General features: G+C 63.1%; 4 protein-coding genes and 1 long non-coding RNA gene across 14 annotated transcripts in view; 1 reads left to right on the forward strand and 4 right to left on the reverse strand.

The window, feature by feature from the left end:
- Positions 1 to 1,368: 1,368 nt before the first annotated feature.
- BCR (BCR activator of RhoGEF and GTPase) lies at positions 1,369 to 88,441 on the reverse strand. 3 transcript variants are annotated; one of them, XM_086349076.1, is made up of 23 exons: positions 86,969 to 88,437; positions 47,994 to 48,160; positions 40,066 to 40,170; positions 39,554 to 39,739; positions 34,325 to 34,432; positions 31,233 to 31,293; positions 29,988 to 30,040; positions 28,116 to 28,256; positions 25,250 to 25,371; positions 24,210 to 24,378; positions 23,040 to 23,159; positions 22,227 to 22,302; positions 20,959 to 21,063; positions 20,286 to 20,360; positions 18,388 to 18,485; positions 16,802 to 16,936; positions 8,524 to 8,583; positions 7,350 to 7,459; positions 6,075 to 6,214; positions 5,481 to 5,615; positions 4,697 to 4,802; positions 4,209 to 4,371; positions 1,369 to 3,941 (listed from the first exon to the last, which is right to left on the reverse strand). In XM_086349076.1, exons 1-23 carry the CDS (start codon positions 88,290 to 88,292, stop codon positions 3,852 to 3,854), a joined length of 3,849 nt encoding a protein of 1,282 aa, XP_086205202.1. In that variant the 5' UTR covers positions 88,293 to 88,437; the 3' UTR covers positions 1,369 to 3,851. The 3 variants fall into 3 exon arrangements, with proteins under 3 accessions (XP_086205202.1, XP_086205203.1, XP_086205204.1); XM_086349077.1 differs by lacking the exon at positions 86,969 to 88,437 and adding an exon at positions 48,772 to 48,902; XM_086349078.1 differs by lacking the exons at positions 1,369 to 3,941; positions 4,209 to 4,371; positions 4,697 to 4,802; ... (11 more) ...; positions 25,250 to 25,371; positions 28,116 to 28,256 and adding an exon at positions 29,121 to 29,213 and having other exon boundaries at positions 86,969 to 88,441.
- A 3,257-nt stretch (positions 88,442 to 91,698) lies between these two features.
- Positions 91,699 to 106,857, reverse strand: RAB36 (RAB36, member RAS oncogene family). 7 transcript variants are annotated; one of them, XR_015144840.1, is made up of 13 exons: positions 105,601 to 106,857; positions 104,852 to 104,933; positions 100,919 to 101,010; positions 100,318 to 100,383; positions 99,813 to 99,914; positions 99,142 to 99,206; positions 97,709 to 97,764; positions 96,954 to 97,031; positions 96,638 to 96,728; positions 95,000 to 95,119; positions 93,364 to 94,804; positions 92,945 to 93,252; positions 91,699 to 92,216 (listed from the first exon to the last, which is right to left on the reverse strand). XR_015144840.1 is itself a non-coding variant. In XM_086349079.1 (11 exons), the coding sequence occupies exons 1-11, from the start codon at positions 105,936 to 105,938 to the stop codon at positions 94,740 to 94,742; spliced, it is 1,155 nt and encodes a 384-aa protein (XP_086205205.1). In that variant the 5' UTR covers positions 105,939 to 106,857; the 3' UTR covers positions 91,699 to 94,739. The 7 variants fall into 7 exon arrangements, 2 of the variants coding, with proteins under 2 accessions (XP_086205205.1, XP_086205206.1); XR_015144839.1 differs by having other exon boundaries at positions 91,699 to 93,252; XR_015144843.1 differs by having other exon boundaries at positions 91,699 to 93,252; positions 104,852 to 105,476; positions 105,601 to 105,730.
- A 1,297-nt stretch (positions 106,858 to 108,154) lies between these two features.
- On the reverse strand, positions 108,155 to 109,437 carry LOC147355875 (uncharacterized). The gene is made up of 2 exons (XR_015144844.1): positions 109,309 to 109,437; positions 108,155 to 108,276 (listed from the first exon to the last, which is right to left on the reverse strand). It is a non-coding gene; the product is annotated as an uncharacterized LOC147355875 (long non-coding RNA).
- The window catches only part of RSPH14 (radial spoke head 14 homolog), a 48,826-nt gene continuing 21,337 nt past the window's right edge, over positions 109,084 to 136,572 (forward strand). For both annotated transcript variants that reach the window (XM_086349083.1, XM_086349085.1), the window contains exons 1-4: positions 109,084 to 109,114; positions 110,390 to 110,651; positions 112,191 to 112,293; positions 114,857 to 114,975. In XM_086349083.1, the coding sequence (XP_086205209.1) occupies positions 110,453 to 110,651; positions 112,191 to 112,293; positions 114,857 to 114,975 (421 nt within the window). In that variant the 5' untranslated portion in view covers positions 109,084 to 109,114; positions 110,390 to 110,452. The remainder of the gene's footprint in view (positions 109,115 to 110,389; positions 110,652 to 112,190; positions 112,294 to 114,856; positions 114,976 to 136,572) is intronic.
- The window catches only part of GNAZ (G protein subunit alpha z), a 16,737-nt gene continuing 1,600 nt past the window's right edge, over positions 121,436 to 136,572 (reverse strand). Inside the window, exon 2 of the mRNA XM_086349081.1 lies at positions 121,436 to 121,912. Within this exon, the coding sequence (XP_086205207.1) occupies positions 121,568 to 121,912 (345 nt within the window). The 3' untranslated portion in view covers positions 121,436 to 121,567. The remainder of the gene's footprint in view (positions 121,913 to 136,572) is intronic.

Here is a 136,572-nt window from a genome sequence, read left to right on the forward strand (position 1 = left end):
TCCAGTATTCTTGCGTGGAGAATCTCACGGACAGAGGGGCTGGGCCTGGCGGGCTACAGGCCAGGGGGTCCCAAAGAGTCAGACACAGCTGAGCATGCACGCACACACAGAACTGCCTTTCGGGGGCCAGGTCCGAGGTGGGGGGCCCGAGGTAGCCCTTTCCTTGTCAGCAGGCGTCAGGAGGGCAGCAGCACAGCGTCAACGCAGCTCTGCAAACGCCAACCCTCACGCCTCAAGGAAGGCGCCCCGGAGGAGCCTCGGGGTGACGTTGGCAGATGTCAAGGATGGCGATGCAGGTCCCCGTGGCTGTGGCCCAGTTTGTCCCCACCTGGCATGCCCATCTCCACGGGGGCACGGCTGCCCTGGACACTGGGTCCCTTTTTCTGAAGGCAAGGCTGGCGGCAGCTAAGGGGCCCCACGCCCCGCGGCCAACAACCCAAAGGCTGGGCCCGGGAGCACCAGTGGAGCCCAGAGGCTGAGGGGCTCGGGCAGGGCTGGGCTGGGCGAGGCTGGACGCCCGCCCCCGGCACTGGGCAATGCCCGTGTCCCTGCAGCTGTTCAGCCCGAACCAAAGGCCCCGCGCTCGGCAGGGGGGCCTCCTGGCTGCCTGCCTGTCCAGTCCACCCGCTGCTGCTTCCAGCCCCAACGCCCACCCCCGCCCTGGCCCATAGGCCCCGTCGGGGCTGCCTGCCTGTCCACTCCACCCGCTGCTGCTTCCAGCCCCAACGCCCACCCCGCCCTGGCCCATAGGCCCCGTCGGGGCTGCCTGCCTGTCCACTCCACCCGCTGCTGCTTCCAGCCCCAACGCCCACCCCACCCTGACCCATCAGCCCGTCGGGGCTGCCTGCCTGTCCACTCCACCCGCTGCTGCTTCCAGCCCCAACGCCCACCCCGCCCTGACCCATCGGCCCGTCGGGGCTGCCTGCCTGTCCACTCCACCCGCTGCTGCTTCCAGCCCCAACGCCCACCCCGCCCTGGCCCATCGGCCCCGTCGGGGCTGCCTGCCTGTCCACTCCACCCGCTGCTGCTTCCAGCCCCAACGCCCACCCCGCCCTGACCCATCGGCCCGTCGGGGCTGCCTGCCTGTCCACTCCACCCGCTGCTGCTTCCAGCCCCAACGCCCACCCCGCCCTGACCCATCGGCCCGTCGGGGCTGCCTGCCTGTCCACTCCACCCGCTGCTGCTTCCAGCCCCAACGCCCACCCCGCCCTGGCCCATCGGCCCCGTCGGGGCTGCCTGCCTGTCCACTCCACCCGCTGCTGCTTCCAGCCCCAACGCCCACCCCGCCCTGACCCATCGGCCCCGTCGGGGTGCTCCAGGAGCCCCTGGTCCCGGCGTTTCTGTAGCAGGCACCACCACAGACACAAATTGCCTCAAGGAACTTTAATGAAAGTGTCAGCAGTCTTTCCCTCCCCACCCCCAGTGGCGGGAGAGACGGCCGAGCTGGAACTCAGACACGCGGCTGCCTAGAGACCCACCACCAGCCCCAGCGTGTGGCCGGGCTCCAGATGCAGGGCCCGGGCAGCGAGGTGGAGTCCGGCCACTGAGCCTCGTGTAAGGTCACATCCGGCCCCCAGGCGGTCACCCGCCCGCCAGCTTTGCTGACCGTCAGGGCCGGAACGTCAGACGGGCGACGGGGATGCCTGGGGACTCAGAGCGACCGCCACCACGGTGGGCCGGTGAAGGAACGCCTTGATGGCCGTGGAAGAAACAACAGTCATCCCGCCATGCGACGGCGCGCATCCTAAGTAAAGAAAAAGCTCGAAGAGGGGAAAGAGGTGCAGCAGGGAACCGGAATTGGCACAGACGCTGAGAGACCGCTTTCCAGTTTCAACGCGATGGACGCAGATCACGAAGGCTCCGGGGGAACAGAGACCAGGCCAGGGCTTTCCAGGCAGAGCGCGTCCCCGCCCCCCCCCGCAGGGCTGGACGGGATGGGAAGCCAGGGTAGAAGAGGTCGGGGGCTGGAGGCTGGGAGACCCACCGAGTCCAGGGAACATTCAGGGACAGAGGACACCCCCCCGACATCCGCTACACCCTCATCCCCAGGGGGACCACGGCTCTCCCCACGAGACCAAAGTACAACTAAATAAATACAGCACGAGGACGTAAGACCTTCGAGTGGCTTGTGTTTCCGTCCCCCGTGTCAGCAGGTCCGCGAGCAGACAGGAGGGGCATGTGGCCCCACGTGCCTGGAGCTCCTGCCCAACAACACGATGGGGGAGAGCCTCCCGCCCCACAGGGCACACGGGACGGGGCCCGGGCAGTGCCCCGCGTGACTGGTCTAATCGCATGACAAGCAAACGCCTTTTCCTGAGTCGTGCCTCCGCTTCCCTCCTCTGGTTCAGCGCATCCTCTCTTCCCACAAGTCCAGCCTGGAAGCTTTGCCTGTTTCTTTTCTCCTTGCCCCCAACCTTCTTAGAAAGGAGCGATGCAATTCTTCACAGACGCGCGTGTTCAAAATACCTAGAGGTGCCCCCAGTTCTGTCTCCTCTAAGTCAGATGGTTGGGAGGGTAACCAGCCACGTGCTGGCTTCAGCACAGGGGCGTGGAGTGTGTGAGCAAGGCGGGGTCGGTCCCTCTACCTGCTCTGGGGCGGGCGCCCCCACCTTCAGCCTGTTCCCAACCTCCCCCCCAATTCCGGGTGCCCAGGAGACTTCCGGAGCAGCTCCCGATGGAAAGAGGGCTGGCGCGTGGAGGAAGACGAGATGCCGCTGTGGACACCGCTTGTCCACAGAGTACATTCTAACATCTTAGTGGGTATCTGAATCTTCTTAGGAAAAAAAAAAATTAGAAACTGTATAAAACTTAAAAATATTCAAGTATCAAAAAGCTATCCGGATCAAAGTTTAAAACAAGCTGTCGGCAAGTTGCCACCGCCACCAAGAGAGGAAAACCTTTACAAGAGTCTGTGGGGCGCGTGTGGCGAGGGGGCGCAGCCGATCTGGGTGTCAGGGGCTTGGGGGGGCCGGGGCGTGATCAGGGGAACGGGAGGGCAGGGGGCAGACGCGCCACGGGTCGGAGGAGGCCGGCCTTCTGAGCCGACGGCGACTGTGCGTCCCACGGGCCGGGGCGGTCTTCTGGACGGTGGGCGGGTCCGCCCTCCCCCGACGAGCGGCGGTGAAGTGCGCAGCCCGGGGGCTCCCCTCCCCTGGTGTCCGGGCCCTGCGCGTGACACGGGTCGGTGGGCGGCTGCCCACGAGATGGGAGGAGACAAAGCAACGGAGGACCGAGCAGGAGGGAGACCCGTGTCTGCCGCAGAGCCTTCTGCAGAGAAACAGAAGCCAGCAGGTGAACGGGGTCAGGCGCTGCACGGTGCAGGCTCGGCTCCGCCAACCCGGTTACAAAACAGGCGTCAGGCGTTCTGATCTGGGAAACCGACACGCTCCCACCGCACCGGAGGGGGCCTGGCCCCCGGGCGTGAAGCGGCGGCGGCGTTTATTCAGGTCGACGACTCGCGGGTCAGGGAGTCCGCTCCTGCCTGCTCGCTTCGCCGCGAGATGCGCAGGTGACCCAGGGGAAATCTTTCAACGCTCCCAAGTTAGGTTTCGTAACCACCGCTTCCTCCGCCTGGTCCCGCCCAGGCCCGCGACGGGCGACGCGCTGGCTCGGGGCGCCCTCTGGCGGTGGCGCGGACAGTCTGAGGCCGGCGCGGCGCCCGCGCGGGCGGGGGCGGGACTGCCGCGGCCGCTTCCGCCAGGGGTCGCTGTCTCGCGGCAGCAGCGTGGGCCCGCGGTGGGGGGGCCCAGCGACTCCTCCAGGAGGCGCAGCTCCCGCTCTGTGGCTGGAGGGCCCGTGTCCCTGGCACGGTCCCGGGCCGTCCTCTGCTCTCTCGGGCGGGCCGGGGGCCTCTAGACTTCGGTGGAGAAGAGGACGCTCTGCCTCCTGCTGTCCGGGGCGGGGATGGCCTCCAGCTGCAGGAAGTACAGCAGCACCTGGACCTGCGGGCGGAGCGGGAGGGGCCGGCGGCTCAGAGCGGGGGAGCCCCCCACCCCGGCGGGACCCGGGGCCCCTCACAGCAGGAGGACCGCCAGGTGGGGCAGGTCCCGGGAGCCCCAGCCAAGAGCAGAGGGCGGAGCCGCGGCCCTGTCCCCAGACCTCGGCCACCTCCCCTGCGCGGCTCGGTGGGAGCCACTGCCAGGACACGGGGGTTCGGGGCCGGCAGGCAGGGGCCACAGGTCCAGGCCAGGTAGGCGAGGCCACCGTACCTGGGACATGACCTCCAGGGACCAGCTGTCGGTCATGGAGATGGCCTGGCTGGGGTTGGCGGGCGGCTTGTTCTCCTTCTCCGAGGGCCGGAGCAGCGTGGGGCCGAACACCGTGGCGAGGTTGTGCAGGGACATCTTATTCACCGTCTCCTTTTCCGCCACCCTGTAGGGGGGTGGGGGGAGAACTGCCGTGACACCGCCTGGGGGATGGGGGCGTGGAGGTGGGCGGGGACTCCTCCCCAGCTGACGCACCCTAGCCGGGATGCTGAGGGCTGGCGGCCCGCAGGGGGAAGGGAGGGTGCGGAGGGGACACCCGAGCCGCGGCTGGCCACGGCGCAGGGGGACGCGGATGACGGTGGTGCTGCTACCCGGAGGGGCACCCACAGATGGGGGAGCACCCCAGAGGGAAGGCCCCGGGTGCCGGGGAGTCTGACGGCGCAGGCGACCCACCAGAGCCCTGAGCACCCCAGAGGGGGGCTACGGGCTACCTTTTCAGGTGTTCCAGGAGGAAGAGGAAGGTGAGCAGATTGGCTTCCGGGAGTGACAGCAGCAGGTTAAGCATGCAGCTCTCCTTCGCCACGGGGTCCGAGAGCGCTGCGGGGGGCGGGGGGTGGGTTACTTCTCACAGTCATGACCCGGGGCTGGAAGGCGCCCCCAGGGCCCGGGCCAGTCACCGTTCCGCCTCCCACGCTGGCCCCCGGTGAGGGCCCTGGGTGCGAGCCTGGCCACCCTGGACGCCTTTTCTGAACCTCAGAGTGGCGGATGGCACCACAGGGACCAGTGGCGGGGGTGCCGGGCACAGCTGCCCTCCCGGCCCCTTGGCCCTTCCCACGTCCTGCTCAGGGGAAGCGGGGGCCACAGACCCCCCATCACATGAGCCTCTGCACCTGGGTGGGGGTGGGTGAGGGCAGGTCCTCTGCTGAGCGGCCCTGGGGCGGGGGGTGGGTGCGGAGGCTGCAGCCACCCCGAGTGCCAGCGCCCCCCACCCTCCAGGTGGGCCTGGGGTCAGGGTGTACTCGAAGGCCCTGACCGAAAAGCCAGCGTCTGGGGCCAGTGAGGAGGACAGCGGCCTCCAGACCCCACACTGGCGTGTCCACAGCGGCAGCCCCCCTCTCGGCGACCTCCAGGGAAGAGTGCGGAGGTCAGCCCGTGGAGGGCTCCCAGGGCGGCTGGGTTCCTGGTCCCCCACCACTCGCAGAGTTTCTGCTGAAACTCGGGTTTCCTCCCACCAAAGGCGGACAGGAAGGGGGACGGGAGACGCCCCGCGCTCACCGATGCCCTCGGCGAAGTTGGGGTAGAACTCGTCGGTGAAGAGGGGCTCGGGCAGCTCGCGGAAGTAGAGCTTGAGCGTCCCGGCGATGGCGTTCACGTCCATCTCGCTCATCATCACCGACACGTCCTTGTTGTCTGGGGAAGAGCGTGGAAGTGGAGCGGAGCCCGCCACGAACCCCGAGTTGGCTCCACCCTCTGAGCCCCAGCCGGCCCGTGCGGGTCACCTGACGGCAGCTGTAACTACGGTGGCGGTGACTCCCACCCCGCACCACACCTCCAGGGCAGCAGGCCCCCGCGGCGGGAGGAGCAATCCACCAAGGACGACCCTGGGGTCCCCCCCCACATCTGGCAATCGGGGCCTTTCCACCAGCTTCTTGGCACCAGACTAGCTGACCCCTGGGCTTGGGTCACACCCACCCCCGGGGCGGGGGTCAAGCTGAGCCTCCGGGGGTAGAGCAGGGGGCCGCCCCACGGAAGCCCCTGGTCCGACTTGGCAGGAGCCACGCGCGTGGTCAGGACGGGTTAGGAACAGGCTTCTGCGGAACCGCCCTCCCCAGCGGCGCACGCACCGCGCCCACCCGCTGAGACACTCACTGACGTCAAAGGCCGCCTTCAGGGCCTGGATGTCCGTGGCCACTCCGGACACGCGGTAGATGCCCACCTCCTCCATGCCCCGGCGCTCGATCTCCTCGACACACTGGCGCACGATGTAGGGTACCTTGGACCGCTCCCTCCTGTGGGGGAGGGGGGGAGGGGGGCCTCAGCGTGCGGCAGCCCCGCCCCCTCGCCCCTCAGCACGGGAGCCTGCCCTGTGTCCCCCTGGGCTCTGCGGTCTCACGATCGGCACTGCCTCCATCTCATCAGGGTCTTTCCAACAGTCCCGGTGGGCTGGACACCCTCCGAGCACACCCGCCCTGGGGGCTTGGTCGGGAGGCCTTTCTGAGCGAGGTCGGCTACCGGAGGTCAGTTCGGACTCCCCGGGCCCTGGGTTAACGGGCAACGGACAGCAAGGGTCCTGGGAAGCGGTCTGGTCTCTGAGTTGGGCGGGGGTGGGGGGACCCCTCCAGGCCTCAGGCAGAGGTGAGCCCAGCGCCCGGCAGGGAGCCGGGCCAGAGGACGGAGTCCACGGGACCGCCTTGCCCCTGCGCTCAGCTTGGAATCCTGTGAAGCTACCCCTCTCTCTTCCGCGTCCTAACGGGACAATTCTAGCCCCTGAAGGCAGGACGCCAGAGTAAGAACTCTTTAACTCTTCAGAGTAAGAACTCTGTCTGGAGGGTTGGTTTAGTCTAGTTTAGCAACTGGATCCAGGACCCAGCAGAGTCCTGTCCCCAGCCCCTCTCATGAGTGGTACTCATTCGGGGGTCCCTGCTCCCGCCCAGAGCCTCCCGGAGGAGCTGGGGGGACGGCTGGGGTGTAGCCGGGGGCCAGGCTGTAGTCAGGTGTCCTGCCTGACCACCAGTGAGGTCAGGGCCAGGCCAGGCTCCAAACCGGGGAAAGTGGATTCCGGAGGAAGCGGCTGTGTCCCCAAGGCCCGCCCTGAACCTGCACACAAGTGTCTCCTGACGACTGACCCGTGACGCGCCGGGGCAGGACAGGAGCTCGGATCCTGAGAAATTCCAAGGCAGGGAAGGGAACCCTGGCGAGCCCGGCTCTGGGGGCAGCACAGGCAGGGGGCTGGACAGCCCCGAGCTGCTGGGGACTCGTCCGTGGTCAGCTCGGGAGGCAGCCACGCACAGAGTGCTCCACAGGCCTGTGAGGGGCGACCGCGCAGAGAGAGGGAGACCCATACCAGGTCCGTCCTGCATAGACACGCGGGGAGGGAGCACCCTCCGCCCCCGGGGACGAGACGTGGGCGCCCAGGCCACTCACTTGGTGACCACGGCGATCCTGACTCCGAAGACGCCTGTCTGTTTTCGGGAAGGCATCCTCTTCAAGCTGAGTTCCCTGCTGGTGAACTTGATTGACAGCTTCACTTCGATCTGCAGGGGAGGCAGGGGGCACAACCCTCTCAGCCTTCTGGTCCTCAGAGCCAGCTCCCAGGGCCCCGCAGGCTAGGGTCCAGGTTGGGGGCGGGCCCTGGTCCAACTCAGTGGCAGCCGGGAACAGCTAGGGCCGTCTGAGGACCCGCTTCTGCACAATCTCCCCCCAGGACCCTGTGGCTTCTGCTTCTCATTTAATCCTGATTAAAAAGAACGATGAGACTCCATGTTGCATGGCAGCCTGGATGGGAGGGGAGTTTGGCGGAGAATGGATCCATGTATCCATATATGTATCCACCGACTCAATGGACATGAGTTTGAGCCAACTCCAGGAATTGGTGATGGACAGGGAGGCGTGGCGTGCTGCAGTCCATGGGGTCACAGAGAGTTGGACATGACTGAGCGACTGGACTGAAATGGACATACACGTGTGGCTGAGTCCCTTCTGTGTTCACCTGAAACCATCACAAAACTGTCAGCTGGCTACATCCCCAGACAAAATAAAAAGCCAAAAAAAAGACACTAGAGAAAATGTATAGAGAAGGTAACAAAACGCCACCGATCGCCTATCAAATGTTGGCACTGTGTCCTGCATGCTAACTCGCTTCAGTCATGTCCGACTCTGTGCGACCCCAGGGACTGTGGCCCGCCAGGCTCCTCTGTCCATGGGGCTCTCCAGGCAAGGATATAGGAGTGGGTTGCCACGCCCTCCTCCAGGTATGCCCTACACGCCCAGAGCTTTTCTGGTGAGTGGCAGTGCTTTTTCTTAAGGTCTCAATTCTTACAGGGCACTGGAGTCTAGTCAGGGGTCTCAGTCTCTATGGGCAAACCCCAGGGTCCAGGCCCCCTCCATCCCCATGATGCCCCTGAACCCCCACTTGAGGAGGGACGCCCAGTGCCTGGCAGGTGACCCGCACTCCAGCCACAAGACTCTGGCCTGCGTGGACTCGGGCCCGCACGCTGTGGTTTCTCTGCCTCCTCCAGCCCTGAGGGTCTCAGCAAGGACTGGCACCACCCCAGCCCTCTGCAGGAAGCGGGAGCCAGCACAGCGCGGGGGCACGTACCCCGTTCATGGCGATGGCGGTCCGCTGCCAGTCTCTGTCCTGCAGGGTCTGAGGGTCCAGCTGAAAGCAAGGCGTCGTGATTACCGGGAGCCCTGGGCGTCCGGCAGGGCCTGGCCGGGCAGCGAGCCCAAGCCCGCGACTCCGCCACGTCCAAGCAGAATCAGCAGCAGGCCTCGGCTGGCACTTGTCCAGGGGCCACGCGGGGTCCCGACGGAGGGCCCGCTAGAAAAGCCCTGGAGCCTCAGAGCCCTCCTGCCCCCACACCCTCGCGGCCTGCAGCCCAGGCTCAGGTGGGGGCAAGTCAGCGACCACTCAGGCCCTGCACCCTGCTCCCCCGGGAACCCTCCCTTCCCAGTGGCGCTCACGCCCGCCCTGGCAGCCTTGGGGGCTGGGAGCTGTTCTGCTCCCCCACCTCCCAGCATCACAGGGGGCTTCACACAGCTTGGAGAAGACTGGCCAGTCATGTAGGCGACACTTTGGGAAGCCTGGTTTCAACAGCATCTTCTTCTGGGGGGTGGGAAGGTGTGCTGTGTCATCTAAGAGCTGGGGACCCTGTCTTCCCCTTAGTGTGGCCCTCTGGCGTGGGGGCCTGTGCAGGCGGGGTCTTTAGACCAGGCCAGGCCACCCACGGCGGGGCCTCCCCTTTCTGGGAGGTTCTTGGGGCCACGCTCTGGGGCGGTGGGGACCCTGGCCTGTGGGGCGGGTATGCGAGCAGAGAGCCGGCGCAGACCACTGGCCCGTAGGGCTTCCCCGCCCCCAGCTATGGTCACACCTCCTCGGAGGCACCTGCGGGCAGGGGCAGGAGGGCACTCAGGGCCCTCGCAGCTCTGGGGCGAGTGGAGCTCCCGGGTCCCAACCAGGCCAGGTGTGGCGGGAGCAGGGAGGCGCCGGTGTCCTGGCCACCCAGGAAGCCAGGGGGCAGGCTCAGTGCCCCCTGCTCCTAAGGAAAGGGACAGGGTCCCTCCACTGAGGCAGTTTTATTATTTTAATTAAAACAGAAACTTGTCTAGCCGTGTTGTGTAGCGTTTGGATCTTAGTTCCTTGCTTAGGATCGAAGCCTTGCCCTCTGCAGTGAAGCGTGGCATCCGAACCACTGGACCTGCCGGGGCATCCCTACGGGCAGCTTTAAAAGGGGAGACAGAGCAGCAGAAAGACGCCCTTTCTGGTTCCCTCCAGAAGCCGGCGACCCCTGGGCCCTTCTCCCCATCCCTCCCCTCCCCTCCCCTCCTCTTCCAGAACTGAGACCAGCACAGCCAGCAGGGGGACAGGGTTGGGAGGCGGGGGGACAGAGCCCGGACCCTGCCTGGTGCCGCCCACCCCAGGGATCCCCGGCCCCCGCAGGCCCACCTTGCCCTTGCGCACGAGGCTTCGGATGTGGGTCCACAGGGCGGTGCCGCAAGCACACACGTGCTCCTCCACCGAGGCCGCCCGGCTGCGGCCCGCCAGGCCAGGGTGGAGGTGCCGCAGGAGGGTCTGCAGGGCAGCCATGCCCGGCGTCTCCCGCATCCTGGGCCCTGCTGCCCGAGGGGCTGGCGGCAAGGCAGCGGCGCGGTGGGTGGGACAGCGGCCGGGCAGCAGCATTGGGCTGGAGTGTGCCGGGCTCCGGCCCCGCAGCCTTTTGACCCGGTTCTCAGGAAGCCCCGCCCCCGCAGGCTTGCCCAGTCCCATCGCGCGGGTTCTCCGTTTTGTTTGCGTGGGAAAAACACCCCCACGGGCGGCCCGTTGGTTACGGGAATCCCGATGCGTCACACTTTCCCTCCAGAGCCCAGAAAAGCCACGCTTCCTTCTCAAGTGGCCGGTTTCCTGCCGGGCAGTTTGGAGACGCTGAGTAACCCGTGTCTGCCCGGCCAGCCCTCCGCACGGCTGGACGGGCCCCCCGCTCCTAGGTCCTGCGAGAGCCACAGCCGCGACCGCATCCATCCCTGCCGGGGCCGGACTCGGGCGGGAGAACGCCCACAGCCCCCAGAACTGGCCGCTTGGCCCAGGGACCGGGGGCTCAGCGCCGCCGTCCACCCCTCCACCTGCCTGCCCTCCGCCCCGGGGGTGGGGGGCAGACAGTCCACAGGCTGGCCCGGCTCCAACAAACACAGCGGGCGGAAGCCACGTGAGGACGCCCCCCGCGGCCGGGCTCCGTCCACAAACAGCGCTCGCGGCGGACGTGCTCCCGCCTGGGCTATTTACAGTACAGGGAGGTAAACAAGCGGGGAGCCCGGGCTGGGAACGGAGCGCTCAGGGGGAGGACCAGGAAAGGGCCAGCGCCTTCGGGAAAGCCCAGGGCGCGTGGGGTCCCGGGAGGAATGCGCCAGCCGCTCAGGACAACGGGGCCGGGCAGGCGGGGTGCCTCCCCAGACAGAGGTCAGCGTCTCCACTCGCCTCCCCCAGGGCTGGGCACGGGGCACCCCCAGGGAACAAGGGTGGGTGGCAGGCCTGGTGGACGGCTGCCCCCAGTGCTGCCTGGAAGGCCGAGGCGGCCTGGCGGTCAGGGATGGACGGCCTGACGGACACTCTCAGAGCATTCTCTTGTTCACCTCCCCGGGCAGCGGCAGGACCAAGACAGGGCAAGTGGCTCCCTCCTCACCCGCCTTCTTAGAGACTGTGGCTTCCTCCGGGATGTGCTCAGCACCCAGGACGGGCCAGCAGGACCTCCCCGGCCCTCCAGACCGAGCCCCACATGTCTCACCCTGTAACCTGCTCCCAGGAGTGGTCCCAAGAGGGGACCAGAGATGCCCCCGCCCCCCAGAAGGGGACACGGCCCTCCAGCCTCTGTCTCTCTAGTGCATTCCTGGAGCTCTGACCTCTGTGTCCTTAACTCCTTCCTACCCTCCCCCGACCCCAACCACACTCCAGCATCACCCCAAGACCCAGAGGACAGCTCTGATCAAAAAAAAGACAGGGGACCTCCCCGGGCGGTACCATGGTTGAGAATCCGCCAGGCAAGGTAGGGGATGCGGGTTCGAGCCCTGGTTTGGGAACTAAGCCCTCAAGCCACACCTAGGGAGTCCACGTGTGGCGATGCAAGAGCCTGCATGACGTGGCGGGGACCCCAAGTGCCACTGCAAAGACCCGACGCACCCCAATAAATAAGAAGCAAACAGTAACGGGCTTGTCGAGGATGCTGAGAAACAGGAGCCCTCGGGCACCTCCACGGGGACGTGAACTGCTGCAGCTGCTCGGGAAGAGCAGGTCAACAGCTCAGAGCGCCAACCTTGGCGGCGACCCAGCGACTCCCCCCCGGCTCTCCACACAGGAAGGAGGAAGCCGTCTGTTATCACGCCGACCATGCCACACTCGCACGGCGCTCACCGTCACGGCCACGAATGGGAAGTGGCCCAGGTGCCCCCCAACTGGAGAACAGACAGAGGAGCTAAACGTGCCGTGTGGACACATGCGTGAGGCAGGGCCCAGCCAAAAAAGGGAGTGTGGTGAACGCACCATGAGCGCGTGACCCTCAGAAATGTTTTGCTAAGTGGGGGAAGCCAGTCACGGAAACCGCGTCACAGAGCGCGTGTGTTTACACAGAACACGCAGCGTGAGCAATCGTTGAGTCAATACGTCGTGTGCGCCTCTTCGAGAGCCCATGGACTGTAGCCCGCCAGGCTCTCTGTCCATGAGATTCTCCAGACAAGAATGCTGCAGTGGGTTGCCATGCCCTCCTTCAGGGCATCTCCCCTCCCCAGGGATCGAACCTGCATGTCCTGCACTGCAGGTTGGTTCTTTAGACTGAGCACATCCATACACAAAAAGCACATCAGCCTGGGCCCGGGGGTGGGAACAGGGAAACCGCTTTGAGAGGACAGAAATATTCTCAAACGCGATTGTTGTTAACGGTCGTAAAACACTGTAAATTACTAAGATCACTGATTATCTCCCTGGTGGCTCAGACAGTAAAGAATCTGCCGGCAATGCAGGAGACCTGGGTTTGATCCCTGGTTCGGGAAGCCTGGCAGGCTACAGTCCAAGGGGCCCCAAAGAGCCGGACACGACTGAGTGAGTAACACTCTCACTTTTCACTGGCTGCTTCTCTACTTGAAAGGGAAGCGGTGGATGTCAGTCAGTGAAGAAAAGATGCAGAGTCCCACACGGGACCGCAACTGGAGCAAGGAGGTCCCAGGCCTCGCCGCACCGCTCCTCGTGGCGGCAGAGGCTCTGGGAAGCTGAGTCCCCGAGGGGCTCTGTGGCTCCACACAACTTCTACAGCCTAAAACCGGCCTCAAACGGTTAACAACCATCTGCACCCCTCACGTTCATGGGGCCGGAGACCCCGCGGACCTGCCCACTCCAAGGGGCTGTCACCGTTGATGCCCTGAGACACGTTAGCACCTCATCCATCTCTGACCACCCCCCAGCACCCCCCGACTTCCCAGCACCCACGTGGCCCTGGCACGTGAATGACCATGGGGAACAGATCGTGGCCAGCCCTGAGATAACCCTGATGGCAGGTGGGCCTGGGGACTCTGTGGCACTTATCTGATGCCCACTGACCATCTTCCTCCTGCCCAATCCGTCTCCAGGGCTCCCACCCACACTCTGGCTGGCTGGGGTTAGAGGAGAATGCAAGTGCCCCAAGGACCGAACGACAGCAATGTAAAGTCACCCTCTGAGCAGAAGAGACGGACACTGCACACAGAGGCGAGAGAAGGAAAACGGAAGGAAGGGATTCGCGACGCCTCGAGGCTCCACCTTCCCTGGGCTCTGCTGACCTTGCGACGCCCCCTGCTCCCAGGCCAGTGGTTCCTGAACCCAAGACTCCCCAACACAGTCTGGGGGATCGGGTGGATCCAGAACCCTGACCTGGGGGGTGAGGACCCAGCTCCCCGGACGACTGTGACGCCTCCGGGCCTGACAGCGTGTTCGGTTTCCGCCCCTGGCCCCTTGGGGCCCGCTGACCTGGGCTGGCTCCAGGTTCTCCCCACGCCCCCCTCGGACACTGCGGGGTGCTGTGCCCGCCCTCTGCTCATGGGAAGGGCTCTGCACTCAGCTTCTGAGTTGAGGTGTGTGTGACGGAGGGGGAGAGGACTCGGGGGGTGGGGGTGTGTGGTGTAGCCACCCCTCCCCCACAGCAGGACAGGCAGGGCCACCCGCCCCTCGCACGTGGCCAGGCTGGGAGACCACCTGGAATTGCTGGGAAAGCCCCCATTTAGGCAGGCTGGGCCCGGGAGTCACCGACAGCCTCCCCGAGGTGCCCCCCACAGAGATACGCGTCCACGGGGGAGGGGGGCGGCTGGCTGGGGTCCCGGGCTGTCGTCAGCATGACCGGCCTCCCCTGACTGCCTTCCTTCCTCCTGCTGAGGATCCAGACTCGTAAACAAGCCCGGCCGCCCCCAGCCTGAGTCACAGACCCCCTCCCGCCCCTCCCGGACGTCCCCGGGACTGATGACAGCTCTGAGTCACCCCAGGTCCCAGGAGGGAGCGGGGCTGGGGGACCCGAGTCTGCAGGCCCCTCTGACCCGCTTTCCAGCTGCAGACAAGCCCTCGTTTTCTGTGCTCCGCCATTCGCACTTTCACAAGCTGAAGGTTTGGGGCAACGCTGCGTTGTCAGACGCTGGTTGGCACTTCTGAGGAATGAAGTCTTGTTTTTTTCACTAAGGCACCTACACTGCTTTTTCCAGGCGTGATGCTATTGCACACTCTGACCTCAGAACAGTGTCGACACAGCCTTTACACGCACTGGGAAACCGGAAACCTCACGTGACCTGCTTCCCTGCGGCACCTCTGAGGTATGCCTGCAGGTCTTGTCCCCAAGAGACGGGTTTTAGCAAGAACCCTGCTAAGACAGAGTCGGACGTGACTGAGCGACTGAACTGAACCGCTAAGTCAGTTAAGCAAAAATCCCCTGCCCTGGGGACTTGCCTGGCGGTCCGCTGGTTGAGAGTCCGCCCTGCTGTGCCGGGGGTCGTGGGTTCAAACCCTGGTTGGAGAACTAGGATCCCCAAGGGCCACAACACAAAGTCCAGGCCCTGAATGAGAGCTCTTCTGTGCCGCAACTAAGGCCCCACGCAGCCAAATAAACAGAGGGTAAAAATTTAAGAAAAAATTAAAACAAACAAACAAACAAACAACCCACTGTCAATATTTAACCATCCTCAACCTGTGACCACGCTGGTCGTCCCCGCCTTCCTGGTGACGTCCGAATGACCCGGGCCTGTCTTCAGCAAGAATCCCACTAGAACAGCGCAGCCAGAAACCCCCTCAGTCCCGCTGTTATCTGACTACCACCGCTCTCTCCTGGTGGTTCAGACGGTAAAGAATCTGCCCCCACGCGGAGACCCCGGTTCGATCTCTCTTTCCAGAGAGAGCCTGACTCCATAAAGGAGGAAGACGACTGTTCCCTTTCCTGTCTGAGACCCCCGGTTACCCAGCAGCAGTGCTCGGAGGCCGCGGTTCAGATCCCGCCACCCCCGGGACCCCAGTCCCGCAGGAGGACGCAGAGGAACCAAAGTCGAGAAAAGGAATTGGGCGCCCAGCCTGCCAGCTCACCATGGGCTGGGCAAGGTGTAGGCAGAGCCTGGGTGTGGGGGCGGACGCTGGGGCAGGGGTACAAAGGAGGCCAGCGGTCCTCGAGCGCGGAGGCGATGACGGAGGCCCCGAGCGATGACCAGCGCGAGGCAGCTGCCTGAACACCGCCGCGCTCAGAGGCGTCCGGCTCGGGACGCCCACGGAACAGCCCTGCCTGGGCAATGCCCTGCCGTCCATCAAGGCCACCGAGGCGGCCTCCTGCCAGGGCGGGAGACACGGGTTCGATCCTTGGTCCGAGAAGACCCCACCTGCTGTGGAGGAGCGTGTTGCGTGCTAGCTGCTCACGGCCACCGAGCTTGTGTTCTAGAGCCCGGGGGGCTGCAGCCGCTGAAGCCCCCGCGAGAGTCCGCGCTGCTCCGAGACGAGAGGAGCTGCGGCGGCGGGGAGTCCGTGCCCTGCAGCCACCGTAGCCCCTGCTCACTGCAACCAGAGAGGAGCCCGAGCTGAGACGGAGACCCAGTGAAGCAAACGATATGTACGTATATATAATAATAACAAATTAAATAAATGTTTTTTAAGTAACCACTTAGAAGAAAACAAAAATGGGATGGTCAGCAGTGAGGTTGGAATCCCTGGGATTCCACGCAGAGTCACAGCCACCCTGGGCTGCCCCTGCCCGAGGAGCACCCAGCCCCAGGCGCCGTCAGCTTCCTGTCCTTGGGTCTCGGCTCGGCGCAGCCAGGACTGTCCGTGCCAACCCCCCACCTCCCCCAGCGCCCTTGCCCCGTGGTGCCAGTCCCAAGGCATAGGGGTCCCTGGAGGCCGCAAGCTGGCCAGTTCCCTAAGCAGCTTCTCAGGCACCGTGCCCCTCCCAGGAAGCCAGCCAGACAGCCGTGGCAGGGACAGAGCCCCCTGCCAGGCGAGGACTCCCCAGGGTCGCAGCAAGACGAGGAACTCGAGGAGTGTGAGTCACCTTCTCTGCCTGGAGGTTTTCACTTCCTGCACCGGGGAAGGGAGCCCTGTCCTCCCACGGCTACCTGGCACGTCCAGCCACTCCCCCAGGAGGCCTCATGGCAGGGGGCTTCCCAGGGCACTGGGGGAGCAGTCAGGGCCCACCTCCAGGGCGGGGCAGGCAGGAGCCCCCTTAGCTGGGTTCGGTCAGCTGCCCCGTAAGGAAAGAGGGTGCTGGGGCTTCCTTCTGGGGTGCAGAGCCGTGCAGGTGAGGCTGTGAGAAGGACAAGGCGGGTGGTTCTGCAAGAGCTGGGGGGCACGTCCTGTCCTTGGAAGGCTGAGGGCCCAGAGGGCTTGGACCTGGGGACCCCTCCCCAGTCCTCTGTGAGACTTCCTCCTGACCCACCAGGGGCTCCTCTGCCAGCTCCGGGGGGCCAGCGGGGGGACCGGCGCCCGCCCACAGAGGGAGGCGGCTGCAGGCCTGGAAGTGGGGTCTACACGCCAAAGAGGGGGTGCCAGGCGGGGAGACTCAGAGTCTCAGGTTTTTCCAATTAGAGGTGGCTCCTGACTGCCAAGGGCAACCCTGCAGGGTGCCACCTCAGGCTCTCCAGAGGCCAGGGTGGCACAAGGCCTCCTGGAAAAACAGGTAGAGCTGGAATTCCTTCGGGGACGAGACACTGAGTGACAGACAGGCTGGGGCGGAAAGGGACCCACGACGGTGCCAGCCCAGGTCTCCCATGCCGACGATTCAGAGCCGGGCCTGCCTCACTGTGTCCCCCACCCCCCGCCTTGGTGTCTCCGGGCGTCAAACAGGAAGAGCACAGAGCACCCGGAGGCGGGGAGCCCACGGGGAGCGGAGGGGCCACCTCACCTGTGCCTGGCCCTTGCCCACGATCCGGTCCGTGCTCTCCCCACCGTCCTCCTTGGCGAGCCTGGTCTTGTGGTAACACTTCTCGTAGCACAGGATCCTCAGGGTCTGCGAGCCTTCCAGCTCGATCTCAAACTCCTGCGCCCCGAGAGAGGAGGAAAGCCCCCAGGTTACTGGGCAGGCCCCGCGGAGGGGCGGCCAGCGCTGCTGGCCAAAGGGGCCTCTGAACAGCAGCCCCTTCCCGCACAGACAGCTCCCCTGAGGCCCCGTGGCGAGACCCTCCCCACTGTCGCCCCACAGTGCAGACCCTCAGCAGCCGGTGCCCCGTGAACATCACACCACCGGCTAGTCTGGGAGCTTCCGGAAGCTCTGGGCGCCTCTCATGCCTAACCCAAGCTCCGGGAGCCGGCATCTCGCACAGGGTGGTCCCCGAACCACCTGCAGCAGAGGCCCCGGGGCGGGGTGTGGGAGTGGGGGGGTGGCTGGTTACAAACGCAGACCTGCTGTGGGCTCTGGGGGCCCACTGATCACGACCAGCGCCCTCCAGGTGGGTTGACACCTGGGGGCCAGGGTCGGCGGGCAGGGGAGCGCTCTGTCCTTCGCGCTCAGCTTTGCTGAGCTGCTCCGAGGACAGTCTATTTGAACGGAAAAAATAAACATTGACCCAGGGAGGCGACCCAGGCGAGGCGAAAGAGGGACCCGGGAGGAGGGCTCTCCTGCAGGCTCTTGGTGTGTCTGCCGTGGGTGCGTGGGGCCTGCTTCCTCCTCCATCATCCCCACGGCACCTCGGGAACTCCAGTGCTTCCCAGCAGGGTTTCACCGGCATGGGTTCTTGGTGGGGAGACGGGGGTCGGGGGTTGGGAGAGCAGGTATTTCTGAGTCTGAATTGGGAACCTGCGAGGACCTAGACAGCCCACACGTGCAGCCAGGGTGGTGGGCCGCCCAGAAGCCCCTCAGCCCAAGCTCGGTCTCTGCAGCCCCTCGGTGGTGTCCAGAGCCCGGCATGCGCTGCCTCTGCAGGGTCACGCCCTCCTGCATGGGTCTGCCTGGCTCCGACACCCCCTGCCCCACCCCGGACAGCCCTGGCGCCCGGTGTTCTCACGACCAGGCAGGTCCGCCGGCTCCCCAGGCCCGCGCTCTGAGGGCGGCGTGTGGCACGTCTAATGATCACAGAGACCAGGGTCCTCTCCAGCCCAGCGAGGCAACCCCCACCCCAGGAGCAGAGCTCCGGCTTCCAGGCCTCGAGTGTCACGGCGCCCAAGGCTCATTCCAATTTCCAAGCAAAAACACCATGGAAACCTTCCAGATAAACACTCGGCAATAATAGGGGCCTTAATGCTAAGAAGCCCTTCGAAGCTCTTTTTCCAGATGCTCTGCCAGCAAAACAAGTGTCTCCGTCACTGGCGGTGGGGGGAAGAGGGGTGTGTGTGTGCAGGCGAATTCTCAGGAACACGGAGATAAAATCTCCTGGCCCGCCTGCTCCCCCGGGAGATTCCGGGAACGGCTGCTGGCACAGAGGCCGGCAGGGAAGCCCTCAGGGTCAGAGCCCGTGGACGGAGCACCTCGTTTGCCGGGAAGTGGGGCCTCACCTCGTTCCAATTGGGCTCGGCTGTGTCCCTGTAGACGCGTGTCTTGGCTTTATTTACAAAGTAGCCGAAGGAATCCACCTCCAGGGTGCAGTACAGACCTAGGGGGCACACGGAGAGCGGGACTGACCACATGGCCCTTTGTCAGCCATCTCTCTCAGAAAAGCAGGTGTTATTTTCTAAATCATAAAGAAAAAAAGTGTCTTGGGTTTTTTTGGTAGCGCTCTGACGCCTGCGGGATCTTGGGACCCCAACCCAGGATGGAAGCGGTGCCCCCATGCCCTGCAGTGCAAGCGCGAGACCACCTGGAGAGTTCTCGGTTTTCTTTCTAAAACAAGACACCAAAACGGTGCCATCAAGACAGCCTCACGTCACACGGGTGCAGCCAGAAGCCAGCACCCGTCACGACACTCGCTCCCCTGCTCACGGACAGCAGCTCGGCGCTGGGAGGGAAGTGGGGTAGGGCCGTGGACAGGGGCTCGGTTCATTGGGGTATTAATGAAGTTCTCCAGGCAAGAGTACTGGTGTGGATAGCCCTTCCCTTCTCCAGCAGATCTTTCCTGACCCAGGGATGGAACCTGGGTCTCCTGCATCGCAGGCAGATTCTTTACCGTCTGAGCCCCAGAGAAGCCCTATTAATAAAGTTACTATAGGGCAAAGCGAAAATGTGTATTTGAATAAGTATTCAGGCTTATTCAAATCTAGTTATAGTTTTAACTTATCCACCAGAAGTTGTGTTGCTTCCTTTAACGAATGGCTCTACTGAGGTATGAACGACTGTACCTTCACACTCACCCACTGTGAGCGTCCAGTGGGTGCTCTTGGGTGAGTTTACGGAGTTCTGCAGGCGTCACGCCTTCAGTTTTAGTGCACTTCCGTCACTCCTAAAAAGACCTCTTCCCATTTTTCCCATTCAACCACAAATCTATAAATCTGCTTTTTCCGTCTATCCAAATCTTTTGTTCATTTTTAAAAGGCTGGGCTGTCTCAGGCATCGCACTGTAACCCTTCTCGATAGATCCTGGATACAAAGCCCTGATCGTATCCACCCGGCCTGGAAACAGCTTCTCTTCTGGGGCTCGTCAGGCACGTCTGGTTCGGTTTTGTAGTGACGGTGGCACGGTCAGAAGGGTGCCTGCCTCGTGTCCTCCTCCACGGGGCCCTAAGAGCTCGGGGGTCAGGCTGGCAGGCGAGTGTGTGCCGAGCCTGCGCTGCAGCGTGACCAACCCTCACCGCTCCCGAGTGGCTGGGACAGATGGCCCCGAGGGGAGGGATTAAAAGGGTACCCCTTTGGCACATCAGAGCAGCAAAATCTCCCCGGCACCAGGGTCAGGGTGCCAGCCCTCAGCCTCCTGGAGACCTGGGCTGCACTGTGTTGATGTTCAAGTCGCTCAGTCGTGTCCAACTCTTTGCAACCCCATGGACTACAGCACACCAGGCCTCCCTGTCCATCACCGACTCCCAGAGTTCACTCAAACTCATGTCCACTGAGTCGGTGATGCCATCCAACCACCTCATCCTCTGTCATCCCCTTCTCCTCCTGCCCTCAATCTTTCCCAGCATCAGAGTCTTTTCCAATGAGTCAGCTCTTCGCATCAGGTGGCCAAAGTATTGGAGTTTCAGCTTCAGCATCAGTCCTTCCGAGGAACACTCAGGACTGATTTCCTTGTCTGTAGCGAAACCTGACCCTACAATTGCACGACCTGCCTGCAGGGGGCAGCTCCCAGCTCCCAGAGTCTGAAGAGACAGAAGCAGGCAGAGGCAAGGTCCACCCTGGAAAGCAACCCCACTCCCAGCGGGCGTGAGCGAGCACCACACCTTCGGGCGGTCAGCCACCTCCCGGGTACCCGCGCCCTCCGGCTCAGGGTCCGGCCACCTTACTCCCCACACCAGCCACCTACTTGAACTCTGCTTAAAGCCGCTGGCAGAGTGGACGATGACATTCAGGAACCCGTAGAGCCCAGGAGATTCGTCATCTGTGCAAGAGACCAGAGAGGTGAGCGCCCGTCCTCCTGGCAGGGGCAGGCAGGAGCTGGGCTCTGCTTCAGGGACCCTCTTGGGGCTGGGCGGGGGGCACCGCGTGACTGTCACTCGCTTAGCGGGGGACCAGGCGACAACGTGAGCAGGACCACATCTGCTGTGGCCTCCACTCGGCCTTAGGATCGAGTGCTACGTTCACAACGTGGGCAAACCAGGGGCGGAGACGAGACGTGACGGGCTCTCAGGACAGGAGAGGGGCTGGGGAGCACGTCACGTGGATGAGGCGCAGTGTGCAGAGCACGCTCTTGTGTGCAAGCGCGTGTGCACGAGTGTAAGAGTGAACGCAGGTGTGGCACGACCACACGTGGGGGGATGGGGAGCAGGGCCAGACCAGAGCACAGAGGGTCTGGGGAGCCGCTCGGGACTCAGGACCAAGTCTCCGGTCCCCTGGGTCACCCCAGCTTGTCCCGTCCACTCCAGGGAGAAGCCGACAGGAGCACACACAAGCCCAAGCATGGAGGTCCCCAGCCCCAGGGCAGCCCCAACAGCAGTAAGGAACGGCGGCCTGGAGGGTGCGGGGTGGGGGCGGCCCACCTTCCTTGTTGATGGTCAGCGGGATGCTGTGGACGGTCTGCAGTTTGACACATGAGTTCGTCAGCATCTGCAGCTCCACGGACGTCAGCGAGAAGCTCTTGAAACCTGAGATGGGAGCACAGGGGTGCCAGCCAGTGAGTCCACCCGGCTCCTCAGAACCCCGGGACCCCCTGGAGCATTTTTTCCAGCTACCCTCACAGCGGGCCCTCAGCACACCCCGGTGAGGGGGCCCACAGCGTCCAGGTGCTCCCAGGGAGGAGCCGCTAAGGGATGGGGAGGCGTGGCCCGGGGGGCGTGGAGGGAATCTTAGCAAGATGCTCACACAGGGTCGCCTGCCACCTCGGCTTGGCCGTATGGCGGTCATGAGGGGCGACCCAGGGCAGCTTCCTGTGGGGTCTCCCCAGACACCCAGTGCAGCTCTATCTGCTGCGCCCCCATCTCTCCACCAGGTGGGGGAACAGAGCTCACTTCTGAGCAGAGGACAGATGCTGTAAGTGGTCTGGACCTCTGGTTATAACTGGACACCCGTGATGGGAACATGGGCCGGGTCCAGGCACCAGCTGTCAGAGCCGCCAGGAGCACCCCGTCCCCAGAGACGGTGCCCTGCGGGGGACAAGGCAGAGGCATGTGGAGCCCCCCGCCTACCTGGGATGCGGGGCTCAGCCTGGCTGCCCCTGCAAGAGGCACAGGCAGGAAGTTCTCAGCAAGAACAGCTCGGGAGTCCCGAGTCACGGGGTGGGGGGCGGCGGGGAGCAGAGGAGGGAAGCAGGCGGCCGCAGCCCCAGGTCGGGGGCAAGGCCTGCCCTCCAGCCCTGAAGGCAGCCAGGCAGCACGGGACAGCTGTGAGCTGAGCAGAAGAGACCCGCTAATACACAGGGAAGCGCCCAGAGAAGGGCCCGTCCTGGCTCGGGCTGGGTGCCCCGGCCCAACAGCGGTCAAGCACAGGGGAGTAGGGCCAGCAGGGTGTGGCCGCCCAGCCGGCATCTGCGGGGTGGGGGGCAGGTGAGGCGGGGGTGGGGGAGCCCCAGGGGCAGGCAGGGTTCACGGGGGGAGGTCAGAGGGCAGGCTGGTGGTGGGCAGTCACAGAAGGCACGGGGTCCTTTCAGGACAGCCCCTCCTCAACCATCTCGTGTGTCAGGGCTCCAAGGCACACCTCACTTGGATGAGTCCCACAGCCCAGCCCGCTGGGGAAAACGAGGTCAGAGACCACAGTGCCAAAGTCCTGAACCCACACCTGGAGCCCACAGCCTGGCCCGGGGGCCACTCACATTTCTTCTGCTGCTCCCGGATGTTCTCTCTCCACTCGGCCCGCTCGTAGTCGGAGGAGATCAGGAACGTGTAACTCTGGGGGCAGCGGGAGAGCACAGCCCAGTTATCGCCACCCCGCTGGCCGGGCACCCAGGGGACCGGGCTCCATCCCGGCCATCACGTGCAGCCGGCAGCGAACCCGCTCGGGGCGCCCACAGCCCCGCGCTGCAGGCGTCAGAGCTGGGGGGTAGTGGGGTCTCAGGGCGACGCATCGCAGCACAGGGCCACCGGGTCCCCAGGATGGATGTGCCGAGGGGAGGGCTGATGCCCACCAGCCCGGGCCCTGACGCGGAGGCAGCGGCCCCCGCAGAGCCCCTGGGCAGGCGAGCGATGCCCACAGAGAAAAGCCCTCAGGGTAGAAGTGAAGCGTCCCCTCAGGCCCACGGGCTCCCAGACTGCATCCTTGCGCTGAGAGCCTGTGAGCCCCCAACGCTATGGAGACGCCCCTGGAGCCCCCGCCATCTCCCAGCTGTGGGGGTCCGTGTGCCAGGCCACACAAGCTTCTGGGGCCGAAAAGGGACCACAGGCAACCGGAGGGGTGGGGCGTGGGTGTGGCTGGCGAGTCGGGCGTGGTCTGTGGGTGGGGCGTGGCCTACAGGGTGTGATCGGCAGGTAGGGCTGAGACTGGCGGTAGGGGCTTGGCCTGTGGGCGTGACCGGTAGTGGGGGGGCGCGGCCTGTGGGCGTGACCTGGCTGTCATATGGGCGTGACCTGTGGGCAGGGCGCGGCCTGTGAGGGGCATGGTCCGCAGAGTGTGGCCGGTGGTCACTCACCTTCCCGTTGCGGCTGTGCACGCGGAAGGCCATATTCGGGGACATGAGGAGCAGCAGCGACTCCTGCTCCGAGAGCTTCTTCCTCAGCCTCTCGATGGCCTTGCTGCCCTTGTTCGCTCTCTGCGGGGAGAGGGTGCGGCCACGTGTCCAGCCCCGACCCAGCGCTGCGCGCTCCTGCTTAGCCTGCCCGCGGGCCTGGACCCTCGGTCCGCAGAGGACAGAAGCCCGTGGACAGGGCCTCGGCCGCACTGTCCAGGCCGGGCCCGGGCTGCCAGACGTGCTCAGTGCATGCTCCTTGAGGGTTACAGGCCTTCCCCTCACGGACCTCCCTTCTGTCACTTTGCCCAAACTTAGGGCAATGTCCAGGGGCCCGTTGTGATCCTGAGGGCCCCTCCCTGCTCCCGGGTCTGCACATTTTGACCTCACGTCTCCTGGGAGTGAGGGGCCTGTGCAGGGCGAGACGTGTCCCCAGGACCTGGCAGGGAAAACCCTCTCTTCTCCCAGCCGTGCACCGCCCTCCTGAAGCCTCCGTCCCAGGGGCACAGCCTGGATACGCGCAGCAGTGGACGGGGCTCGACAGCCCTTGGGACACTCTGCCCCGGCCAGACAAACAGACAACCCAGAGTTCACGCCAGCCCGGAGCTCCGGGGACCCCCCATCCCCTGGGGTTTGTGGTGCAGCAGGGCGGGCAGGGGCGGGCTGCGAAGGACGCCTGTCCCGCTGCACCCACCGCAGCAGCTGGTGTCCCTGGACATCAACCTTCTGGGGACCCACCCCGTCCTTGGCTGCCACACAGTGCCTATAGACCGACCCTACAGGTTGGGGGCTCACCCTCGCTGTTCCTTCAGAACACTGCTCCTCTCCAGAAACAACCAGGGGTCTGCCGGGTACAGGTCAGACCCTCCGGAGGGGCCGTATCCCGCACCTGGGACTCGCTCCCCATCGGGGCAGTTGTAACAGGGACAGTGGGGCGACCGCCCCCCGCCCCCCACCCGATCCTGGACGGCTCCATGTCTGATGGGATGCCTGGTGCTCTGAATGCTCTCGGGGCCCCAGCAGGTCCCAGAGACCCGCAGTGGGTCAGAGGCCCAGCAGAACTCGCCCGCTGGGAGGTGCTGCTGCCCCTGGAGCTGCAGAGCCAGCCTAGCGCCCACCCCCCGCCCCACACACCTTCTCTCTCTGGATGTCACTCTTGATCTGGGAGATCTTGACCTTCATGGCATCCAGCTCCTCGTCCAGCACCAGAGGGATGCTGGGTGCAGCCTCCGACTCGTCCACCGTCTGGAAGCTGAGGTCCGTGAGCGGGATGTACCACTTGCAGTCGTACTGCTGGGCTTTGCTGGATGTGGGGCGGGGGGGGGGGGCACGTTAACAGGCTGCCCACCTTCCTCCGCTTAAGTCACTGTTTCCAGTCTAGGAGCCCTGAGGTCACGGCCATGACGTCTACCTGACCTTCAAACCCTGCCCGTGGTCCCCGAGACAAGCGGACACTGGCGACCGGGCCCCGGTGCCCCTGTGCTGGGGCACTGCTCGCGTGGGACCCAGGCCCAGGGTCTGCCACGCCTCATCCACTGTATCCTGACGCGGTAGACCTTCCAGGCCCCCAGTGACAGTCAGGACAGGACTGCAGACGCCCCCAGGGCTGCAGTTTGAGGGGCTGCAAATCCACCCAGTATAAGCCCCCTCTTGACAGACAGACAGGGAAGATGAAGCTCTCTTCTGATTGAACCCACCCAGCACGGCGACAGCAGGGGGGCTGAAGAGCCCAGCTGAGTGACTGGTCTCTTCCCCCGTTGCTGCCCCTGCACAGGCCACCGCGTTCTCGGCCATCAGCTGGTGATGTCTGCCAAGGGCCGGGGCGGGGCAGGCACCATGCGTGCCCCACCTACAGCAGACCCTGCACCCCCAGACCTCTCTGGGTCACGACCTGACAGCCCCCCTGAGGTCACAGTCAGGCTCCCCTGTTCCTGTTAAGAGTCAACAGCCCAGTCACTCACGCTGACCCAGGACATCTGCTAATGATGACCTCTGACCATGAGCCTGGCACCGCGTTCCAGGTGGAAACAGACTGTAGCTTAACGACAGTGGCCTGGCCCACAGGGGGATGACCTCTGCAAGCTGACTGGCAAGAACACCCAGTTTCCTTATGTAGAAACCGCCCCGGGTGCCCTGGACCCTCCGCCGGGCCGGGGGGCCACAGGGTCACTCACCCCCCGCTCTGCTTCTTGAGCTTGGTGCAGAGCAGCAGGTCGGTGAAGAGGAAGACGTGCCGCAGCTTGCGGGCCCCCTCCACCAGCTCCACCATGAAGCTGTCCTTGAGCAGCTGCCGGTGCTGTGGGCAGGGCGAGGGGGGCGTGGTCAGGGCGAGGGGGCGTGGTCAGGGCGAGGGGGCGTGGGCAGGGCAGGGGTCGGGGCTTCCGACCCCCACCTCCACCCCCCAGCGCCCCCTCCGCCTGCAAACACCTCAAACCCCTTGCCCTCTGTCCATTAAAGTCCCCAAGTGCCCGGGGCACACGGCCTGTGGGGGAGGGTGCGTGGACAGGGTCTCGGCCGCCGGCGTAGAGGCCGGAGGGCACGGCGCAGCCCGGGGGTTGGAGAGCCCGTCTGAGCAAGGGCGGCCCGGGCCTCCCTCCCCAGGACAGCCCTGGACACCCGGGCGGGAGGCAGGCCAGAAGAGGGGACAATCTCGTGTGGGGGACCAGTAAGAAGGGCCCGTTGCTGAGGGCGGACAGCCGCCTGGTGAGTGGGGTGGGGCAGGGCCGGGAGGACTCAGAGAGGGGGACGGTCACGCTCAAGGCCAGGCCCGGATTTGCAGGCATCAGAAGGCCAGGCAGGGGTCCCCCAATTGGGACCCTGCATTCCAGTCCTTCTCAGGTCACAGCCCGCTGATGGACAGAAGCCCACACAGGGGTCACGTGTCTAATGCAGGCCCCGAGCCCCAAGGAGGCCTTGAACAGCAGGCGGACTCGAGGCACCGGTGCCCTGGCAAGCCCTGCGCCTCTGTCCCGGCGGCTTCCCTGAAACAGAGGGGCGGGTGTCCCCAGCTCACACAGGTCCAGGGCGTGGGGCGGTAGGTCGGTCGCCAGCCGACAACCAGCGGCCACCACCTCGTCACCTGGATCAATGCTGTGCCGTGCCGAGGCCAGGCGGAGAGGCTGCCCCACCACACCCTGGGGGAGGGTCCTTGTGCCCATTTTACAGACCGGGAGCTCCGCCACCCGCCCCCGCCAGTGCAGAAAGCAAGCAGGGACTCAGGGCTCTGTGCCCAGGGGGAGAGAGACCCTGCTCACCCAGCCTCAGGGAAGGCCCCTCAGAAAGCGCAACGCCTCCCCCCAAGTCTGCAATGGCTGGGGCGGGTGTGGGGCGGTGCAGAGTGTCAGGCCCGCTCATCATGCAGAACTCCAGAGCCGCCTCACCACAGCCTCCCCAGCAGGTCTGGGCACCCGTACCCTAGATTCTTCTTGGGGAGGCTGTGCCTCTCTGAATCCCCTGCCAACGCTCGGCCAGAGCCCCCCCAGAAGCGAGTGCAGCCTGGGCTGGCCACCCCCCCCCCAACACCCACGTCACCATTACGTTCGGGTGGGCTCACAGCAGCCCGCCAGGCCCTGGCACGGAGCGCGGATGGTTCACACGGGCACTGCCCATGCTGACCGCACCGTACGTGCGAGGGCGGGAGGGCTGCCCGCAAGCCAAGCCACGACATGGGGTCACTGCCCTCCGCCCACCTGTGCCCCCGGGGGGTGTGGGGTCGTGGGCATCTAACGGCGGGGTGTGTGCAGGTCCCGGGATCTGAAGTCCTCGAGGGACAAACGGGGCGATGTCCCCTCGGCAGGGACTCGGCAGAAGGTTCTCCAGCCCAGGAGGCAAGACCGGGGGACCTTCTGTGAGTTGGAGGGGGACCCGAACGGGCTCAGCTACTGGACGTCGCCAGCAGAGGGCGCCCAACCTCCAGCTGAGAGGCGGACCGTCCCCCAGCCGTGGTCCCCGCGGAAGGAGGCAGTGACTAGAGACCCAGGAACAAGGGCCAGACTGCCGACTGCAGGCGACACCTGACCAAAGGCAGCTGCTTCCAGCGATCGAAGGAGCAGGAAGGCTCGTCTCCTCGGGGATGCCCGCTGCAGCGGGAGGCACGGCACAGACTCGACGTACCCTGAAGCCGCTTCCCGGGAGGGGAGACAGCCATGGCAAGGCTGTCTTGGCGGAAGCAACTCTCATGTCTGCTGAGGTCACGTGAACTTGTGACCAGGGAGGCTGGGCACGCATGCACGACTTCCCCCAGAGATTAGGAGCTTCGGGCCGAGAGCCACTTGCCGGCTGCTCAGAGTGCCCGGCGGGTCAGACTGGGCACCACCGAGCCCGGGGGACTCGAAGGAGCAGGAAGGGGAGGAAGCGGCTCCCAGCAGTGGCGACCGTCAGGTTCACCGCCCGGCCCACATGCCCCGTCCCTGCCTGCTCCCGCCCCGGCACACGTCCAGCAAAGGGTGCTCACGCTGGACGCCAGCCCCCTGACTGGCACACCTCTGCCATCTTACTGCAAGCTGCCTGGCACGGGCGGGCCCCTCCCGGGAAGGGTGGAGGCAGCCAGGGCGGCACCTGGCCCCTCTGCGCCACACTCTCGCCTCCAGGGACAACGGAGGGCAAGAGGGGCTCTCGGTGTGGCAGGGGGAGAGGAGGGGAAGGGGAACCCCCCAGGAGGACGTCAACCCCGTTCTCAGCTACGAACATACCACGCCCCGCTCCCTTTCTTGCCCGGGAAGTCCTTAAACCCGCTGTCAACCGTCTTATTGTGAAAGAACACCCAGGGGAGCATGGAGCGGTCTCCAGGCAGACAAATGCCATCTGCCTTCTGGCCCACCTCTGGGACCCCGATCCGGCAGAAGTGTGGGGGGCTCTGGACACAACCCCCGCAGCAAGGCCACCACATCCCTGCAACCCCACCTGGACGCCCTGCCCGCCGGCCGGGGTCCACCCTGCCAGGGTCAAAGGCCCCCAGGGTCAGGCGTCTCTGCTGTGCTGAGCTGCAGGGACACAGGGGGGCCCGGTGTCCCCCGCCGGGGCAGTGGCCACTGCACTCACCTCTCCCTTCTTCACGGTCATGGACTGCCGGCGGGGCGTGATCTCCTCGTTGATGCTGGACAGGAAGTTCTGCGAGATGCGGAGGGCGTCCTGCAGCAGCGGGTGGTCAGGGTGGCTGGGGGGCGTGTGTTTCAGCAAGTCCTGCATCGGGGGAAGGGTCGAGTCAGAGCCGCTGGGTCCATTGGCCGTGCGAGCTGCAGACACGCTGGGGCGGGGTGGGGGGGACCCGGGGCCACCCTTCTGACAGCCGGGGCCGCGTGGTGCACCACCCCTAGGGGAGGTCCCGAGCGGAGCCCACAAGCCAATGCTGTTTGCACGCTGCTGAGAGAGGCTCCACACTGCGGCTCTGGGGCAGGTTTCTGCAGCCAGGGCCAGGAAACTCTGGGTGGGGGCGGCCCCATGCCCTGCAGGAGACTGGCACCATCACTGGCCTCTGCCCACTCGATGCCAGTGGTGCCCCCTCGTGTGTGGCGGCGTCAAGCGAAACCGCCTCTGGATGTGTTTCGTGTCCACCGAGACCACCCGGGGGGCGCTGGCCTGTGTGAGGTCAGCAGAAAGCCCCCAACCTTCCCGACTCCTGCTCTCTTAGATCAGAGCCTGGGAATTCCTCTCCATGGGGGATGCCCATAATCTGAGCTCAAAAGTCAACGGCTCTCTGGTCCAGAGACACAGAACCCTCTTGGCTCCCAAATCCTATGTCAACAAGAGCCTGGGGAAACGAGACAAGTCAGGGGAGACTCCGGCGTGGGGGTCCCAGGCCAGCCCCTCCGCCAGGCCTGAGCTCATCGCTGCCAGGGGGTCAAAGGAAGGGCCTCCAGGGCTCCAGAGCCAGAGCCTGGCAAACGTGTGCAAACCACCAATCTCAGCTCATCTGCCTCCATCCACGAAGTCTCTGAGACGTAAGACATTACGAAACGAGCAGTGCGTGGGAAACCGTGCAGCTCGGAGAAGAACGAGGCAGAGCTGCCTGGGGCGCCACCGGCCTGACGCAGCACACGGGGGCCGACGGCGGGCACGGAACGGCGGGCCCAGCACGTCTCCGAGTGATTAAAATACGTCACGTGTGTCAGCATTAAGGACCCTCCGGTGGTGGGTTCACTGTGGGCAGGGAGGAGGAAAGGAAACGCACACTTTTATAGGCTTCTGCGAGCTGGTCGTTCGTTTTTTAAAAAAATGCGTGCGTAAGACTTGCTCTAAAGACCTATGGATAGGGTCGCCGGGCAGTAGGGCTGGGGGCCTTCTTTCCTCTGCTTTTGTTTCTCGGTATTAAGATGACCAGGCTGCCCAGGCGGCGCGAGTGTTAAAGAGCCCACCTGCCAACACAGGAGATGTAAGAGACGTGGGTTCGATCCCTGGGTCGGGAAGATCCCCTGGAGGAGGGCACGGTAACCCACTCCGGTATCCTTGCCTGGAGAATCCCACGGACAGAGGAGCCTTGCAGGCTACCGTCCAGAGGGTCGAAAAGAGTTGGACATGACTGAGCACGCACACACTGAATGACGGTCACTTAACAACGTGTGAGTGACTCCCCGCTGTCCTCAGGAGCAGCCCCGCTGGGCGGGCCCCCTGGCGCGCTGTCCATCTGGTGGAGGGTGTGGTCCAACCGCAGCCCAGGCGGGCACCTGGCATCCGTGCCCTGCCCCCTCCCTCGGGAGAGCGTCTCCATTCTCGAGCCCCTCCCCACCTGTGCCTGCTCTGATGAGGCACCGGGAGCCCCAGACCACCCTCACCCCAGGAGCCCGGGAAAGGAGAGGCGCCTCACTCCTGCATGCTCAGTACAGCTGCAGGGCAGAAAAGAGGGCAGGTGAGCAGAGCTGACCAACAGCGGCCCCAGCCCCAAGACAGCAGAAGCCAAGAGCCCCGGGGACTCACGTGCAGGACCAGCGTGCTCCGGGTCACCCGGTCCACGGGCTTGTACAGCAGGGCTGTGGGGAGACAGGCAGGGGATGAGAGGTCGCACGTGCAGGAGGCCGACCGCCCGCCCTGGCTGCAAGGGTGGAGGAGGGGGTGGCCCCCAGCCCACATCCCCAGGGTACCCCACCTCCCCTCTGCCTGGGGACCGGCGGGGAACCCGGCGCCTTGGAAGGCTGGGGATGTCACTGTGGGCTTTCGGTCCGTGACGTCAGCGCCGGGTCTGGGGCTGATCCAGGACCCAAGCCTGCGAGGCTGCCTCGGCAGCAAGCACTCAAAGGCGGGGGTCAGGGAGCCAGCCGGCTCCCTGGGAGGATGGGCCGGCGCAGGTCCCTGGGAGGATGGGCTGGCCTGAGTCCCTGTGGGCAGAACAGCCAGCTGGTCTCCACGCGGACCCAGGCCTGGCGCTGAGACACAGCTCCCGGTTGAACCGGTGGGTCAGCTCATTTGCTTTCTAGTATTCACGCGTGCAGGCTGTGCCGGCCTTGGCCGAGCGAGCAGCATCCTCAGCTGCCTTACGGGCGCTTTTGGACCCCTGGACGCAGCGGCCTGGAGCCCCAGTGGTCGGGCTGCCCCCTCTGCTCTGTGGCTGGCATGGCCCGTTGCGCGCACGGGACTCGCTGTGTTTTCCTGTGTCGGGGGCACCTCTGCCCGTGACCCCCTCAGGCAGTGCAAGCTGTGCACTCACCCCATTTCACAGACGTGGGGGAGACCGGCTTGGAGCGGGGTGGAGCTCTGGCCCGGCTCCTATCACACGTGCTGTGCTCTGTGAGTGAACATCCTCCCGAGACCCTAACAGCCAGGAGTGAGGCGGACCTTCTCATTCCTGAGCCCACTCTGCCCAGAGGGAGGAGGGCAAACACCGGCCTGGGGGCCTTGCCACTCGGCTCTGACCCCTGCCCAGCCACTCGGGACCCGCCCTCTACACGGGTCCTTCTATCCTAAACCCGCTGCGTCATCTGGAAGAAGGGACAATACAGTCCCCCACAAGGTTGCTGGACGACACCATGGCGCTGAGAGGCCCGGGGGGCGTCCCGCGTGATCCCTGGCGGCGGCCACAGGTCCTGCCCGCTCCCTGCTCCCTTCCTCGTGACTGGAGGTCTGCAGCAGCGCAGGGGGGCCCGGCTGGGCGCCCTGTCCCCTCGCAGCAGCCACCCCCACAACTCCCCCAGGGAGCACGCAGGGGCCTCGGCACTGAGAACTCACTTTCCAGAGAGTTCTTGGTCGTCTGGTCCTTGGCCTCCTTGTTGCTCCTGGCTCGCAGGTTCTGCAGAGAGAAGAGCACGTTTTCATGCGGGGTGAACAGAGCGGCCTTGATGGTGGCAGCGAGCTCACCCCCAGGAACCTCGGGCAGAAACCTCAGCATCCTTTCAGCCACAAACCTCAGGGGTGTGTCTGGGTCACAGCATGAGGGGCGAGGCCAACTTCAGCATCGGAAAGTCTCTGTGAGACGCCCTGGAGGCTGAACAGCCCCCTCGTGCTGGGACGTCCCCAGGGGACACAGTCGGCCCTGGCCGAGGCCTCTGGCGCAGAGTGTCTTGCAAACCCAGACCAAAGGCAGCACCTGTCCTGGGGGCGCGGACCGGCTTCCTCGCCCCAGTTAACAGCGTGCTTGGACGCAGGGGCCGGGGCAAGGGCTGTCAGAGCACCCCGCGTCGGGGCAGTCACCAGCAGGCAGGCTGCCTCCATCCCTCTCCGGACTTTGCAAACGTCCTTGCCCAGGATGCAAGCAGAGCTTTTTTAGCGGGTGGGTCATTTTTCAACTTAATTGCATTCACAGGAGCTGCCAATTCGGTCCGAGGTACCAAGAGAAAGGGAATGAAAGGGCCCTGTGTGCCTGAAATCGTCCCTGAAAAGACGCTGTGGTTAATCCCAGCGCGAGGACTGGGAGCAAGAGAAACCCCAGCTGGAGACTGCGTTCCTAACCTCTCGGGCCACAGGAAACCTCCAGGGCCAGCCGCCCAATAAGCCCTGGTGCCCCTCCTGGGCGTTTAGTTCTCTGCAGGGGCTCCTCCATCACCTGTCTCAGCAGCTCCCAGAGGGCAGGGGAGGGGGAGTGGGGAGCGTGCGTGAGAGCTCAAATCTGCAAAATTCAGGTGCTGCTCCGGTGAGCCGGGGCAGCAGCCCACGCTGGGCGCCCCTGGAAGGCACCATGCATGTGGGCCCCTTCATCGTCTGGGAGCTCGGTGGGGGGAGTGGGGGGAGGGACTGCCTTAAGGAAACTTACAAGTTTGGTTTAACCCCGCAGCTCCCAAACCAACTACAGACTCCAGAAGCCCTTTGCACTTGATTCCCGTTACCTATTTATCAGAGGCTTCCCTGGTGGCTCAGATGGTAAATGCAATGCAAGAGACCTGGGTTTCATCCCTGGGTCGGAAGATCCCCCTGGAGAAGGGAATGGCTACTCGCCTGAGGAATTTCACGGACAGAGGAGCCTGGCGGACTACAATCAATCCACGGGGGTCACAAAGAGTTGGACAGGACTGAGTGACTAACGTTTTCACTTTTTCCCCTTGTCACACCGGTTTATTATCCGGGGAGCTCGGGCTCATGGAACCCAGCACGGGCAACTCCGGTCTGACCGGACGATGACGAACACGGATTTCTCAGGCTGGTCCCGGGAGAGATGAAGGACCACTGCTCCATGTCCTTGGAGGTGGAGCTCCCGTCCCCACGGCCGAGCTCTGACCCCCACCCCTGAATGCAACCCCCTACACCTGTGGCCTGCTCCTTCCGTGTCCTTGTGGCTCATTCCACGTTCCGTGTGGTTCTAGTTTCTCTGGGCCTGTTTTTCTGCTGTTTGTTAGTTATCTGGCTCAGTTGCAGCACACAGATCTTCATTGCGGCGTGTGGGATCTAGTTCCCTGGCCAGGGATCGAACCCTGCATTGGGAGCACAGAGTCTCAGCCACCGGACCCCCAGGGAAGTCCCTCTCTGGGTCTTTTTTAAAACAGGGATGGAGAACCCGAGTGGACACCGCCCGATGGTACAAAACTTCACGGCAGCCTGGCCGCTGGCTGCCCCCGAGCACAGTCCTGTTTCCCATGCCCGGGTGGGGCTTGGATCCCCTCCTGCACGTGGTCAGCGGGACCCCGTAAGCCCCGGGTGGTGTCCACCGTCACTTCCTCCTGTTTCTGTAGAAACCTGTCTGGGTGGACGTGAACGCGGCCCCGTTTAAGTGCAGCCGATCTTAAAACGTTACGACTCTTAATTTGTCAAGGTCACCTAGGGACTCAGTGCCCGCACCCCAGCTGTTGGGGGTGTGAGGGCTGCTAGTTTAATGAGTGAACGAGAGAACAGACCCAACGCTCCAGGCCAACTGGGGCAGCTGTGGAGGGCAGCGTGGAGCCAGCCTGCGGCCCTGGGTGCGGGCCGCATCTGCATGACCAGCAGCACCATGTTTCTGGCTTCCGTTTCTCTTCCTAAAGCTGAGTTCTTGGGGCTTCCTTGGGGGTCCACTGGTTAAGACTCCGCGCTACCAATGCAGGGGACACGGGTTCGATCCCTGGTCGGGGAACTAAGATCCCACAAGGAGGCAAAAGGTAAGAAATTGGAAAAAAAAAAAAAAAAAAGGCAGCCGAGTTCTCACTCAGAGGTCTTCCCACGCAGAATCCTTGCTTGGCGGAGCAGGCAGGTCAGGGCTCTGAGGAAGAAGAACCCCAGGAAGAGGAAGGTATCCCCCCACTGCAGGGAAGAGCAGGATGGGCAGGGCGGGGAGGACCCAGCACGGTCACCAGCAGCCCCTGGTGACTGGTCTCCTGCCTCCGGGGGCTCTTCCAAGGCCCCTCCTTGTACTGAGACTCCAGGGATTGAGGTTTCAGAGCTGCTGGGCTGGTGAGGCTGGCAGCCTGCAGCTTCCCCCGTCGTGGGTGGGCAGCCCACCCTGCGCTGGCTGTAAGCCCCAGAGGAGTGGAGCATGAGGCCCCCACCTGCTCTCCACCTGCAAGGTGCAATGTCGGCCTCTGGCTCGGGTGTCAAAACCCTCTGTTCCTGGGGACCTCATAGACAAGCGCAAGACAACATCTGTCCAGGCTGCCCAGACGGACCCCCGAGCCGGGCCCTAGCGGCTGGGAGGGCAGGGAGCGTCCGAGGCTGCTCAGGACTGCAACCCCACCCCGGCTGGGGCTGACAGGGCCCACCCGCAGGCATCCGGAAACAGAGGTTCACGACCAGACCTCGGTGTGCAGTGCGTGTTCTCTGGGGTCACGGCATGCCCACGATCGCCCACGGCGCTCCACTCCCCCGGCCCCACCCAGGGAGGTGGAGGGGCACACCTCTCTGAACAGCATCATGCGTACCTCAGAGATTTCTGCAAACTGAGCATTGGCTTGACAGCACTTCTCGGCTGTTTCCATGGCAACTTCATAGTTGTCCACAAAGGCCCGGTACACACCCAGCTGGCTGGCCTGCGGGGAGGAAGGGAGAGACAGTGGGACGGGTGCCGGGCAGGAGCGGGGCAGGTGGTCTCCGACCCTCAGTGCTGGGCTCCCCTAAGCCCAGCTGCAGCAGCTGGCGCAGGGCTGCAGGGACCTCAGCTCCCCGCCGCTCCCCGCCGCCCACCTCTTCCCCTGCCCACGCGCTGAACGCACTTCTGCTTCCAATGTGACATGTGGGGAGGTGACTCACAGCCCCAGGCAGGTAGGGGCTCTCTTCCCAGCAACCTCCTCCTCCCACCCTGTTCGTTTAAAACTGGGCCACCAGCAAATGGCTGGTGTTCCAGGATGTCAGTGAACAAAGATGAGCGTCTCCAGCAGGTGGGAGGGGGCGGCCCCTGCTCGTCCCAGCTGCAGACGCCTCGGCGGGACCCATCCCTGGCCCGACGGGCTGCACTGCTGCTGCTGCCGTTCAGTCGCTCAGTTGTGTCCGACTCTTTGCGACCCCATGGACTGCAGCATGCCAGGCCTCCCTGTCCATCACCAACTCCTGGAGTTTGCTCAAACTCATGTCCATTAAGTCGGTGATGCCATCCAACCACCTCATCCTCTGTCGTCCCCTTCTCCTCCCACCTTCAATCTTTCCCAGCATCAGGGTCTTTTCCAATGAGTCAGCTTTTCTCATCAGGTGGCTAGAGTATTTGAGCTTCAGCTTCAGCATCAGTCCTTCCAATGAATATTCAGAGTTAATTTCCTTTAGGATTGACTGGTTTGATCTCCTTGGGTCATAAAGAAGGCTGAGCACCAAAGAATTGATGCTTTCGAACCGTGGTGCTGGAGAAGACTCTTGAGGGTCCCTTGGACTGCAGGGAGATCCAACCAGCAAGGAGGGGCTACACAGGTCTGCTCCTCTACAACCTCTTCAGACATGTGAGAAATGCGCAGTTTAGCTGCCCACGGAGAAGACGGGCTCCCACTGCCCAGTTATGAGCTCCATCCAGACCTGCGATGGGGCTGAGGTGTCACTCGGCACCCTGGCAGGCGGGAAGCCTCCGCTGCCAGCTGCAAAGCAGGGGCGCTGTCCTGCTCTCGGCCAAAGGCGTTAACAGGAGGTCTCCTGCCCCAGCTCTCAGCTGAGTCAAGACTTCCAAGGTCGGGGCAGGTTTGTCTGCGGCCACCACCATCACCAGGGCCTGGGTCACCTCCAGAGGCAGGAGGGAAAGCCCAGCCTGGGCAGGTGAGGGCAGACCCCATGACCGGCTGGGTGGGTCTCCTCCACTGCAGCCCACTGGGAGCCAGAAGCCCAAGACTTCTGCTGATCCTGGCGTTTGCTCTTCGTCGAACCTAAATTTTATTTCTACGTGCATTTGCATTTGTATTGAATTTTAGGTTTCTTCAGATGGCAAGGCCAGATGCCCTCCGCACTGATCTTCTGGCCCCGCTCCCTGTGGGGGTTGCACCGAGGGTCTGGGGGCACGTGAGAAAAACAGCAGCTGGAGGAGGCCCCGCTCGGCCCTGGCCACAGCGTTCACCTGGACAAGTCGCCGCGTCCAAGACCCCAGGTCCCCCGCCACACGGTGGGACCCAGAGCCCTTTCTCCCCCGACTGCCCCGCTCACTGAGGGTCTCCCACCCAAACAAAGGCCCTGCTTCAGGCACTGTCACCACCAATCATTCAGACAGTGCGTGTGGCCGGCTAGCAGAGCACACGATAAATAAGTCAAGAAACGCGTAATGACAGGTGGCTGAAGGCAGAGCAGGGGAGAAGAGCAGGGCTACAGTAGATACTGTGGCCGGGGTGACCTCTGGGAGAGGCCACGGCTCAGCCTAGTCCTGAGGGGATGTTACTACTGAAGTGTGTCCCCTTGGAATCCCTAAGTCGAAGCCCTGAGCACGGAGAAAGTGACTGTAGCTGGAGATGGGCCTAAAGAGGTGATGGGGAGAAAATGACGCCGTTACGGGACTTCCCGGGTGGTCCAGTGGTTAAAACTTCACCTTCCAGGGCAGACGGTTCACCCTCTGGTCAGGGAGCCAAGATCCTACATGCCTCGAGGCCAAAAACCCAAAACATAAAAGCAAGAGTGTAACAAATTCAATAAAGAATGTAAGAATGGTCCACATCAAAAATAATGTTTTAAAAACCATGAGGCTGTTCGAATGGGCCTGATCCAATCTGACAAGGGTCTTTAGACGAAGAAAAGATTAGGACACAGAAACAGCGGGACGACCACGTGAGGACACAGGGAAATAACAGCCATTGACACATCGAGGAGAGGCCGTGGGAGAAACCAGCCCTGCCAGCGCCTGGATCTGACTACCAGCCTCCAGAAATGGGAGGAGATAGACCTCTGTTGTTTGAACCACCTGGGCGGTAGCAACCTAAATACATCAACACAGAACCGCTTGTTGGTTACTTCTGCCCGCTCTTCCAGGAGCTCACATCTCCCACGTGGCTTTAGAGAGGTTTAGGCAACTCATGCACCAATAAGAATCCGAGCTGCACGGATAACCAGACAGATGGAGATCAGGTGCACCAATCAAAACCTGAGCTGCATGTAACCAGGTGCACCAATCAGAACGTGAGCTGCACAGGTAAGGGGACAGATGGAGACCAGCTGCACCAATCAGAACCCGAGCTGCACGGGTAGGGGGACAGATGGAGACCAGCTGCACCAATCAGAACTGGAGGTGCATGGGTAAGAGGACAGATGGAGACCAGGAGCACCAATCAGAACCCGAGCTGCACGGGTAGGGGGACAGATGGAGACCAGCTGCACCAATCAGAACCCGAGCTGCACGGGTAACTGGACAGATGGAGACCAGGTGCCCGCCGTGCACCATGTGAGGCCCCAACAGGACACAGCATCAGTGCAGTGGTTAAACACAGAACCTGAATCTCTTCTGGAAAAAAATCCGACCCAAACTGGTGTACCCTTAAGAAAAATGTCAAGGTTGTGGGAGACCAGCACAGGTCAAGCAAGCGGTGCAGATGGTAAGAAACTACAGAGACCTGACGACCACATCCGGACTCAGAGGAAAACGGCCACAAAGAACAGGGCACCTAACCTGGAAGAGATCCGTAGGATCGCGTATTAATTAGCAGTATCACATCAGCATGAGCTGCCCCTGATGGAGCACTGTCCTGTGGGCTGTGGAGGAGCATGTCCTCAGCAAATACACGATGACGTACTTAGAGATAGAAGGCAGGATCAGCACTTTACTCTCAAACCATTCACCGTGTGTGTGTGTGTGTGTGTTTGTGTGTGTGTGTGTGTGTGTGTACAAAGGAGAGGGAAAAAGAGAAAGATAAAGCAAAAGAGAAAGAAAGATAAAGCAAAATGTTACAAGTGGTGCAGCCGGCACAGAGACTTCTTTGTGCGATTCTTGCAACAATTCAGGAAGTTTGAAGTGATTAGGAACCAAAAAAACTGAGCTAATAAAAATTCAGCCAGAAACAAAGCCCCAGTTGGGTAGTGATTAACCCACAGGAAGGGAGTCAAGGCAGCGGCAGGAAGGGGCTTCCCAGCAACGAGGTGTGGCTCCTGAGTTCCTGGGGAGCGATGGTACCAGGGCTGGGGCATTGTGGGCTCCTGGGGGGGTCCCGAGACCCTCCCAGCTGGGGAGCCCAACCCCACTGTGCTAATCTGAAAGCGGTGGGGACAGGGACCCGTCCACCTGTCTGTGGGGATGCCCAGCGCCCGGCCCCGGGGGCACACAGGTGAACACACGGCACAGAGCTCCCCAGCAACCACCTCCCATGGCGGCTCCTCTTCCGTAGGGCCGCGCCTTCCCTGTCTGCCTGTTGCAGCACCTCATGCACGAAGGTAGCTCCAGGACACCAGGGAGACCAGAGCAAATGCTGCAAATTCCCGTGTTTGTCAGACTATTAAACTTTTTTAAGTTTCTGGGTGACTTAAGTGTTATTTGGGGAAGAGAGTGGTTGCGGTTTCTGCCCACAACCTGGGTCTTCAAAGATGGGGGTTTTGAGGATGGGCAGTACCGGTCTCCCTGCTCTCTGGCCCTGGGAAAGGGGTCCCAGGCGGGGAAATCTGAACCAAAGAAGCGTTCCTCCCCTTCCTGAAGCCCCGAGCAGTGGAGGGAGGGAACAGCTCACAGGAAAGCCACGCCCGAGCAGAACGCCAGGGTCTGGCATGAGCTGAGGCAGGCCAGCTGGGCGTCCGGGCGGCCCAGGAGGGCCGGGGACTGGTGCTTGGTCTCCGTGCGCTCTGGGCACTTAGAAGGGGGCCCAGCGACCTCAGCCGCCCCGGCCCACAAGGCCGGGTGCCCTCTCAGGGAAAGGGCACGCATACAGGGGGCCAGGCAACCCGGGAGCTGGGATTTCAGGTCCCTGCAGGGGGAACTCCGGTCACACGGGCCGGCCCGGCACCTGCCTTCGAGGAGTCCCGGGGCGAGGACTCGCAGCGCTGGGAGGCCGCCTCTCTGCCGGGCCGGCCACACACAAACCAGCCCTGCTGCCTCCCCACCCCGTCCACGGGATGTGCTGCGTCTCCAGGGCGCTGCGACCACCGTCCCTAACGGTAAATACGGCTCCAGGTCCTAAAACGGCTGCCACGGGAGCTGGGGCCACACAGGAGCTCTGTCCTCACCACGTCCTCAGTCAGGGATCCCCCTGGGGACCAGAGGGCTCCTCGCCCATGACCAACCTTCCCTCCCCAAACTGCCTTTCTCTCGTTCTTTAAGAAATCCTTGACTAACCCTTTAACTCAAGAGAAGTGCAGACATGCAACGAAGCTCGAGGAGTCCCGCTGTCCCACCTGCAGGGGCGGCTCCCGGCTCCCCGCCCCGTGCCCGTGCCTGGAACCTCAGTCTTGCTGCCCGGTCCGCAGCCTCTTTGTGGTCCAAAGAGGGCCCCGTCTGGAGCCTGGGAACCCTGAGCGGAACTCGGGCGGAGCCGGAAAGGACCAGAGATGTACGCGGGGTGGGCCACGGGGAGAGAGCCTGGCTTGGCGTCCTCGCCTGGGGTTTGCTGCACAGCGCCCACTCCGCGCGGCCCGCCCTGGGCGTCTGGGGCGTAAGATGCGCCTGGACTCCCCCTCCCCACCACGCCTCTGGCAGGGGGTGGGCGTCAGGCTCAGGGAGAGGCCGGGCCCGCCGCCCTCCACCCCGTCACCCCCGAGGCCCCCGGGTTCCTCACCAGCTTCTGGAAGAGGTCGCCCACGCGCTGCTGGCGGCTCCACTGCTGCACGCGGGGCAGGAGCCCGTCGTAGAAGTCCTTGTGGATCTCGTAGAGCTCAGGCACTTTGAAGAAGATGGTCTCGATCTGCTGGCTCGTCAGCACGGGCTGAGAGGTGGTGGCAGCCGCCTTCAGAGGCTTCATGGGCTGGAAGAGGGCACAGGTGGCGGGTGGTGGGGGGGTGGCAGGGGACGGGGCTCGCCACGTGCCAGGTGTGCGGCGGTCACGTGAACGCACACACGCTTCGGTTTTTAAATTTCAGCAGCCACAAAAACGTGAAGCCGGCTCAGCTGGGCACGGTGCCTCACGAGTGCACCCACCGCCCCCTCCCCCGGGGAGGGCCGACCTCTGCGGCCGAGGCCGTGTCCCGCCCTCCTGCGGGTGTTGGCGGGGATTCCAGGGGGCAGGCGGGGCTGCTCCCAGGCCTCCATGGCAGCGCTGCCCGCCCGCCCGGCACCCCTCCGCCCCCTCACCAGCAGCAGCGCCTCCAGATGGCTCAGGTAAGTCTCCTCGCTAGCCAGGATGCCAGACAGGACCCATTTTCTCATCTCTGAGCCCTTTTCCAAGTCCAGCTCACTCTGCAGGACAAAAGGACAAACGTCAGGCCCGAGGGGGCGGGTGGGGGTGGCGGGGAGAGCTGTCAAGGTGGAGGAAGCCGGAGAGTGGCCCTGAAGATCAGCTTCCCGAGAAGGTTCTGGGTGGGATGAGACTCGGGAGGCCTGGGGCCCCCCCGCAGGTCAGCCCCCGGTTTCCAGTCCTTGCAACATCTGGCCAGTCATCCAGCAAAGCCGGGGGCCACCCTTGGCCTTGACGCCAGGCAACGGGCAGTGGGGAGCTGGGTGGAGCGGCAGGCGAAGCCCTCCTACGAACCTTGAGCCCGTGAGCAGAGGAGTTGAGCCCAGGGGGTGGGGGGGAGGGGCATCGGGCCCAGCACACGGCCGCCGCGGCCTCTCCGCCACAATACTCCCTGGCCCGGCACCTGCCCAGCCAGCCTCACTGGACCTCTGGACCGGCCAGGGCTGGGCAGCCCGCCTTGTGCCCAGTCACAGGGCGAGGCTGGGCTGACGCCACCTGTCCAAGGGAAACCCCGTCTCCTGGGTCCAGGGCCTTTGTCCCTTAAACCTGCTGTTCTGAGCCTGCTTTCTAGACGCTGGGACCCACATACCTGTAGGCTACAGCAAGGACCCCCTCCTCCCCACTCTGAGGTCTTTGCCTTGAACACAGAGCTGGCAGGGCCCTGGATGCAGACAAGGGGGGCCGGGTTTGGAGGCTGCAAGACGACACCGCCGCACTGGGTGTGACGGTGTTACACCAGGGATGTGTCCCCGGCACCCCAGAACGCGACTGTCCTCGGAGATAAGGGTCTTTAGAGACGTAATCAAGTTAACACGAGGTCAGTGGGCTGGGTCCTAGTCCAAAACGGCTGGTACGCCCTTCTAAGAAGAGATCAGGTGATCAAAAGGCACAGACTTCCAGGAACGAGCCAAGCAAGTCTTGGGGATGTACGGAACAGCTCGGTGACCGTGTGTTGCCGCTCGGGTGTGGCCGCCTCTGCGACCCCAGGGACTGCGGCCCACCAGGCTCCTCTGCCCACGGACCTTCCCTCTGAGCGGGTTGCCACAGTCAGTACCATGTCGTACACGTGAAAGTTGCTCAAAGAACAGATCTTAAGAGTTCTTAGCACACAAAACATTTATAACCAGGCGTGGTGATGGATGTTATAACCAGGCGTGGGGATGGATGTTGAGTCATGGCCGGCAATCGTTTTACAATATACACATATACCCAACCACTGCCTCGTACACCTAGGATAAACACCAAGTTATAAATCGACGCCTCGAGAAGACGAGGAGGAGGGGATTAGGACACGGACATACCCGGCCGGAAAGACGCAGGGGGGAGACGGGCATCTCTGAGCTGAGGAGAGAGGTCCCGGGAGAAACCAGCCCCCGACACCTTCACCTCAGACGTCCCGCCTCCAGAACGGGCAGAAATCAGTCTCTCTTGTTTAAGCCACACGGTCTGTAGCGGTTTATTACAGATGCCCGGAAACTGACACGGAGCATGATTCCCAAGGCAACCAAACTGCTTCTTCATCAACTTCCGGGCTGAGGTCCTCTGCCTGCTCCCTGACCGGCAGTGAGGCAGTCTGGGGTCAGGGTGGCTGTGCCCAAGGCCTGCGCCCCACCTGTCTGGGGTTTTCCTCCCTACGTCCAGCCTGTGCTGGCCGGCCCCACTGCAGCCCGAGGGTGGTGCCAGGGGGCTGAGGCCCTGTGTCCCTGTGTCCAGAGAAGAGGACACAGCCCTGCCCTTTCCGCCACTGGCTCCCCAGCCTGCAGGTGAGCAGAGACAGCCCTGTCCTTGGGTGTGCAAGCGGAGCACTGGCCGTTGGTCACTCGGGGGGACGTGACGGATGGGGCAGGTCCTGGCCTTGGCCCCGCTGACATCTGGGGCTGCAGGGTTCTCTGCTGGGTGACATCTGGGGCTGCAGGGTTCTCTGCTGGGTGCCAGGGGGGCACCCTGTGCCACACTGAACGTCAGGCAGCACTTCTGGGCTCCGTTCACTTCACCAGCAGCAAGACCCCTGCCCCCAGTTACGACAGGGCTAACGTCCGTGGGCGTCGTCACCCATCATCCCACGCCAGCGCAGGCCTCCTGGCACTCCCATCGTTGTTCAGGCGTGTCCAGCTCTTTGTGACCCCATGGACTGCAGCACGCCAGGCCTCCCTGTCTGTCACCAACTCCTGGAGCTTACTCAAACTCATGTCCATCGAGTCGGTGATGCCATCCAACCATCTCATCCTCTGTTGTCCCCTTCTCCTCCTGCCCGTAATCTTTCCCAGCATCAGGGTCTTTTCCAGTGAGTCAGTTCTTCACATCAGGTGGCCAAGGTACTAGGGCTTCCGTTTCAGCATCAATCCTTCCAGTGAACATTCAGGGCTGATTTCCTTTTGGATGGATTGGTTTGATCTCCTTTTTCTGTTGTTATAATTCCACTTGTTCATTTATTCCTGGCTGTGCTGGGTCTTCGTTGCTGTGCGGGCTCTGCTCTAGCTGTCGCCAGCAGGGGCTCCGAGTCTCTAGTTGTGCTCGGGCTTCTCACGGCAGTGGCTTCTCTTGTTGCCGAGCAGGGGCTTCAGGAGCCGCAGCCGTGAGCTCAGCAGTTCTGGCTCCCGGGCTCCAGAGCACACGCTCCACACTTGTGGTGCCAGGGCTTAGCTGCTTCGAGGCATGAGGGATCTTCGTGGATCAGGGATGAAACCCACGTCTCCAACACTGGCATGCAGTTCCTTTACCACTGACGTGCCAGGAGAGCCTGGTTTGATCTTCCTGCTGTCCAAGGGACTCTCAAGTCTTCTCCAGTACCACAATTTGAAAGCAGCAATTTTTCAATGCTCAGCCATCTTTAGGATCCAACTCTCACCATCTGTACCTGACTACTGGAAAAACCATAGCTTGGACTATACGGGCCTTTGTTGGCAAAGTAACGTCTCTGCTTTTTAATATGCTGTCTAGGTTGGTCACAGCTTCTCTTCCAAGGAACAAGGGTCTTTTAATTTCATAGCTGCAGTCACCATCTGCAGTGATTTTGGAACCCAAGAAATAAAGTGTCTATTTCCATTGTTTCCCCATTGATTTGCCATGAAGTGATGGGACCACATGCCATGATATTAGTTTTCTGAATGATGAGTTTTGTTTTTTTTTTTTTGAATGATGAGTTTTAAGCCAGCTTTTTCACTCTCCTCTCACCTTCAGCAAGAGGCTCTTTAGTTCCTCTTCACTTTCTGCCAGAGGTGGTGTCATCTACGTATCTGAGATTACTGGTATTTTTCCCAATAGTCTTGATTCCAGCTTGTGCTTCTTCCGGCCCAGGGTTTCCCATGATGTACTCTGCATATAAGTTTAATAAGCAGGGTGACAATAAATAGCCTTGACGTACTCCTTTCCAATTTGGAACCAGTCTGTTGTTCCATGTCCAGTTCTAATTGTTGCTTCCTGACCTGCATACAGATTTCTCAGGAGGCAGGTCAGGTGGTCTGGTATTCCCATCTCTTTATGAATTTTCCAGTGTGTTGTGATCCACACAGTCAAAGGCTTTAGCGTAGCCCATAAAGTAGTATGTTTTTCTGGAACTCCCTTGCTTTTTCTATGATCCGACGGATGCTGGCAGTTTGATCTCTGGTTCCTCCACCTCTCCTAGATCCAGGCTGAGCATCTGGGAGTTCTCAGTTCACCCACTGTTGGGACTTGAAGGATTTTGAGCATCGTCTTGGTGGCCTGTGAGATGAGCGCCATTGTGTGTTCCCATAATACCTGGAACAGGACCTCCCAGGGCAGCCCCTCTGTACCCCCAGCCCCACTGGCCCTTCCCACCTGCCTGGCCTGGCGGGAGGGAGGTACTTCGTGGTGGAGAAATGGCAGATCTGACAGGAAGCACCGGGGCTGAGCCACGGGGTGGGGGTGCGGCCATCAGCCAGGCCCGCCCCGCGAGCCCCACTGTCTCAGGCCCCTGCCCTCCTGCCCTGAGCCTTGGCTGCCCAGGTGCGAACTGGAGAAAAGGAGCCCAGCTCCCACTTGCCCCCGTGTCTGCTTTCTGCATCCTTGGGACTTACAGCGCATCCTGGCTGCCTGCTGGGACCACCCAGAAAGGCTGCCTGGACCACCACTCTGCTCTGGGCATCGCTGTGTGTGCACAAGCCAGGTGCTCGTGTGTGTGTGTCTCGTGCGTACACGCACGTGTGTGCTTGTATATGTACACGTGTGTTCAAGCATGCATGTGCGTGCTTGTGTATGTACACGTGTGCTCAAGCATGCATACGTGTGCTTGTGTGTATATGTACATGTGCGCTCCTGTGTACATGCACGTGTATGTGTGTGCGTGCACTCACGCATGTGTACACGTCTGCGCTCATGTGTGTGTTCATGCGCGCGCGCACATATACGTCTCCCCCAGGTGCCTCCTGAAAGCCCGCGTGCTCATGCGTGTTCCTGTCTGTGTCTGTGTACACGTATGGGGGGTAGCCATCGGATTCTTGGCTTTCAGCCACTCTGGGGAAAGGACACCCAGGCCCCACACCACAGCCCTGTCCAGGCCATGCTGGGCAGCGGGAGCCTCCGGGCCAGGGCGCCCAGAGCCCCAGGTTCTCCACCAAGATCCACGGAATAAACCGACCAGCGAGAGGACCCAGAACCGCGGGCTGGGCCCTGGCGTGGCCACACCTTCACGAAGGTGCAAAGGTCCCTCCAGGGAACCCTCGTCCATCAGATGAGCAGGTCCCGGGGTCCAGGACCGTCCGGGCAGCCGGCTCCGGGGCCCCCAGCACCATCAGCAGAGATGTGCAGGTGGGGGGGCCCAGCCACCCCCTCTCCTCTCAGACCACGGAGGTCACGTCTCGAATGGAGGCACCCTGGGGAAGCTGCTCCCAGGGGACCCTGCTCGCACCTCCCGCCATGGCCGGGGTGAAGGCTTGTGTGCCCGGGGGAGCTGCTCCCCAGCCCTGCGGCCTGGAGAGCCGGGTGGAAAAGGACGGCGCCCCGTCCTGCTCTCTGCTCCCAGGGGCCTGGCCGGGTAAAGGAACGTGTGAGCGAGGCCCAGGGCTAGACTAGAACCTTCTCCTGAGCCTCAGAGGGGCTAGGGGCAGCGGACAGGGGCCTGGGCACCGGCTACCCCACCCAGAGGCGAGAGGGCGGAGGAGACAGGCGGAGGGGGCAAAGGGCAGGGCGGGACTGCGGTGTTCACACCTGCTCTGCACACGCGCAGGCTCTGGGAAGGGTGTGTGCAGGCGCCCGGGACGCGGAGAGGGCAGGAGGAAGCTGGAGGAAAGAGGCCTCCACTGCCCGGGAGCGGGAGGGGAAGACAACACAAGCCCTGTGGCCAAGAAAGCAAAAAAAAAAACCACCCCCAGTGTGACAACAAGGTCGGGGAGCGGAGGGAGGGAGCCAGGGGAGCAGAGGGGCAGCCCGCCAGCCAGCTGCCAGGCCCAGAGCTGCAGGGCCCCCACCCCAACCCCGGGGCAGTCACGGCCTGCTGGCCAGCGCGGCTGCAGAACAAAGGCTACCCCCTCCCAGGACGGCAGCTGGGGTGACGCCTGGACGCTCGTCTGCACCCCGGACGCGCTGGCCGGAGGCCCTGGTCCGGGCTCCCCGGGAGCCTGCTCGAGGGGCTGACGAACGTGTAACCTCGCTGTCCCTCGTGGAGACGAGGGACGTGTGTCCACTGGCACTCGCCCGGGACTTGGGTCCCCAGCTGGCACTGCACAGTTGTCGTTCCAGGGAAACGCAGACACGCCCAGCGGCCCCTCTGAGGATGAGCACCGGGAGGGAGGTGCTCACTGATGCTCTGCGCCGGGACAGCCTCCTCGGGTCACAGGACCCACCCTACTGCCCACCTGGCTCCTCCCCCAGTGCCCCGGGCAACTCCCCGGGAACCCCTACTCACCCTGCGGGCATGTGTTCCTGGAGCTGACCTGCACCCCCAGTAGGCCAGCGAACCCCCGCATCGCCATGGGTCCCCAGGAAGGTCCTCCTGACCCCCCACTACCCGCCACCCTGAAAGGGCCCAGGCTCAGCGGCCCCCACCCTGGAGGGGCGGGATTGAGGGGAACGGGCAGGCACCCTGGCCCTGGCAGATGGGGGATCGGGCGACCGCAAGACCACAGCGCTTCCTGTGGGCGCCAGGAAGCCCCAGCCGCATCGTCCTCAGACCCACAATCAGAGACGAAAGGGGGAAGTGTCCCTGCGTGGCCAACAGGGCCCCAGAAAGCCAGAGCTCTCTGCCGGTCTCCAGGGCCTCGAGCCCTGGACCACGGGGCTTCCAGAACAAAACCACGCATGCCTCATCCGGTCCCGTCCCCGTCTCCCCCAGGTGCCACCTGAAAGCCCCCTGGGCCAGGTGCCCGCTTGGGGCTGGAGCCCCCAGGCCCGACAAGCAGGTGCAGCCTTCTCGCCGCGCGTGTAAGGCGAGACGAGTCTGAGGGCTCCTGGTCTGGACAGGCTCCCCAGCAGGTGGGCCCCCCAACTGGGGGTAAATGGTGGGGGGCACAACCCCAAGTCAGCATGCTGGGGGCCTGAGGGCAGGGGCCCGGGCAGGGGCGGGAGGTCATGTGCCAGGGGAAGACAGCCCTCAGGGACCACAGACAGACAGGGAGGACCGTCCCGAGTCCAGGGATCGGCCGTTAGGATGCTCGTCTGTCCCAAGTCACACCCGCAAGGCAGGGTGAGAGAGGAGACCTCACGAAGGGCAGGGCAGGGGCCGAATGGCTGAGCTGAGGGCGGGGAAGGCTTCAGAGCCGCCACGGTGTGGCCTCGAGCAAGTCACTCTGCCCCTCTGAACCTCGGTCTCTTCGTCTACGGAACGCCGGGGCTGGCCATGTGGGTAAGCCGCACCAGGCAGGCATGCGTTCACACGGGCGCCCACCTACCACCCCCGTTTCAGGGGGAGAAGCCTGCCCGGCAGGGGGAAAGCCAAAGTGTCAGTGGTTCAATCACGTCTGGACTCTTTTGCGACCCCACGGACCGCAGTCCGCCAGACTCCCCCACCTGTGGGATTCTCCAGGCAAGAATCCTGGAACGCGTGGCCATTTCCCGTCTCCAGGGGAATCTTCCCGACCCAGGGACTGAACCCAGGTCTCCTGCACTGCAGGCAGATGTTTTTACCGTCTAGACTGGCAGGGAAGCCAGAAATCACAGAAGCCAAAGGAAAACGGCAGTCCTGAGTGAAGGCGCCGGCCCCACAGGGGGGCCGCGTGGTGAGGAGATGTGGTTCCAGCCACGGGGGAAACCTCAGCCCTCGCTCTCATTGCTAAATCCGGGGTGGAGACGCCCCAGAAACAAGCTGAGTGGGAGGAGGGAGGTGTCGGTCATCGGGGGCAACACCCGCGCTCAGCCCAGCAGGGTGGGCCTGGGACGTCAAGCGGGTGCCCGGCTGGGCCCTGACGCCCCTCGGGGGCGCCGGCCTGAGGCGTGAGGCCACGAGGACCGGGAGTCAGGCCTTCACGGCCACTGCCCGCGAGGGAGGGCACTAGGGTGGTGCCAGCTTCCGCTCGCCACGGATCTCGGGGCCTCAGTTCCATCGCAGAGCAGAGGGGATGGCGGGAGGGTCACTAAAGATGGGCAGGCCCCCAGAGAAAGACCCCAGAGAGCGGGTGAGCCATCTCAGCAGCTCCTTGGGCAAGAGGGGGGGCTAGTGTGCTGGGGGGGGGGGGCCTGGACCCGACCCGCCATGCACCCTGCCGGCCGAGACAGAGCCCCGGGACCCCCGCGTCCGCCCTCCGCCCCCCGGGACCCCCGCGTCCGCCCTCCACGCCCGCCCCCCCGCCCCATGCACCCAGATCCGGGACGAGGGCCTCAGGGAGACTGGACCCTCGGCGGCCCCCTCTCCCACCCTCCCGCCCCGACTCACCGCTCTGCTGGGCTCCGCCGCATCCCTGCCACCCCGGGCCTTGCTGCTGAGGTGGGGCGAGGAGGCAGGCGAGTCGTCGATGTAGGGCAGCCCGTCCTGGGGCCGGCGCGGCTCCTCCGCCCGATCCGAGGCACAGCTGAACCCCGGTGGCGTCCCGAACAACGCATCTGCAAGTGCAGAGAAGCAGGGGCGTCAGAGGCAGGGAGGGGCCGAGGGCTGTCAGCCTGGGGGGGTGGCACCCCACCCGTCCCCTGCGGGCCTGGAACAGGGTGAGGGGCTGAGGGCGGTTGGCCTGGGGGGCTGGGGGCACCCCACCTGTCCCCTGCGGCCTGGAACAGGGGCCTCGTAGAGCCGGACCTCACCTTCACAGCTGACTCTGCAGGTGGGCGGGGTGGGGTGCCCCCTCCCCACACGTGAGGCTGGGCCTTTGATCCCCGCAGGTGGGGGCAGTGGGGCCTGAAGGGTGGACCCCAAATGCTAGAGTCCTGCTGTCCAGGGACGTCTTTAAGCCCCATCTGGGGGGATCCTAAGTGACCCCACCGACCCAGGTGCAAGGCCAGGAGACAGGCTGTGCCCCCCTGCCCCCCAGCTGAGAGTCCCCACGAGCAGAGCGTGGCTTGTCCTACAGCAAGCTCTCCCCAAATTGGGGAGGGGGCGGTACCTGACCACAGAGCCGACACCCTGTTCCTTCAGGCGCCAGTCAGCGCTCCCCACACCCCGCCCCCATGGATCACAGGCCACATGGGCTCCAGAGCCCGCTTCCCAGAGCCGTTCTTACCGAGCGGACTCCCTGGCTGGGCCATCAGCCCGCAAGGGCCCGGCCCGTTCCAGCCTCACGTCACAGCCGCCCGTCCACTCCTCCTTTCAAAGGGCGCCCGGGCCTTCCAAGAGGTCATCCCAACGGGGCTCGGTCACGTCACCGTGACGCACACACTGGCAGCCCAAGGTGATGGCACAGGCGGCCTCCGGGGCGGTCAGCCCCCAGCTGGCAACACCTTCCGGCACCAAATGTTCTGCGTGCTGGCGGCACCTAGACCGACCCGGCCAGGTGGGGCCCAGTGCCTGGCACCGGCTTTCCAGAGCCTACTAGAGCAGAGGACAGGCCTCACTGCCTTCCACCGGTGCCGTGGGGACGAGCTGCAGGCCGAGACGGGCCACCGAGCTGCGGGCGCCTGCAGGCCAAAGTCCCTACTCCCTGCCCCGCCCCTGCCTCGCCCCACCCCTCCAGCTCCGCTCCCGGAAGGTCACCGTCCTCCAACAGGGGCCCTCAGCCCTGGCTACCCGCCAGCATCACCCAGGGGCTCAGAAAGCGTACCCCAGGCGGGCCCCACACCTACTGACCGAGTCGGGGGTGGCCTGGGCCCCGGTGGCTGCGAAGGACCCCCGGGGGGCTCCAGCCAGGGCAGAGAGCCTGCCCTGCCGCCCCCCGGCCCGGCGCTGCACCTGGGGCCCTGGGGTCTGCACTCGGGGGCCCGTCACCAAGGCCAGGCTGGGCTCTGCCTGTGGGTCCACAGGAGGGTCCCGGTCCTCAGGCCGCTTCTGGGGCGAGAGCCGCAGAGGACGCTGCGGGCTGCACCAAGGCACCCTGGGCCTCTTAATCCACCATCTGAGGCGCTTAAGGGACCAAGATCACTGCGCTGGGTGTCACCCTCCGGCCCTTGGACTTTAGGGTCTCAATTTTTATTATTTTTGGCCGCACATCACAGCATGTGGGATCGTAGTTCAGCGACCGGGGATGGAACCCACGCCTCCTGCACTGGGAGATGGGAGTCTTAACCACGAGGCCACCAGGGAAGCCCCTGGACGGTGGGTTCTGTACCGTCCTGAGGGGGCAGCCCGAGGCCACAGTCAAGCACTGCCTCCTGAGAAGACCCAAAGGCCCAGCTAGCTCTCACTCAGCGTTCCTGAGGATGGCGGGGTGGGGGGGCACCAAAGGCCCAGCTAGCTCTCACTCAGCGTTCCTGAGGACGGGGGGGGCGGGGGGCACCAAAGGCCCAGCTAGCTCTCAGTCAGCGTTCCTGAGGATGGCGGGGTGGGGGGGCACCAAAGGCCCAGCTAGCTCTCACTCAGCGTTCTTGAGGACGGGGCGGGGCGGGGGGCACCAAAGGCTCAGCTAGCTCTCACTCAGCGTTCCTGAGGATGGCGGGGTGGGGGGGCACCAAAGGCTCAGCTAGCTCTCACTCAGCGTTCTTGAGGACGGGGCGGGGCGGGGGGCACCAAAGGCTCAGCTAGCTCTCACTCAGCGTTCCTGAGGACGGGGCGGGGCAGGGGCAGGGGGCACAGAACCCTGGTCCACACCCACCCCCCAAACAAGTCTGATCCTGCGTTCCTCTTCTTTCTGGAATCACATTTTTTTTTTTTTTTAAGGAAAATAAATGTCCTCCAGCGGGGGGGCGGGGAGGAAGGTCGCAGACTCGAGAGGCTCCGGTTCCACCCAGGTGGCAACACAGCTGAGACAGCGCCGGTCACCCAAGCCATCCGCGTCTCAGGTTTGCTGACTTGAAACTGGGCCCAGAAACTAGACCACGGACAGAGCCTGCCTGGCGCTGAAACGTCCCTGTCGCCCAGCCCTCCCCGCTAGCGCAGAATGGCCAGCGTCCACACGTCCCAAGAAACCTTCAGCTTTTCTTTTTTTTTTTAACAACCATGTTGTAAAAAGTTACCATATTCCTTCCTTTTGTGGAAGAACATGACCCGAGAGCGTCACCTGATTTCCAGGCCTGTGAGCGCATTGAGCTCACGTCCCAGGTCAAGTCAACACCGAATCCCCAGTGAGAACCTCGGGATATCAGGGTCAGGCTTGGGACCCCAGGGCTCACCCTCGAGAACCGCAAGTGTTCACATGTGTGACTTGCTCACGTGCTGGTTCCACAACAGCATCAGGGCTAAAGCCCGGTGTAAACCGAAGTCCTCGGTGAGGGGCCGCTGGCCCGTGTCAAGAGGGGCTGGCTGTCGGTGCTGCCGTGGAAGCTTCGCCCGGCCAGGCCAGTCCGAGGGGCCAGGTCTGCAGCCAGACGCCAGGGGTCACAAGGTGGTGCCCTGGAAACTGAAAACCCAGCCGTCTCCCCACTCTGCACACATCTCCCCAGTGGACACTGGTTAAGGGAAGCAGTGCCATCAAGCCTCGGTCGTGGCCAGCCGGCCACCCCTTGTGTCCTCAGCCAAGGGCTCAGTCTGCCGCCCTGCTCATCTGGACTTGACACCCCTCATTTTGATGACTGCCCCTCCCCACCCCGTCCCAGGCTGTTCTGATGCAAGCGTATCACAGGAGGAAAGCCCCTCGCCCCCGCCTCCTGCTTCTAAGCAACACGCGGGACCTGTCTTCCTCTCGCTCTGCAGCTTCCACACCCGACATCCCCCCGTCTTGAGTGTAAGGCACGATTCGGGATGAGAAAGGCCGCTGTCTGCCCAGAACCACAGCAGAGCGAGAGGCAAGGCATGCCCTCCACTCCTCCGACTCCTGCGATCCCCTGGACTGTAACTCGCCAGGCTCCTCTGTTCATGGGGTTTCCAGACAAGAATAACTGCAGTGGGTTGTCATTCCCTCTTCCAGGGGGATCTTCCCGACCCAGGGATCGAACCGAACGAACCGGTGTCTCCTGCATTGACAGGCGGATTCTTTACCACTGAACCACCAGGCAAGAGAGGAGGCTCAGCTGAACAGCTCACAGTGGGGAGGGGAGGAGGAGGGACGGAGTGCGGCTGAGTCACAGCTCCGGCTGAGTGTGGAAAAGCTGAGTGTGGAAAAGCGTTTACACAGTGAAACCTGAAACCTCCTCTGCAGGCAAGCAGCCCAGCACTCTGCGCATCTACAATCCATTCTGACGCCTGGAGAAAAGGCAGCCTCCCTCCCCACCCCACAGAAAAGGCAAAGGAGTAAGTCCGGGGGGTGCCAAGTTCACGTCCCCTTCTTACACCTGAAGGGCAACACTGGTTTTTAAAAAAAAAAAAAAAAAGTCCTTCAAAACGTCACACACAGAACACCTACAGGATCTAGCAACCCCGCTTCCGGGTATGGACTAGGAGGAATTCAAAGGAGGGTCACGCCCAGGTATCTGCAGGCCCACATTCACAGCGGCCAAATGGGCGGGAGCACATGCCTGCCCGCTGAGGGACGACAGACACAGGATTCAAAGCGGACACCACTCGGCCTTAGAAAGGAAGGCTGTCCAGCGCCGGCAGCAACGCGGCTGAGTGACCCCGGCCAGGCCCGGAAAGGCAGGTTTACCCTCTGACCGCATTGCTCTTGTTCAGTCGCTCAGTCGTGTCTGACTCTTCGGGACCCCGTGAACTGCAGCGTCTGTTAATTTCATGGCTGCCGTCCACGGGGTCGCAAAGAGTCGGACACAACTGAGCGACTGAACTAACGGGCTGAACTGCAGCACACCAGGCCTCCCTGTCCTTCACCATCTCCCAGAGCTTGCTCAAACTCATGTCCATTGAGTCGGTGATGCCATCCAGCCATCTCATCCTCTGTCGTCCCCTTCTCCTCCCGCCTTCAATCTTTCCCAGCATCAGAGTCTTTTCCAATGAGTCAGCTCTCTGCATCAGGTGGCCAAAGTATTGGAGTTTCAGCTTCAGCATCAGTCCTTCCAATGAACACCCAGGACTGATCTCCTTTAGGATGAACTGGTTGGATCTCCTCGCAGTCAAAGGGACTCTCAAGAGTCTTCTCCAACACCACAGTTCAAAAGCATCAATTCTTCAGTGCTCACTCTATGAGGTCCCCAAACAAACTTGTATACACAGAACAAGGAACAGGGGTTACCAGGGCGGCAGTTAGAAGGGAATGGAGCGATATAGTTTAACAGGGTGAAGTCTGGTTCAGGAAGAAGACGACTCCTGGAGCTGGACAGCGGGGACGGCTGCACAGCGATGAGAATGTGCCTCGTGCCTCCGTGCTGGACACGCACAAGGACTCAAACGGCACACTTGACTGTAGGCACGCACTCCTGGGGCTCCCTCCTGCCAGTGGAGGAGACGCGAGACCCGGGTTCCAGCCCCGGGTGGGGAAGATCCCCTGGAGGAGGAAATGGCAACCCACTCCAGTGTTCTTGCCGTGAAAATTCCATGGACAGAGGAGCCTGTGAGGCTACATGCAGTCCACGGGGTGCAAAGAGTCGGACACGACCGAGCGCACACACAGATACACACATGCCTAAGGGCCCTGCCGCCCTGCCCATCCCCCTGGCGATGTCGGGGGAGCGGACCAGAGGGGCCTCATCTCTAGCAGCCCATCGGCAATCACAGCCAAAACTAGCACGGAACGGGGGGTGAAGTCAGTCAGAAAGAGAGAAACAAGTATCGCAGACACATGGAATCTAGAAAAAGGGCACAGATTAAGTTCTTGGCAAAGCAGAAATAAGAGTTACAGACGTTTACAGAACAAACCTGTGGTTACCAAGGGGGCGGGGGGCAGGCTGGGAGACTGGGACTGACATATACACGCCATGGCCTCTTAGACACAAACCCAACAAGGCAGCACAGAGAACCCTACCCAGGAGTCTGTGATGACCTACATGGGGAGAGAATCTAAAAAACAGCGGATATTTATGTATAACTGATTCACTTTGCTGGGCAGCAGGAACCTAACAGTGTAAAGCAGCCGCACTACAGTAGAAACTAAAAAGAAATCAGCAGAAAATGAGCACAGAATCGAAACATCCAAGGGGGTGCTGCCTGAGCGGCGGAGAGAGGCCTGGGTGAGGGACATCGGGGCTCCAGGACACCCCCAACCTGTGAGCTCCTTCAGCAATAAAGACGATGAAGGGAAGGCTGGGCCTTCTCTGTAGAGCAGATCCGGGCGTCACACAGCCCCACTGTCTCCACTGGGCTTGCATGCCCCGCGCCCACGCGCACACCCCTCACCTGGGCTGGGTGCGATCCCTGCGCGAGGGCAGGACCTGGTCCATCGCAGACCACTCCCGGGAACCGCCCAGCACGTGCCTGCAGCCCTCAGATGCTGCGCCCCCTGGCCTGAGACAGCCCGGCTACAGCTGCCCGGGAAGCACCAGCAGCCCCAGGAACTTCGACATGCCCCTCCCCATTTCCACATGGAGCGAGACCCCCTCTGAAGCCTCTGCCCGGCCCCCTGGGAACCCCACCGCAGAGTTCCGCGGGAACGTGCAAAACGGAGCTCGGACCATGGCCGTTCGTGTCCTGGGGGCGGACGAGCAAGGCGGGGGGCCTCCTGGACCCGACGTGCCTGGAGCGTCCCCAGCTCCAGCATGGGTCGCCTGGCGGCCTCCGGATCCCAGCCTAGGTCCCGCCCTCAGGCCAACGCGCCACCGGGGGCGAGTCCACGGGTTGGCGGCCCTCGGTTGGGGGAGCAAAGGTCCGTGGCCTTCCTGCCCAGAACACACCAGGGAAGGAGAGAGTGCGGGGAGCGGCCCAGCTGATAAGACACGCCCCCGGGGTCAGGAAGACACAAGGGCTGGGGTGTGCAGCAGGAAGACCCCAGCCAGGACGTGTTTATTTACAAAGGTAAAAGCACCTCAGACGGCCGCTTCCTTCCGGCGGTCAGCTCAGAGAACCGCTCCACCAGGCCCCCTCAGGCTTCCGCCCTCCCCGCCCAGCCCCACACCCCGCGGTCCTGGCCCCTGGCCCAGCCCAGTGCTGGCGGTGCTGGGCTGGGTACTCTCGACGCTCGTATTCCCGGTGGCTAGCGGTGGGGCGGGGGCCCTGCAAGGTCGGCTCGCTCCTCTGAGAGAGGCTCAGAACGCTGGGGTGTGGGGGGTCAGGGGCCCACAGTCCCCACGGGACAGAGCTGGCCCTGGACCCACAGTCATCCTCTGCTTTGAGCCCTCCTGGGGGCTCGGTGGTCAGGAACCCGCCTGCAGTGCAGGAGACTCGGGTTCCATCCCTGGGTGGGGGAGCTCCTCTAGAGGAGGGAATGGCTCCCCTACTCCAGTGTTCTTGCCTGGGAAAGCCCATGGACAGAGGAGCCTGGCGGGCTACAGCAGCCCATGGGGTCGCAGAGTCAGACACGACTGACCGACTCAGCAGCAGCAGCAACCCGCTGTCCCATGCGCTGAGAGCAGATTCGGGGTCCAGGCTGGCTCCTGTATTTGTGGCAGCGCCTGGAGCACAGTCAGGGAATGCCTGTGCTGCTCAGGAAAGTAAGTTTTCCAAACAGTGGAAAACTCTCACATCTTTGATGTAACAAGTGGGTATTTTTGCAAAATTCCCGCTGACCTTTGCCCTACACTGCCTCTGGGCCAAGCACAGGGCTGGCCACTCATATCAGCTCCTTGAATCCCCCCCCACCTCCGTCCCCTTAGGAGGCAGGAACTTCCAGACGCCTGTTTTTCAGACGGGGACACTGAGTCCCAGAGAGAGAGGAACTGCGTCCGGGTCTGTCTGTGTGAGCTGCCCAGTTCAGTCAACTTACAAACACTTCAAAGCAAAGGCATTTTTCAAAAGCCAAAGTGGCAGCCACGTGACTCTGTGATTCTCGTCCTGGGCATGTGTAACGTCCTGGGTATGTGTAACTCAGGTGAAAGCAGGCGCCCAAACCGAAACTTACTACCAGAACATGCACCCGGTCTTTCGCAACATTTCCAGAACAATCAGAATGTAAAACAACACAGGCATCCATCAGCGGATGAATGGGTCAGGAAGGACCAGTCAGAAGCCTGGGGCGTGCGCGCGCACCCTCTGCCTTATGAGATGGAGACCACCGAGACGCTGTAGAGCAGACCCGACTCAATGTTCTGGAGATCACCGAGACCTGCTGTAGAGCACAGACTCGACCCAATGTTCCGTGACAAGGTGGACGAGCAAAGGACCCGAAAGAGTACACAGGGACATCCCGAGTGGGAAAGAACCCGCCTGCCAACGCAGCAGACGCGGGTTTGAGCCCTGACCCAGGAGAGCCCACAGGCCTCAGAGCAGCCACGCCCGTGGGTCACAACCACAGGGCCGTGCCCTGTGACGAGAAGCTGCCGCAAGGAGAAGGCTGCGCACCAGAGGAGCCCGGCTCACCCCACCAGAGAAGAGCTCACGCTCGGCAACGAAGCCCCAGCACCGCCAGAGCAAGGGACGGATTCGATTATAAACCAGAATAAACAAGTACAAGCTCAGCCGAGTCGCCTCTGTGGTACGCCCGGGACTGACACGACCTCGTAAATCGACGACGTGAGAGCGCCAGTCGCTCCGTCGCCTCTGACTCTTCCCGACCCCGGGGGCTGCAGCCCGCCAGGCTCCTCTGTCCATGCGATTCTCCAGGCAAGAATTCTGGACTGGGTTGCCATTTTCTTCTCCAGGGGATCTTCCCGACCCAGGGATCAAACCCACATCGCAGGCAGATTCTGTACCGTCTGCCATCTTCACTTTAAATCAATCATACTCTAGTAAAAACAGAACAAAAAAAACCCCGACTTGTTGATAAATACATGGACATACCAAAGTGGTCTATCCACAGAAAGGAAGATTATTGGCTTAGGAAGACCACAGCGTGGATGAACCTCCCCAGCTTTATGGCAGGAAGTGAAGGTCGCTCAGTCGTGTCTGGCTCTTTGGGAGCCTGTGCCCTGTACAGTCCATGGCACTCTCCAGGCCAGACCACTGGAGTGGGTAGCCTCTCCCTTCCCCAGAGGATCCTCCCAACCCAGGGACTGAGCCCAGGTCTCCCGCATTGCAGGCGGATTCTTTACCTGCTGAGCCACCAGGGAAGCCCAAGAATACTGGAGTAGGTAGCCTTTCCCTCCTCCAGGGGATCTTCCCAACCCAGGGATCAAACCGAGGTCTCCCGCACTGCACGCGGATTCACCAGCTGAGCCCCAGTGAGGGCAGCCCCCAAACGCCAGGCAGCGGCCTGACCCCATGTACACGAAACGTCCACAACAGGCCGGTCCACAGAGGCAGAGAGCAGGTGCCCGGGGGGTGTGGGGCTTCCTTGGGGTGATGAAACTGGGAAGTGGACAGGGGAGGCGGCTGGCTGCCCAACACTGCACCCCTGAGCCGTTCACGTGAAAACCTTTCCTCTTCTGTTACATAATCTCATCTCCATCGTACAAAACGGAAAAACTGTTTTTGTCTCTTAAACCAGGAACCTGGGAACATAATCCAGCTGTTTCCTGACGAGCTAGAGCGTTGTTCCGGACACACGTCAGGACGGCCTGGCACCGGGGCCCCAAGCGACCGCGGGCAGAAAGCCGGGGCCGCGCGTTCTGACGCGGCTGGGTGGTTCCTCTGTTTTGCCTTCTTCCACCGGCAGGCTGGCAGCTGTCCCTTCCTGCAGCCACACCACACGGGTCAACATCCTTTTCCAGAGAGATGGCCCCTGTCCAGTCGGCCCCTGCAGCCCGGCGGGGTTCTGTGGGAGGAGGGGCAGAGAGGGCACCCCAGGAGCCAGCCCTGCCAGCCCTCAGGCAGCCACCCAGACTGTGAACCAGCCTGGCAAGTCCCTGCCAGGCATAGAAGGCCCCAGGCTGGCTATGGACCGCCCCCAGGCCAGAAAACGCAGTTGGGAGGGGCCTGAGCTTGCCCCACCCTCCAGGCAGCCCCAGGTGCCCTGAGCCAGGCTGAGCTCTTGAGGGCGAGGCCACAACAGCCTGTCCCACCCAGCTGGGTGGAGACCAAATTATCAGGTCAACTTGGCTGGCCTTCCAGCACCAAAGCCCACATGCCCCGAACAGCACCCACCACATCATCAGAGAACTTTCCTCTGTCTCCGAGGACCCACCCAACTGTGCCTTTGGCTCCCAGATCCCCCGGGGGTTGGGGGGTGGAAGGTCACCAATACTTCGGGCCCAGACAGAGGCTGCAGGACCAGCTGGGAGCAGCCGCAGCCCTTGGCTGCGCCGTGACCCGGACTCTGCATAGCCTGACTCTGTGACACTGCGCAGTCTGGCTCCAGACAATCAAACTAACATTTATTGAGCAGCCCGTCCCTCGGGCCGGCACAGTGCCGGACGCAGGATGGCAGGGGCACCCAGCCCCAGCCCTGAGAGCCGCAGAACCCCAGGAATCGTGTGGCGAGGCCACCGACGAGGGGCGGCCGGACCCCCTAGGCGGGCAGCAGAGAAGGAAGTCTCCCCCAGGAAGTAACCATGGGGTGAGGGAGCAGATGCCAGGTCCCCTGGGAAGGACAGAGGAGGAGGAGGCCAAGTGAAAACAGGGGCTGAGACTGGGAGGGTGAGGCCACAAGCCAAGGGGTGCACAGGGCCACCCGGAGCTGGGCGTGGAGGAAGGACTTTCTCGGAGCCTCCAGAGGGCCTGGCCCTGCCCTGCCTCTGTTCCAGAACTGGAGACGATTCACATCTGTCGTCTGAGCCACAGCCTGCGGTCGTTCTGTTTGGGCACCCACAGGAGGCTGAGCAGACACAGCCTGTGGCCTGGAAGAGGTGCCGCAGAGCCAGCGGAGAGAGGGCTGCCGAGGAGACCGGAGGGCTTTCCAGGGGTGAGGGCCGGGTGGGACAGAGGAACCAGCAGGGACACCCCCACGGAAGGAGGGGTCGGAGCCTCAGGGGACCCACGCTCGGGTAGGGTGACATGCCGAACACAGCAGGGGGCCGCAGTCCTGCTGGGAGAGCCAGGGGCTGCGGAGGTCGTGAGGGTGGGCCCAGGGGCAGGCGACGCTGGCGGCACGTCTGGGTGAGGAGCTGGACTGCGGCCGGCTTGTGACGGTCACTCCAGGGGAGCGGGTACAGGGCCCGGCTTCAGGGAGAAGTGACACTGACAGGCGACAGGAACTGGCCGACGGCTCGGAAACGGGAGGAAGGGCCAAGAGGACAGCACATCCCCACTGCCGGCGTCTTGGGCCCGGCCACGGGGAACCAGCCACCGGGCTGTGGTCTGGGGGCGGGGGGCATCACCGACCGGCAGGGCCCCCCTTGGTGGCCTGGGCGCCCAGCCAGGAGCTGCGAACCTGCTTTGAGACCCCGCTGGGTCTGTAGGCCCCGCTGGACCCTCTCCCGCAGCAGCTGCCCAGGGCTCGCCTCCTCTTCCTCCGCGGCCCTGGAGTGGGGCCTGGCCCTGCCTTTCCCAGGGGCAGAGGCTCTGGCGCCTGGCCCCAGGCCGCCCAGAGCGAGTGCCCAGGTGCCCTTATCTCAGCCGCCGGCCCAGTTCAGAGGAAGCCCGTGGCCTGTACGGGCCGCTCGGGCACAGACTGCACAACAGGAAGACATGTGGGTGCGGAGCCCTGGGCACCTGCTGCCTCGCAGTCATTCCTGCGCTGGGCACCACCTGCCCCGGGGTCCCCAGGACGCTCCTACCCAGGCTGCCTCCCAGCGGGCATCAGCCCTGCTGACCTGGTTACCTGTCTGCAGGGCTCTTGGGAGACTGCGGGTGGCGGCTGGCAGCCCATGGGGTGGATGCTGCTCTTCCTGGGCTCAGCTTCACCTCTGGCTCTGGCAGGATTGGGCATCCCTGACTCTGAGCCACCCTGTGATCTGCAGGGTGGGCAGAGGCTGCGAGGGGGCCCACCTGCCCACCTGCCATGGTGCTGGGTCTGCCCAGGGATGACCCTTTCACTCATCGGGGTGGGAGGGTCCCCTCGCCCCGGTGATGAGCCCAGGGCAGGGGGCTGAAGCCCAGCCCTCGCTGGTCCTCTGGGCGTCCGTGCGTGGAGACAGCCTCGGAGACTGGGCATCAGGGGGCCGGCAGCCTGGCTGCCACCACGGGGAGGGCGTGCCTGGCTGCCTGCAGCGGGCCCAAGGTCAGCTCCCCCAAGCCACGTGTGGAGCAGTGAGGGAAAGCAGCTTGGGGCTGTGCCTTCCCCAAGTCTCAGGCACCCTCCCTCCGTGCACAAACGGGGGACACGTGACCGTGAAGGGCCTGGACCAAAGGTGGGCCGGGAGCCCAGGGCAACGCACACGCGTGTTACTCGGGGCTTCTTCTCTGTGCACCTCCGGGCTCCACCCACTCGGTGGACACCCCCCTACCCTGCTTCTCTGACCAGGCCGGCAGCCGGCTGGCCACGACCCCCGCCAGGTCAAAGGTCAGACTCCAGGGCCCCAGCTCCCAGGTCTCACGCCAGGGACTCAGGGGCATGGTCTGAGCGCCTTCCTGCCCGTCTGTGCTGGTGGCTGATCGGGGCTTTCCCTTGGGGGGGCATCCCTAGGAGTCTGTGAGGCAGCCAGGGGGACCCAGAGTCCTCATTTTCAGCCTCTACGGTCTCCTGCTCCAGCCAATCGGAGGGTTGGGGGAGAACCCTTGTCTCAAGGAGGCCAGGGTGTGCGACTGCCAGCCGCCCGGTCATCCTGCACCCCAGCTGCCCCCGCCCCCGACAGCAGCGGGCATGCGGGTCGCGTCCACCTTCCCAGGCTCTGCCATCAGGAAGCCTGGGGGCCCGTCGGTGCGGCTGGTGCACCCCAAGGGCCTGAGACCCTCCTCGGGCCTTCACGGTTCCCCACCGTGGCCTTGGTTCACGCCACGCCAGTTCTGACAGCTGCCTCAGAGCCCTCTGGAACCAGGCAAGCAAGGCCGACACAAACACAGCCTCCACCCAGGCTGGCAGGCTCCTGGCCCACATCCTGCTCTCCTTCTTTGGGACCTGGAGGCCCCGCTGCAGTGGGGCCCCTCCCCGGGCGGGGCAGGGCAAGCCGCCTCCTCAGGCTCCGTGATTCACTTCCTTCAGGCGCCCCGTGTGCTGTTTTCCAGCACAATCTCTCCTTACGTATGAATCAAGATCCTCGATCAGGCCTTGTGCTGCCATGACTGACGTGAATTTTCCCTTTAGAAAACGTTCTTCCCACAGGACCCAGACATTCTCCCATTGAGAGTGAGTGCACGTGAAGGCCGCGGACATCTCTGTCTTATGGCGTGTCACCTGTGTCAGTGCGTTCTTGGCAGAGATGAAGAGGTGACCAAGCCGTGTGACAAATTCCTCGGTCTATGGTGACGGCAAGGAACAGCCAGGTTATGAAACTGAGGAGAGGAAGGTGGCGCCCCTCCTGGTTACTGGGGCCAGGGTCAGCAAGCTACAGCTTGGTCCGGCCCACGGCTTGCTTTTTTGTAAATCAAGTTTTATTGGAACGCGGCACTCTCCGCAAGAGGGACAGGTGCTTTCAATCTGGGCTGGTGAGGCTGAGAAGCTGCAACAGACACCACCTGGCTTGCAGAGCTGAAAATGTTTAACAGCTGGCTCTTTGCAGAAACAAGGTGTCCGACCCCCCCCCACACCCTGTTCAGGATAAAAAGCAGAGGTGCAGAGGCCCCAGCAGAATGGCTGTACGTACAGGATGGGCAGTTTTATCTTTCGAGTTAGGTTTACCATGAAAATGCCAGCACCCTCACTTCCACCTGAAAGGGGCCAGAAAGAGTGAGTCCGGAGACCCAGGTCTGGCGGAAGTGACGTTAGACCTGCCTGGAGACCAGGCGCAGGTCCGGCGGGTGGTGACCGGAGGCGGCCCTGCATATGCCCGAGCGACAGGACACTCTGAGCAAGGAGCGGCCTGCTGTGTACACATCTTCACCTTGAGCTTGGAAAAGTCCCCTCGAAGCCAAAAGCCACGCAGTCCCAGAGCTGCCTGAACATGCCGAGCGCCTCAAGGGGCAGAGAGCAGGGCCTGGCAGAACGCACTGGAGATGCGGCTTTGGACAGCGTGCGTGCAGACTGGGACTGAAGGTGCCTCTTGCTGCCGGCGTCCACCCGGCAAAGCAACGGGCGCTGTCTTCAGGCGGAGGCGGGGAGGGAGCCGCCGGGGGTGCGTCGCCCTGGGGTCCAGCCTCGCAGAGAGAATGGGGCATGAGCAAGCATCTGAGCTGCCCAGGGGCCAGAAGGAAGGACATCTTGACTGCGGGCTTGCTGAAACGTGGACGAGCTGTCAGGGAGCGGGACACAGTCGCATCCAGGGAGGCTCTGCGAGGAGAAGCCGCTTTCACGTGCATCCTCAGTGCTGGGTCTTCGGCTGCCTCATCATTAGTGCTGGCCTCGTCGGCTCCCCCACCCAGAAGAAAACCTCTCCCCCTTTTGATTCAGCGTCTCGCTCTCTCCTGAAATGCCCCCAGATCGATGGCTGGTCAAATCCCAGGAGCATGGAGCCCCTTGAGAACGTCCAAGGTCCTGAGTTATTGCAGGTTTGGTCTCTGGGATGGCTTTTATTTTTGGCTGCACTGGGTCTTCACTGCCACACACGGGCTCTCTCCTGGTTGCAGCGAGCGGGGAGTACTCTCTAGTCGCTGGGCATGGGCTTCTAATTGCAGTGGCTTCCCCTGATGCAGAGCAGGGGCTCAGCACAGGCAGGCTTCAGCAGCTGAGGCAAGTGCGCTCAGCGGGTGTGGTTCCGGGGCTTAGCCCTCCGGGGCCTGTGGGATCGTTCTGGATCAGGAATCAAACCCGTCTCCTGCATCGGCAGGTGGATCCTTTACCCCTGCACCACCAAGGAGGCCCCGAACAGTCCTTGAACTGAAGGCTCTCTGCGGAGGCGGAACCATCTCACAGGGTCCAAGAGCTGTGCTGAGACCCTTGCTAGGTCAGCTCAGCCCCTGGGGGCCTTGTCAGCCTGGGAGTGGGGTGGGGGTCCCAGCAGGTCCCGTTGACAGGAAACCAGACTCTGCCCATCGATGGTAACAAATGTCCCACCCGCATGGTGGGGGGCTGTGCCCGTGTAGGGGCATGCGGGAAACCTCCGGACCTTCTTCTCAAAGCGAAGCCGAAACTACTCTAAGAGAAAGTTTAAAAAACAAAAGAAAAAACAGACAGTCCCCAGCCCCACCAAAGAAGTCACTGCCAGGATGTCCCTCAGGTCGTGAGATCCCTATCCCGCCCTCCGGGCCCATCTGCCTTCTGGACCCCTGGACGAGCCCCCTGCATGCGCTCTGTGCAGAAAGCACGGCCGTGGCGAGTGGGGAAGGGCGGCGGGCGTTCACACCTCTGCCGAGGAATCTCCCACATGTGACAGTGCTCCCGGTATTCCCGCCCCACACCTTTCGAGGGTGCTGGTGACTCCGCCGCCCCAACTCTCCAGTGGCTTCTCCTGCGGGAGCCCCCGAGCCTGGCCCAGCTGACTGCTATGGGCCGGCCCTTGGGGAGCCCCAGGGCCCCGACAACTCAGTGTCCAGCTCGCGATGCCGGGGAGCACCTCCCTGCTGCCCTGGGCCATGCCCTCCCCGCTCAGCCTCGTCTTTGCCCCATTGAGGCCTCCTCTATGGATTCTGCCGTCCCAGCAGGGCAGCCACAGCTGCACGTTAAATTCCTGCCCGCATTTCTGGGGTGGGGGGAAGGCTTTGGGCTCCCCAAACGTGGACATCTTTGCCAACACGCGGATTCCTGGGGCTGGAGGATCCCAGAAGCTGCCCCACGTGCCAGACCCGCCTTCCCGGTCGCCTGGAGAGCCCCACCGCCAGCTGTCACCCACCCCGCACAGCAGGAATCCGGCAGGAACGTGCCCCGCGCCCTTCCCTGGATACCAGGGCACATGCCCCTAGTGGTGTGGGGCTCCTGCCTCTCCGCGGTGGGGTCCGTGGGGTGGGTGGGTGGTGGGGGCAGAGGGTCTGGGACCAGCAGACGGGGCAGCGGAGGGCGTCAGGAGCCGACCGTTCCCCTCTGTGTTCTCGTTTGTCAGCTGGGAGTGACTCGAGGAATCTGTAGGGCTGGGCTGGGACCCACAGTTAGGGCCGTAACAGCCGGTACGTGGCAGGCACCTCGCAGAGGAGGGCCTTTGCATCTGACTTGATCCGCCCCCTCCCATCCGCAGAAGGCTGGGCCGTGCACCCTGGACAGGGCAGCCGGGTCGGGAGGGGTGTGTGTGTGGGGGGTCCGTCCCGGGGGCTAAGCTAAGCTGACTGTGCCCGCCCTGCCCCGCCCGTGGCCGTGGGAGCAGGCCTGGAATCCAGCACCCTGCGTCCCTCCCTGGACACCGAGGAGCGTGCGGGCTCGCCAGTCACGCCCCGCCTACGCCTGCTCCCACGTCTCTGCTCCGGTTTCAGAAGGGGAGCCGGACACCAGGCCAGAGTGGCGGGAGGAGGGGGCTGGTGGGGGAGGAAGTCCCAGGAGAGGAAGTCTTTGGGGTCTTCCCCGTCCCTCTGGGATGCCCCCAGCCTGTCCGAAGGCCGTTCATCCCCTGCACGCCGCCCTGCCTGTCTCCTCCAGCCTCCTCTCCCGGGGACCTGCTCGCCACCCACCGGCCCAGACCTCAGCGTGACGTGACCCCTAGTTTCCTGTCACTCTCCGGCAGCTAGGAGCCAAGGGAAACAGGGCTCAGCCCAGGCTGGCATCTGCAGATCCCACAGGCCCGGGGCAGGCGCCTTCTGGATGCTGCTTTGCCAAGCATAGGGCCTCGCACCTCCTCCTCAGGACTTGTGGCCAGCAGACCGGCGGAGTCCTCTTTCTAGCAATGAGAAGCCTGGGGCCCAGCGAGACACGATCAACAGCCCAGGTCACCCAGCTGGGCGATGGCGGGGCCTGGCACGTTGAGTTCTGCACCAAGCCAGACGCTCAGGTGCCACTCAGGTGCCATCCTGCCAGCCGGAGAGGCTGGGACCTTGGGGCGGACAGAGCCTGACCTGGCTGGGGGCTGCCAGTCATCTCTGGGACTCTCTGGCTGGTCAGCAGGCCCACCTGATGGGTCCCAGCCTGTCTCGGCCTCAAGGGGAGACACCGGACTAGGGGGACACAGCGCCACCGTACTGCGGGGATGTCTGTGCCTGGATGGCACTGGTACCCAGCCCGTCACCTCCTGCGTCCAGGCGCCCCCATGGGCCGGGGTTCACCCGTGTGGGTGTGGCGTGTTTCTTCTGATCCGGCCCTGGGTTGGAGGGGTGGGATGGTGCCTGCAAGGCCCGTGTCCCACCGGTCGGTGGCCGGAGCGGGGAGAGGACTTGCATGTGGGTTCTGGCGTCCGGAGGCAGGTTGGGAAGCAGGTGGAAGGCCAGGGGGCTCTTAGGCACAGAGGGTGGGAGAAAATCCAGCAGAGGGCCTCCTTTCGGGTTGGGGGCGGGGGTGTCGGATTTTTCAGGGAGGGGCATCTCAGAGTGCCTCCCCCATCAAGGCTGAGGGGTGGTCCTGCAGCTGACTCCCCAGGACCGAAGGGGGCAGTGGCAAGGGGCTGGCACGTCACCCGGCTCTGAGGCGCCCCGTGACACTTCGCTGGACGCTGGCCAGCCCAGGTGCCAGCCAGGTTCTAACCCGTCCCCCCCAAGAAAGGCTGGTTCCATCACACGAGATCCTCAAGCCATTGTCTGGCTCCACGCGGCTCAGGGCCCAGCCGTCTCCCCGCCAGGATGCACCGTGGCCGGGTAGCTAGCAGGCCAGGGGCTGCCCATCTGCACTGCCCATGCAGCCTCTCTGGGGGGGCCTGCTGGCCTGAGTCCAGCCGCTCAGATCGGGCCGCTCCCCCATTAGACCGCCCTGAGGGACGTGCCCTGGTCCCAGCCGGGAGCAGGTGCGTCTCAGGCTGGAGCGAGGTGAGACCCAGAAACGGCTGGGGCTGACTCTGGGCCTTGGAGACGCTTTACAAAGTGTTCGATGTGGGAAGGGTCTTTTTGCTGGCAGGGTACTGGAGAACGTGGTCAGGTTCCTTCCTGGAGGAAGTGGCTGGAAAGGGCCTGACACATGGAGGCCTGCGGCGGGTACCAGGCCACTGTGCGGGTGGGTGACCTGGATGGTCTCCACCCCCACTCCTGGCAGGGAGTTGGCAGTGCCCGGTCGGGAGGGACAGAGACCTCGGGGTCGGCAACCTGAGGCCCAGGAATCGGGCTTGTCTTCTCCAGGCCTGTCTGGCAAGTCCGAGCCCAGATCCCGTGGCTTTAAAACAGGACCCTAGGAACTGCGAGCCTGTGCCGTGCGTGATCTGGGTAAGCCGGGCTGGGATTCCACCACGCGGGGCGTTTCTGGAAGACGTCCTAGGCACAGCACTGGGGTCAGGCACCCCTGGGAGCACCTCCAATTGCCGTGTCCTCCTGATTCTTGCGAGAAGGGCCTCCTCCTGGTGGGCCCGGGACCTCCTGTGGCGTGGGGGTCCACTCTGCCCATGTCCATGGGCTGAGTTTCTCTGCAGGACTCGTCTCTCCCCAAACGTGTTCAGAACTGATGCCCCAGACCCCCCTGGGGACCTGCTCTCCAGGCTGGCCTGCAGGTGGGCCCCCCGCCTGGGTCAGGGTCTGGCAGCTGTGCCTGTCGTGGGCATGGCCAGGCGGGCTGCAGAAGCAGGATCAGCGCCCAGCTAGACTGGGGACTGAGCCGCAGGGCCAGGGCAGGCTGGCGCTCGCGATGACAACTGGGATTATCACTGGAGGCAGTAATTCCCACATTGACAGTTTCAAGTTTCAGGTCAAGAGCTGAGGCCAGTCCTCCCATGGCCTTTGGATGAGAGCCTCGCAGCTTGTTTCCCGCCTGCTTCCTCAGCTGCTTTTGAGACCCCGAGCCCCAGGGGGTGGGGAAGCCCCTCTTCGGTCTGGGACAGTGTGTGTGGGAGAGCCACGTCTTCCTGGTGGGAAGCTCTGAGACCAGGGTTGATGGGGGGGGGTGCGCGTTCAGCCTTCAGGGTGGACCAGAGGAACGGGATCGCCAGGCCAGGGTCCCCCCCAGACTCATGGAGGCCTGACGGGTGCCACGGGCCTGCGGCCATGTGACCCCAGCCCCCAACACGGGGACGACACTTCCCAGCACTGCCCCACCCCCCACAGCGAGTGGCCCCCACCCTGTCCCCCAGAGCAGAGCCTGCTGCCTGGCATGGACGCGGAGGGCAGCACTGAGGGTCCTGGGCAAGCTGGGCTGGGGCGGGGTGCATGGTGTGGATCTCGGGGACACGGAGCCGGCAGCCGTCATGGGCTGCACCACGTGAACAGCTGAGGTGTCGGATAATTATGAGCAACGATGCCTGTGCTTCTTGACGCTTCCTGCTCCGGCAGGGGAACCCCCACGGCCTGCTAGTCACCCCCAGGGTGTGCGTGTGGGGTGTCATTATCCCCACTTCACTGGTGGGAATGGGGAGATGGGAAGCCAGCCGCCCGGCCCGCGGGGACGCCAGCTTGTCCGCTGTCTCTCTGTTCCGCAGGGATGACTGGAGGAGCCCCCTGGGACGGGAGTGTCAGGGGCTAGGAACGGGGCATCACACTTCCTGCTCTGAATGTGCAGGTCCAGGTGGGTGAGCTCCTGGGCCTCTTGGGACTCAGGGGGCACAGAACGCTTTCCCAAGTGGAGACAAGACTTCGGCCCTGACTTCTGCTCAGGTGGAAAACGCCTCAAATTCTGGTGTCAAATACCAGGTATCAGCACCCCCCCACCCACCCCCAGCCCACTCTGAGTTCAGTCCCAGGGCGTCTGAAACTGGTCCAGCTCAGGGTGTGGCTTTGGACCCGTGAGGCTCTCCAGGAGCTAGCCTCGGCCAGGCAGACCTGCCGGCGTGAACCCCACTTTTGCAACTTGACTTGCCAGCCCTGGGGCTCACGACACGGGGGCTTCCCCTTGGAAACTTTCAGCTTCTAAGAACAAGGTGCCTACAGTTCCGCTGTAGACACGAGGACCAGAGGAAGCACACCTGGCCAGCACCTGCTGCCACTGCTGGGTGCCGCCTCGAGGATGAACCCCCTGCCCCCCAAGGGGCCGGGCATGTGCTGTCTCAGGATTTCAGGGGCCCCAGCCTTTGAGGATGAACCCCCCACGTGCAGGGCCGGGCACGTGCTGTCTCAGGATCTCAGGGGCCCCAGCCCTTGAGGATGAACCCCCCCCATGCGCAGGGCCAGCCACGCGCTGTCTCGGGATCTCAGGAGCCCCAGGCCTCAAGGATGAACCCCCCCCAAGCGCAGGGCCGGGCACGTGCTGTCTTGGGATCTCAGGGGTCCCAACCCTCAAGGATGAACGCCCCCAAACGCGGGGCCAGGCACGCCCTGTCTCGGGATCTCAGGGGCCCCAGGTCTCGAGGATGAATCCCCGCCATGCACAGGGCTGGGCACGTGCTGTCTCAGGATCTCAGGGGCACGGGAGGGAGTCAGCGCCCTCATCTCCGAGATGAGGCTCAGAGACACCCGTGCGGACGGGCTGGGGCAGACACACACGTTCACACGGACGTGCACACGTCAGGACCCGCGCGTGGTCGAGCCCTGCTCCCGCTGCTAGGGGATCCACGTACCCCTGCTCGACACAGACCTGCCGCCCAGAGACCCAGGGGGACCAGGGCGGGGGCGGGAATCCCACCCACCCAGGTCCCCGCCCCACCTCTGCCCAAGGCTCAGGCTCGTGAACCCAGCGTCCCGGCCCAACAACCCGGCTTGGGCCTGTCTGTCCTGCTCACGTGATGTCGCTGGCCCGGTCGGGGACACGAGCAGCCCCCTTCCACCCAGGCCACATGTCCTCGCGCCCTTCACCCTTCCTTCGCCCCATCCCACCTCCCCTACCCTGCTCCAGGAGACCCCCACCCCCGGCCAGCGCCGGAACAAACCCCTGCTCCCAGCTTTCCCGGCACGTGGCAACCTCTGAGCTTTCCGGGCACTCGGCACCCTCCGAGCTTCCGGCACTCAGCACCCGCGCGGTTCACGGCACTCGGCACCCACGCGCTTTACGGCTGTCCACAGGCCCGTCCCGCCGTCTGCAGAGAGCCGCCCTGTTACACGTCCTTTTTACCTTCCAGGGTTGGAGTCTCCGCCTCCCCCTCAGGCTGGAGACAGCCCGTCTCAAACTTGCCCAGGGCCTCACTGAGCCGTGGAGGCCTGGGATGAGGTGGGCGGGTCTCCTTTCCTCCAGCAAATGTTAACTGAGCACCTACTATGCGCCCCAAGTCACTCCAGGGGATGGGGACACAGGAGTGACCACGGCAGGCAGTGACCACAGGCCTCAGGGAGCACAGAGTGGACGGACGGGTGCGGGGGACCCTGGACAAGGGTCACTAGTCATCCTAAAGAGGGCTCTACCACCCACGAGGCTGCCACGGACGGCAGAACATGCAGTGATCTCAACCAGGAAGAGGAGGACCCCGTCTGCCACCACCTGGAGGGTGTCTGTCCTGAGTCTGAAGAAATGAAGTGCTCTTCACCTTGGAAGTGAGACCCTCCTTAAGAAGCACTGGGTAGGGGCGTCCCTGGGGGTCCAGCGGTTGAGAACCCGCCTGCCAACGCAGGGGACACAAGTTCGATCCCCGGTCTGGCAGCTAAGCCCGGGAGCCGCAGCTGCTGAAGACTGCATCCTCCGCATGGGGCAAACCCACCGCAGAGAGAAGCCCAAAGCCACAGCCAACGGCAACCCCTACTCGTCCCAAGGAGAGGAAGACCACACGGAGACCCAGCCTGGCTAGCGATCAGCACACAGACACCCCGAGCAGCGCGGGAGCCTCAGCCGGCCTCCGTCTGGGGCACGTGGACGGCTGCGAGCGGGTCTCTGCTCCCCGCCCCGCCTACAGCAGCCCCTGGGCCCCTCGCTCTGGACCTGGCACCCAGAACTCCTCCCAGGAGGACCTCACCCACCCGCCCTGGGTGGGGGCGCGGGCAGAAGCAGGAGGCCCCCCGCTCAGAGGGGCTGGGGCCGGGCTCTCCATCCGGCAGGCTCTGGGTGTCCGGCCGCACCCGCCCCGGCCGGCGGGCGGCATGGGAACGCCCTTCCTCCCCACAGCCAAGCACCCCACGTGGAGGTGCAGCGCAGTTTCCCGGGTAGTTATTTGCTTAACTTTTAATTCTGAAACAATTTCAAACTCACAGAAAAAAAAGCCTGTGAGCAAAGTACAGAGAGCCCTGTGTTTAGGACAGCGACGACCTAGAAGAGGGAGCCCGGAGGACAGCCGACCAGACAGCACTGTCCTCAGACACCAGACACCCGCGACAAGTACACGCGGGGCCCACGCCTGCCTCCCAGAGGCGGTCGACCGAAGCCTCCAACGGCCCAGGCCCCTCTGTGCGGTCCATCCACCCTCTGCCAGCTGACATGGCACCCGGCGCCGGAGGGCAGCCACGTGCTTTCTTCTTCCCAGAGTCCAGGCCCCAGCGTGCTGCACCAGCCAAGCCTGTTCACTGAAAAGACAGAAGGGTTGGGCCCCCACCCCGTCAGTCTCAAGTCAGGCGCCCCACGGTCGGCGTGAAGAAAACTTTTATTTTAAACCTATGCCATAAACACGGCAGCGGTGAAACTCTAAAGACGACTTGCCCGTGTCCTCACCTCGGTGACCCATCGCCGAGGTTCGTTTCCCCAAGATCCCAGAAGTTCCTCCCTGTGATCACGTCGGGAAAACCCCAGAGAAGGCAGTACCAGTGGGGCACCGGGAGTCACACCCGCCCGGGCCCACACCCCCTGCCAGGGGGAAGCTGCCTGCCCCTCCCGTCGAAGGACAAGCATCCGGTTCTGGTTCTCCACCACCCTGGGGCCTGCGACCGACGCGGCGGAGGTGACGACTGCGAGCTCCATGGCCCAGACCTCAAGAGGCCTCGCTGCCTCAGCCTGTGTCCGCGGACCCCAGCCTCCCGCCGCGTGAAGGTACCCAGGCTGGACCGCGGAATGAGGGGCTGACCCAGAGGTCCCCACCAAGTGACGGCCGACAGAAGAATCGCCCGCCAACACGGAGTTAGAAGAGAGAAACTGTGCTGTTCTAAACCGCTCAGCGTGGGGACAGCTTGTTACACGGCAAAAGACAGATACCAACCCTAAGACGCTCGGCTCCACGCGTCCCTCCTCCTCACCTAGGAGCCTGGACCCCGCGTCCCTCCTCCTCACCTAGGAGCTTGGACCCCACGTCTACAGAATTTTCACTGTCGCCACGAGCTGATTATATCGCAGTCCAGCCAGCTCATGTAACCCCTTTCCTACTGGGAGACTAGGTTAGTTTCTTTCCAGCTTTCCACTGTTATGGATACAATGAATCAGCTTGTACAATAATATCAAAAGGAAAAGGGAAAAAAAAAGTCCTATTTCCTTAGGAAAATCTAGGGTGGGATTCCTGGGTCTGAGTTTATAAACACTGCTAATGACTCCTGAACAATGTGAACGCTGAGAACTCAAGAGAAAGGGGCTGGGAGTCAACTAGGTTCTGCAGAAACCAGGCGTCCATGTTCTGAAGCCAGGCCAGGCCGGCCAGACTTCCTGAAGCTGGCAAAACTCAATGGACTCTGGTTAGTCTAGAAAAGGAGCCAGGTTTCCAGGAAAGGGCAGACGCCCGGAGTCTCAGTCTCTGCCTGCTTTCGAGACTCCTGGTCCCTCAGTCCCCTCGCACATCCCTGTCGGCCAGCTCCCACCCCGATTCCCAACCTGCTGACTGAGGGGCAGGACCCCAGTCCACTCCAGGGCCAGGTTCAGCGCCTCCCAGCGCTGGTGGCAGGAGGGCACCCACCCACCCTGCTCCCCTCAGGAAGCAGAGTGTCAAAAACACACAGGCGCCGGAGTGCCGGCCCACCTCGACGCCGGCTTCATCGCTGACTTGAACAGGTGGCTCACCCAGAAAACCACCCCACCACCTCCCGGGGACCTGATCGGAGGTTTGCCACATCCAGGAGCGCCTGGCTCAAGTTTTCTTGGCAGGCAGAGAAGGTGGCTGGCGACACTCACGGGATGCGCCATCGGAAACACGGCTTTCCAAGGACCCCTGCCTCTCATTAGCCCCCTGCTCCACCCCCAGAGGGCTGTGCCCAGCCCCATCTCTCATCCACGGCCGCCGCGTGGTGCTGGGCACTCCCGCAGGGGTACCAGGTCGCAAGGGCTCAAGCGGAAACATGTTCCAGCCATGCTCACAGCAGCCAAAGCGGGAAACAGCACGCTGATGGACGCATGGGTAAGCAAAACGCGGCCTCTCCACACATCCTTCAGTCCTAAGAAGGAAGGACGTTCTGACGCCTGCCACAGTGTGAACCAACCCCGAAGCCACGATGCTGAGCAAAATAAGCCAACACGAGAGGACAAACGCGGCAGGGTCTGTGCGGCACCTGGAGCGGTCAACCCAGAGACACACAGTGGAGGCGGGGGTTCCAGCGCTGTCAGCATTTCCTGGGGACAGAGTTTAAGGAGGCAGGTGGTGACGACCGCAGGACAGTGTGAATGTACGCGCGCTGCTAAGCTGTCACTTAATTCTTCGTCATAATTTTAAACGAAAAGAAAAAAAAAAAAAAAAAAGTTTCATGACAACCAGAAACCTTGCCTTTAACCCCTCGCGCATGCAGGTTCGGACCCCGCCCCCCACACACACACGCAGACCCAGGTTCCCAGCCGGTGCGCCCCCTCAGCCCACCCCACGCCTGCCGACAAAGAGCTGGGCGTTCTGGAAGGCAGGTCTGTGTCTCGGCCCCGAGGAGGAAGCTGTACCAGGCTCCCTGCCCGGCTGACTTCTCCCTGGAGAAGACGCAGGAGCCCGACCTCCAGGGATGGCTGCCCCCAGCCTGTCCCCAGGACAGCACACACCTGGATCCTCCATGCTGGTGGGAGGTGGCTGGCCCGGGAGGGCGGGAGGCTGGGCGGGGCAGGGCCCTGGACACTCTTCAGCTCTTTCGTGTACCGAGGCGTCACCTAAAATGTCATTTGAAAAGAAGGGCTGTGCTCCTAGAACAAAGCAGACCGTCTGCTGACCCTGCCCGGTGGTCTGGCGGTTAGGACTTTGCCTTCCCATGCCAGAGGTGGTGAGGGGGGAATGCAGGTTCAGTGCCTGGTCCCAGAGGTAAGATCCCACAAGATACCAAAACATGAAACAGAAGCAATATAATAACAAGTTCAATGAAAGGCTTTAAAGATAGTCTCCCTGAACACACACACACCCCAACCCTGAACTATCATAAAAAAAAAGAAAATCACTGCTTGGAAACAGGACCCTGGGTGTTTCCGACTCTGATGGGAAACGGCGGCTTCTCAGCTTCCGCCGTGGCCCCCGTAAAATGTCCAGCCGGCCAACGCGGCCGATGTCCTCCCCGCTGTCCGTCCAGACTGCGACGCGCCCCACCAGAAGAGCCAGGCTTCCGAGGCGCCAGGCGCACATGCCGGCAGGCAGGCCGTGAGCGCATCTTCCCCAGTGCTGCCTCCCCGGGGCTCCACGCCAGCCACCCAGCTCACACACGGGGAGACCCTCCTCCTTGGATTTGAAGGCAGAGGTCTCTTGCCCCTTTCAACAGGACCGAAGGGGGCATCTCTCACTCCTCCCTGACTCGACGATGCTAAGTGGTGCGCAGCCCTCGGTCGCTCCCTCTCTGCGGCTGCCACCGCCAAGCAGGTGCGGGGTGAACACAGTGGGTGGTGATGGGTGTCCCCGGCTCTGTGTCTCTCCAGGGAGGGGCTCTCCACACCCCTCAGCCCAGGGCCACATGGGTCGGGGCACCGCCTCCAGGACACCCGGGCCCCACCAGGGCAACAGGCAGATAAGCCCATGCGTGAGAGGGTCCCACGGGGGCCCCTCACCCCGCCCAGGATGCCGCTCCCCGCAAGAGAGCATCCTGCCTCCTCGTACCTTCTGTGGTCCCCAGCCTCCCGGCGACAGAGAGAAAGCGTCTGCCCTCACGTCATCACCAAGTCCCTCTGTAGACATGACTCTGATCTAGGACCCGAGGCTCCATCCTGCGGTCTGGGTAAGGCTCAGCGCAAGGCAGCCAGCCTGCAGCTGGTCCGGCTGAGAGCAGGGGCCTCCACTTTGCTCTTCAAAGGAGGGGATCAGCCAAGGCACGGAGCCATAATCACCCCCCGCGTCCATCAGAATCAGAGCCTGAGGGGGTTGGCAGGGGGCAGGGCGCGCGGATGCTCAGAGGACGGCACGACCCCTGCAAGCATGTCTACACTGCCGCCTTGGCTCCGGAAGCCCCTACCCTCCCAGAGGAAGGACGGAGCTGCCGCTGGAGAGAGCGGCGTCGGGGTCTCACCCCAGGCCGGCAGCCCGGGAGGCCTGGAGCACCCGCGGCCACAGCCCTGGCTGGTTTCTGGAAGCCGGATCCTGGACAGTGGGCGTCCCGACAGGCGCCAAATGCCACAGCAGCTCCCAGACACACAGGTCAGCTGTCCAGGCCGAGAGCCGTGGGCAGCAGTGGGATCCGACTGTGGCCACAGCCCACCCGGCCCGTCTTCAGCCTGCCCGGCCGTGCGTCTGCCAAACCCGACCACGGTCGGCCCCCGGCCCGGCCCAGGCTCTGCTGGGGACCTTCCTCCCAGGGCTGGCTATTTCAGCAGCCACAGTGACAAAGGGAGCCGGCGGCCGGACTCACAGAGGAGGGGGCACTGCAGGGCCCGGGCCCCTTGAGGAGGCCACAGAGTCCGGCCTCTCAGGCGCCCGCCCCCCGCCGCCTTGGGAGGCAGGACAGCAGGGCCCCCCGTCATGGAGGAGGGGGCCAGGAAAGGGGCTTGCTGCCTGGTCCCGGCGGGGAGCGGCCCCCAACCCAGGGAGCAGGGCGCCGGGTGGGGAGGAGCTGGGGACACACGACAAGGAGAAGCTCCTCACCCTCACCCCCACCCCCGGCCAGGAAGCGGGGCGGCCTGGCGACAGGCCTTCCAGAAGAAACCAGGAAACGGGGCCGCGTCCACCCGGAGCCACAAAACCGCGGGCCTCACTCGTGCGAAGGGTCCAGAAGAGGCCCGTCCACACAGAGAAAGCGTGCGGACGAGCCGCGCCCGGCTGGGGGCGGGGCGGGGCCGCCGGGGCTGCGGGGTCGAGGCTGTGGGGTGAGCGCACGCTGGACGCTGGTTCCCTCGGTCGGTGGACCTAGAAAGGCCACGGGACACGGGCAACGTGGGGACCGGGCGGAACGCAAGGGTCTCGGGAGAGCGGCAGAGCAGAACGGGAGGGGAGACGACCGCGTCCCCCGCCCGCGACGGGCCGAGACGAGCGGTGACAGACACAACCGCTCCACTGGACGCGCTGCCCGCCACCCGCCCCGCGCCCCAGCCCGGAGCGCAAGGAGCTGGACCCAGCAGGCCCCGCGCTGCAGGCTTCCAGCTACTGCACGCCCGGGAAGGAGGAGACCCAGCACGCGCGGCAGTGCGGCCGGGGCTGCAGGCTGCGGCGGGGACACGGGACGGAAGCCTGGGGGTGGGATGGCGGTTTATGGGACGACAGGCCTGCTGCACACCTCAACTGTGGCAAGGCCACCCTCATCACTCCCGGAGCAGGGCCCGAGGGGCGCCTTCCATGCCTCTGAAACCACATTTCAACGCACACGCACCTCTGCTGAATCTTTAAAGGGATAACTTACACGTACTTTTCTTAACCTCTGACTCAAAGCTTCACTTTCCTAACGTGGACAAAAATTCCTCTAATTGGAAATCTGTTAAAAGAGAATAGGGAATTGGTTGGAAACCAGAGGCAAAAATAAATAAACACATGTTAACGACGTGTGGAGAGGATGTTAAGAAAACTTTACTGCAGTGACCATTATGCAATCATACATATTAACAAACTGTTAACTCGGGGCAGCTGGAAACGAATACAATGTTAAATATCAACTGGGTCGCTGTTCAGTCACTAAGTCATGTCACACTCTTGCCGCCTCACAGACTGTAGCCTGCCAGGCTCCTCTGTCCACGGGGATTCTCCAGGCAAGAAGATGGGAGTGGGTTACCATTCCCTTCTCCAGAGGATCGTCCCAAGCCAGGGATCGAACCCAGGTCTCCCGCATTGCAGGCAGATTCTTTACCAGCTGAGCCACCAGGGGAAACCCTAAATGTAAATTACATTCTGATAAAAATGAGTAAGGGCTACAGTTCACAGGGTCGTTGACAGTTGAAAACAACTCAGCAACTAAACCACCACCAAAAATGAATAAACAAATCAGACAGCTGAGGGAGGAGGCAAACAAGGTAGGATTCAGATGTTACAATAAAAAGACTGCTGAGCTGGGAGGCTCGTTCACGGCGGCAAAAGCGGAGCCAACCCAAGTGTCCAGCCACAGATAACGGATGAACAGAAGGTGATCCATCCACACAAGGGAACACACGAAATTCTGCCTTAAAAAGGAAGGGCATCCTGACACCCACTGCGACACAGACGAGCCCTCGGGACACAAAGACAAATACCGCAGGAGTCCACTTACAAGAGGCCCCTGGAGGCGCCAGAGGCACAGACCCTGAGAGGGGCCGGGCCGGGCCAGGGTACAGGGGAGGCGGGCGCTGGGGTTTAGCGGGGCCAGAGCTTCCATGCGGGAAGATGCAAAGTTCTGGAGGCGGACAGCGGAGTCGACGGCTCAACGCTGAATGCACTCGATGCCCGAGTCGTGCGCTCAGAAATTTAAAGATGGTCAATTTTATGCAGCGTGTATGTTACCACAGCTAAACAAACAACCCCCGGGACTCTTTCCCACAGTCCTAAGTGACCACGCACCCTGGGGCAGGCGGGGTGCTGACATCGTGGCCCGGGTCCCGGGCTTCACGCAGCCACAGACCCGCCGCATCATGGGAACACACGCTGCATGGACTCGGCCCCCAACAGGGAAGGGGCCTGGAGGGGCAAGGGCTGCTGTCTCTGCCCTTCCAGCCACGGATGTGTGGACAGCCACTCCACCGGGGCCCGGAAGAACCAAGGAAAGCACTGAAGTCCACCCACGCCGACGCGCAGCATGTCTGTCCTGCAGGCAGGACACCACCCCATCCAGACAGATGCTTGCCAACAGGGGTCCCTGAGTCAAGAAGCCAGAGCCAAGGTCAGCGCCAGGAGGCCACATGCTGAGGCCGAGCCAGGCTGGCAGCCACCCAGTGGGGAGGAGTTCTGTGCAGAAGGGGCCCCAGAACCCATAGAAGCCTGGCTGGGACACCAAGCAGGGCCGAGAGCTGCAGCCTCGCTCTCCCACCCCCTCGCGCCCCCCACCCCCGCCCTCCATTCAGGCATCGCCGGGGCTTCCTCTGGCTGGGGGAGGGGGGCACACCAGACCTCCCTGCTCCAGCTGTCCTGAGCCCCACTGCTCCACCTGGAACATCCTCGGCCGCCACAGTGGCCTGACACGCTCCGTCTCTGTGGGGTCCATTCAAGACCCGGCCAGGGGGCCGTCCTCCTCCCTGCGAGCTTCCTCGAGCTAACCTGGCAGTCACCGCTTCTTGGTGCCCACCTGGTACTGACTCCACTTATCAATGTCTGTGGGCTCCTTGGGGTCAAGGACTGTGTCGAGGCCTAAGCACAGAGCTTGGACCCCAGCAGGTAAGTGTTACATAAACCTCAGATGAATAGATAGCCAGGTGGCTGAATCACGAAGGGATGGAGGGACGGAGGAGGGCTGAAGGGACAGAGGATGATGGAGGGATGAACAGACGGTGCATGGATGGGTGGATGGATGGATGGAGGGGTGCATGGTGGATGGATGGATGGAGGGGTGCATGGTGGATGGCGTGGCTCAAGTGCGGCTTGGCTTTCCCAGAACATCTGCTACCAAGGAACAGATGAGTAAGACTTGACTCACACATATTTGGAGCTTGAGAAAGAGTCAGGATTCCAACATCCTGCTCTCCCAAGGTGAAGGGATTCTCTCTGATAACTGTGAGCGATAAGTGACTATTTTCTTAACTTTTTATTAGGGGAAATTTCAAGCACACACGAAATCCACAGCACAGTGTCACATTCCGGTCGCCCCACTTCAGCCACTGTGAGCCCGCAGGCAGCCTGGCTCCAGGGGACAGACATCTGGGAGCAGGAAGATGGGCGGGGGGAGACAGGAGCTGTTGGCGACCACTCCCCACCCCTGCGACATTCTGGGGGAAGCAGGCCTCCCAGGGACAGGAGGACCAACCCTACCTGCCTCCCGGGTTCTGTGAGGAAAGCTCACAAGGGCTCCCGAGCACGGAGGAGGGACACCCACACGCGGCGCCGTCATCTTATTTCGCATCGGCAGCCAGGACCTGGACACACCGCAGTGGGAGACGGCCCGCCAACAAGGGGGCCTCTCGCCCTCTCCTTTCCGCCTGGAGCCTGTCACACCTCACTGCCCGACTCCCAGAGGTGGCCTTGGGGCACATATCTTCTCCGACCTGGCCTACAGGACCACACGACCTACACACTCTTAAGTCCTCAGAGGTGTTTGACCCGACAACCCCAGCAGCATCCTGCTGCCTGAGCGGAGCCCTGTAAAGTGGGGAAGAAAAGAAAACTTCCCTTAACACTTGCTTTCCTGAAAAGTGAAAGTGAAGGTTGCTCAGTCGCGTCTGACTCTTTGCAACCCCATGGACTATACAGTCCATGGGATTCTCCAGGCCAGAATACTGGTATGGGTAGCCTTTCCCTTCTCTAGAGGATCTTCCTAACTCAGGGATCAAACCCAGGTCTCGCACACTGCGGGCAGATTCTTTAGCAGCTAAGCCACCAGGGAAACCCAAGAACACTGGAGTGGGTAGCCTACCCCTGCTCCAGAGGATCTTCCCAACCCAGGGAGCCAACCCAGGGCTCCTGCACTGCAGGTGGATTCTTCACCAGCTGAGCCACCAGGAAGCCCTGTTTCCCTGAAGCTTCCAACAATTAATATCAGATCAGCCTCCCAGCTATGACCCTAAAGAAACCCATTCCCCCTTCCACACAGCAACCGTTCAAGACCCACAGCCAGGGCTCGTGGATTCTGCAGGTGGACAGTTCTCGGGCTCCATAGGAGACGGCTCAAGGAGACCTCCAGAAAGCCAGGCTGGCTCGGAGGAGATCAGTCTTCTGTGCGGAAAGTGCTTTATGAAGGCGGGAGGCCTCTGGGAGCCGCCGACGGACAGCAAGAAAACAGGGGTGTTCTCCTACAAACCACCAGAAACTGATTCTGCCAACAAGCTGGGCTGTGCAGTCCCAGAAGGGGACGACCCTCTGGGACACCCTGAGCAGAAGACCCGGCTGAGTCAGTCAGCCCCGGACAGCTGACCCGCGGAAACTGATACAGATTACAAACAGGAAGGACCTCAGAAAGCAGACTCGCCGGGAGTGACGAGGCAGGGGCGGCTGTGTGATTTTCCCAACCATGGTAGAGGCGGTCCCCGAGGCAGCCGGGACACAGGGGCAGCCTCCAGTCTCCGCCAGGCCCGAAGCCCCGGTTCTGGCTGAGTCCTCGGGCCCAGTGGCACCACACCGAATAAAAGCTAAAGCCTGGACGTGTCTGCGGACGCCAGGCAGGACTTGGACAACTAGATGTCACGTGCCACCCTGCTGACCCACAAGAGGCCCCAGTCAGATGAACCCGCAGACCCTCCCCACCTGAAGCCTAGCCCCGCCCAGCCTTCAGAAAGCCCCCCTGGAAGCAGCCGTCAAAGGGGACCTCCGAGGGACCATACGTGGGTCCTGACCCTCTGGTCCCACCTGGTCTGCACACCCGGAGCCCCGTGGGGACAGCGTGGGCGTCAGTGCACCCCACTGACAAAGGGCGTGCCCAAGGAAAGCCCTGCCTAGCCCTGTGATGCCCAAGGTCTTTTTACAGTCATGCCCCGTCACGCTCGCCTTAGAACTCAGTGGACAGAGAGTGACCCTCCTCCCTTAGGACAGGCTCTGATCCACTCATGGGCTCAGGGAGCACAGTGCTCTGGGGCCAGGGAGGCAGGAGAGGGATGGGGGGAGACAGAGGAAAAGAGGGTGGAGAAACAGCCATGGCCTGCTCTTCTCCCAGAGGTCCCGCTCGCTCTCAGGGAGACCGGCGAGGCACTGGGGCTCTGGCAGCCACGCCCTTCCTGCTGCCCCCCATCAGCCCACTGGGATGGCCCCCTGTCCGCTGCCTGGGGGAGCTGCATCCCAGCCCAGCGCCTGGGACGGGCTGCCTCTCCCAGGCGGCCGAGTCTCAGCCCGCTGACCTCCCTGCTTCCCTGCTGGGGTTCCTGCACCCAAAACCGCACATGTGGCAGAGATGAGCAGCCGCACGGGGCCCGTGGGCCGGGAGAAGCCGGGCGGTGGCGGGCAGGGCTGGGACTGGGTCTCCCAGGCCCCCCCGGGGTCTCAGGGGCCCCTCTGCAGAGAAGAGTCGGTTCTGCCGCAGGGAGTCGCGCCATGTGGCTGCTGACAAAGACCGCAGGAGGGCAACCCGCACCGACGTGCGTCATCACAGCCCGGCTGCTTCAGAGCCGAAGGGGACCAGGGGGCTGTCGGGCAGCCCCCTCGACAAGATGCTGGCCCTCCTGGCGGCTGCCCAGAGGCTTGGGGGTCCTGGATCCAGACCCTCCCCGCCACGCGCCAGAGCCCCAAAGCAGACAGTTTACCCTTTCGTGATCTTAGGGGAGAAAGTGCAAAGCTTTCTGCAGTGGACATTCATGAAGGAGTTACACTTTCCGTTTTGAGATCGGAGCAGACACGAACCCAGCTGTTTGCACACACTAGGCCCAGAGGCTGAGCCGCCGTGCTGAGCGCCACCAAAGACGGTTCACAGGTTGGGTCACCGGGGCTTCCGGCCAAGAGGACAGCGGCAGGGCTCTGAGGCCAGCTCAGGGACCCCGCACCTCGGGGTGGACGGGCGACAGGGGCACGGGCCTGGCTGGCCCACCGGTGCGTCCCCACCCACAGCCACAGCTACCCCGTGACACTGGGGAGGGGGGGCGAACGTCACCCCATCTCTCCCACCAGGAGTCTGAGGGTACCCCCCAGCGCCTCCTCAGGGGCAACAGGGGGCAGATAAAACGAGTGCATGGCCCCGAGTGCCCTGGGCGGAGGGAACAGCCCAGCAAATACAGCAGCTGGCTTTCCTCTGAGGCCACAGGGCAGAAAAATACACACAGGTGGCACCTTTCACACCTGGAACGGCTGAGCCCAGGACACAGTGAGAGAGACGGGGGGCCCGCAGGCCCCGGCCCCGGAGCTGCGCCCAAGGGGTGAAAAGGCCTGTACCAGCCTTAAAATCGCTCACCACGGGGCGTTCAATCGACTGACGCCAGCTGCCTGAGGGGGCGGCTCTGTGAGACCACAGAGGGGGCCACTGTCCTGGGCACTCAGAACCCCCCCAGGCCCCAAGACGGGGGCATCCTCGCCGGCCGACAGAGCCCAGTTCCTGCACCACAGGCCACACGGAGGGCCTCGGGCGCGTCCAGGTCTCCAGCCTTCAGGGTCTGCGTTCTTCCCGCGGACCAGGTGGACATCCATTCCAGAAGGCTGCCCTTGCTCCACGCAAGGGTGCGTCACGTACGTCACCTGCAGAGCGACTCTCTCCCCCCCCCGGCAGACCAGCTGACCTGGCAGCATTCTTTCAAGGGAGGTCAGGCCTGTAAAAACGAACCTTCAAAGGCCCTTCTGACGCCAACAGAGGCACCTGTGAGGAGCACCCCCCGGGCTGCCCGTCCCCCGCCCTTGTGGAAGCGGCAAGGACACAACAGAGCGCCCCGCTCCCTGCAGAGTCCACATGCCAGTCTCTCGGCCAGAGACGGGGCCTTCCTGGCGCCCCCTGGGCCGTGTGCTGACCCTGCCTGTGCACACGGCCGAGCGCCTTGGTCACCTCCTCCCAGCCAGGCCCTGCCCAGAGCCGGCCAGCGTCACGACCCCTCCCCAGCTGGATGGACAGGGCGGGTGGGCGGGCAGCGTCGCCCCAACACGCCTGTCCTCTCGGGCCCTCTGCTGCCCAACCTGCGGCGGAATCTGAGCCGGGTGCCCCAGGAGGACGGACGGTTTCAGGATATTTTGCAGCAGATGTTTTGTTTGTTTGCTTCTGTCATGACTCATCGGGTCCCCCCAACCCTAGTGGAAGGGTCCTTCACTCGGGGCCCACTCTCATGAGCCAGGAACACTCACCAGCCAAGGAGAGTGCCCGGCGCCAGGCCCCTGCACCGACCACGTGATCTTGGGCAGGGGTGTGGGTCCCACGCCCCCGCAGAGCCAGCCTGACGAACAGCATGTAATTACGATAGTAACTGCACTCCAGCTGCTGCACAAGAATGTTCCAAGGGCACATGAAACAGCCTCCTCCAAAGCCAGGTTTTCACTTCCCAGGTTGGGCCTCGCGGTCCCTGCCCGCACCCCAGGCACCAGCCACCGCCCCATCCACGCTGGGGGGATTTGGGAAGCTCTTAGGATTGAGCAAGACGAGCCCCAGCGTCAGCAAAGAAGCAGAAAAGACCTCGGAGGTCACCTTCAAAGCCAACAAGCTCCCTTGCTGGGGTACCTGTGCTGTCGGGCCCCCCAAATCAGTGCCAATTATCAGAAGGGGGGGTGGTGAGCCCGGTGGGGTCAGAACACGGAGGGCCTGAGCAAACAGGATCCTCAGAGACGGAGGGGCAGGGTCGCGCTCCACCCGGGACCCCCAGACACCGCGGCACCTGCGGTACAGACGCCACAGCAGGTCTCTGTCCTAAGGACGCGCCACGCGGAAGGAGGAAGCCACGCAGATGCAGGACTGGTGGGAAACCGCGGCGAGTGCACGGGTTAGGGAAGACTCGTGGCCGCGGAAGGCGAGGAAGGGTCACAAGGTTCTGTCTGCCCCGCTTCTCAAAGACAAGGTGCAGCGGGAGCAGCCTTCCCACAAACCTGCGGATACAACACCAGAGGCTTTCCGGGGGGCGGGGGCGGGCAGATGCCCAACAAACCCCTCTGTGGGTCCAACTGGGGAGAGGTGGCTGCTGTGGTAGAGGGAACGCAGGTGCAAACGGGCATAAACAAGGAAGACCTACAACGCTGTGTTCATCAATTTAGAGGAAAAAAATCTCAAGCGACCTCTCTGGTGGTCCAGTGGTTAGGAGTTGGTGCTTTTTTTTTTTACTGCCGTGGACACCCAGGTTCAATCCCTGGTTGGGGAACTAAGATCCTGCAAGCAGCAAGGCCAAAAAAACAAAAGAAAAAAAAAAGAATGGAAGGAAAAGATCTTTTAGCAAAGACAGGGTCCAACCCCTAACTTCTAGATGAGGAAAGAGATGCGGCCAGCCCACGGTCCCAGCCTCAGTGGGCCGCTCAACGCCTCACCATGAATTCCTCCTAAAACCCGGGGGCGAGGCTGCTCACGCACCAACTCTCTGCTGTCTGATCAGGGACTCGCTGAGTGCTGGGGACCAACCTGAGTCCCTCCGCCCCCAAAACTCACACACCGAGGGCCTAGCCTCCAGCATCTCAGCAAGTGGGAGGCAGGCTTCTCGTGAGGTGATTAAGTTCAGGGTCATCAGGGTGGGGCCCTAAGCCAATTAAGCCAATGTGTCTGTGTCCTTATAAGCAGGTTTCAGAGATACACAGAGCCATCGGGGTCCATGGGCACAGAGGGCCCACCCTGTGGAAGGGCATCAAGGGCGGCCCAGCTGCCAGCCAAGGAGAGGTCCCCAAGGAAGCTGTGCCCACTGGCAGCTTCATCCTGGACTTGCAGACTCCAGGGGTGAAGGGAAAATAGATCTCTGCTGTTGAAGGACCCCAGTCCGTGGCAGTCTGCCCGGAGGACACGAACACACGTGGGGGTGAAAGTCAAGGAAACACGGCCATCACCCCCCGGGGTTCCCTGAAGAGACACGCCCATGAAGGAGCAGAGCTGGCGCGTGCAGGGCGAGGGCACTACGCGGCAACATCAAGACCCCACTGAGGGAGACCAGGGAGACCCCAGGACGAGCATTCTGTGATTCCACTCGCAGGAGGCACCGGGACAAGTAAATCCACAGAAACGGCCGGGGAGCCCCGTGGCGGGGCCAGGGGCTGGGGGTGGGGGCGCGGTGAGCGCCTGCGCCGGGAGCGGCTTCCGGCTGGAATGACGGGAGCGCTAGAGACACGGACGGTTACACGACAGCGTGAGCCGCCGAGTGCCACCGAGCTGGACGCTGGAAAAGGAAACACGCCAGATTCTCTTACGTAGATTTTGCCAGGATGGGCTTCCGAGGTGGTGGCTCAGTGGTAAAGAATCTGCCTGCAAGGCAGGAGATGCGGGTTCCGTCCCTGGGTCAGAAGATCCCCTGGAGAAGGAAATGGCAACCCACTCCAGTATTCTCGCCTGGAGAATCCCATGACAGAGGAGCCTGGCGGGCTACAGTCCATGGGGTCGCAAGAGAGTCAGACACCACTTAAAGACTAAACAATGTTTTCTAGGAGAAAGAAAAACCTGTCCCGTGTCACATAAGTAACTCATTTTAATTAAAGTTACTACTTTTTTTTTTTGTCAGAAAGAAGGAAAAAAAAAAATCCAACGTGAACCACAGGAGTTCTAATTCTAGTCGGCATCCAGACCCCCAAAGGGCTCCTAGTTTATTAAATCCTCCACCACCTCTTGAGCCTTCATCTAAAAAGCAGACTCAGCCAAAACTCAGTCCTATTGTCCGGCAACTTGAGAAGAGGCCTGTCCATTCGCCGTGAACCTGGAACCTTCTAAAAGCAGGGGGTGGGCTGGACCACAGGACTCGTGGCCAGGGAGGGGAGGCCACACTGAAGCCATAACAGGGAGGAATGAGGGGCGCTGAGTCCTGGACCCACAGGGTCTACACATTTGTAGACCCACAAATCTACACCTCAGCTCCTTCCCTGGGGAAAGGTCCAGAATGCTGCCTTCTGTTCCCCAAACCAGAAGGCCATCCTTTCCGAGCTAGAGAACCCTGGTACAAGTCCATCGAGACCTCCTTTCCAGCCTGTCGATCAATGACTTCAATGGTCTCAGACTCTGCCTCCGTCCCCGGGAAGAAGGCCGCACTCAGGCTCAACTTGGAGGCGCACACAGGCTCTGTCTGGTCTGTGAAGCTGGTGGAGGCCTGGCCAGGCCCGAGACCCTTTTCTGCCCGACAGTTACTCAGGCAGGTCACCAGTTCACTCAACAACCCAAGTGAACAACAAAGCCATGATCGCTCTGACGATAACATGTCACCAGGATCCAAAGGGCAAATTCACCGCTTAGTAGAAACAGGAGAAAACAGAGCAGCTGCCGGCCGGAGCCCAGGGAGAAACACAGACCTGGGCTCCCTGCTCATGGGGGACGCGCGGGGCAGGGGCGCCTCGGATCTCCGGAGGAAAGGCCCTGGCTGAGCGGCCTTTCTCAGGAAGGGGCGGCCGGAGTCCCCGAGAGGAATTTAAAGGACGAGGGTGGGCACAGCCGCCTTCCCACCCTCCCGACCCTGCCCTGGGCTGTGTGCGTTCCTGTCTCCCGCTGCCTTTTTAAGCTCCCAAGCGGGGGCAAGGACCGCGCTCCCTCCTTCCACTCAGCTTGCACGGTGGGAGGGGCGGGCTTGCACACAGTGGGGCTCACAGCCCGAAGGACCCCGGGACACCCGGCCCCGTTTCTCGGGGGTGTGAAGGGCAGCAGAAAGCACCGGGGGTCTGCGTCCCCGAGGCCCGGAGGCCCCTCTGCCACTTCCTGGCGGGATCCTTATCTGCAGATTGGGGGGGCGGGGGGAGTGAGGCCGAGCTCCCGGGGGACACACGTGTCAGGGCATGGTCACCGTTCCAGCTGCTTCCCTCCCCTCAGACACAGAAGCTGCCGCAGCAGGGAATGAGGTGAGGTCCCCTCCGTCCACACTGGGACCTTCCCCACTGTCCCACGTCAGAGGCTCGGGCCCTGGCTGGGGGCGTCCAGGGAACGCGGGCAAACTGTTGGGAAGGAGACACGTGGCCTGGCCCCGGCGGTCCCACCGTCGCCTCCAGCCACACGCCTCAGAGAGCCCTGAGAAGCGGGCTGGGCAGGCTCCCAGAGCTGAAACTGCCAGGAGCTTCAAAGCCCAACAGGAGACACAAGGTGGGACCCTGGAGGGCTTTCAGAGCAGGATTCACCGAGGGCCAAAGGGGCGGGGGTGGGCCAAGATGTCAGATGACCTCCTTGGCTGGGAGCCCACCCTGTGTCACCCACAGAGCAGAGGCTGAAGGCAGGCGAGGGGCTGCGAGCTCCGGAGACAGCCTGCGGGGAAGCCCCCCAAACACAACCAACGGGGCCCTTCTCGCTGGAAACTCCCACCTCCCCCAGCAAGAGAACACAGTTTCAGACGACAGGTCTCCACGAGAAGCTCTCCTTTTCTCCTTTGTTGACAATGTTCACACGCTCCCTTGCGGGTGCTGAGGGCCAATCCAAGCTGGCTCGCCTGGCTGACAGCTGGCCAGACGGGACTGGTGCCTGGCGACCACAGGGCAATCCTCCAGAGCCCAGAGGAGCTGACCTGCCTGCAAAGCGGTCTTCTCAATAGTACCGGCTTCCCCGCACACGAGGGGCCTGGGGGATGGAGGCTGGGCCCCGCCACAGGTCCCAGCAACACAACACAGACAGAACCAACAACGAAGTGAGCCCAAAACAAACAGGAGGGAACGCGGATGGCAGAGAGGCCCCTCCACAGAGCCAAAAATAGCCTCCCTTGTCTCAAGAGGGCTCTGACCAACCAAGAACACACAACTCCATCGGCAGAAAAAGTCAATGGAGCGGAAAACCACATCAGCTCAGCAGGGCCCAGGACTCTGAGAGGCTCCCAATTGCCTCACCTGCTACAACCCCAAATCCCTGTCCTGACTGCCATCACAAACCGCGCCCGGCTCTCGAAACACAGTCCTGTTAGCCCGGCGCCACAGGGCGTCTGTCCATAGATGTGCATACACATTACACCCATGGTCCCGCGGGCTTAATCTCGGGGCCAGGAGCCGGACCGTGTGACTAGGAGCCGAACATAAGCGTGGGTGGGCAAGGGGGACGATGGAGCAGGGTGAGATGCCCAGCAGTGAGGTCTCCCATCCAAACCGGACAGATCAGCACGGGTGTGGCCCTCCTTCAGCCCCGGACAGAGCTTCTCAGCCCCGGCTCTTCGGTGGCCCACTGAGTCAGAACTGCCTGTGGCCTCCCTTCCTCCCGGTTTGTATTTTTCACCTGCTCTGACTTGCGCTGGGGCTGCCGGCCAGAGAGCGAACCCGACACTCCTCCGGCCTGGGAGCAGCTGGCATCCCGTGGATGCCCCGGATGTGTCAGGCACTCTCCCAGTGCAGGTGGCGGCGACTGCCCAAGACATGGATCAATCAGTCCCTGCTGAAGCATCCACCCAGAGAGCAGAGGTGACCAAGGCAGCCAAGGCGCTCCTGGCCCCGACCCACAGAGAGGAAGCACTCTCGCGAGAAAGCACAGGCTCCAGACCCAAAGGAAGGAGCCACCTCCACCATCCCGACACACCACCCCTCCCACCCGAATCCCACTCCAGACGCTGGGAATCTGCATTCAGGAGGAAAGCAGGGATGGAATTTGTTCAGCTGGGGGAACGGGCGCGAATCGTTCCAGCCCACCACTGGCGCTTGAGAACCACTCCACAAAGTACCTACCTGCCCCTGCACCCCCAACCTCGCAGGCGTCCCCACCAGGCTGGCAGAGGCACTTACCTGCGTCCGCGTGGAAGGCGCCATCCTGAGACAGTTTGCCGGACAAGCTGTCCCCATCGCTAGGCCAGATCTGCCCCGTCTTGCGGACGCCCACGATGGTGGCCTCGGACACCACGACGGGGCCCTGGCGGTGCCGCTTCTGGCACTGGGGCGTCGGGGGGCTACTGCTGTCGAAGGACTGCTGGGAGTTCTGCGAGGGCGAGCGGCTCTTGTCCCGGAAGGGCCGGTAGGTGGTGGGGCTCGGGGACACGCGGCTGGACTGGCCGGAGGAGAAGTCCTCCTCGCTGGATGTGAGGTTCTCGTTGGAGCTGCAGTCCGGCGTGTAGCCGCCTCCGCTGTCCTCGAAGCTCCGCGGGGAATAGGACCTCCGCGGCCAGGTAAGGCGCTTCTCCTGCTCCGAGGTGCTCTGGCTGCGCTGCAGCGAGCCCTTGGCCTCCCCTTCCACCATCATGCCCCCGACGTAGATGCTCTGGTAGGGCTGGTACTCCAGGGGCGGCCAGGGGGGCCTGCCGCTGCCGTTGGCGTTGATCAGGTTGTCCTTCAGGAAGCGCGGGTTCAGCTCAACGTCCTCATAGTCGCCATCGAGGCCGCCGCAGCCGCTGCCCTCGGAGGCGCGCCCGCGATATGAAGGCCTAGGAGTGTCTGCGGGGCCCGGCCCGGCGCCCTGCTGCTGCGACTTCTTGCGCTCCATCTGCATGGCCTGGCTGCCCAGGGAGCTGATGCGGTCCGACACGTCTTTGTCGTTGACCTTCACCAGGCCACGCTCGTGGTGGAACTCGACGTTCACGTAGAAGGGCTTCTCGGCGTCCGCCGCCGCCGCAGGCTGGCCGGGGCCCTTGCGGATCCTCTCGAAGTTGGAGCGCAGCGCCGCCACGCTGGTGGGGGGCCCGCGGTCGTCTCGCTCGGCGGCGGCGGCGGCTGCGGGCCCGGGCCTGCGCGCGGCCGCGGGCCTGGCCTTGCCGGGGGAGCCCTCCCCGTCGGGCCGGGCCTCGGGCTCGTCGGCGGCCGGCAGGTCGGCGCCCTCAGCGGGCGCGGGCTGCGCGCGCGGCGCACGGGGCTCGGCCGCGCCGTCGGGGGGCTGTGCGGCGCGCCGGAAGCCCCAGCGCTGCCGGTCGTAGCTCTTCTTCTCCTTGGCCAGCAGAGTCTGCAGGTAAATCATGCGGAAGCGCTCCTGGTTCACCTCCTGCTCCAGGCGCCGGATGGAGGCCTTGCAGCGCTCCAGCTCCTGCTCGATGTCGCCCACCGAGCGCAGCTCCATGCGCGGAGGCTCCGAGTCCGGGAACTGCGCCTTCCACGCCTCGGCGAAGCCCACTGGGTCCACCATGGCGCGGCCGCGGCTCCTCACCTGCGCAGCCTGGCTGCGCGCGCCAGCGGGGCCGGCTTCAGCGACGGCGCGGCGGCCTCACCAGGCCCGGCCCGGGACGCCGGGCGGCCCCCATGCCCACGGCGGGGCGGCGGCGGCGGCGGCGCGCGAACAATGCCCGCCCCCTCCCGGGCGGCAGGTGAGGCCGCGGCCGGGCGGCCGGCGCGCGGGGCGGGGCGCGGGGCGGGGCGCGCGCGGGGGAAGGGCGCGGGGCCGCGCGCCCGCTATTGTGTGCGGGGCTCCCGTCGCGCGCCCGCGCGCGCGGGGCGGGGCAGGCGCTGCCTCCGCTCGGCCGGCCGGCTAGCCCATGGCCGCCGCCCGCGCGCCGCTGTCCTCGGGCTCCCGCGCCGCCGTCCGGCTCCCCGCGCTGCGCTCAGCCCGCCCGCTCCCGCCGCTCTGCCGCGCGCCGCCCGCGCTCGGCGCCGCAGGAAGGGGCGGGGCGGGGCGGTGGGCGGGGCCTCGGCGCGGCTGATGGAGCGGTGGGGGGGCGTCTTAAAGAGGCCTCTCCCCGCGCGGCGGTCGGACCGCCCGCTCCCGCCGCTCTCTTGTGCGCCGCCCGCGGTCAGCGCCGCAGGAAGGGGCGGGGTGGAGGGCGGGGCCGCGGCGCTGATGGAGCGGGGCGGGGCCTCTTAAAGGGGCCGCCACGACCCCCCCCCCGTCCCCCCCCGCCCCCTCCGCTGCGGCCCTGCGGGCGGCCCCCACGCCTGGGGAAACTGAGGCCGAGACGGCGACTTCTGCACTCCCGGGAACAGGTGCCCTGGATCCCGGCGAGCCGGATGGCCCCTCGCTCCCGTCACTGGCTGAGCGCGCTCCCCAGCGGACAGGTCGCCCGGCGGTCGCCAACGGGCCTCCGGGCGCTGGGGTCCCGGCGTGACGGCTGAAGCATCACGTAGAGGGTCCAGAGGAATGTCTCCCCGCCGGGCCGCTCAGCACACACGTCTCCCTTCCTGCAGCCCTGACTGGGAACTTATCTGTCATCTGCCTCCGAGGGGGGCCCCGGCCTCCACGGCCGGGGGGACAGTGAAACGGAGTCTGTTTTTGGTCCGCCGGAGAAGCCCGGAGATCTCAGACGCACAGCGGAGTGGACCCCGGGGGTGCGGTGGGGGTGGGGGGACCCGAGGGCCGAGAAGACCCCGACCAGCCTGCTGGGTGGCGCGAAAGGAAATGGGATGTGTCAGCCGGAGACCCCGGCTAGAAGCCAGGCGCCTCTGGGTCGCTCGCGCCTGCTTCCCCGGGCGTTAACAGGAGAACCAGAATGCACACACACGCCGGCCCCCGCCTCGTGAGGGTTCTCTTACCCGCCCACCCCCCAGCTCCGGTGCCGCCCTAAGCGGATGCCCGGGCGTCTCATCTAGAGGGAACGGAGCCCAGGGCGGCCTGGCTGGGCTTCAGGTCTCTCCCCCGGCGGCTTGTGTGACCTTGGCAGTTCCCTTTCCCTCCTCTCTGAGCCGGCTTTTCGTCCTCACGTGGAACAGTGTTGGGAGCACCGTGGGAAGCTGCCCCGAGGGGGCAACCATAAAACCTGTGCTGTTCTTCCCGTGGTCGCCTTTCACGCTGGTGCCCTGGGAGCCTGGCAGGAAAAGCCCTGGGGCTGTGGGGGGTGGGGAGGGGGACTGGCAGACGCTTCCAGGCACGGCTCCCTGCAGGCGCTCCGCTGTGTCCACCCTCGCACTCCTCTGCCAGCGGACAAGGCCCCGACAGTAAAAAAAAAAAAAAAAAAAAAGCCTGTTTTGTATCTGAGGAAGGAGAGCTTGAGGTCCTGACTTGGCGGCGGGCAGAGCTAGGCAGGAACCCCAGCAGCGTTTACATCCTGAACACCTCTTCAAGTCGGGAGTAACAAACCCTGACCTCCCAGCCTATGGCACACGGCAGCTCACCATCTGCATTAGTGCCTTCCTCCGGCAACCCTACCAGTGGATCTGGCAGAACCAGAACCCAGTGCCTCTGGAGCCCCATTCCCTGGCCGTCAGCAGGGAGAATCCCAAAAGCATAAACTGGTTTTTTCCCCCTTGCTAACAAGGGTCCCTGAGTTTCCAGCGGGTACTTGTGGGTTCATCTGGGACAGTATCATTAAGCACCCGGAGGAGAATACTTTGGGGGGCGGGGAGCTGCTGCATCTATCAGTGAGGTGTTTCTCCCTGGTTTGCAGGCCCCCAACTTGGCCCCACCTTCAATTTGTGTGCATTGGAAACTGACACTGCAGTTTGGGTTTGTACGCCCTGTTCTCTTGGCAGAGCAAGTGGCTTGCTGGGCACAAGGACACTGCAAGATAGTGGCTATCTCCCCGTGGGACAGTTTCTTCTGGCCCCAAGGACATTCCTCTCCTCCCCGGAGTCTCCCCCGGAAGCACCCTCGCCCTGGGTCTCTGCTCCTTCCCCATGAGCTTTCTTATCATCCCTCCCTCCAGAGAAAGGGAGGGCTGAGGAGGAACGTGGGATCCATATCCATTAACAGTCTGCGCTCCCCACTCAGTGTGTGTTCCCAGCTAGATCTAAACTTCCGAGGACAGAAATCTGTCTGTCTTTTTCCCCAGTGAACTCTGAGTGCTTAGGACAAAACAGGTGCTCAGTCAGTCCCGCCCGGGGGGAAGAGGCAGTGGTGAGCACACAGGAGGGAGGAAGCGGTGAGGCAGGCAGAGCCAGGCCGCGGCAGGCACAGGAGCTGTGTGAGTGGGCATCCCAGAGGATGCAGAGGTCTGGGGAAGGCTGGCTGGCAGGGGCGATGTCTGAGCTGGTCCTGGAGATGTGGAAATGCGGACGGACAGGCAACGATGGGGAGAGTTCAGAGGTCCAGGTGTGTTTGAGGAACAGCTGGGTTAGGGGCCAGGCTGGTGTGGACTGCAGGTCAGATCTGGGGTTTCACTCACGAAAACCATCACCACCATCAGTTAACAAGCATTTCCATCGCTCCTGACAGATTTTTTTCCACCCCAAAACTAAAATGGGACAGCAAAGTGGGATTGTCGGTGATATTTCCCTGTTACCACTTCCATCATTTTCCGGGGCAAGGCTCTGTAATTCATTTCAAAATCTCAAAATCTCTCTCTCACACACACACACACACACACACACACCCTCGTGTACCCTCAGCAGCAGCCCTAGGGGTTCTTGAACCCAGGACCTCGTTCGGGCAAGCCCCTCCCCAAAGGCTACCTCTTCCCTTTGCTGCAATGAGCCGCTGGGACTCAACAGCCCCCTCTGCTGGACAGAACTCAGAACTTCCGATGCCTCAGAACCCGGGGGGATGGAAACACGACGCTGGAATATTATTTGACCATCAAAGAAAATGCAGTCCCAGTGCATGCTGAATATCCACGAACCTTGAAAGCATTATGCCAAGTGGAAGAAACCAGGCATAACAGACCACATATTGTGTGACTCCGTTTACATGAAATGTCCAGAACAGACCAAGCCTATGGGGACAGAAAGTTGGCTGGTGGTCGCCTGGGGACGGGGATGGGAGGCGTGGGGAGTGACTGCTGATGGTCTCACACAGCAAGAAGGGGGACTGTGTTTCGCTGCTTCTCTGCTGTGTGCGCCTTCATCCCCACCAGCTTTGGGGGCCAGAGGAGGGCTCCCTTCACGTGGGGATGTGGCCTCATGACCCCCCAGCTGTCATCCATCATCCTTCAACCCCAGAGAGCTGCAGGCAAAACTGGAAAACGGGGGTGATCGATACAGCTGTGCTGTAGCCCTGCCCGTGGCGCTGTGCCGGAGGGCGCCTGGCGGGGCGCCTGCTGCAGGCCCCCAGCCCCAGCCCACAGTGGGGAGCAGGGCCTCTGCAGGGCTTCGCTGGCCCCGGGCTCCGAGTGAGCGAGCCGTGGACCTTTTCTCCTCTCTTGGCTGGATTCCCCCGCCTTCTGCAGAATCAATTATTGATGAGGCCCTACAGTGGAGGGTGGGGGTACAGATCCCTGTGAGTGCCTCAGCTGCGTTTTCAGCCTCACAGAGAGCGCAGGGGCCTGGACAAGATGGGCTGGGTCCTGAAGGCCTGGCCAGCGACACGGTGCGGGCTGTGGCTTCCTGTGGTCAGAGACTCAGGGCAACCTCAGGCAGGGGTGGGGGGATGCCACCCTTCCGTTGGGGACCAGGGGGCGGCGGGAAGGGCCTGTGAAGAGCAGCCTGTGGACAGGAGCCCCCGCCCTGCTTCCTCCTGGGGGTGCAGGCTCAGACAGGTGGCCAGGGGCCCAGAATGCCAGGGTGGGGGTGTGTCTGGATGAGGGATGGAGGCCTGGAAGGAGGCCACGGGACCCCATGCTACTCCCCATCGGCTTGACACACGGGCAGTGGGAGGGAGGCCGCAGCAGATGGCAGGGGAGCCCGGGGCTGCTGGGCAGGTGTCGTGTCATCTTGGGGCCCCCAGGTCCTCTGCCCCGTCTCCAGGAAAACGGAAGGCTCAGAGGACGAGGGTCCTCTCTGAGCCGTGGCTGCTTCTGAAAGCTCCCGTGCTCCATACCCGCTCTTGTCTCTGCCCCAGGCCTCCTGGGTCCCGAGCACCCTCAGCTGCTCACAGGCCAGGAAGGCCCGTCCCCGCTCCCCACTGGGCCCGCTCAGATTTCTATCTGCATGACTGTGAGCAGAGCGGGCCCCCCGCCCATCGCCACGTCCCCTTACCTCCATCTCAGGCGACCTCAGGCGTCCGGCTCACGCACCCAAGGCCCTCAGGAGCCTGTGGCCCCTCGGGAGAGGCCTGTGTCCCGTCGCCAGGCTGAAGGGGGCTCTGGATGCGTCCGAGGCCCCCGTTTCCTCCAGACGCCTCGGAAGTGCTTGCACACGGCCCTGCGTCGGCCCCCAGACACATCACTGTCTCTGTGGACTTGTGGGATCAGTGGGACCACGGCCGCTTCAGGAGAGACGCCGTAACAGCCGGACACACACGGGGGGCCACAGGAGGGGAGTTTCCCACAGGGCAGCTTACAGGGCTGGGTGCACACGAGACAATGGTCCTGGCTCAGGGGCCAGTGACAGCCGGACACAGTCCCCAGAGCGGGGCAGGGAGCCGGGAGGGTGCCAGCCCACCTGAGCAGACTCACCCGTCCCGACGCTGTCTCTCGTGTGCCCCAAACCCGGGCCTGGCGCAGCCGAGGCTGGGTCTGGTGGGCCAGCCCACCGGAGGCCCAGCTAGATCTCTGCAGGGAATCCCGAGTGCGGAAAACTGCCGCTGTGAGGACCGTCATCTCAGTGAAAAGAAGTAAAAAGCCGACTGTCCCAGGTCCGGGCGGCCTGAACAGACTCTGGCCCATCTGCAGGAAGTCAAATCTGCAGCCCTGAAGGGACACGCAGGCTCGCCCAGCCTGGGAGGAAGAAGGCCGCCTGGTGGGCCAGGGAGAGGTCATGCTGGTTTCACAGCAAACAAGGAGCAGGAGGCCTGCGCTGTTTATGTCGGCCCATGGGGGGCGCCTCCCTCCCGTGCAGGAGTGCTTTATTCAAAGGAGTACCCTCCATCTACGAAAAGGAGAGCTGAAGACATGGGGAAGGCGGGCCAAACAGAAGACGTGGCATCCCCCGGCCGCTGCCCACCGGCTTCCCGAGAAACGCTCGCGGTCCCCAGGGACGGAGGCTAGACATGCGCCCGCCCGTGGCCGTGGGGTGGGGGCTCAGGAGGCCCCATGGAGGAGCCCCACGGCAGCCTGGACTGGGCCAAGCACTCTGGGCGGGAGCTGGGGTGGGGAGGCCGGGGCACCCGCCTGTTCCAGGGGTCAGGAGGGCCATGGAGCCGGGGAGCCTGCCTGCAGGTGCTGGAGCACCTCCGATGTGCTGCAGACACGTGGGCCATCACGGGGGTTCCCGGAGACCTGCACGCGGCACCTTCTCATCCCCAGGGGTGGGTGGGGGTGTCCGTGGCCTGTTCTGCCCATCCTCAGCCCGACCCAGGGGGCAGGATGTCACGGGTCACGATGGAGCCAGAGGTGGCCCCTCGGTGGCCAGAGAGGGGACACACAAGTCCGTGGTGGAGGGACGGTGGACGGTGAGGCCCAGCCCTGCTCATAGAAGAGTCAGGGCTGGGAGAGAAACCCGGCTTTCCTTGGGCTTCTGCTGACGTCGGCGAGTCCCACTTGCCTGGGCCCCTGAGATGAGGGGGACTCCAAGGCCAACCCAGGAAGGCTGGGGAGGGGCCTGGGGAGCCCTGACTGTGCCCGGGGTCTGGGACCCGGGAGACAGGTGCCATGCCTGCAGTCACGAGCCTCTGTGGCTGGGCTGATGGGCAACTCTGTAGGTGCGACTGGCCTTCCAGCATGGGGCCCTGGGTGGCAGTGGGGGCCTCCTCTGGCTCCCGCCCCGCTACGGAGAAGAGGAGGCGGGGGGCCCTGGAGCTCAGCACAGTGGGTGCTCCGCGTCCCCCTCCATGTCACGGAGGCACCACCGGCATGCCTCGTGGAGGGTGGGGAGGCCTCTGCCGCAGGCCTGGCTAACAACAACTCGGGCCGGAGGGCCTCCTGCTGTCCGGGGTCTCGGGTCGACGTCCCTCCATCCCTGCAGCAAGGGGAGAAGTCACCTGGCGTCAACTGGGCACCTGAGCTGGCCGGCAGGCAGGGGGCCTGCAGCCGGAGGTCAGCGGGATGGGAGAGGGGCCCAGACAAGCCTGGCAGACGGTCGAGTCCCAGCAGAGGGTGGTGGATGCAGATGTTGGGCGTGAGTCCCTCCCCAGCCCGGGGGCCCTGCACTTACGGATGACGTCCCCGCCGCCGACCTGCAGCAGGCTGCTGCTCCTCCGCTCCAAGTCCTGCAGTACCGAGCGCTCGAAAGCCAGGGCGGCCACGCGGCTGAAAAACGCCTTCACATTCTCTCCTGCGGGCAAGGGACAGTCGTGACCCCCGCCTGCAGGCATCCTGTCGGGGGCGGGGGGAGCCGGTGGGGCAGGAGGCAGGACGCTCCCCTCCCTGTGCAGGGGACAGGCTCCCAGCCCGGCCATTAGCCCTGGCCACTCCTGACAACCTCTGAGCCTTGGTTTCCAGGCATCTAGTCTTTCAGTTGGGTTTTCCAGGTGGCGCTAGAAGTAAAGAACCTGCCTGCCAGTGCAGAGACTTGAGTCCTGGGTTCAGTCCCTGGGTCGGGAAGATCCCCTGGAGGAGGGGCAGACAACATACTCCAGTATTCTTGTCTGGAGAATCCCATGGACAGAGGAGCCTGGTGGGCTGCAGTCCATGGGGTCACAAAGAGTCAGACGTGCCTGAAGCGACTTAGCATGCACTGTTTCAATCAATCGCAGCTGAACGCCCGCAGGCCAGGTGCTGGGCTGCACAGAGATCACAAGTGAGCCTGCTTTCTTGTCACCTTTTTGCATCTGTGCAGCGGGCAGCCACCAGGGTTAGCGCCCCTGGCGCCCACGTGGAGCCTTTTGTGCCTCCTCCTCCAGGAGGACAAGGCCACCCATCGGGCACAGGGCCAGGTGAAGCCCTCGACACACACACTGCATTTGTGCAGTTAACAACCTATACAACCGCACAAGGCGGTCCTGCTTGGTCCATAAGAAGCTCTCTGGGAATGGGCTGTTACTCCAACAAGAGGGTGGGTTCTCACAGACTTGGGGGTGCCCTCAGGAAGGGGCAGAGGGAACTGGGCACGGCGACCACTTTGTGCTGGGCCAGAGGAGGTGGTGCTTCCACCTGCACCCCGGGCAGGCATCCGCAGCGGCCCCTCCCCTGGGGTGAGGACTCCGAGGTGTATTCCTGAGTCCCCACAGCCTGGGCGCCCGCGGTGCGCCAGCCACTGCGAGTTATTTCATTCCATCCCAACAACCTGTTTGCAAAGTCTGTTCTTTGCTTCTGTGCGTCTGCTCGTTTTTCTTCAGTGAATCCTCTGTCTTTTATCATAAAAAGCGTGTTTTGTATTAAAAATAAAAGACTGACGGCATCGCCCCACTTCCCGGGTGAGGATGCCGAGGCTCAGAGATGTTGGGAGCTGCGGTAAGCGGTGCCCGTGGGTGCGGTCAGCTCGGGGGCCGGGGACCCAGTGAGGCCGGGCAGACTGGGAGGGGTGTGGGTGAGAGCCGGCGGGGGCGTGGCCGCTGTCTCCGCCTTCTCTGAAGACGGCTGGGGAAGGGAGGGACCTTCCAGTGCGCATCTGTCCAGCGGGCAGAGCTTGGCCTGCGGACGCTCAGCCGCGATTGGTTGAGACCGTGCGTGCTACGCCCGCCTCGGGTAGGGGGAGGGACGACGCTGCGGCTGCCCCTGCCTCCCTGAGACTCCGGCCAGGACCGCGGGGACCTGCCCCCACGCGCAGGAGTAGGGGTCTCAGTCCTCCCACCCACGGGCCGGCCCCCCGCCCCCGATCGCCAGCCGCGGCGGCAGCCCCGCACCCACTCACCGGTCTTGGCCGACACGGACCAGTACTCAGCGCGCATCTCGTTGGCCAGGCGCACAGCCTCCGCCTCCGCCTGCTCGCACGCGGCCCCTGACTGGGGGAAGCGGCCCTGCTGACCCAGCACCCTCGTCCTCCCCGGCCCCCCGCGGGGACACCCAGCCTGGGCACCCGCCTGGAGGTGATCCTGGGCGGGTCTGAACTCCAGCGTCCCTCCCTGACTTGACGGGGATCGGGGACCCGAGAGCTCCTGCCTAGGCCCTGGGGGTCACCCTCTGCTCCGCGTCCCCCGAGGCCGCCTGGCCCGCCTGGCTCCGCTCACCAGCAGGTCCTTCTTGGTCCCCACGAGGAACACGAAGCAGGCGCCTGGCTCGTTCTCCCTCAGCGCGTCCTCCAGCCACTGCCTGGAAGGCGGGCGACAGGCTGGGATGGACCCACCCCACCCCCAGCGGTCGAGGGAGCCCAGGGCCCCCCAGGGCCCCCCAGGGCCGGGGGTGCCAGGAGGGGATGTGGGCCGGGGGTGCCAGGAGGGGATGTGGACCGTGCTGCCCACGGGCGTCTCCAGTGGGCGGGGACGCAGGAGCGTCAGGGAGTCAGGGAGCCCCGAGGCGTCCCGCACCCTGGGTCCATCCCACGCTGCCACCAAAGGGACTGACCAGCCCGGCTCCCCTCACGGGGCTGCAGACGCGGCTGTGAATGCCCCAAACCAAAGTCAGGGGCGGGGGGCTCTGGCCCATCAGCCAACGACCCCCGGCTCTCGCCCAGATCTCTGCCCGAGAGAGCGGGTGCCCAGTGGTGTCCCCACGCCTGGGGCCCAGGAGTGGTGAGGACGCCAGGCCCTTCCCCCCAAAACTAGTAAGGCTTTCAAGCTGAGCCCTGAAGTCAATGCAGGCCGCTCTGAACTGGCCGAGGGATAGAACGGCAGCCGCACCGCCACTGGCCCGTGGGCAGCTGGTGCTGACCGGCCAGCCTGGTCTCCTGCACGCACCGTCGGGCTCCAGCTCGTGGCCCAGGGTCAGGGAGTCCTCCAGGCAGCCTCCCAGCCCAGGGAGCCCACGGTGGCCACTGAACCCAGACTTGCCTGCTGTGCTCCAGGGTTTGCACGTCAGTGAGGTCAAAAGCCGTGATGATCACTGCGGGCACGGGGGAAGCCAGGGGAAGCTGGTGAGCAACAGGGAGGCAAAGACAACGAGACAAGGGGGCTCCCACACAGCTGTCCCAGGGGCCCCTCAGGCATGCAGCCCTGGACCGGTGACATGGGGACCCAGTCCCCACCCCTCTGATCCGCACCCAGCAGCCCAGCCGCAGTGGGGTCCAGGGAGGCAAGGTGAGCTCCCTGCCTCAAAGTTTCTCTGCCTCTGACGGCTGTGGGGCGCACGGGGGAGGCTGGACCGCTGAGAGATCAAGCGGCCTCCCCAGCCGTGACCCGGTGGGGACCGACCACGGCCACCTTGGGCCCTCAGGGTGGCCGAGGGGATTAAGCTGGAGCAGCGGTGGGAGAGCTCTGGGACCGACTTCCCACACTGGCGGCTGGGGCCCAGCGGCCACGAGCACCAAGCAGCTTCAGGGCCCGTTGCGGAGAGGCAGGCTCGGGGCGTGGGGGACCTGGCAGTGCAGCTCCCTGCCCTCGACTCCTCCATCACTGCCCTGCCTGCTCCCTCGTGCCCTGGGTGGCCGCACACGGAGATCAATCCAGAAGGGCAGGACACAGGCCGCCCCCTGCCCAACCCCGGCTAGGGGCCAGCGTGAAGGAGCACGCTGGTGATGGTAGTAACCAAGGCCGGGCGGCTGCCTGACGGGCTTATTCCTGGGGGGAGGGCGCACACCAGCCCCCCACCCCGAGAAGAGGCCACAGTGGGCGTGGCAGAGCTGTTACTCCAGGCCACGGCTTCCTGGTTTTGCTCTTCTCCAGCCTTCGTGAAAACGCGACTTCTGACAGCAGCAGAGTGGACGCGGCTGTGCCTCATCGCCTGAGTCTAGACAGGACGCCTGCGACCCGGGGCCCCCACCTCCCACGGGAACCCCTCTCCCTTGTCTTCCTGGTCTCGGTAGGGGGCTATGCTGCCACCGTCTGCCACCCAGGAGGCCTGCCCAGTGCTGGGGTGCCCTCAGCATGGAGGCAGTGGGCAAGGAGTCTGGTCTCCACGGTGTGCGTGGGGGTGACGGGCACCCCCTCTCCTCCCCTCCGGCCAAGCCCTGGCCCCTGCTTTTGAGCCGACCCGCTCTTCTCTGTGGGGTCTCTGCCCAAACACTCCCCACCCTGAGCATCTTTCTGAGCTGAAACGGGCTGAGACCTTCAGTGGCGGAGCACATGCCACCCAGGGCCCCCTAGAGTGTGTGGCGGGTGAGGCCCACCCAGGCCCGGCTGGAAGGCCAGGACTGGGCGCCCCGTGCTTTCTCCGTGTCTCTTGGAGGACTCGGCTTCTCAGGGTAAGCCTGTGGGGAATTCACGGGGGACCCCCAGCTGCACATGGTTGAGGCCCCGCCGGTGGCATCAGCCGGCCACTCACCCTGGGCACCCCGGTAGTAGGCAGATGCGATGCACTTGAACTTCTCCTGCCCTGCTGTGTCCCAGCTGTGCCGTGGCCAAAAGAGACAGGAGACCAAGAGGTGGCAGGTTTAGCTATGCTCGTGGGGTCTCAGCCAGCAGGCTCGTGGGACCCCCTGGTGGGAAACCCAGAGCCCTTCCCAGCGGCATGGGCATCGGGAAGTGCCTGCTGCCAGCCCCCACCTGCTCCTGATCCCTTCCTAGGGTGTGCCCCCGGTGGGGCAGGGAGAAGACAGACAGACAGACAGATGGAGAGAGGCAGGGGGAGGTGAGCAAGGGCGGGAGTAGGGGGATGTCCAGCCCCAGGAAGGCCTGGGGGCCACGTGACCTCTGCTCGAGCCTCGCACGCAGAGACTAGTTTTGGCCCCGTTTTCCAGGTGCGAACAGCGGCTCAGAGGCCTGAACTGACTTGCTGGAAGCCATGCCCAGACCCGGTGCATGGGATCAGAGGGACACGAGGCGCATGGGGTAGGGGGTGTGGGTGTGCCTGGGGCCTGGGTCTGCAGAAACGGGGAGCCCAGCCTCACACAGCTGGCCAAGGCCCCCTGCTCCCTTGCTGGGACCTTCCCCGGGGTCTCCACAAAGCCCGTCCATGACCATCGGGAGACGCTCAGGCGGCCGCCAGCAACTTACATCTGGAGACTGAAGGGGGTCCCAGCGACCTCAAACCGCTCAATCTCGAAGTCCACCCCGATGGTGGCCTTGTAGTCATGGTCGAAGACATTCTTGCAGAACCTGTGGGACCCGGGAAGCTGTCAGAGGCCACGTGTGGGGCTGCAGGCCACGGGAAGTCCGCCCGCGTGGGGAGGCCACGTGGCAGTGGCCACGGAACCGGGCCATGGGGACAGGCCACAGGCGGACGGAGCCTCCAGCGAGAGCTCCATGGGCAGAGGCCGCCGCAGCCAGAGGCCACAAGTGGGGGTCAGGGCAGGGAGAGGCCCCGTGCCCACCAGCAGGGGGGCGGTGGGGACCACCTGACCATCGCCAGGCTCCCGGGAGGCCACACTCTCTGCACGCCTGCCACCTCCCTGATTTCCTGCATCCCCTCCCAGTGGCCACATGGTCTCCGCTGTGACCTGGGACTGGGCCTCCCGGGCGGGCCTGACAGCGCTGCTGGGAGGGGCGGCCGGCCGCCCACCTGTGGATGAGGCTGGTCTTGCCCACGTAGAGATCGCCGACCACCACCACCTTGGAGAGTCTGAGCCTGAGAGGGGCAAGGCGTGGTCTTGCAGGCGTGGTCACGAGGGCATCCTCACGCACACAGGCCCCTCCTCCCCTGTGGTCCCCACTCGTGACGGGGACAGGCCACCTGTGAGACGCTCTGTGGTGTGTGACCCCGTCGCTGGCCCAGGGGAGGGGCAGAGGGCCTGCCTTTGTTCTGGGGCCATCGTACCCCTGACCCCACCAGGCCCTCGTCCCTGTGGTGAGAATCAGAAATGTGCACCACGGGAAGCAGAGTCTTGGGCTGAGGGGCAGGCGTGGTGGGGACTCAGAGGCGGCCCCGGGGCCCGACACTAAGGCTGAAGCCCGAGGGAGCAGCCGCACTCAGACCTCAGGCACCGGCCTCCCCAAGGGCAGAGATGTTCCTGCGGCAGGTGAGGCGGGATGACTGGCCCAATGGTCCCCGGGCCGGCCGGGGTGGCACCCTCGCGGTCTGCTGTCCGAGGCGCGCATCTGCCTCCATACACTCAGGCGTGCGCTGGGCTCTCCCCACCCTCCCCCGCGGAGACAGCGCTCACCCCACAGTCCCCGTGTTCCCGCGCTGGCAGGCAGTGCTGACCTGCCCGTGGAAGTGCTCCCGGAGCTGCAGGCAGGCGGCGGGTGTGTACCACTGCAGAAAGACAGACAGGCGGGCGTGTCCCCCTGCGGAGCTCCCGGGCAGGAGCTGGTGGCTTACTTCCCAGGGTCCCCTCCCTCCCCTTCCAAGCCTCCCTCCTTGTCAGCACCTCACAGGCTCCAAGGCTCTAACGTGCCAGGAAGCCCAGGCGGGGACCCAGAGAGCTGGGTCTTGTTGGGGGAGGGAAGCTGGGCCCTTGCTGTGGGTGCGCCACACCTCTGTCCCCTCTGGTGAGAGGAGGGGTGGGCTGTAAGGACACTTTTAGCACCAAGACCCTCCTATGCTTTCTACTACGAATCTCTGATGCTGCTTTCGTTTTTTAAAAATATGTATATTAGTGCATGGAAAATGTCCTAGAAAGCACTTGCTTCGTCCACATTTTTCGCAAGGCAGGACCGCATAGTGGCCCGAGAGCACGGACCCTCAGGTGCTGTGTGACCCTGGGCAGTTGCCTCACGTCTCTGAACTTCAGTTTCTGCATCTGGAAACCCTTCGAGACTTGGGGGCGTGAATGAGGTCGTGTTTGTAAAACCGCCAGCGCAGAGCCGGCCTGGCATATGCATGCTGGGTGCTCAGCAAAGACGCCCTGACACTCGGGGAATGCAAGTTTGTTCTATAGGCTGAAAAAAAATAATCATATTCAACAAACAAAGTGAAAGTCGCTCAGTCGTCTCCGACCCTTTGCGACCCCATGGACTGTAGTCCCCCAGGCTCCTCTGTCCGTGGAATTCTCCAGGCAAGAATAGCCATTCCTTTCCTCCAGGAGATCTTCCTGATCCAGGGATCGAAGCCGGTTTCCCGCATTGCAGATTGCCTACCCGCTAAGCCACTCGGGAAGCCCAAACAAACGCAACGTGACTATTAGGGTTTGCGGTCAGATTGGCCGAGGTTAAGCGTGGGGCGTGGCCGGGGCATGGGAGGAGCCTCGCTGCAGACGGCGGCTGCGCTTTGCGGTCCGATTGGCCGAGGCTACGTGGGGCGTGGCCGGGGCATGGGCGGAGCCTCGCCGCGTTCCGCAGCTGCGCTCTGCCGTGTCCCCAGCCACCTTCTTGGCCTGTGCCCGGCGGCTCTCTGCCCTGGCCCACCTGCCCTTTCGGCCCCGTGTGACTGCACCAGGGCAGCGAGGAGAGTGAAGCAGCTTTGCAGAGGGCGAATGCGGGGCCTCATGGCGCCCATGTCCCCAGCTGTGAGGTGGGGGCACTCTCACCGCGCCTCTTGGTCTGCGGGCTGCAGGGGCAAACGGGCAGCTCAGGCAGGCGCTCAGCCCAGGGCCACGGTCACGCGGCCGTGGGTGGGCCCTCTTTTCGGGAAGGCTGGCTGCTTTTCTGTCCGCTTCTCTCCCTGTCGGCATCAAGTCGCGGGAGGAGCGGGGTGAGGGATGCGGCGCGACCGAGACACGGCGGTCAGGAGACGGAGCCCACCACTAGTCCAAAAGCATCAGGAATCTGGCCGTGCAGTGCGGCAGGAAGGAAGGCAGCCAAAACCCGACACAAAAAGTGTAGTTCAACTGGTGACGGTAATAAGCCAATGGAAGGACACAGCCTGGTGCGGGCCAAGAAGAGGAAAATGGCAGAAATGTTGGGGACAGAAAGAAGAGGGGAAAAGAACAAAATAAGAACGATGCAGTGGATCCCAGATTCTTCCTAAGAGAAAAACTTTCAAATGTACTGTTTCTGTTGTCCTGAGTAAAAGCTAGGAATTTCTTCTTTTCAAGAAAACGTACAGCTTAAAAATCACTTTCATGTGTTTCTTTTTTAAAACAGTGGTAAAACTTTCTGATAGGCAATATTAATTCTATATCACGTTGATATATAGTAGGTTGATGCATAATATGGGCTTCCTAGATGGCTCAGTGCTAAAAAATACACCTGTCAAGGCAGGCGATGCAGGTTTGATCCCTGGGTCGGAAAGATCCCCTGGAATAGGAAATGGCAACCCACTCCAGTATTCTTGCCTGGAAAAGTACATGGATGGAGGAGCCTGGCAGGCTACAGTCCATGGGGCCTCATAAAGTTAGACATGACTGAGCGACTGAGCACACACTGCACCACTTGGGATACAGATTAGAGAAGTGTGCTAAAGGAGGCTGGTGGGCTGCACATGGAGACCGGACATGTGGGATGAAGGAAGGACCTGCCCGCCTGACTGCAAACTGCTCAGGCCTGAAGTGCTGCGGCCCCCAGGGTGCAGGATAAACCTGGCCACAAGCAGATGGCAGAGAATCTCACCTTCTGTGGGAGCAGGGGTGACCCAGGCTGCCTCCCAGGGCGGGGGACAGTCAGAGCTCGGAGTCAACCATGGTCGGTTCAAGTCTGGGCTCCCCCACGCACAGCTGTGTGACCTCCCGCAGGCAGCCCTCCCTACCTCTCTGAGCCTTGCTGTCATGCTCTGTAATTGAGGTCCTTCGTCCCATGAGACCTGTGCCAGTCACCCCTCCCTTCCTTCAGCTCTTCAACCCCTTCATCCCCGGTCACCACTGACAAGGGAAGCAGTTGCTGGGCCTCTGATGAGATGGAAAGTCTTTCGGGGACCATCCACCAGTCAGAGGCACCGAGGCTTTCTCTGTGCGAGCTGGAGACAGAACTCAGAAGGGAGGAAGCAGAAGACAGGGAGGAAGAATCACTGCAGACTCCAAACACCCACAGTCTACCCTCCTTCGCCCCCTGGCCTGAGCACAGATTTCAAGACTTTAAAAGGGAGGCTTCCTCCCGCACACAGGGCAGCGACCACAGATGGCAGGGTCTCAAGCGTGCTTCCAGATACTCTGCATGTAGAAGCAAACACGCGTGTGGAAGTGTTTCTTTTCTGCACCTTTTCTCACATCTGGCGCTCAAGCACTTACTTTGGCCCTCATCATCACGCATCAGCCCGAGAGGTGCTCGTTTCTCCTGCGCCTGTGTCGGGAAGCAGCATCTGCTGTCTAAGTGGTCCCCTCTCAAGGACATCGTGTTGTGTCTGACCTTCTGTGTTACAAATTGCTGCAGAACCTGGCCCTGAGCGGCGGCGAGCAGAGGGTAGGTGGAGCTTCTGCAGGGCTGGGAGACACTGGTCCTCCCACCCACTTCAGGTAGTATGGATTTGTGTCCCCTGCTGTGATTAAGGATGGATTTTAAGACAGCTGTGAGTTTTTAGTAAGGACAGAAGGGTAAGGGGTGAGAACCTTCGATTTGGTCCCAGGAAACTGGAGGTACTGTTTGATAATGTAATAATAATTTTACAATATTGATTGATTTTTGGCTGGGTTGGGTCTTAGGTGCAGGCAGGATCATTGTGGCTTCACAAGGGGCTTAGTTGCCCCAAGGCATATGGGATCTTAGTTCCCGGGCCAGGGATCAAACCCATGTACCCCTGCATTGGAAGGTGGATTCTTAACTACTGGATCACCAGGGAAGCCCTGATAATGTAATAATTGTAATGAGAAAAGCAGCAACCACCACCTGGGCAAGGGAGCTCCCGCTCACCATGAACCAGGCGTCCAGCGTGAGCAGAGCTATCCTTGTGGGCCAGCAGCTCTGAGAGGTCGAGTACCTTGTCCAGGGTCACACAGCTTAATGGCACGCAGGACTCACACTGCCGTCTGACTACAAAGTCTGTGCCCTTAACCTCCACGTCACACTGCCTTCCAGTGTCACCTTTTGCCTGCCAGCCCACCCTGGGCAAGTCAATGCCAAGCTTCTCAACAAGTCTGCTGAGTCCCTGGGGTCTCTCTGCGAGGGACTGGCCTCCCGATTCACCTGCCTTGTTTCCGGTGGTGAGCGAGGTGGGGAAGGCTGGATGTGGGCATGCTGTCCCTGGAGCAGTGCACACATCAAGGGTTGGCCTAAGGCCTCCCTACCTTAGGGAAGCTGCTGATGACGCGGTCCCGGCTCACAGAGGGCCCCAAAGGTGTCAGGGAGGACCTCATCCTTCCAGGAATCCTGTGCCCCCAACAGGGGAAAAAGAGGGTTAGGGAGTCCCTGGGGATTCCCCAGAGTTGACGCTGAACATGGCTTTTGCTCTGAAAACAGTCCAAGCCTCCTTCTCCGTGGGGAATGTCAGGGGCCATCTCCCCCGTCTGCAGGCAGTGTGTGCAGGGCTGCGGGTGCAGGCCTGCGGCCCGGCCTGGGAGAGCTGGAGAGCGGGGTCTCCTGCCGGGTGTCCTGCCAGGAGTGGCCCCTCCCTGAGCTCAGCGCTGGGCTCTGAGTGACTGTGGCACAGCAGGGACCCAGAGTCCTGGCAGAGGAAGTGGAGTAGCGAGGGGGACCCTGCTCCTGGCCTCAAGGGATGAAGGCTCTGGGTGCGCCGGCCCTTAGGGTGCAGCCCACAACCCTTTCCCAGAAGCACCCCACCCGGCGCTGGGCCCCTCCCGCCGATATCCACAGGCCCGGGTCTCCTCCTCCCAGTCAGCGCCCTCCCCACTGAGTGCCCTCGATCGAGGCCTGTGGTCCTCCGCATCGGATCTTCCCTCTCCGGACCAGCACCTGGGGGCCGGGGTGGGCGGTCAGGAAATGGGGAGGCCCGGGGGCCCTGGCCGCGTTCAGATCGTGAGATGGGAGGGTATCACGCGGGCTGGCGAGGGTGACACCCAAGGGGAGTCTGACTGACCTGCGGCCGCTGACACAGTTCCTGGCGCTGCCTAGTCCCGGAGGGTCGAGGCCGCGATCACCATGGCAACGAGCACCCCGCGGGACCCGCCTGCTTCCGACGAATCCTGTACGCTGGGGGCGGGGCTCACGGCCGAAAGAGTCCCGCCGGCGCCCTGCGCGGCCATCACCATAGCAACCAGAGCCTCGCGGGAGACTCCGGGACGCCGACCCAAAGCGGCAATCACCATGGCAACGAGGGCGGGGGAGCTGATGGGCGTGGTCAGGACAGCCAGGGGTGGGGCCTGGGCGGGGCTGACCGTGGAGAGACTTGCGCACCTGACTTCCTGACGTCACCATGGTAGGGGAGAGGATTAAGTGTTTATTTTCATAGTATGTCAAATATGAATTGTTTATGGTTATCTAAATATTTCGTGTTTTGCTTTATATCTGGTATGAGATCCCTTGACTCCTTCCAGTCACATCCCATGTCTGATCTATCAGTAAATCCTGTAGGTTCTACCCTGAAAAATTGACCAGTATCTTCTCTCTCCGTCTCACTTTCATTGAGCTCGCGGTGGTCCCAACCATCATCGTCTTCTCTCCCCTTAACTGGCCTCCCCACCTTCCATCCTTGCTCCTACCCTCTTCCTAGTTCAGCAGTCCCCAGGGACCCCTCGTTAAGACACAGATCAGATTATGTCAGTCCTCGGCTGCAAACCCTCCAGCGCCTTCTCATCGTCCTCAGAGTAATAAAGTCTTTCCAGTAGCCCAAGAGGCCCCACGTGATTTGCCCCGTTTCTTCTCTTAGCTCGCCCCCTACTGCTTCCCGCCCCCCCACCCCACCCCTCACAGGCTCCATTGGCGTCCTTGCTGTTCAACACGCCAAGCACCGGGGATGCTTGCTCTGCCTGTCTCCTCGGCCTGGAATGCCCTGCCCCAGACAGCCACGTTGCTCAGATGTCACCTCTAGATGAGACATCCTATTTACAAAAGCTGCATCCTTCCAGCCCCTTCTTCTGCTCTATTTCTCCCAGGCACTTCCTATTTTCTAAGAGATTATATAACTTCCTGTTCGTGCGGACTGTCTGTGTCCCTCCACTGAGCGCAGTGAGAGCAGGGGTTCAGCCCCTCAATTGACTGCATCGGCAAAATGCCTGCACAGAAGCAGCATGGAGTGAGTGTTACATGAGTGAAGGAATATTGCACTTAAAAAAGGAAGGTGGAGAACACTGTTTGAAGTATGCTGCCATTACCTTAAAAGGCAAATAAATTGTATTTACTTGTATCAGTGTAGTGCATCGCTGGAAAGACTCCAGTGGGTCGTACAGATGAGGACAATCCATTGGCTGGGGGCCAAGGAGGGAAGGAGACATACTCTCATACTTTCGGGATTTTACTCTGCGTGCATATACCATCTATTTGGGAAATAAATGAAAAGAAACATTTGGAACTCAGAGAATACAGTAACAGCCTCCATCTGGGCCCTTCGGGGTCAGCCGCCTTTCCCAGACACCTCCTCCTCGATGTAATCGTGGCTAAGACAGGACTCTCGCTGTAGCGCTGCAGCCGACTGCCCTGCAGTCACAAGGGGGTGGACACGCCTCCCATTTCCTGACCTTCATCTGCACAGCTCTGAATCTAATGATGCCTGAATATCATAGGCTGCCTTCCAGAGCTCATGCTACAAAATTAATTTCCATAATTAATGGCTGTGTAAAGGCTGACCTGAGTCACGGAGCTTCTGTGAGCTAGTTTCTGTTTGCAGAGAGAGGCAGGTGCGGCTCGATGCCTGGCGCGATGGCCTGCAGAGGCGTGTGTGAGATGCTAATCACAGAAACGAGACGGTAGCTTTGGAGAGAAGCACAAAGGAGGGGACGAGGGCACTGACGATGTTCTCACAGTAAATTCACAGGCACCTGTTATACTTTTGGTCTCATAGGTGAACATACATGCTACATAGAATGCTGTGTATGCTTTCAAAGATAAGAAAAAGGAGATTGGAAAACAGAAAATGGAAGGACAATTTTACAAAAAGAGTCTGTAACGGAGCCCTGAGAGATGTGGAGTTCCCAGCTTTGAGAACCTACTTGATTCAGCTCCCTGATTTCACAGGGAAATGAAGGCTCACATGTTCCAAGGATTTGCCTAGGGAGTCAGAACTAGACCTGGAACCCAGATCTCCCAACTCCCAGCCCAGGGCTCTCCACACCACCTTCATAAAAAAGCTCCGATGCTCTGGGTTAGAGAGACCTTCACGACTCGGTCCTTTGAAAGACAGCAGTAGGGATGATCTCCGTGGCACAATACCGGGTCCACGGCACAGAGATGGAGGCCAATTACCTTCGTGTCAGAGCGAAATGTGCTGGAGGCTGTTGCTTGGTGCCTTGATTAGTGGGTTTCCCTGCGAAGGGCCCAGGCCTTGGGGTGAACTTCCCTGAGTTGCTTAGTGCCTCAGTTTACCCCACTGTAAAATGGACTATATACTTCAAGGGGCTTTTGTGAGGATCACATGAGATGGTGGAAGTACTTTGATTACAAAACTTGACTCAAACCCATGAACCATGCACTTCTTCTACACTTACTGAAACCTCCCGGTATATTCCTGGAACTGGCGGGGCTGGGGGTGGGGTGGGGGCTGTGCTGTGGAGCAGGGGGATGGAACCAGGCCCGACGTGGGCTCCAGCCTCAGGGAAATCTGCCGGGGAAACAGACGCAAGCAGACAATCAGAAGAGGGACGCGGGCACTGGGGCAACTGAGTCCTAGCATCACTTGCTAATTTGGAGCTGGGGAGACGCTGGGGCTTCCCGGAGGAAGAGTACGCCAAGCTGTGTCCCGAAGGACCGAGAGGTGGCTAGTGTCGCAAGCAGCCCAGCTGCAGCAAAGAGTTAGCATCTGGGGGAGTAAGAGCCCAGCATGGCTGGAGGAAGCCATCACCCAGGGCCTCCAGTGGCAGGCCAGGAGTCCGGACTCTGTCCTGAGACCAGCGGGGAGCCCTGGGAGGGTTTGGTGGAGGTGACGGCTCAGTCTGGCTTGCTTTCAAGAATAACTGTTCCTGCCAGCAGTGCGTTGAGCCCACTGCAGGGTCCGACCTGCGTCCTCACGAGCCAGTCAGCTTGCCGAGGAAGGAGCCGATGCTAGGGCTAAGCAGTCCCGGGATCAGGCCTTTGTGATTCCGGGAAAGCTGCAGAACCTCTATGATGCTTGTCCGTAAAATAAGAGAATGCATCACCTCCCGGGCTTATGCTGAGAATTAAAGGCGTGCCAAGTGCCCAGTACAGAAAAAGGCGCACACAGTCACTTGCCTTCCCTTCTGCATTACGAACAAAGCTGAGCCCGCCTTTGTTCTCCCAACAGTAACCCGGAAAACAGCACCAACCCCACTTTACAGCCAGCCCTGGCCTGGGGCTGTTCGCGCCTGCGCGGTGGGCGGCCGGTGCCTGGAAAGCTGCCCAGCGGACGCCGCCCAGGGTCGCCTGGCAACCGGGTTGCCTGGCAACGGGCGAGTGCTACAGAAACTCACACGCTGAGGCAGGTGAGCCGGCGGCCGCAGACTGGGGGTCCCGGGGACAGGGGCTCCCCCAGACTCACCCAGGCCCGATCAACAGGGCCCGTGCCCCTTGGAGGGCGGCAGGCGCCCAGCGTTTCCTGCCCGGGGAGCCTCGATCCCAAATAGCCGGGTCCCACCTCCTCTTCCATCCCCACCTCCTCGCCTCCTTCCCTAATTACCTGCTGCCAGGAATCGAGAGTCCAGTTCACCACCTCTCTTAGTGGGGTGGATTCGCACAGGGCTGGGGCTTGTCACTGCCAACGCAGTCACAACCACCATCCGCATAATAACAATGGCAGCCAAAGTATCTACGCCCTGGTGAGCTATGCTCCATTCTCAGCGAATATGCCAACTCTGGGCGGGGCTGGGGGGCTGGGGGTGGGATATTAGCCTCTCCCTTTCCAGCTGCTTGTTAAGGGCCATCCATTGGCTTGGGTCTGGAGCCCATTTTTAACTACTCAGCCACACTGCTTACAGTTGCTCCAAGTGTGTGCGTAATAAAAAAATAAGTCACACTTTAACCTTGATTCCGTTCTCTGTGGATGTGCTGGAGGCATCCGACTGTGGGTCCCTGATGGGCGAATGTCCCAGACCTGGATTAGGACATTGGCTCCTAGCCTAGCTCATGACCTCCAAGGCTCCTTGTCCTGAAACCTCAATTTCCTCCCGGGTCATAGCACTCCCCGCCTCCTCCTGGGGGAGCTGAGTTGCATATTAGGTATTGCTGGCACAAGATAAGCTCTAAATGGAGCTGTTCGATCACTGTTTGCTTGTTTGGCTTAGTTTGTCTTTTTCCTTTTTTAAATTCATTTTCATTGGAGTACACTCAGTTTACAACGCTGTGTTCGTTTCTGCTGTACAGCAAATGAATCAGTTATACACGTATCCACTTTTTTAGATTCTTTTCTCATATAGGTCATTACAGAGTATTGAGTAAACTTCCCTGTGCCACACAGCGCGACCTTAGTTATCTGTTTTATATACAGTGGTGCGTGTATGTCAGTCCCAATCTCCCAATTTACCCACTGCCTGCCCCTCCCCCCGACCCAGTTGGCTTTTTCCAATGCCTCTGTCCTGAGGCCCAATCTATGTAGTTATCGGCAGAACCCTGAAGTTTGCGGTCTGGGCTGCCACTTACCTTTGCTGTGACCTTGAACAAATTCCTTCACTGCTCCTAGTCTCCGTTTGCTCATCTGTAAAATGGGAGTAAAACAATGCCAGATCACAGTAGCAATGACGACGACGTCTGGGTTCTTTTAGCCAGCAGTCTCCTTGCAGCTTCGCTCTGAAAGCTCCAGAGTCTCCCTGAGCAGGCGCGGGACGATGGCGGATGCCAAGATCTCCATGTACCTGCCCCCCAACGTCAACCCTACTCAGGCTGCCATTGCCTACGGCTGCCGCGCGCTGCCCAAGCTGAATGAGGAGCTGCAGTCGGATGACCTGCTGACGAGGCAGCAAGCTCTCATGGCTCTGTGTGACCTCATGCATGACCCCGAGCACGTCTACACAGCCATTAGCATCGGTGAGCGTGTCGCAGCCCAAGGGACCACGACTGGGGTCTGGATGGACAGCCGCAGAGCGGCTGGAGGCGAGGGGGGGCGTGGGTGGGGGGAGCTGACCTGGCCCCTTCACAGCAGCCCTCCCAACTGGTCAGTCGGTCCTCAGCTGGACGCCCCAGTAGTCAGGCCATCTTGCCAGGACTCAGCCCGGTGGCCACACATTCTCCAAAGAGGCCTGTTTATCTGTCTCATTCAGAAGGTTGTCACAGAAGCTAGGCGCTAGCCCTACTGAAGCCACCTGGAGGTGGCGACCTCTGTCCATTTTCTCCCACATTCCTAATTACTCATATATAGGGGGCTTCCCTGGTGGCTCAGTGGTAAAGAATCCACCTGCCAGTGCAGGAGATGTGGGTTTGATCCCTGGAGAAGGAAATAGCAACCCACTCCGTGTTCTTGCTTGGGAAATCCCATGGACAGAGGAGCCTGGCAGTCCATGGGGTCGCAAAGAGCTGGACCCCACTTAGTGACGAGACAACAATTAGCCACATAAGAGCTAAGTTGACATGAGTGGCCCAGTCGCAGCTACTCCAGATGAGGTCCACAGTGCGTGATCTGCCGCTTCTCCCACCGGCCTTACTTATCCGAAGGGCTAGTTTAATCCCATGGAGAAGGCAATGGCACCCCACTCCAGTACTCTTGCCTGGAAAATCCCATGGACGGAGGAGGCTGGTGGGCTGCAGTCCATGGGGTCGCTAAGAGTCGGACACGACTGAGCGACTTCCCTTTCACTTTTCACTTTCATGCACTGGAGAAGGAAATGGCAACCCACTCCAGTGTTCTTGCCTGGAGAATCCCAGGGACGGGGGAGCCTGGTGGGCTGCCCGTCTATGGGGTCACACAGAGTCGGACACGACTGAAATAGCAGCAGCAGCAGCAGCAGTTTAATCCCAGAGGTGGCAGCAGTGGTCCCAACCTGGCCTCGGAGGCTGGGTGGAGCTTGGGTAATAAAGGCTGTGACTTAGTGAGCCCGACTCCGGGCCGGAACCACGACGAGCGCGTGCACGCCCGTGTTTATCTCAGTCCTCGTGGCACTGGCCCGGCGAGGGAAGGAGCCTCCTCAACAGAAGAAACGGAGTCTCAGCGAGAAGGACTATGAGGCCAGGGGGTGCCCCATAAAAAGGCAGGGTTTCTAGGTGCTCGAGCTGGCGTGCCACGGCGTAACCCTTTCAAGGGTACACAACAGCTGGGGACAAGCTGGAATTTGACCTCCGGTCTCTCCAAATAAAAGCGGTTTTTTGAACCCCGGGGAGGACCAGGGTGGCACCAGCAAGAGGCATGCACAGAAATCGGGGGGGGTGGAGACCGGGTCCCCGGGGTGAGCCTTTCTGGCACCCAGAGGCCCCAGCAGTGACTCTGAAGCACTCGGTCGCCCACCCGGCGTCCCCGCACCCGCAAACAGCAGAGCCCTGGTGCTCTTGACCCCGACATCGGCGCGCCCATCGACTTCTGGGTAGGCTGGTGTCTGAGCCTGGAGGACATTCGTTGGTCCCTCTGCCCCGCAGGCTGCCTGGAGAGCCTGAAAGCCTTGCTGAAGGACACCAACGACCTCGTACGCATCAAGACCACCGAGGTGCTGTGCATCATGGCCACCCACAACGTGGGCAGGTGAGCCTCGTGCCCTGGGTCCCTGCCTGCGCTGAACCTGCCGCCCCCCCGGATCCACACGAGGGGAATACATGAGTGTGGGGGCCTGGTCCCCGGTCACCGTGGGGAGTTACAGCTTACGGAGCTGACTTACCGTCGGGGAGACTCGGGGTGGACACCCAGGCGCTGAGAGAAGAGGCCTAGACACCTCACTCGGGGCGCAGAGAAGGGTCCGGCCACGTGGGGGACCCCCGTGACCTCCTTCTCCCGGAACGAGGCTGACGTCAGGCCGAGCACAGCTGGGCACTTCCTGTGTGCCGACCTGGGCCAGGCCTCACACCGAGCTCTCTCTTAGGCCCGACCGCAGCCTGGAGACCCTCACCAGGCGTGACCGGGCCTGCAGTTAGGCGGCTAATCAAATAGAATGGCTAAAAAGCCAGAAGCGGGAGAAAAGCCGGGAAAGAGAGACTTCCCTGGTGGCCCAGCATTTCAGCCTTCACCTTCCAGCGCGGTGGGTGCGGGGTTAGTCCCTGTTCGGGCGGCTGAGACCACACATGCCTGGTGTCCAAAACACCGAGACATAAAGCACAAGTCAGATCGTAACAAATCCAACCAAGATTTAAAAAATGGTCCACATTAAAAAAAAAAAAAGCCAGGACAGAAACCGTACATTCCCTCTCAACGCTCGGCCTTTGTGTAGAAACCGCACATTCCCTTTCAACGCTCGGCCTTTGCGTTTGCCGCCGTGTGACTTGGGGGACCTTGGTTCCCTGCAGCAGCAGTGCTGTGCGTGCACTCCACTGTGTCTGACTCTCGAGACCCCGTGGACGGCAGCGCACCAGGCTCCTCTGCCCGTGGGATTTCCCAGGCAAGAACACCGGGGTGGGTTGCCATTCCCCAAGGGGTCTTCCTGACCCAGGGATCAAACCTGCGTCTCCTGCGTCTCCTGGCAGGCGGGGTCTTTACTGCTGAGCCACCTGGGAAGCCCGACCACCACAGATCAAGCCTGTGCCCTCAGCAGTGAAAGCTCGGAGTCCCGACCACTGAACCATCAGGGGGTTCCCCAAACAGTTCATCTTAAGCCCAAACCCCTGAACGATTAGGCAGCCGCCAGTCCCTATGCCCAGCAGACCATGTTTCCTGTCATCTTTTCTGCTTAAACCACGCCTGTACCATCATGAATCAGTAGCTTCACTTCTTTAAAGTTAACCAAGAACTAAGACATTAATGAAGTAATCTGCAGGCCAGACCCTTCTAGAATCTTTACAGTCATCTCCCTACTGTTTCAGACGTTCATTTTTAAGTATTTCCAAAGCATTCAACTTTGTTTTCAAGAGGAAGTTTGAAAAAAAAAGAAACCCAGAAACTAACAACTCTTCTCTCATCGAATTGGCTCACATGCATGCTGAGTTGCTTCAGTCGTGTCTGACTCTTTGCGACCCCATGGACTGTAGCCCACAGGCTCCTCTGTCCTTGGGGATTCTCCAGGCAAGACTCCTGGAGTGGGATACCATGCCCTCCTCCAGAGCAATCTCCCCATCTTCCCCACCCAGGGATCGAACCCGAGCCTCCTCTGACTCCTGCATTGCATGTGGGTTCTTTTCCGCTGAGCCGTCGGGAAAGCCCTTCAATGGGCTTACCTGATAGTTAATGAACGTATGTCATTATAATGACAAGCACAACAGGCTTGTGTGGGTTTTGAGGGATGGGCCTGCCCTGGACGGAGGACAGGTGTGTGTCCGGCAGGTGGAGAGAGGCTCAGTTAGCCCAGCCCAGTGCTCAGGGAGGTTGGCCTCTGGCTTCTGTCGCCCAGAGTCCTCCACCACCACTCAGGTACACTGGATTCCAGGGCCACTGCAGCCTCTGCCTTCTCCTCAGAGGCTGCAGGGATGCAGTCTGTCCCAGCCGGCCCAGGCTCAGGCTCCAGGGAGGCGGGGGGGTGGTGCGGACCCCCTGCCTCTAGGTTCTTACTGGGTCCTCTCCGGGCACAGCCTTCAGTTCAGTTCAGCTCAGTCACTCAGTTGTGTCCGACTCTGCGACCCCGTGGACTGCAGCATGCCAGGCCTCCCTGTCCATCACCAGCTCCTGGAGTTTGCTCAAACTCATGTCCATTGAGTCCGTGATGCCATCCAACCATCTCATCCTCTGTCGTCCCATTCTCCTGCCTTCAACCTTGCCCAGCTTCAGGGTCTTTTCCAATGAGTCAGCTCTTTACATCAGGTGGCCAAAGTATTGGAGTTTCAGCTTTAGCATCAGTCCTTCCAATGAACACCCAGGACTGATCTCCTTTAGGATGGACTGGTTGGATCTCCTTGTAGTCCATGGGACTCTCAAGAGTCTTCTCCAACACCACAGTGCAGAAGCATCAATTCTTTGGTGCTCAGCTTTCTTTATAGTCCAACGCTCAGATCCATACATGACCACTGGAAAAACCATAGCCTTGACTTAGACGGACCTTTGTTGGAAAAGTAATGTCTCTGCTTTTTAACATGCGGTCTAGGTTGGTCATAACCTTCCTTCCAAGGAGAAAGCGTCTTTTAATTTCATCCCTTGGCCGTGTCTAAATCTGACTTTTCTTCCCCAGAGAGGGCTTTCTGGAGCACAATGTCATCCAAGCCCTGTCCTTCCTGCTGAGCGACGCGCAGCCAGCCTGCCGGGAGAATCTCTACACGGCTTTCAAGCACCTGGCCCAGCTGCCTGCAGGTAAGCCCGCCATGGGCGCGGGCGGCCCGGGGGCGCTTCCCCCGACAGGCACCTGCTGTGCTGATCACAGCTTAGAGCACGTCATGCTTTTACTGAGACACAACATACCTGTTAAATGGGGCTTCCCTGGTGGCTCAGACGGTAAAGCATCTGCCTACAGTGTGGGAGACCTGGGTTCGATCCCTGGGTCGGGAAGATCCTCTGGAGAAGGAAACGGCAACCCACTCCAGTACTCTTGCCTGGAAAGTCCCATGGACGGAGGAGCCTGGTGGGCTACAGTCTGTGGGGTCGCGAAGAGTCGGACATGACTGAGGGACTTCACATTCACTTTTCACCTTCATGCCTGTTAAAAAGGCCCACGTTGTACATGAACGCTTGATTAACTTGTACCAAGTGAGCCTGCCACTTCTGGGCACCGCTGCTACCCAGATCAAGACACGTGCCAAGGGTCTACTCCCAGAAGTCACCGCCCCTCACCCAAAGGTCGACACTTCAATCTGTCTCTAGTTCAGAGGCCGTAGGTTGATCTGTGCTACTTTAAACTTTGCATGGGGCTTCCGTGGTGGCTCGGACAGGAAAGGATCTGCCTGCAATGCAGGAGACCCAGGTTCGATCCCTGGGTCGGGAAGATCCTCTGGAGGGGGAATGGCCACCCACGCCAGAATTCTGGCCTGGAGCAGGTGGACACAGTCTGCAGGATTCTGTCTCTGGCTTCTGTGTCTCTGTTGTGCGGTCGTGTGTGGCTGGTTTTTGCCCGTTTGCGGTGCAGTGTGGTATTCACACTATATGAGTGTTATTTGTCCCTTCTGTTGCCCGCGTGGGTTTTCGTTGAGAACGTATGAATTGTTTCTGGTGTGTGGCAGCCGAGAATACAGCGGCCGCTAACAGTCTTACCTGTCTTTCGACGGACACACGTATGCGTTTCTTTTGGGATCCGCCCTGCAGAGAACCGCTGAGCGCAGGACAACTGACGTCCAGCTTTAGAAGGTCGTAGGAGTGATGTCCTAAACGAGTTTCGCCAACATGCGCCCCCACCAGTCGTGCGAGGGAGCCCCGGGCGGCCCGTGCCGTGCCCACACGGGCTCTTTGAGCTGAGCTGGCGGGTGCGTGGCTGTGTCTCACTTTGGTTTTCGCTTGTTTCTCCCTGGCGACGAGAGCCCCGTAAACACCCTCTTCTGAGAAGCACCAGAGTGCGTTTTTAAGGACGGAAGATACCACCCCTGGGTCACCATCCCTCCAGCTGACCACTTCTGCTAATCCAATGAGAGTCCAGGGTCACCACCACCCGCTGACCGCGACTAGAGGGTGGGGATTCGTGTCAGAGTTGACACGACCCGGCACGTGACGCAGTGAGCATTTGTAAATGAGGGGCTCGTTCCGAGAGGCAGGAGGCCAGGCCTTGGAGGGAGGGCCTTAAGCCTGACCCAGGCCTTAAGATGTCAGGCACCAGGAGTCAGACAGGCCAGGTCCGTCTGCTCTCCCCTGGAGCCCCGCGTGCCCCGGGACAGGCTGTCTCCTTGTGGGGAAGGGAGGCTGATGGGACCTGTCCCCACCTCGGACGCCCGCAGTGAGGACCAGGTGGGGCCCTCCCTGAACCCGGGCCCAGAGACAAATGGCCAAGGGAACCAGTCAGTACAGAGGGGCCGGCTGAACAGAGCGGAGCCCCGGGGCTTCAACTGCGGCCGGCGGGGACCACGCCCTCCTGCAGCTGGGCTGGGCTGGGCACGCCAGGCCGGAGGGCACAACCCCGGGGGTCTTTTTAAAAAGTCCGCTCTGGGACGTCCCTGGGGGTCCAGTGGTTAAGAACCTGCCGTGCAATCCGGGGGACTTTTGTTTCCATGCCTGGTTGGGGAGTTAAGATCACACGTGCCGTGGAGCAGTGAAGCCCACGCGTGTAACTAGAGTCTGTGCGCCACACCTACCACCCAACGTGGCGGAATAAACACACAAGTCAAAGACCACCCTGCCCCCGACCCCGGCCCACGTCTTCCTGAAACACCCCTTGGCTAGCTTCTCCTAGGCGACCATGCTCGAGGGCCTCTGGGAGATCGGGGCGTCTCCAGGAGGAACCAGTTCTGGGGCCGAGCTTCACCTTTGCTCTCTGTGCCGGGGCACCCCAGCTCGGGGTGTGGAGACAGGGGATTTGCCGTTCTCACCCGGGACTCTTAAAATTACTGTGACCTCTGTGAGCATTTGGGGGAACAGAGAGGCGATGATAACGAACATCAGGAACCACCACCAGCTTCGCTGAATCTTAACATCCAACCGCCCTTCACATTTGCTTGAGATTTCTGCTGAAAAAGTACAGTACCCTGTGAACCGCAACACCGCCCCCACCCAGCATCACCCTCCTGTCCGCCCTCCCCGGAGCCACCGAGGGTGGGCTACTACACCCGCAACACACGTCTCTGCATATTACCACGGTCGTAATTATATACATTGGGCTTCCCTCGCGGCTCAGCTGGTAAAGAATCCACCTGCAATGTGGGAGACCTGGGTTCGATCCCTGGGTTGGGGAAGGAAATGGCTACCCGCTCTAGCATTCTGGCCTGGAGAATTCCATGAACCGTACAAGGGTTGCAAAGAGTCGGACACGACTGAGCGACTTTCACTATCATGAATTATATATAGATCTTGCCTCACCTGATTTAAAAGCTGTATATAGGTGGATCTTGCTGTACGCGTCTGCCTGGTACTTTCTACACCGAATGCCATGACTATCGATGTGTCGATAGTCATGTATCGATGTGGGATGTATCGATGTGTGTCACGGGCTCTATTTCCTGATTGTAACCTCCGCCTGCCCATCCCGTGTTGGAACCTACAGTTACATTCAGTAAACTCACCCCAGCTTGGCTGACCTTGCGTGTGCTGGTTTCCCCTGGGGATGGTGTCTTGGGGCTGCAGATCCAGTCGCTTCTCAGCGTTCCTGTCCCAGCCGGGAGGGCCGGGCGTGCCCCCTTATTGCAGGGTGCTGGCTGCATAGCCTTAGCCATCGCTGACTGTGGCTCTGCAGAGGTCCCCAGGCTGGCAGAGGGGCGTCTTCTCTCCAGCCAGAGCCTCTCGGGAGCCCGAGTCCATCTGTCGACTTGTTTTCTTTGTGTCTCATCGATTCCAGGGAGTGTTTCATTTCTCCCAGATTCTACCCTCAGCTGGCCACACACAGTGCAAACACCATGTTCCAGGCAGTCTGATAGATTTCCACTGTTTGTTCATTTGAATAAAGTCACTTTTTATTTAATAAAACAGCAGTTTTTCATTTGAATGGTAGTGAGCGTCCATCAATCTTTTCCTTTGTGGCTTTTGATGGGGGGTGCCATTTAAGACTTTGGCGCTAAGAGCTCATGGAGGCATTCTGTCACATTTTCTTCTAAAAGTTGAGAAAGAGTTTTGCTTTTCACACTCAGCTTGAGAAGGGACCCGGGGTGGATTTCTGTTCTGAAGCCAAAAGTCCCTTACCAGCCCAACACTGTCTTCCTACCTTCAATAAGCAAGCGCTGTATGGCCTCCTGCAAATTTTTCTGAAATTCACAGGGGCTAGGCTCTCCCGGAGAGCAGGGAGGCCAGAGTTTCACCCTTTATCTCAGGATTTCCTGGGCTCTGCTCAGCCTCTGTGACCCGCCCAGAGGGAGGCCTGGGACACTCTGGGGAGGGTCGGCAGCAGGCGGTGCGCAGCTTGGACGGAGAGGGGGGGAGGGACACGGCGCGTGGCGGGCGCCCCCGGAGGACCTTCTGGGGCCCCTGAGCGCCGGCCTGGGGGGCCGTGTCCCGGGCGTGTCCTCGCTGGGGCCAGTGTTGGGAGGGTTTGAGTGGGCCAGGGCAGCTGTTTCTGGTACCCCTCCCCGCAGTGGCCGGCAGGGGGCGCCGCAGGACCGGCCACCGCAGCGCGGGCGGCTCCGCTTTGCGGAGCCCCGAGTGACCAGCGGCCGCCCCCCGTGCGGACACAGCCCGGGAAGCGCTCTCGCCACCCCCCTCCCCGGCCCTCTCCTCTGGCGGCAGGGGCGGGGGGCGGGCTTTCCTGGAGTCCCTCCTTGGGGCCAGACAGCGATGGGGGGCTGCGTCCAGGGGAGCGCGGGGGTGGGGTTTGCGGGCGTCCTCATCCGGACAGCCCGGGGGCAGCACACGCCCCCGGCCCCCCGGACTCAGCCGCGGCCCCAGGGGACCCTCTCCCCGCTCAGGGCCGCCCTCCTTCAGCTCCAGCCCCCTGTCCCAGCTCCCGCACTGCTAAGCGTGGGCCTCTCTGCACCGCAGCTCGTGCCTTCCCGGAAGGAGGCGGCTCCATCCTCGCAAACGCCCCAGCCCTGTCTGCCCGGCGGAGGGGACTTCCGAGGCCCCGGGGGTGGGTCTTGGGCCCCCTCAGCACAGGGATCAGCTGGTCAGAGGAGGAACTGAGCAAATAAAAGGTGGGGGTGGGGAAGCCAGGGGGCTGTCGCAGGGAATCCTGTCTCTGCCTTCAACGCATCAGGGCAGGAGGCAGACGCCTTGTTTCCCTCCAGCTGTGTGCTTTTAGTTAAAGACGCTCGCGGTGAGCTAACGGCTCCTATCCCAGCTGGCGTGAAAGCACAGAATAAGCCTGCAGAGCGGGTTCCGCTGCTTGGGGATGAGCAGGGGCCCTGCGCCACCGTGTCTGCATCCCTCCCTCGGGGCTTTGGCTGGGTCCTGGGTTTGAGACGGTGCTCTGGGGTGGCTCCGTGCACCCCTCCCCCCGGGCTCCTGCCGCAGCCGTTTGGGGGCAAAGCTGAGCAAAGACCCAGGCCTTGGGAAGCACTGGCCCTCGGCCCCCTCTCTGCCCCCCCTGGAGAGGATGGCTCCGCCGCCCCCGCCCCCGACCTTGGGCACGTTCCCATCCTCTGTCAAATGGGTCGCCACTGACACCCCGAGCACCCCGCCCAGTGAGGATGAACTTCCCTGAGGAGCGTTTCCCACCCTCGGCGACGCTGCTCCCCACCCTGGCGAGGCAGCCGGCGCTGGGCCGGGGACCCTGCTCCGTACGCCAGCCCGCCCTGCAGGGATGACTCTGACCCTGGACACGGTGTCTTTGGGGCAGAGGGCGTCCAGGTGATGAGCAGCTTGGGCTGGAGCCCCCACTGTCTCCAACTGCAGCACCTCAGGACACACAGGCGGGCGGGCCTCCGCCTCCGTTGGGCTTGTTGGTTCTTGACGTTCATCTCCAGACGGTTTTTCTAAAGGCGTGCAGGAAGTGGGCAGAGAAGAGGGACCTGGGCATGGCCACCGTCCCCCCGACCCCGCGCCGCACACAGAGCACTCGGGGACGAGGCCTGGCTCATTCAGGGAATTTTATTTTCATAAAGGAGACGATCTCGGACTTTCGCGCTATCCCCCGGCTCCTTGCGCCCCCTTCGACAGTCCTCGGCTGTGACTCTGGGCACTGACCTCGGGCTCGGGGTCCCGAACAAGGGCCCAGAGGGGTTCCGCCCGGCGAGGGCTCTGCGGGCAGCCCTCGGCCGGGGCCGTCCACGTGGCGGGGGGTAGCCCCGCGGGCAGGAAGGGCCCCCCTCAGGCGGCCGAGCCTTCACAGGAGGCCGGCTGCCCCTCGGGCCTCCCGTCCCTTCACACGCGGAGAAGCCACAGGTCATTTCCCGTTTTAAACACCGAGACGCCAAGCTACTGCTCGTCCGCTCCCGCGGTGAAGGGCCTTCTGTGAACACAGCACGTTTATTTTCTGAAAGAAAAACGAAGCGGAGGCCGCACCAGGGACAGGGGACGCTGCACGGGCGTATGTACAACGCGGCCCTGAGGCTACCGCCGGGCAGACGGACAGATGCGTCCGGTGACGACTTTGACACTCAGCAAGCCAAGACACGAGAAGGGCCACCCGGAGTGGGGGGGAGAAAAAATAGGTTTTGAAAATCTGCGTTTAAAAAAGAATACTCAACTGCATTGGAAATTTTCTGTATCTCTGCGAAACACCACGAGATTTGGCCCAAAAAAAAAAAAAGGATATCAGAGGAGAAAAACCAGGGTTTGGTTTTATAAAACGTCCAACTCGTAGGAGAAAAGCGGGAACCCAGCGGGCCGCGCCACGCGGGTCACCGTGTGGCTTTGCTGCATGGTCCCCAAGCGCGTTAAAAAGGGCGGTGAGTGGCCGGAGGGCTAGTCAGTGCTGTGGCCGGCCTGGTGCCCCGTGCCCACGTGGGCGGCACGGCCCCGGCTCTGGGTCTCCTCCCGGGGAGTTGGCCGCCCGGCCCTGTGGTCCCCCGGCACGGAGCGGGCCGTGCCAGGAAGGCAGAGTGACGTGGCGGGAGGGTCTGGAGGTTGGGGGGGCCGGACTTGGCGACAGCTCCTCAAGCCTTCATGGGACCTCGGCCAGGCGAGGGGCCTGCCCGTCTGCAGAGAGAGTGTGTGTATGCGTGTGTGTGCACGCGCGCAAGTGTGTCTACCTACCTAGCAACCTATCCGTATATAGTCGTGTTTGCAGAGACGAGGGGGCCGGGGCGGGGGCTGGGGGCACGCTCCAGCCCCCACCCCCGTCTTCCGCCCCGGGCTGGTCCTCCGCCTCGCCGCGGCCCCGCCGGCCCCCACCCCCGTCTTCCGCCCCGGGCTGGTCCCCGCCTCGCCGCGGCGCCGGCCCTCAGCAGAGGCCGATGTACTTGAGGTTGTTCTGGATGATGACGTCGGTCACGGCGTCGAACACGAACTGGATGTTGCCGGTGTCGGTGGCGCAGGTGAAGTGCGAGTAGATCTCCTTGGTCTCCTTGTTGCGGTTCAGGTCCTCGAACTGCCGCTGGATGTAGACGGCGGCCTCCTCGTAGGTGTTCTGGCCGCTGTACTCGGGGAAGCACACGGTCAGCGGGATGCGGCGGATCTTCTGTGCCAGCAGGTCCTTCTTGTTCAGGAAGAGGATGAGGGACGTGCTGACGAACCAGTTGTTGTTGCAGATGGAGTCGAAGAGGCGCAGGCTCTCGGCCATCCGGCTCTGGGGGGAGGGGGTGGGGGGCGGTCAGCAGAGCCGGGCCCCAGCAGGCCCCACGCCCGCACAGCCCCCCCGGGGGTCACTGACCGCGAGCCTTCGGGGCTGCCGGCCGGGGACCCGCCCCCACAGGCCAGGCCCTGCCTCCCATGCAGGACCGTCCTCGCCACACCCCTCTGCAGGGAGCTCGTGGTCAGCCCCGCCTGCTGGGGGTGGGCCAGCCAGGAGCCTCCATCCTGCCAGGTGTCAGGCCTCACGGGAGTCTGTGACATGCGGGTCCTCTGTTCCTAAAAGGCTCCAGGGCGGAGCTGGGCCAGCCCAGCCCCTGCTGGCTGCGTGCTCACCTGGTGCCACACACAGGAGCCCTCCGCCGCCCCCAGGAGGTGAGGACGGCCCCCCGGAGGCCCCGTGACTGCAGTGTGGCCCCGGGGGCCCCTTCCACCTCCCCAAGAGGACCAAGGATATGCTGCAGCCTGCAGGCTCTCGAGGAGCCCAGGGCCCTCACCTGCTCCTCCCCACCCCCCACGACTGATCACCTTGCTTCTAAAGGGACGCCTGCGGGTGGTGAGCTGCCCTGTGTTTTAAGGTGAATAAGATGAGTGTCCGGAAGGCAGGGCCAGCCTAGAGCTGAGCCATTAGATGAAGGACTGTTCTGAGCACGCACAATGAACAGGGACGCTCTGCTGACCACCCTTGACCTTATCATCCCATCCTGCAGACGAAGAAACCAAGGCAGAGAAATGTGCTCCAAGTCCCCAGGCCAGGAGCTCGAGGCTCGCTGACCCTCCAGGGCAGACGCGCAGAGCTGCTGGCCCCAGGGTGGGGTGCCCAGGGGCGCCCATGAAGCCCTCCCTCATCTCCCAGAGGCCTGGCCCTCTCAGACGAACAGGGTCTGATGGCATCAGTGCTGACAAGGCATCCCTCCCCACCGCCCCCTCACCACAGAGACACGGACCTGCGCTCCACCTGGGAGGCTGGTCTTTCAAACCCTTCCTGTGCTTTCGTTAGAAAGAGCCTGGTCTCAGGTCTTGGGGACGGTGTGTGTTTGGGGGGTGATCATGTGTGTGTGTTGGGGGTGATCGTGTGTGTTGGGGGATGATCGTGTGTGTTGGGGGGTGATTGTGTGTGTGTGTATTTGGGGGGTGACCATGTGTCTGTGTTGGGGGTGATCGTGTGTGTTGGGGGGTGATCGTGTGTGTGTGTGTGTTTGGGGGGTGATCGTATGTGTGTGTTGGGGGTGATCGTGTGTGTTGGGGGATGATCGTGTGTGTTGGGTGATTGCGTGTGTGTGTGTTTGGGGGGTGATCATGTGTGTGTGTTGGGGGTGATCGTGTGTGTTGGGGGTGATCGTGTGCGTTGGGGGATGATCGTGTGCGTTGGGGGTGATTGTGTGTGTTTGGGGGGTGATCACGTGTGTGTGTTGGGGGTGATCGTGTGTGTTGGGGGTGATCGTGTGTGTTGGGGAGTGATCGTGTGTGTGTGTTGGGGGGGTGATCATGTGTGTGTGTGTTGGGGGGGTGATCATGTGTGTGTGTTGGGGGTGATCACGTGTGTTGGGGGGTGATCGTGTGTGTTGGGGGGTGATCGTGTCTGTTGGGGGATGATCGTGTGTGTTGGGGGGTGATCGTGTGTGTGTGTGTTGGGGGGGTGATCATGTGTGTGTTTTGGGGGTGATCATGTGTGTTGGGGGGTGATCGTGTGTGTTGGGGGGTGACTGTGTGTGTGTGTGTTTGGGGGGTGATCATGTGTGTGTGTTGGGGGATGATCATGTGTGTTGGGGGATGATCATGTGTGTTGGGGGATGATGGTGTGTGTTGCGGGGTGATTGTGTGTGTTGGGGGATGATCGTGTGTGTTGGGGGGTGATCATGTGTGTTGGGGGATGATCGTGTGTGTTGGGGGGTGATTGTGTGTTTGGGGGGTGATCATGTGTGTTGGGGGTGACTGTGTGTGTGTGTGTGTTTGGGGGGTGATCATGTGTGTGTGTTGGGGGATGATCATGTGTGTTGGGGGATAATCATGTGTGTTGGGGGATGATGGTGTGTGTTGCGGGGTGATTGTGTGTGTTGGGGGATGATCGTATGTGTTGGGGGGTGATCATGTGTGTTGGGGGGTGATCGTGTGTGTTGGGGGAGTGACCGTGGTTATGTGTGTGTGTTGGGGGGGGCGATCCTTCTGCAGACAGAAGCAGGATGCCGGCCCCCAGCGTGTCTGAGAGCAGGATGGAGTCCCCCTCGCCGAGGCTGGTGGTCCAGGAAACCACCTGCCACTGGGTGGCAACGAGTGCTAATGGATTCCTGGAAGCCGCGTGGAAAGGACCAGCGGCGGAGCTGTCTGTCATTTCGCCGGAATGATGTCTTAATCAGGGTGCTCCCGACCCCAGATCTCACACGTACGATAAACAACAGATGTGGCCAGAGGCACGTATTCACCAAGCACTGAGCGCACAACTCGCTGAGCAGGTCTCTGGTTTCGGGCAGGTGCCAAAGCCCAGAGACCGGAGGCCAAGTGGCCGGGGGGGCCCTGTGTGTGGCGGGGCTCCAGGGTGGGCGGGCCAATGCTAGGCAGGGGCAGCAGCTGTTTGGATATCCAGGCATCTGGGCCCTGCTGGGTCACCGGTGTGGGGAGACAGGCAGCTCCTGCGTCCAGCTCGCCTGCCGAGGGGTCACTCGGGACTCTGCTGGTCTGCCCTGCAATGCTGGGGGATGGGACCCCATTGGCACGAGTGCAGTCTGACCAGCCCCTGGGCAGGAGGGAATGGGGGCCCGCCCACCCGCACAGGGAGAGTACCTCCCTGATCAGCTCACAGTGTCTCTGGCCTCTGGGGGGCGGGGGGGGCATGGAGGAGGACCAGGGCATGCAGGCCACTGGCCACCTGTCCATGGGGGCCCCCAGCACCTCCTCCCACCCCTACAGCCCCTCCAGGGGCCCCTAGAAACCCCGGCCCGTCAGCATCTCCGCACCCTCTGCCACTTGAGCTGGCTTCCCTCACGCCTCCTCAGCCTCCCCGGGCAGCCGGCACCCCACTCTGCCAGCCTCCCCCTGTGCTTTGGGCCCGCCGCACCCCTGGGAAAGGGGGCTCTGTCGGCCGCCCTCCTCCAGAGGTTGGGGGCGGAACGGGACCCCTATGGGAAGCTGAGAGGCCCCGCGCCAGGCACCAGGGCCAGCAGCAGCCATCATGCGCTGACTTGGAGACCAAGGCCAGACGTCCTGGGACGGGGGGCCCTGGTGGCCAGGATGGGGCGGCGGGCAGGCCAAGCAGGGCGGAGGCCCCAGGTAGCGGGGTGCGGCCTGGCACTCACTCAGCTCCTTGGGGCCCAGCACAAGGTCCTGGCCCAGAAGGGCCCCAGTCTGCCTGCTGCAGGACCAGCCTGGGGTGTTTGTTCTTGGGAGCCGTGAACCCGGCTTTTCACGCAGGGAGGCTGGGCTGCAGGCATGAATGAGCTCCATTCACCACAGTGCCAGGCTCTGAGGGCGCCGAGGGCGGGGGCCGCCAGTGGGGATGCCTGGCGGCACCCGGCTCAGTGGGCCGAGTGGGCAGGGTCCATCCGGGGCTGGACGTCAGGTGGCACCGGCCGTCCACGGGATGTGAGGGCGCCGCTGGCCGCAGGCCCGTCGGGGGCGCCCATGCTCAGCGTGGCACTGACCGCCCCCTCCTCCATGGCCTGCAAGGAGCTGAGGCCCAGACAGCCCTGTGCCCTGGGTGGGAGGAGCCCCCCGGGACCTCCCTGGCCCACCCTGAGCCCTGCTGCATGGGTCTCCTCCGCTGAGGACAGGGCAAGTGGACCCCAGCCTCACACCCCATCTGTCCCGAGGTGCTGGCAGGGGCGCCGGCGGGGGGGACCCGTGTAAGCTGCACCTGCAGCTGCAGAGACAGGCTTGTCACCCAAGAGGGGGCTGCAGCCTGTGGCTGAGTGGGCTGTGTCGTCTCCATGCAAAGCTGCAGAAAAATCTAGCAAGCCTGGGGTGCCGGGGGGCCCTGCTGGGAGGCTGTGGGTTGGGGGGGCAGGCAGAGGCTGCACTTGGGGCGCCCCTGGCCCTGGGCTCCACAGGAAAGGGACCGGGCCCAGATCACAGGCTGCCTGGCGGCTTGAAGCCCTGGGTTCCCCCCGACCCATTCCTGCCCCCACCCCCCACATCCACTAAAGGTCCTCAGCCTCTGCCGTGTGCTTCCCTTTGGGATCTAGTTGTCGTGAGTCAGAGGCGGGGTGTGCTCAGAGGTGCAGGACCCGCTTGTAGCTACAGCCCTCAGGCTGAGGGGCGCAGGCGGGAGGGCCCCCTGGGGACAGGGAGGAGGCGGCCAGAGGCAGAGGCTGGAGGCCTGGGGCAGCGACTCAGACCTCCACTCCCGGGGATCGCGCCCCTCGTGGACGAGTCCGTGGGAGGGCAGGGCCCGTGAGCCTGGCTCACCCCGGCAAGCACGCAGTCACTACCGCCCTGTGTAGACGGGTAGGGGGGCAGGCGTGGTCCTGGTCGGCCTGCCCACAGGGGGCCTGGGAACGCCTGTGGCCCCTCGGGCCCTTCCCACCGCCAAGTCTCTGCCACTAGGGCGACTGAGCGCGGTCCTGCCGTTTCCACGGCAACTGGGGAGGCAGCTCCACCCTCAGCCTTGCACAGCGTCGCAGACCCAGACCCTCAGGCTGGACCAGGCGGCCCTCTGGGAGGGGCACGGAGGACCGGGCTGGCTGGTGGCCAGGCGACACTGTCCACCGCCGTCTACTTGCTGGCAGCCAGGGAGAGCACCTCGGGGTTCAGGAGACCTCACGGCCCCCCGGGGCATGGGGCAGGGAAGGGGGCGGTCTTTCTGGGGACCTGCTGCTGGTGGGCGGGGGACGGGGCGGTTACCGCAGGGCGCCCTGTGGCTGGGCCTCGCTCTTCCCCGCGGCCCCCATTTACACCATGTGGGGGCTGGGCTGAGGGCCCCTCTGCCCCAGGGAGAGCCTCTGACAGCCGGAGCCACCTGCGGTCCCCGCCGGCCCCCACCCTAAACCCTGCTCCGGGCGCCTGGGGAAAAGAGCTGGACGACTGGGTTGCGTCCAGGCTGATCGAGTCAGTGCTGCCCACGTGTTCCTCCCGCAGGGCTGGGCGCCGGCTGCCCCGGACCCAGGACTGGGTTAGCGAGGCTGATGGGCGCGGGAGCCCCACAATGCCCGGGGCTGGTCTGCGGGGATGGCTGGAAGCCACGGTCGGCGCGGAGGCAGCGGGGCAAGCGGGCTACCCGCTGCTTCTCCTTCTGTCTGAATCCGCGAGCCCTCGAGGTGCCCTGGCCCTCGACCCCTTGGGCTCCCAGGGCCGAGACGGCACGGTCCTGCCCAGGGTCGGTGCTATGGCCCCAGGATCCGACTCCATGACTCCGTGTGCCCTCCGCCAGGGCCCTGACCCTCCCCCAGCACCTGCCGCCCCCTGCAGACAGGCAGCCCCAGGTCCGGGTCAGGGGTCAGGGGTCAGAGTGGGGGTCAGTGAGCAGCACTGGGATCAGCACTCGGGGGGGGGATGTGCGTCTCTCACCCGCACCTCCCGGGTACTCACGGCCCTCGGACTCCACGCCCAGGGACCAGAAGCCGGCTCAGCAAAGGGCCCAGCCTGCCCCCACCCCAGGGGGTGGCTCCCTGCATCCCGGGCGGGCGGGGGTAGGCAGGGCGGGGGTGCTGGGCCCCACAGGCTTGGGGCCATCGACAGATGGGGCTTCGCGGGGGACGGGGGGGTGTTGTGTTCTGGAGGCCTGTCCCCTGCCCACCCTCCAGGAACAATTGTGAGGCTCGTGGTAACCGCGTGGCCAGGCCTGCCCCTTCAAACAGCAGTGCTGTTTAAACAAGATAACAGGCTGCGGAGAAGCTGTGCTCAGGCCCCGGTGGCCCGAAAGCCGCCCCGAACGCGCCAGGAGCAGCAGAAGCTCAGCCTGGGGCAGCCTGCCGGACGCCCCTGCCTCCCCGCCCAGCGCCCCTCCCCAGGAGCAGGTCCCGGACGCCCCTGCCTCCCCGCCCAGCGCCCCTCCCCAGGAGCAGGTCCCGGACGCCCCTGCCTCCCCGCCCAGCGCCCCTCCCCAGGAGCAGGTCCCGGACGCCCCTGCCTCCCCGCCCAGCGCCCCTCCCCAGGAGCAGGTCCCGGACGCCCCTGCCTCCCCGCCCAGCGCCCCTCCCCAGGAGCAGGTCCCGGATCCCCCCACGAGCAGGCTCAGCGAGCTGGGATGGGCCATCTGTGTTGAGGGGCTTAGAGGTCTGCATGAAGGTGCCCTCAGCCTCCCAGGGACCCCGGACCCTGGACAGGAAGGACCACAGCCTGGGTTCCACCGGGGTACCTCAGGACAAGCGTGCTCAACCCTCCAAGGCCACGGCCACGCTGGCCTGGGGGTGCACTGCATCCTTGGGGGCCGGGCGGGGACAGCCCGCGGCCACGTGGGCACGCTGCGACCCCACTCTCAGGACCAACGCGGGGGCCCTGCCCACCTATGCAGCAGGAGTCGCGTGAGCGGCCGGCCCCCATGCCCCAGACACATGCATCTGTGCCCTGCTCTCACTGAACCTCAAAGACCGACGGGATCTCAGCCAGAAACGATGGCTCCCGAGCCCACGGGTGGCCGCAGAGCCCCGAGCAGGGGGCACGGGGACAGTGGGTGGCCCATAACTTCAGTAGCGCGGGTGGGGAATGAGTTAGGGTCGACCCCCAGAGTCCCAAGGCCATGCGTGGAGCACTTGCCCTAGCGGGCATGGAGCCCCCGTACGCTGCTCCTCGCCCTGCCCGGAGTCAGGCCCAGAGGAGGCAGGTGCTAGCCTCCACAGGGCCCAGGCTCTGCGTCTCACCTGCCTTCACCTCCCCCCGCCCCCAATGCCCCCCACCCTCGTCCTGCAGGGAGCACACCTCCTTCAAAGCCCCCGTCCTTCTAGGCTTCCACTGAAACGAGACCTGCCTGCTACTTGTTTTCGTCTTAAACCTTGCCGGCTTGATCCACGTGCCCCCTCACTCCCTGACCGTCCGTCACTGATGAGAAATTAGCTGACGGCGGGATGCAGGTGTGGGCGGGCCTGGCCCACGCGCAGACCATCGCCGCTACCGCGGGAGGGCCGGCAGCTGCCCTGGGACCGGAAGGGGGACCCCGGGGGCCCAGCCCTCTTGCCTGATGCGGCCCTGACTCGGTCCATCAGGTGGGGCTCCTGCAGCCCCGGGCCACCCCTCCCCAAGCGAAAGCAGTGGGGGGGGAGACATCCCAGAGGGGAATCTCTTCCCCCGGCCGACAAGACGGTTTCAGAAGTGCTCACCCTTAGCAGGTACCCGGGTCATGACTGCCCAGCACTGGCTTCTCCATCAGCGTGGGTGCAGGGTGGGGCTGGGCCAGGGCCAGGGCCCTCAGCTCTGCCAAGAGACTGAGCAAAGTGACAGACCCTCTCCCGGGAAGGACGCCCACGTGTGGCCAAGGGCCTCCCGAGGACCCTGGGGCCATGGCAGGCCGGGCCTGGGAACGCTGATCCAGCCGGGGCAGCGGCCGGCGCTCTGCCCGGGAGGCTGGCACCGTGGCTGACCCCAGGCCCCGCCCCGCAAGGTGCTCCAAGCCCCACAGCCCCCTGCCCAGGGGGAGGCGAGGGGGTGAGGAAGCCAGGCGGGGCCCCGTGTCTGGTTTCCAAGCCACAGTCCCCCCGAGACAGACAGGACGCACGTGCCCTTCAGATGTCACCATCTTCCTGGTGGGTCCCTGAAACCTGCCCTCTCCAGCCGGGGCCCCCTGGATCACTCCCCGGGCCGTGTCGGTAAACAGTAGCGTGGCAGGAAGTGTCTGGGCCGTGGGGTCACAGCGGCTGTGCCTGGGGCCGGGCTGGACTTACACGCGGGGGCCCACCTGGGCCCTCCACAGCCCTCGGGAACGGTCTGCTCTCCCGCCCCGACGGGCTCCCGGCCCGTGTTCAGCAGAGTGCCCTGCCCTCCCTGGAGCCCCGCACGACCGCGGAGGGGCTGGGAGGCCCTGGGGGCAACAGGCCCTGTGCCGGGCCCCCTGGCCAGCCTGCTAGGTCTGGGCATCAGGGGAGCGCCCAGGGACAGTGCGGCCCAGCACCGCCTCCATCCCCGCCCGGGGTGGCCTCTGGCCTTGGCGATGCCGCACCGAGGGGCACTCGCAGCCTGACCCCGGCAGGCCTGAGCTGACTGCGGGGGGCGGGAGATGGCAGAATGGCCACCAATGGGCTTCGAGGCTCAGCTCGGTCACGCTGTGATGGGCTGGCCTTGGCCTTGGGGGGCGTCGTGCTGCGTGGGGGCCCAGCCCACCTGTGCGTCCAGCTCTCTAGTGTGAGAAAGAGGAAAGGAGGCGGCCTGAGGTTCCCACAGCCTTCCCAGCCAGCAGCCAGGCCAGGAGGAGGTCGTGGGGCTGTCCGGGATCTACGCTCCACTGCCTGGCGGTGTTCTCCATCCGAGCGCCAGCCCCAGAGCCCCAGGCCCCGCGGGCACCAGACATGGGCGCCGGGAACGGCAGACGTCAAAACTGGGTCCTGTCCCCGAGTTGCAGGCCTGTCGCCCAGCTTTGCGGGCAGGAAGGTGGGGCTGGACCCGCGTGTGGCCGAGGCCTGCCCTCCCGCCTCCCAGGGTCCCGTCCTCCGGCGGGTGAGCTGGAGGGGGCGGCCGCACAGGAAGCGCAGGCCGCCCGGCTGCTGTGCCAGTCTCCTCGGGCTGGCCACAGGAGCCTGGGCCTCCTCGGTCAGGACTGCTGGCAGGGTCGCTGGAGGGCAGCAGAGGTGTGCGGGGCTGCGGCCTGGGCGAGCCTCAGCGGGAACCTTAGGGCGGACCCCCGGGGCCCGCTGAGCTCGGCTCCGGATCTGAGGACCCGCAAGCTGAGAGGGTTCTCTGCCCTGAGGTCCTGCTGAGTGCAGACGCGCTGACATGTGTGTGGACAGAGCTGGGGGTTATGGAGGCCCGGCGGCAATGGCCACCCCAGAGACTGGGCTGTGGGCTGGAGTCCCCCGTGGGGCCTCCCAAACCCCTTGGTCGTACCTTGAAGGGCTGCCCCCAGCCTCCCCGTGACCCTGGCGAGCTTGGCAAGGGGGAGCCCCGGCCAGCACCCCCAGCTTCGCCCCAGGCCCTGCCTCCGATGTCAGGCCCTTCTGCCCGCACGCTGGTCTCTGGGGCAGGAGACCCCCCTGGCTGCTACTTGGGGCTGCCTCCCTGCCAAGCCCCACGGAAGCCAGTCTCAGCCTCCAGAGGCTGCGCCATGCAGTCCCCGCATGACCTCAGGGGAGGAAAGGGGGCTTGTCCTCAGGCCGGTGGGGGGAGGACCCCGGGGCTGGCCACGAACACGCTGACGGATGCAGCAGCGCCCCCAGCTCCCAGGTAGCCCCTCTGCACACAGCATCGGTTTCCCTGCCCCAGAGAGCGTGAACCACTCTGGCAAAGGGCCGTCCCCCAGTGGGGCGAGCGTGAGCAGAAATGACGTGCACGGCCGCAGGCCCAGAGCAGGGGGCTGCTGAGGGGTCGGGGGCGGCCGGCCTGGCTCTACGAGGAGCCGGCAGCAAGCGCCGTTGTTCACTGAAGACTGAGCCTGCCGGGCAGGGACGTGGGGGAACCACTGCCTAGAGGAGGCGGGGGCCGCTTAACGTCCGCCTCGGGCGGGGGGTGGCCGTAGCATCTGCTGATGTCCGCAACATCACCGCTCTCACCTGGCTGATCTCAAGCTGCTAACGTGATGTCCACCAGTCTCAGAGGACAGGGGTGCAGTGTGGCGGGGGCAGCCCTGCCTACACAGCCCAAGACCTGGCAAGAGGCTGACCCTGACCCGCCTGTGAGGCGGAGGGCCCCAGCCTCATATCCGAGAACACGTGGACACCCCCCGGCAGAGTCCACCAGGTCACACGGCGAAGGCAGAGCGACCAGGGGTGGAGGGGAAGGGTGGTGTATCCCTCCTGCCCTGCTGTGTCCAGTGATGGGCCTCGGAGGGTGGGCGGGGGGCCTCCAGGGTCATGGCAAGAGGCAACCACCGTGGAGGGGCGAGTCCACGAGGGCCCAGAGTGAGGAGCGGGGCTGCAGGAAGGCCCTCTGCGCGGCGGGCATCCTTCCGTCCAGCTGACCAATGGCGGAGGACAGACTCTGGCAGACACTGAGCGCCGAGGGAGCAGGAGGCAGGGACCCTGGGAGCAGCCGGTGGGGCGGGGCAGGGCAGGCCCCATCCGGCTGAAATGTCAGCAAGCACGCACCCACCGAGGGCTGCCCGTGGGCACCGGGGAGGCTGACCTGCCAGGGGAGGGTAGCCATGGGTGCTGCCTCTCCACCCACCCTCCCCCACCCCCAAGTGACGCCCAGGGCTCGCGACGGGAGGACCGGATGCCCCTGCCACTGAGGGGGGCTGAGACAAGGGCCGGGCGGAGAAGCAGGGGCCCCGGGCAGAGGCGGCCAGTGCCCACGAGCCTCAGCAGCGGCTCCCAGCAGTGAACGCGCGACTGGCCCCGCGGGCTCCCTTGGGAGGGGTGACAAGCCACAGAAAGACAGGGCCGGGCCAAGCACGCCAGGGACATCCGCGGGGAGGGACAGTGTGGTCAGCTGAGCCCTGTGCCTGCTGCAGCTGGGGCCAGACGTGCTGTCACAGCCCCGCCAGGGACTCAGCCCTTGGGGCTGCCTTCACCTCGGGCTCCAGTCCAGGGGGCCTCTGCGGTCCCAGGGTCAACGTGGTGTGCAGAGGTCAAGGCTGCATGTGGCCCTGGCATCCCGTGAAACCGGAAGCAGCTACAGGGGAGACTGCAGCCTGCTGGGGAGGCGGGTAGCCTCCGAATGTGACCTCAGCCGGGTTGGGGGCAGGAGGCAGACGGTGGGGTGTGCTCCACTGGGGCTTCCTGGGGGTCCTGCTTCCGAGATCGGTGCTGCTAGGGTGGTGCCAACCCCAGTGGCCGCTCAAGCGCCCCCAGGCCCGCTCGCTGTCTGCACCCTGGCTCCCAGCCCCGGGCCTACGATGGTGACCTCAGCCTCGGCCTCCCTGTCTGCAGAGCTGGCTGGGTACAGGCCCTGGAGGCTGCGTCAAGCCCCCTCCAGTCTAAGCGGGGTGTCACCCACGCCCGCGGCTCCCCTCTAACTGTCTGTCGGACACGCGCCTCCTGCTGCGTCCCAGCGGGTGGCGGCCGGTTCACCACGCTCCCGGGCAGCACTGTTTTGTGACGACGATCTTACAGCACTGAAACGTGTGCCCTTTGGGGCTGAATGACACAGCGTGGTGTTCAGGCGGTGGGTCACAGGACTTGTAGGACAGCCTGGAGCGGCCCCCTCGGCAGCACCTGCAGGGGCTCCCTCTCAGCTGCGCCCTAGAAGCCAGGGCCCCAGACATTGGCTCTTCCCGGCCCTGGCCACGTCTGTGGCATGCCACTGTGTGCCAGGCCCTGCCACCATCTGTGGGTAGGGTGGGGCTCCCCAGGACCAGGAGGGGCCGCTGGGCAGGGCTAGGCACACACTGACCCCTAAGAAGCATGTCCCTGTGTCCTCTGCTCCTGAGACCCTCAACACAGATGACACAGCTGACCAGCTACTGCTGGGTAGCAGCGGGGACACCAGGCCTCCTGCAAGGAGCCCTGTGAGAAAGTGAAATCACCCCTGGGAGATGTGCCTGCCACGTCCCGGAGGAGGGGCAGAGTCCCTAGGCAGCAAGAGGGTCTGCAGACGTGACACTCAGCTGTGCTGGGATGAGTGCCCCTACCTCAACCCCTGTACCCCTGATACTCGGGCTCACCATGGCATCTGGCCCCACCTGGGCTTCGTACCCACAGCAGGCACACAGCAGGGATACAGCAGGTACACAGTAGGTGTGAGGCAAGTATATACGAGGCATACAGTAGGTACGCCAGAAGCAAACAGCAGGCGCACAGCAGGTATACAGCAAGCACACAGCAGGTGTATAGCAGGTGCACAGCCAGCAAATAGCAGGTATACAGCAGGCGCAGAGCAGGCACACAGCAGGTACACAGAAGGCACACAGCAGGTGCGCAGCCAGCAAACAGCAAGTATACAGCAGGCGCACAGCAGGTACACAGCAGGTATACAGCAGGCGCACAGCAAGTGTATAGCAGGTGCACAGCAGGCACACAGCAGGTATACAGCCGGTGTATAGCAGGTGCACAGCAGGTACACAGCAGGTGCACAGCCAGCAAACAGCAAGTATACAGCAGGCGCACAGCAGGTGCACAGCCGGCACACAGCAAGTATACAGCAGGCGCACAGCAGGTATACAGCAGGTACACAGCAGGTATACAGCAGGCGCACAGCAGGTACACAGCATGTATACAGCAGGAGCACAGCAGGCACACAGCAGGTATACAGCAGGCGCACAGCAGGTATACAGCAGGCACACAGCAGGTATACATCAGGTGCACAGCAGGAGCACAGCAGGCACACAGCAGGTATACAGCAGGCGCACAGCAGGAGCACAGCAGGTATACAGCAGGCACACAGCAGGTACACAGCATGTATACAGCAGGAGCACAGCAGGAGCACAGCAGGTATACAGCAGGTGCACAGCAGGTATACAGCAGGCGCACAGCAGGAGCACAGCCGGTATACAGCAGGCGCACAGCAAGCCTGCTGGCAGCCCCACAGCCCACACCACAGGGAGCCACTGAGGGTGCTCCCGTGAGAACCGACACCTCGTGGCCGCCTCGCCCGTCCCTTCTGGGGGCCCCGCAGTGCAGAAGCCCTAAGTCTGTCAGCAGGCCCCTGGGGCGAGGCCGGAGCAGGCTGACAGCAGGGTGCTGGGGTCCCACCTGCAGGGCGCTCAAGGGAATGCCCTGGGGGCTGTCCAGGCGGGTGGGCACCCACGGGGCCCACAGCTGAGCTCCTTGTCTTTTCCACCCGGGTGGAGGCCGGCAGCCAGGCGGCAGGAAGGGGGCTCCACAGAGGGCCGGTGGGGCGGGGCGGTCTGGCTGGGCTGGTGGGCTTGGTCTCTGAGCTGTCCTCATGCCAAGACAGGGACCTGGGCACCACTGCCGGCCCACAGCGCCCACGGGTGACGCCTGGGCTGAGCTCCAGCAGCCCTGCACGGGGGACGGGGCCCAGGCCGACTCAGGACCCGTGAAATCCTCCTGGGACGAGGGCCCAGCATCACGCCCGAGGCTGGGCACGGCTTCTGCAACCCGCGGGCTGCCATGGTCCACAGACACCCCGGAATCTGCCCCTGCCCAGGGGCTGCCCTGCACGCGCCCCAAGCCCAGCGGTCTTGACGTCACCCTTGGCAACATGCTGACGCAGAAGCCGGCGGGGGCGGAAGGGGGCCCTGTCTGGGGGGGGCGGAGACGAGGCTGCAGACGCCTAGTGCGGGGTGGGGGGAGCTCCGCGGGGCCGGTCCGGAGCCTGGCACTGGATCCCGGGCCCCTCTGGCTTCTCGGAGCCACCCGGCCTCCACCGGGGCCCTTGGAAAGGCGAAGGCGGGGCAGGGGAGGGGGCAGCCCTGCACCCCACTCCCTGGCAGCCAGCCCTGCTGTGGCCAGCAGCGGCGGGACTCACGGGCGGCACTGTCTCCGCCCGGCAGTGTTTGTTTTCCATCGAGATACTGCTGGTGGAGCATGAAAGGTCAGAACCACTTGGAATCCAGTGAATTTCCAGCCCTGCTTGACTTTCTCATTGAGAATCTCCTTTTCTGGTGAACAGGCATCTCCCCAGGCCTGCCGAGCCCAGGCGGGGCAGGCTGGGGGTCTCGCTCCAGGAAACACTGTGACGACCCACAGGCCTCGGAGAGGCCGCTTGTCCACCTGGCCGTGCACTGGGCTCAGCCAGGAGGCCGCTTGCCCACACACGACAGGGCCCTGGTGTGCGGAGCGGCAGCGTGTGGGCGCCTGCCGGGCGGGCGTGATGCCTGAGCTGAGACCTGGCGGGCAGGGTGGGGGGCAGGGGACAGGGTGGCCGCATGCCTCCGTGGAACACGGGACGCCCCGGGGCCTGGCCCCCCATGTCCCTCTTGACCCAGCACTCCTGCAGGCCCAAGCTCCACGGCAGGACGTGCTGGCCGACAGCCTGGGCACCCCGCCTGGTGCCCAGGGAATTCACCCCGCCTGTTCTCTGGTCCTGGAGACGACAGAGGAGGCGGCCCGGAGATCCGGGCCTCCGGAAGGCCTCAGGGCCCGGGGCCACCACCAGCCAGCCCCGGGGGAGCAGAACCAAGCTGGTGAAAGAGAGCTGGAGGGCGGAGCCCGGGTGGGTGCATACGCGTCCGGGTGGCCCCACGCCCTCGGCCGTGCTCGGCAAGGAGCCTGGCCTTGCCCCACCGCTGCCCAGGACCACATGCCAGACCCAGAAGTGGGGGCGGGCAGATGCAGGCACAGGGCTGGGAGCGAGATGGGCTGGCCCTGGGGGCTGCGGGGCTGGCCAGGCCCCCCATGCCGGGATTGGAAACCTCTTCAGGGCCAACTCCAGGTCTCTGCTCAGGGGTCCTGCCTGACTCAGGCCCTCCCAGGGTCCTGCCTGTCTCAGACCCTCTGCTGGGGGGGCGGCCCAGCCACACCCACCCCTGTGCAGCTGAACGGCCTCCAGCACTGTGGCTCCTGGCGCCTGGGGCCTCCTGCCTAGCTGGGCCTGCGGGGTGCTGCCCAGCCTCCTTGCCAGGGGCCTGCCTCCCAGCTTGCCCAGAAGCTCCGGTCAAGCCCCAGTGGCTTCAGCCCCAGGCCCAGTCCCTCGGCAACCTCCTACACTTGCCCACAACACTTGAGGCTGAGCCCTCAGCCC

The sequence above is a fragment of the Bos grunniens genome, chromosome 17 (genome assembly GCF_055505025.1).
Source record: "Bos grunniens cultivar Pamir isolate PY7600 chromosome 17, Bosgru_T2T1.0, whole genome shotgun sequence".
Taxonomy (NCBI): domain Eukaryota; kingdom Metazoa; phylum Chordata; class Mammalia; order Artiodactyla; family Bovidae; genus Bos; species Bos grunniens.

What these genes read in the sequence shown, in the direction of transcription:
- BCR (XM_086349076.1), bottom strand. Translation starts at nt 88,292, where the DNA reads ATGGTGGACCCAGTGGGCTTCGCCGAGGCGTGGAAGGCGCAGTTCCCG. An exon ending in CGCCTTCCACGCGGACGCAG is followed by an intron (nt 48,161 to 86,968) that starts GTAAGTGCCTCT and finishes CTGCACTTGCAG; the next exon opens with ATGCGTTGTTCGGGACGCCA. An exon ending in ATCTGGAGGCGCTGCTGCTG is followed by an intron (nt 39,740 to 40,065) that starts GTGAGGGGGCGG and finishes GCCCTCTTCCAG; the next exon opens with CCCATGAAGCCTCTGAAGGC.
- RAB36 (XM_086349079.1), bottom strand. Translation starts at nt 105,938, where the DNA reads ATGGTGACGTCAGGAAGTCAGGTGCGCAAGTCTCTCCACGGTCAGCCC. An exon ending in GGACCAAGAAGGACCTGCTG is followed by an intron (nt 96,729 to 96,953) that starts GTGAGCGGAGCC and finishes CGCTTCCCCCAG; the next exon opens with TCAGGGGCCGCGTGCGAGCA. An exon ending in GTCCGTGTCGGCCAAGACCG is followed by an intron (nt 95,120 to 96,637) that starts GTGAGTGGGTGC and finishes CCTTGCCCGCAG; the next exon opens with GAGAGAATGTGAAGGCGTTT.